General features: G+C 40.4%; 2 protein-coding genes across 4 annotated transcripts in view; one reads left to right on the top strand and one right to left on the bottom strand.

Moving 5' to 3' along the window:
- LOC116457379 (protein FRA10AC1) overlaps positions 1 to 20,978 on the bottom strand; it is a 35,118-nt gene extending 14,140 nt beyond the window's left edge. Inside the window, exons 1-10 of one of the 2 annotated variants that reach the window (XM_032136552.2) lie at positions 20,787 to 20,978; positions 18,473 to 18,549; positions 16,739 to 16,834; positions 16,565 to 16,610; positions 13,306 to 13,382; positions 11,308 to 11,391; positions 10,674 to 10,758; positions 4,581 to 4,626; positions 2,371 to 2,484; positions 1,147 to 1,189 (exon numbers count right to left, since the gene is read on the bottom strand). In XM_032136552.2, the coding sequence (XP_031992443.1) occupies positions 1,147 to 1,189; positions 2,371 to 2,484; positions 4,581 to 4,626; positions 10,674 to 10,758; positions 11,308 to 11,391; positions 13,306 to 13,382; positions 16,565 to 16,610; positions 16,739 to 16,834; positions 18,473 to 18,549 (668 nt within the window). In that variant the 5' untranslated portion in view covers positions 20,787 to 20,978. The remainder of the gene's footprint in view (positions 1 to 1,146; positions 1,190 to 2,370; positions 2,485 to 4,580; positions 4,627 to 10,673; positions 10,759 to 11,307; positions 11,392 to 13,305; positions 13,383 to 16,564; positions 16,611 to 16,738; positions 16,835 to 18,472; positions 18,550 to 20,786) is intronic. The other variant, XM_058436202.1, reaches the window with a different exon arrangement.
- A 56,483-nt stretch (positions 20,979 to 77,461) lies between these two features.
- LGI1 (leucine rich glioma inactivated 1) lies at positions 77,462 to 116,276 on the top strand. 2 transcript variants are annotated; one of them, XM_032136542.2, is made up of 8 exons: positions 77,462 to 77,952; positions 78,355 to 78,426; positions 97,183 to 97,254; positions 97,350 to 97,421; positions 108,218 to 108,289; positions 110,872 to 111,041; positions 111,321 to 111,485; positions 115,866 to 116,276. In XM_032136542.2, exons 1-8 carry the CDS (start codon positions 77,738 to 77,740, stop codon positions 115,901 to 115,903), a joined length of 876 nt encoding a protein of 291 aa, XP_031992433.1. In that variant the 5' UTR covers positions 77,462 to 77,737; the 3' UTR covers positions 115,904 to 116,276. The 2 variants fall into 2 exon arrangements, with proteins under 2 accessions (XP_031992433.1, XP_031992423.1); XM_032136532.2 differs by having other exon boundaries at positions 115,085 to 116,276.
- The last annotated feature ends 27,625 nt before the right edge of the window (positions 116,277 to 143,901 follow it).

The following is a 143,901-nucleotide window of genomic DNA, read 5'->3' as shown; positions in this document are numbered from 1 at the left end:
GGCAAAGCTGTTATTTTTTGACAACCCATGTGATTGTTTGAAAAAAAAGAAAGCTATTTTAAAATTAATATGCTTATGTATACATTTTATAAAGTTGCAAAAGCTGAACTTTTGACTGTTATCCAGGGCATAAAACCTGACCATCACAAAGGCAAGTTGCGAAGAATCAGTGTGAACATCTTTAATGCCAGGTACTGTGGCAAGCACTTTACATGCACTTTCATTTATTCCCCACAATAGCCTGAGTAGCCTCATTTTTACAGGTGATAAAATTAAGCCTTACAGAGGTTAAGCAGTTTGCCCAAGAAGAAGCCTAGTAAGCAGAGAAGCTGAGATTAAAAACCGAGGTCTGATTTCAAACCCCGTAACTGCAGGACACTGGTATTCCCACACATTCATTGTGGCAGATACATTAAAGCTCATTCAGTAAAAGCCTGATTTTAACTTTTTTTTTTTTTTTGAGACAGAATTTTGCTCTGTTGCTAGGCTGGAATGCAGTGGCTCAATCTTGGCTCACTGCAACCTCTGCCTCCCAGGTTCAAGCAATTCTCCTGCCTCAGCCTCCCCGGTAGCTGGGATTTACAGGCACCTGCCACCACGCCCAGTTAATTTCTGTATTTTCAGTAGAGACGGGGTTTTACCATGTTGGCCAGGCTGGTCTCGAACTTCTGACCTCAAGTGATCCACCCAACCTGGCCTCCCCAAGTGCTAGGATTACAGGCATGAGCCACCACGCCTGTCCTTGATTTTAACATTTAAAATGAGTATAGAGGTGTCTAATCCTTTGTAAGAATGGCAAACTCCAGCTAAAACACTGTCTAAATGAGACACAAGTACTGCTTTATGAAGTCTGCTTTACAACATAATTTCTAATATTAAAGTGTCAGAACATTGGCTCCAAACTAAAAATTCTAACATCCATCTACCACCCCACATAGGCCTTTACATTTAAAACTGCTTGGCAAGAATAGGGCATGGTGGACTTCTAAACCCCTCGTTTATGTAGCCATAAGACAATGCCAGATTTTCTACACGATCAACCAATTCAGCCATCAACCACCTAAGTCTACATTTAGATACTTGTGCAGGTAAATGACTATATCCTGGATTACTAAACATTAAGAATGGCATTTTAAAAGACATTACCTGTGATGGAAATTTAATTTAATGGAACATTCTTGGCATAACCCTAAAAAGAAAAGACACCACTGAATGGCAGATTTTGAATAACCACACTGCTAATCTACTTTTAATATCATAAATTCGCACTTTCTTTATATTCCATTACTATAAGAGGGGAAACAAACAATCTAAAGCAAACAGTCTGACCTTCATCACCTCAAAAATGCAAATATATACATGCATACATATAATAAAAATATTAGATTGCTTGAGGAATTGAAAATATTCTAACACTATTTTAGAAAAATGTGTTGTCAATTTGTTCCAAAAACAAACTGTGTTCCACAGGCACATTAACATGTGTCTCACATCAAAGATATCTAATAATAATGTGGGTACAGTCATTTCCTCTGAAGTGCTCTAAGAACTTTCGAATGCAAAGGAGCTTTTCAAATAGTTCCATAATTGTGGTCTCTTTTTTTTTTTTTTTTTTTGGCCTTAATCTCAGTTCACACTGGCTGACTTTTCCTCTTGAGCACTTCCAGAAGGAACTCAGAAATCAGTCTGTACTGACGTGCATAAGTAGCATGTGGGGACATTCTTGACTTTTATTAGGTATGAGCAGAAAACTCTGAAGGCACATTTACTTAGGACCCAGAGAAGGCTAAAGGCAATAATATGATGAAGGAGAGGAAGAGCTGACACATGAAGACTAACTTAAAAAATAAATAAAAGAATGACAGACTCTAAAAGACGCATCCTAAGGGAAACTGCTGTATTCTGGAGTATTTATTCCCTATGGTTTTAAGACTGAGATCAAGAACAATTATGCCTTCCTAAAGTTTTTCTTTATTAATACTGTGAAACAGAGTGAACTTATTTCTTATCTGTGCTACAATGATATCACTGAGTAATCAGCTACTGTGAGATTACACTGCCTTTTCTGATACTGTGCCTCTTAGCTATGTAATGTGGTGGCATTCTCAAGTTAATGGGGACAGAGCCCCACTCTACAAATTACCAGTTTATATTTGACATTAGAATTATTTTTACTGAAACACCACTGTAATGCTAAAAATGTAAAAAATTGAGGCTCAAAAGTTCTCTGAGACTTTGGGAAGCTCCAAGAAAAAAGAGCACTTCCAGAAAGATATGTTAAAAATTGTATTTGAATTTTAAAGTCTATATATTTTTAAATTAAAGACAAACTTGGAAGAATCAATCATATACCCCCTAAAATCAACTTACTTAATTTAACAAGTGCATTTCTCTTCTCACCATGCTCAATATAACCAAAATTAACTTCCCAACTCTTCAAGCCTTCTTTTTTATCACAATATTTATTCCCACAGAAAAACTGACCTGCAGAAAGGAAAGGAGTATTAGCTATGGTAGTTGGTGACAATATTTATCTATATGATCTAGTATTACCCCTAAAATGTACTTCTAAAATATACAAATTAGCCATAGTCAGCCTTTAAAAACTGAACAGAGTAATATGTTCAACCAACTTGTATACAAGTATCAAATCAAAGTACTGTTACCAAAAAAATCAGTCACAGAATTCTTGCTTGATAGACTGTATTTAGATAGACATTTTAGCGACTCCCTATTAGGGAATCTTACACTTTGGGAAGACAGTATTAAAGAATGGACATATTTCTCAGAAAGTTGGTTTAAGAAAAAAAAAAAAAAACAAAAAAACAAACAAAAAAAACAACATACTCACAAATACCCCAAAGGAAAAAAACGCACTTTCCAAAGTACACGCACTTATAGCTGGGTGAAACCTTTCAATATTTAATGGTAATAATAGTTAATAGTTTTAAGTATTAGCATAATGACATTTATTTTAAATACTAGCATAGATGGCCTTGAAAACACATTTAAAAATTCTAGCACTTTGAGGTGAAGCATAATACGTAGTCAAACCTGATACTCTAAATTTTAGAATAACTTGACACTATTATTAACATCACACACATTACCATGTCCACAATATATTAAAACCTCCAAAAAAAGACTAACTGATAACCTGAGAGAAAAAAAGAGAAATGACTCAACAGTAATTTACTTTGGCAAAAAGACAAGATCAAACTTTTATTAATTTATATCACAATAATTTGCACTAACAGCAGCAAATCTGTAACCAGCAAATCTTTTTCATAAAAATTAAGAAATTATCAAAATGAATTTAGAAAATTATATCCTAAAAAGACTTATTTCTAAATCAGCCTTTTTTTTTTTTTTTTTCGAGACAGAGTCTCGCTCTGTCGCCCAGGCTGGAGTGCCTTTTAAACTCATTCCAAATGAATATTTTATTAAATCTATATGTTTAGTAGGTAAGGCTTTGTTGTTAAAACAGCAATAAAATTGTAACTTTATAAAAGAAATTACATAAATCACATTAGTAGCTTCCTTTCCCTTTCCTAACTAGTCCTTTATTCAGTTATATGAATTTAGAGACTAACCATCAATTTTTTTAAAAGGTAGCATTATAAACTCACCTGAAAATCTCATCCAATAAAAGTACATCTTAAAATTGTGACAGACATTTCAGGATTTCTCATTATTTTAGATAAAAACATAAACTAAAATATAACCCTAGGAAAAGTTAAAATAGCTTTAAATGTATTCTTTTTCCTTAATGTTGTTTTATGGCATATGCAATTTCACACCTAACATACCCAATTTATAGAAGATATATATAAGCCACAATGATAGCAAAAATATTTAATCATTTAAAAATGTAATCTTTCCATTTAAAAGATTTTTTAAAGTAAGTTTAAAATTATTTCCTTAGTGCTACTATATAGTTTTCAGTACTTTAACACTTAAAATGCAATTACTCAGTAAGGAGCTAATTTTATAGCAAGAGACAGTATGGAGATACACAATTTCCAGGAAAAATTTTATGAATAGATTTACAATAATGCATAGAAAAAGCATTTACTGATTGCCTACCAAATGTCTGGTCTTTTGCTATTAGACTAAGTATTTGGGCTCAACATAAGGGACTTCCAAAAATGAGTATTAGCCTGCCCCAAAATTCTATTGGGTTTAAAGTGATATTTAACTTCTACTTTCAAAATGTGGATTTGGCTGAAAAACAGTAATACCAATTCATTATTCCAAAAATTAATAAAGAAAGGAAAAAAATAAAGCTTTCTTTTTTGTTGAAAGTTGTCTTGCTATGAAATCTTTAATTTGTAAAATATTTTCTACATACTTAGAAATATGTAGAACATTCAACTGAATGTTCTAAAGGCAAAAGGGTAATAATCATTAAAGCATTATATTCTGACCTTTGCTAATAATGTATCATGAATACATCTTCTCTAATTTTACTTTTATAGATAATAATTTCTTGTATGTTAGGAATGATCTTAATGACTCCAATTCAGTAACTTAACAAAATAAGTTTATCATATTAAAAAGTAAAAATTTTAAAGAATTACCTTTTCCTGAAATTACTTCTTTTTCTACTCGCCACCTAAATCCAAACTGATAATAAAAAAATTACATTTATGCCAATGTAAATTTAAATTAAATTTAAATTATACAGAAATCTAAACATGGAGCCAACAATGACATTCACCAACCTAAAAAATAAATGTAATTCCCATCATGAGAGATTTTTCTCTTCTTATAGGATTTAAAGAAAATATACTCCAACTCTTTGCTATTGTGAATAGTGCCGCCATAAACATACGTGTGCATGTGTCTTTATAGCAGCATGATTTATAGTCCTTTGGGTATATACCCAGTAATGGGATGGCTGGGTCAAATGGTGTTTCTAGTTCTAGATCCCCGAGGAATCGCCACACTGACTTCCACAATGGTTGAACTAGTTTACAGTCCCACCAACAGTGTAAAAGTGTTCCTATTTCTCCACATCCTCTCCAGCACCTGTTGTTTTCTGACTTTTTAATGATGGCCATTCTAACTGGTGTGAGATGGTATCTCACTGTGGTTTTGATTTGCATTTCTCTGATGGCCAGTGATGATGAGCATTTCTTCATGTGTTTTTTGGCTGCATAAATGTCTTCTTTTGAGAAGTGTCTGTTCATGTCCTTTGCCCACTTTTTGATGGGGTTGTTTGTTTTTTTCTTGTAAATTTGTTTGAGTTCATTGTAGATTCTGGATATTGGCCCTTTGTCAGATGAGTAGGTTGCAAAAATTTTCTCCCATTCTGTAGGTTGCCTGTTCACTCTGATGGTAGTTTCTTTTGCTGTGCAGAAGCTCTTTAGTTTAATTAGATCCCATTTGTCAATTTTGGCTTCCGTTGCCATTGCTTTTGGTGTTTTAGACATGAAGTCCTTGCCCACGCCTATGTCCTGAATGGTATTGCCTAGGTTTTCTTGTAGGATTTTAATGGTTTTAGGTCTAACATTTAAGTCTTTAATCCATCTTGAATTAATTTTTGTATAAGGTGTAAGGACGATAGACTGGATTAAGAAAATGTGGCACATATACACCATGGAATACTATGCAGCCATAAAAAATGATGAGTCCATGTCCTTTGTAGGGACATGGATGAAACTGGAAAACATCATTCTCAGTAAACTATCGCAAGGACAAAAAACCAAACACCGCATGTTCTCACTCATAGGTGGGAATTGAACAATGAGAATTCGTGGACACAGGAAGGGGAACATCACACTCCGGGGACTGTTGTGGGGTTGGGGGAGAGGGGAGGGACAGCATTAGGAGATATACCTAATGCTAAATGACGAGTTAATGGGTGCAGGAAATCAACATGGCACATGGATACATATGTAACAAACCTGCACATTGTGCACGTGTACCCTAAAACCTAAAGTATAATAATAATAATAATAATAAAATAAAGAAAATATATTGAACAATTACCAATTTATCTGATAAGAACAATCTACTTTAAGATAGCTTAAAAGTTATGGCCGGGCGCGGTGGCTCATGCCTGTAATCCCAGCACTTTGGGAGGCCGAGGTGGGTGGATCACAAGGTCAGGAGATCGAGACCATCCTGGCTAACATGGTGAAACCCCATCTCTACTAAAAATACAAAAAATTAGCCGGGCGAGGTGGCGGGCGCCTGTAGTCCCAGCTACGCAGGAGGCTGAGGCAAGAGAATGGCGTGAACCCCGGGGGCCGGAGCCTGCAGTGAGCCGAGATCGTGCCACTGCACTCCAGCCTGGGTGAAAGAGCGAGACTCCATCTCAAAAAAAAAAAAAAAGTTATAGGTGCCAGGCCACAAGATACCTAAGTTAACAAATAATATATCTTGTTCTGTAAGACTGACAAGAAAAAAAGAGGTTATGGTAGAGTAAAGAGGTAGCATATTCTAGTACAAAAAAGTACAGCCTTTGGAGTCAGATTATTTACATTTGCGTTTTAGTTCTACCACTTAACAGCTGTATAGTACTGGGCAAATTATTTAATCTCTTTTTGCCTCAGCTTCCTCATATATGTAAAGTAGAAATATGAGTACCTACTTCCTTGGTACTCACAGAGGTTTAAAGAGGTTTAAATGAGATAATACATATGAAACACTTAGAATAGTAACTAGTATACTCCAACAATCATGATTCTTGGTATTTACTCAAATGAGCTGAAAACTAATGTCTACATGAAAACCTAAATATAGATGTTTACAGCAACTTTATTTCTAATTGCTGAAACTTGGAAGCAACCAAGATGTTCTTCATTAAGTGAATGGATAAATAAACAACTGTGGTACATCCAGACAATTAATATTATTCAGTGATAAGAAGAAATATCAAACCATGAAGACATGGAGAAACTTAAGTACATATTACAAAGTGAAAAAACCCAATCTGAAAAGACTACATATATATGATTTCAACTATATGATATTCCAGAAAAGGCAAAACTATGGAGGAAGTAGAAAGATCAGTAGTTGCCAGGGATTAGGAAGGAGGGTAGGACGATTTTTAGGGCAGTGCAAATATTCTCTATGATACTATAATGGTAGACACACGTCATTACACATTTGTCAAAGCAGTAGAATGTACAATAGCAAGAGTGAACCCTAATGTAAGCTATGGACTTCAAATGATAATGATGTATCAATGTAGGTTCACTGATTGTAACAAATGTACCACTCTGGTGTGGGATGCTGACAGTAGGGGATGCTATGCATGTATGAGGGCAGGGGGTATATGGGAACTCTGTGCTTTCTGCTCAATTTTGTTGTAAACCTAAAAATGCTCTAAAAATTAAAAGCAAACAAAAAATACACTCGGGAAGATTACTTGAACCTGGGAGGTGGAAGCTGCAGTGAGCCATGATCAATGCCATGCATTCCATCCACCCTGGGCAACTGAACAAGATCCTGTCTCAAAACAAACAAAAACTACAACAACAACAAAAACAACAACAAACAAACAAAAAACCACTCCAGTCTAGAAACATGCATACCTGTACCCAACTCAAGAAGCTCTTGTCACTCATTAGGTCTTAACCTTGGGAAAGTTACTTAATTTCTCTACTTCCTCTTCATGTATAAAAATGGAAATAGTAACAACCTTAAGTTCACTGGATTGTTATAGTAAGACAGAGGATTCAGATAAAGTGTTCAATGCCTTGCTAACTTCAGTTTGTTGTGGGTTTTTTTTTTTTTTTTTTTTTTTTTCAGCCTTCCGAATAGCTAGGACTACAGGCATGTGCTACCCTGCCTGGCTAATTTTATTTTTTATAGAGACAAGGTCTCACTATACTGCCTAGGCTGGTTTTGAACTCCTACCCTCAAGCTATCCTCCCACCTCAGCCTCCCAAAGTACTGGGATTACAGGCAAGAGCCACCATGCCTGGCAATTTCAATTTTTTTAAAAAAAATCATCAATCTATTACTTGAATTTGGCAATTTTGTATTTTAAATGCAAATAAAGGCTCAAAATATTTCAAAATACTCTGATTAAAACTCAACAAAAATAAAATCTTCCAAATCTAGGGGAAAAAATAAAATTTCAGGATAACTCTATTTAATTCTATTTTTCAGCCTATATATGTATGTGGAGATTGCTTGCCATCCAACATATGTTAGGATGTCTACTGAAGCACAGCCAAGTGTAACAGCAATAGTTTCCAAACTTTCTTCTTCATTCATTAATCTATTCAACAGATAACTTATTAAGCAACTACCTATTGGGCTTGGCATTCCACTGAGGATAAAAAGTGATTATTAAAATAGTGTGTCACCAAGAAGATTATAATCTTATGAGGAAATAATAAATGTAACAAAACAAATTACATTATATCCTACTAGTTAAAGACTGTATATTCTTTCCCGACATAAATGTCCTAGTTTGGATTAAAGCTGAAGTTATTCAGGATTTGGTGCTGAGCCTCCTTTTCTTCTCACTCTGCACTCATCACAATGAGGTCACGTACACAAGCAGTAAACAAGAAGGATTCTGACTTTATGACCATCGACTTGAACTTTTATGTGTAAGAAAAATAAACTTTCCAGCTCATTTAAGCCAGTGGTTTTTTTTCAGGGAGTCTTCTCTGTCCTTGCAGCTGGACCTAATCCTAACTGATACATTGATCCAACTAAAAAGGGGAAATGCAATAAAGAAAGGAATAGGAGTAAGAGGCAAAGGTGGAAATTCACTAAAAATGCTCTAAAAGTATCTACTATATATATTAGGAGCTGGTTTTAATTAAGTGAATAATACTCTGTCTTTGTATAAATAAAGAGAAAATGCATCCTAGTGAGGGAACCAAAGGCATTACTCTTTCTCCAACACCTCAAACATGGTATGCCAAAACCAAACTCATTATCTTCCCCCCACAAAAAAAATCCCCCTCCAAATTCTGTATTTTTCTCAGCATCCATGGTCAGAATCTGTGAGTCATATCTGATTTCTTGCTGCATTTACTCTCATTTATAATCACTCATCATGTTCTAGCAGGAAAATACACATTTTTTCAAGATTATTCTCTTTAAAGTGCGATTTCTAGTGGTATCCTTTTTTTAAAAATTGAGAACTCAAATATTTAATTTTTATTTATGTATATTTTCTCCCCTCAACTAGACTAGCTTTTTCTGAAGAGTAGTCACCATGTATTAATCCACAGTACCTAGTCAAGTTTCAATAGATACTGAACAACAACAACAAAATACTGAAGAATTATGATGGTATTATGAGGTGGGGAAAAATAAATGAAAAAAAGAAAAAAAAGCAACAACTTCAGAACAATCCATGAATAAGCCAGGGCTGAAAAATCTCCTTTGTTACATGCTCCTAAAAAGACATAATTTTCACACCTGATTTACAATATAGTAACTTTAAGTAACTCCAATTACTGTAGTACTTTTTGAACCAGATGTGGTACAGAGAAGACAGCTGTGAACCAGAGTCCATAAGAAACAGAAGTTTTGGGGATATATTAAGTGCATGGGTTTATAAGTAGGGTATACAAAATGAACATTATTACTATTTTCTATAAGAAACTGTGAAGCAACACACATATTAAAGGCACTACTGAAAAAATTATTAAATCAACCCTGGTTCTAATGAGATCAAATGATTTAAATGACAAATAAATCTTCATGATAGATAAATATAAGATAGCTTTTTAAATAGGTTTTTTTCTTAATACAAATATACAGTATCTATGACACATATTTATGCAACATTCCCTCCTCTCACATTTTTAACTGAGATCTGCTCCTGGGTCACCTTTTCCAGCTATAATTTGATGTTTGAGATAGAAATAAAAATAACTTTTTATTTTTTAGAGTCTTACTGTCACCCACACCGAAATGCAGTGGCACGATCATAGCTCACTGCAGCCTCAAACTCCTGGACTCAAGCAACCCTCTCATCTCAACCTCCCAAGTAGCTAGAACTATAGGCATGCACCACTGCACCCGGCTAATTTTTTTTAGTTTTTGTGGAGACAAAGTCTCACTATATTGCCCAGGCTGGTCTTGAACTCCTGGCCTCAAGCAATCTTCCTGCCTCAGCCTCCCAAAGTGCTGAGATTACAGGCATGAGCCATCATGCCCAAACAAAAATAAAATTAACTAAAGTAAGATGTAAACTGGGAAAGGAAATCTGCCATTACTAATTAGCACTGATTGAAATGTTAATTTTACTAGAATAGACATTTATGTAATAGAAGATGTGCATCTGGATCTCTATAAATGGTAATCAATTTTTAAAATCTATCAATTTCAAACATCATCTGTGAAATAAGACATTATTCTGTAGAGTTAAGTCATTCATTACAATTACTAGAGGCTCTAGACTAGAGTCAGGATGAAACAGGATCCAATACCCACTTGTGTTTAATTTTAGACTTTTCATGCCTCAGCTCACAAACAAAAAAAAGCATCCTTGTCCTTCATAAATTTCCATAGGCCTTTTGTAAACTCCACAGCTGCAGAGGTTAAATGGTCCAAATGACACATCATAAATGCAGGACAACTGAGTCTAGAATTACCATCTTCAAGAGAATAATGTGGGGCATGACAGTATAATAAAACTTAATATTTTACTTGAATAAGAACCTCTTTCCGTAAATATGTGGAAAGCATACCTTATTTTCTTTATATTTACTGAGATCTGCTATGCAGTATTCCTTGAATAATTTATCGTAGTATTTCTTAGCAAGTCTCTTCTCCCTAGACCCATGAAAATATAAATATTATACATTTAGAAACTCAACCATGGTTTGCTACTTTCAAGTGATGTCAAAGAATACATACTACATAAATATTAATGTTTTAAGAGAACTATTACTTACATGTGCATGGAATATCTGGATATTAACTATTAAAAGTGGTTCACTCAGGGAGGGAAATTGGAGAACTGACAGTCACAAATAAGAAGGAGAATCACTCTTCACTGTTTACCCTTTGTAATGTTTGGATTTAAAAAAATATTTTCAGGTATGACTTTTTTCCAAAACAGCAGCATATAACATATTACAAGATAACACACAATACTGTAAAAAAGAATGTTATTTTTTTGAAGACTAAGTCAAACAATGAGAAGTCAGTTAAAACTGCCAAAAATTACCAAAAGAACCAAATAATCCTAGGCATGATTTTATGTCCTTGATTCAGAACTGTTCTATGAAGGGGCTGAACACCTTGACTAAAAAACCACTCGGAAAACAGGAGAAACAGGACTAAAGCATTTGATGCATTATGCCTCTGATGGCTAATTACCAAGTCATGTCCATTTCGTCCTCCTCATTCCACAGGAATCTATGATTTTCTCGTATAACATCCAAGTCTGTCTTGTCATTTTCCCTGGAAAACAGAACTTTTCAATTTAATACAAAAACAAAAGTAGTCAAATTTAGGTTAAATAGCTCTGTGAGTTTTGGAAAATTTTATAAAAATATAATACATGAAGATAGTTTTTTGGTGAGTATATATTTGTTCATATATTTATAAAAATATTTCAATATTTTCAAAAGGTACTTATAAAAAATACTACTACAGAAGCAAGTTAAATGGACAAGGAATTTGTCTGTAGCATTGGTTTCAATTATACAAATGGTGCTAAGTTACCAAAGCTAGAATGAGAAACCTGACTAAACACTAAATGAATAAAGTGAATGAAAATAAGTTTCAGAATCTAACCAACCACTCTGCTAAGATTTAATTTTAAAAAATATGAAAAGTTTTCCCTATCTCATTTTACTACAGTTTCCTAGGTAGAAGACTGAGTAAAGGAGGAAGAAAGCCAAAGGGATTGACCTTTCAAAATAAAATACTAACAGTCTGGGGGTAAAAAAAAAAAAAAAGGAAAGAAAAGTGATTGTTGGGAGATACAGAGATACAGGATAAATTGATAGGGGAGATAAATTGGGGGTAAATGAGGTGGTACTAAAGTTTCTCAGAGCCCTACCAACTCAGAAAATTGTTAGAGGGAAAAAAAAAAACCTCACATAAAACTAAGAAGTTCTAAGACCCACACACACTATAGCAGCACAATTCCCAATTGCAAAGCTATGGAACCGACCAAAGTGCCCATCAACCAATGAGTGGACAAAGAAAATGTGGTGTGTGTGTGTATATATATATATATACCATGGAATACTACTCAGCCATAGAAAGGAATGAAATGATGTCTTTTACAGCAACTTGGATGGAGCTGGAGGCCATTATTCTAAGTGAAGTAACTCAGGAATGGAAAATCAAATATCATATGTTCTCATTTATATGTGGGAACTAAGCTATGAGGATGCAAAGGCAAAAGACTGATATAATGGACTTTAGGGACTCAATGCGGGGGAAGGCCAGGAGAGAGGTGAGGGATAAAAGACTACATTTTAGGTATAGCATACAGTGCTCGGGTGATGGGTGCACTAAAATCTCAGAAATCACCACTAAAGAACTTATGCAGGCAACCGAAAACCACCTGTACCTCAAAAACTATTGAAATAAAAATAAAAATTTAAAAAAACAAAAACAAAACAAAACAAAAAACAAGTTCCGATAGAAGAGCCTTAAACATGGGAAGGACTTTGATGTGCAAGAAATGCTAGAGTGAGATTTCTTGTTTACCTATCTTTTAAAAAGCAATCCCAAACATCAAGGTATAAAAATGTCCTTATTTCAAAGATCCTTGCCAAGAAGACACATGAGTATTCTTCACATATCCTTTTATCACCAGGGTTGTGCCCAGCTCAGCAGGTAAAGAGTCTATCTGAGGCCTGTCCAAAAAAATGAGATTCATGAAGAGCTACTCAGGAGCTGTGGATGGTATCTCTACCTTATAATATGAAAAAGAAACTGGGGCCAGGTGCAGTGGCTCACGCCTGTAATCCCAGCACTTTGGTAGGCCAAGGCGGGTGGATCACAAGGTCACGAGTTCAAGACCAGCCTGACCAAGATGGTGAAACCCCGTCTCTACTAAAAATACAAAAATTAGCCAGGCATGGTGGCAGGAGCCTGTAATCCCAGCTACTCGGGAGCCTGAGTAGCTTGAACTACTCGGGAATCGCTTGAACCACGGAGGCACAGGTTGCAGTAAGCCGAGATCAAGCCACTGTTCTCCAGCCTGGGCGACAGAGTGAGACTCCATCTTAAAAAAAAAAAAGGCAAACTGGAATAGAAAGCAGGGAAGAATGACAGAATCATAAGGCACAGTAGCTGTAGGTCTTTAAAGTTTTCCATAACCCACATTCCCTTCTATGTAAACTTCCTGATACTTACCCCAAACGTTTGAAGTCTTCTTTTTTGCCACCATAGTATAAAATATAGTCATTTACGAACTTTGTATGTCTTTGATACTGAAATGCAAAAAATTAAGGATATTATTCTTTTAGGAGCTGTTTGGTGTCATAATATATTGCTGATTGGGGTAAAAAAAAGCATAATATGAGTCTATTTAGCTTTTTAAAAATATTCACATACTATACATGCTTATACATTCATAAAATCTAGAACGGTATATATTAAATTGTTGAAAGTAAAGATTGTAAAGTACAGGCTTTCTTTTGAATATTTTTCAAGCATATACTACTCTTGTGATAAAAATATATCTCCATCTGGGGAGAAAGAGAGCTTCTTATTCTATTGCTGAACTGCATATAGCCTCCTACCACCACTCATTCTAATAATCACAATATGAAAAATTTAAAAATTATAGTTTCTAAAAGTAGAGTAGAATTTATCTTTCATTATCATAAAATATAATTTATCTATTTTAGTAACGATAAAGCCTCTAAATAGAAAATGCAACTTTTATAATATTAAATCCCAACATTAAACTTTCAAAAAAAGCAAATATAAAAAATCAATTTTTATAGTCTTTTAAATTCAAAGAATAAAATGCCATGTTTACTTTCAAAGCAGTGTAACAAAATATATGAGCATTTTATTTTTTGTTTTAAAAAGCTCAACAGCACTCTCTCTAGAGCCAAACATGCACATAATAGCTAACCTCGCCTTCTACAATACTCTCTGACTATTACATTAAATATATATAGTGATTTAACTGATCATAATGTGTACTAATAGACAATTTAATCAGAATATGGTATTTCCATATTGTAACAAACCAGTTAATATTTCAGGAAAAAAAAAAGAGAGAGACAGAAAAACCAAATATCTGGAGATCTGGATTCTAGCTCTTGATCTACCACTAACTGGTCACATGACCATGGCAAGTCATGTAACCTATTAGAGCTGGGGTCAGCAAACATTTTCTGCAAAGGGCCAGATGGCAAATATTTCAGGCTTTGCAAGCCATATGGTCTCTGTTGCAAATGCTCAGTTCTGCCATTTTAGCAAGAAAGCAGCCAAAGACAACACATAAATGAAGCATGGCTGTATTCCAATATAATTTTATGTACAAGAACAGGTGGTGGGTGGAACTTTTGCTTCCGGGAAGATGGAGTAGGGAAAGATGTACTTCTCCCTATTCCTCAAACTAACAACAACTAAAATCCTTGTACATTATATATCAAACATAAAAAGACTCTAAAAGGTGGAGGAAAGAAGGCACCCCGCTAGGGACCTCCTGAAGACCTATGGTATGACATGATAGCGAGTTCCCTAGGTTTTCTTTTTTTCTCATATATTCTAGAATTGGAGGTAAAGAAGGTGACAACCTGGAAACACCAACAGGCATGGACTAAAAAAGCGTCAACAAAAGCCTGTTCTCTCTAACCAAATGACCAAGAGTCAGCCTAGCAAGACAACTTTGAGACAATGACTACTCTACTCTTGTCAAACAATCCAGAGAAAACTGTGGCTCCCAGTCAGAATCGCAATTGTTAAAAAGTCAGGAAAAACAGATGCTAGCAAGGCTGTGGAGAAATACGAACGCTTTTACACTGTTGGTGGGAATGTAAAACAGTTCAACCATTATGGAAGACAATGTGGCAATTCCTCAAGGATCTAGAATCAGAAATAACATCTGATCCAGCAATCCCATTACTGGGTATATACCAAAATGAATATAAATCATTCTATTATAAAGATACATGCACATGTATGTTTACTGCAGCACTATTCACAATAGCAAAGACATGGAACCAATCCAAATGTCCATCAATGATAGACCAGATAAAGAAAATGTGGTACATATACACCATGGAATACTATGCAACCACAAAAAGGAATGAGATCATGTCCTTTGCAGGGACATGGATGAAGCTGGAAGCCACCATCCTCAGCAAACTAACACAGGAACAGAAAACCAAACACCACATGTTGTCACCCATAAATGGGAGCTGAACAATGAGAACACATGGACACAGGGAGGGGAATAACACACACTGGAGCCAGTGGGCGGGGAAGGGTGAGGGTGACGGGTTGATAAGTGCAGCAAACCACCATGGCACACATATACCCTATGTAACAATCCTGCACATTCTGCACATGTATCCCAGAATTTAAAGTAATAAAACAAAATAAAGAAAAAAATAAAATAAATCCTCACACACAAAACAAAAAACAAACAAACAAACAAAAAAAACTGTGGCTCCAACTCCACCTATGCCAGAAGAAAGAGTGCCCATACTTTCACTCTCACCAGGCTATAACTAGGTGCCCCCAATGCAGTAGGTATCAGAGAAGGCAGAGCAAATGTTTAAATGCTAAAGGAACAAATGGAAAATGAGATCCATGGAAAAGCTAGCTATTGGGTTAGGAGATAAGAAGAATAAATCAATTAGTGACACAATGGTACTTCTATAACTTAAAAGAAAAATATTGGAACAGCACAGTGAAACAGATGATTACAGGTAGGGGGCGTTATCAAATTGACACTGTCTCCTTCTCCCAATTCTGATCACAGCAATAAATACCCAAAAATACTTCAGTTCTTGCTTGGTATCTCTTAAATTCTCCAATATTCTCAACAGCAGTATGGATGGCCAGTGTAGCAGTTAGTGTCATCAGTCAGTCTTATTAAAAAACTGAGTTGACAAATGGCTATAACCAGGAAGCAGGGTTTATCTTAAAGATAGCTTTAAGTCATGCCTAAAAATTAAAGCCATAGCAGGCCTGAGGACAGTCCACAGGCAGGCCTCATTTTATTTTTATTTTTTCCTTAGATCCAGGGACAGGCTGGATAGACCTAATTTTAAATCCAAGTTTTATAGAGACCTTAAATAGCAAAGAACCAGGTAGGAAGAGAATAAATTAAAATGAGACTAAAGATAAGTATAGGAAAAGGAACTGTTGAAAGCTTGAAAAAACAATTTGGAAAATATATTTGCAGATTCATGTACTTTATAAACCTATTTATAGAGTACTAGTAATATGTTTTATTATTTTTGTCTCTAAATCTTTCCTATATATTAGTAAAAGAGAATTGTACCCAAAAGTATAAATGGCAAAATCCTACATCACTACTTATCTTTAAAAATAAAAAAGCCTATTTGACTTCACAAGATTTTATAAAACAAAAAAGATTTAAAAATATTCTACTAGTTATAAAAATCTGGAAATAAAAAAAGGATACAGCATCCATAGCTATGAGATGAAACCTTCTATTTCTTGCTTCTTCCCTGTCAAAACAAATTTTTTTCAGAAAATTCAAAATGTTTATATTCAAATTAACATAATCAAATCCCCTAGACCGTAGTTGATGAAGCAACTTAAACCAAGAAATAGAAGTGCCACTGAAATACCATACCTATCCAGCAATTCTGCTGCAACTTGTTTATGGGCCACCTTTCCATGTTTTTCTTTCTGAAATGGTTTTTGGAGCAGTAAGTCATCTTCAACTGTCCTGGTATATTAAGAAGAAAATAAGAGTTCATTTTTTTCAAAGGTTACTTTCTAATTCTTCATATTTTCATAATTGGAATATACTTTAAAGAATGTAAGTCTTAACTTTAAGAAGACTCACTGATCTTTAATGAGATATTTTACATTTCCTTAAATAGCTTAATTAATACCTTAACATTACTTAATACCTATAACACGGGGAAGATGAAACTAACAAAAGCATGGACTCTAGTGTCATATCACCTAGGTTCCTGATTCAAATCCTAATTCTGTCAATTACTACCTTAATCTTAATAAGATTCAATTAGTTATCTCTGTTTCTTCATTTCTCTATCTGTAACATAGTGATAAGGAAGTTTTTGGTAATTAATAATACACAAAAAGCAAGGCTGATTATAGAGAACACAAACCACAGATCCAGCTCGTCCAACCCATGGGCCTCATGTGGCCCAGGATGGCTTTGAATGTGGCCCAACACAAATTTGTAAACTTTCTTAAAACATTAAGACACTTTTTCACATTTTTTTTAACCTCATCGGCTATCATTAGTGTATTTTATGCAGGCCCAGCAGGGCTTCAGGACAACAGTGTGAACCAACAGATTCACAATTGTGTGCGCTCCACTGTAGCACGTGGCCCAAGACAATTCTTCTTCCAGTGTGGCCCAGGAAAGCCAAAAGATTGGACACCCTGCCATAGACTGTCAGCCCTAGTTCTAGCGATGAATATAATCCTGGAGCAGAGTATCCAACTAGATTTGCTCAAATTCTATTCTTACAAAGTAGTATTTTTGAGTGAAAAATCTAGAAAATGTAAAGCATCAAAAATGTAATTTATTACAATTAGTACTATCCTTTATCGCAGAGACTGAGTATCCTATAAAAATGTTCAGACCCTGTTAGTATGCCTAATATATTGCTCTCAGTGTGAAATAATAAGTCAATTTCTGTACGTTTGCTTAGCAAAAATCAGTCAACAGCCTGGTGTGTAAGTTTGGTTAGTATACATCAGTCAACCACTCCTGAGTCAACGTATAAAACTGAGTTTCTATGCACTGAAAGCTAAGAACGATGCTCCTACGCACAGCAGCTCCACCAAGACGTATCCTGCTTATAATGCACAGGCTTTATGTGCTAAGAGTTTTTGTCTCTTGCAATTCAATAAAACCTTCCTTGAGTTTCTTCCCGTGACCTCTTAGTCTGCTCATTCATGTATCCATAAGAACTGTGCTGCATTATACTTTCATCCTCCATATTAACTTCGCTTTGAAGGCAAGTAATGGCAAGAGACCACCATTCAAGCCCCTTCTGAGCTACAACATTTGCAAATAAACAGTCCTTGACAGTTGAATGAAAAATATATGTAATGAAAAGGTTTCACTGATTTCTGAAAAGATTCCAGAAATCTGAAACTCTTCTTTCCCTTTCAATAAACCCCTTTGCAGAATTAATATTTTATTTTTCCCCACAATTGTTCTCCAATTTTTAATCAATGTGTTAGCTTAATGAACAAAAATTCATTCGCTAGAGCAATTGTCTTCACATGTAAACACAATTTAAAAATTTCACTCTTATTTATTTATACTTCATAATAATCTAGAAAGGATGTGAAAAACAGATCAATAAAAAAAATTACTTACCTTTTTTTCCTTTTGCTGGATTCTCCACAGTGTTCATCATCACTAAAATCAGAATCGTAGCCTCCATGACCATGCATCTGTAAAGGAGTACAAAGTCAGCTATTTAGAATCTATGTTGCCAATTGTCCAGGAAACAGGTAATTCAAAATAAGTTATCTTAAACAGCCACAATAGTTTTAAAGGATCACTGTGGGCAGATTCCTGTTCACAGGGCATCTAGTCATCTAAAACTTTCATTCGCTTTTAAATAAGAGACATACCTTTCAGGAAATGCATCAACATTTTTCACCCTTAATTATCATTAGGTGAACAAAGAAGGCTACTCTTTGATCTTTTCACTGAAAACCAGGCCTAGAAGCTGCAGTGACTGCTTACAAGGTTTAGCAATGCTTCACTTTTGATTCAGAGTAGTAACAATCACTGCGTGTTTATCACCAACTTTGTTCCAGACATTGTGTTAAGTACTTTACAAACACTTCTTATTCTGCAAGTTAGAAAGTTATCTTCATTTAGGAATGAAGTAATCAAAGTTAGGTAAATCTATTTACAAATCTAGTAAGTGGCTAATCTGCTCTACTTGATTCTTGTGCCCACAATTTCAATTACTCCAAATTTCCTCTCTGGAATATGATTTACTATATTCCAGGAGAATTACAGTATTTGTGAATAGTACATCATCAATTGATGAAAACTTTCCTTTTTCAACATATGTAGAGATTTCCATTTTCTTTTGAGTTTCTTTAAGGTAAACCAACTTGCCCTTTGGATTAGTCAGCTTTCTCTTGTTTCATTTTATTTATCTAGTTATTTTTAGAGTCTCGCTCTAGTGCCCAGGCTGGAGAGCTGTGGCGCCACGATGGCTCACAACATCCTCAACCTCCTGGGCTCAATCAATCCTCCCACCTCAGCCTCTCCAAGTAGCTGAGACTACAGGAGTGCACCATCACACCTGGCAAACTTAAAAAAATTTTTTTTTGTAGATAAGGGGTTTCGCCATGTTGCCCAAGCTGGTCTCAAACTCCTGGTCTTGAGCAATCCGTCCACCTCAGCATCCCAAAATGCTGGGACTTCATTTTAGAACTGAAATTCTCAGAAATGCTGTTAGACCTCAGTTGCCACTCAATTGTATTGGAAGAAGCTCCTAGTTCCAGCTTTACACTGAATTTGGAACACACACTAAGACGGATGGATGGACTATTTGATGTCATAAATAACTAATTTACATGGCTGGAAGGAACAGTCCAGGTTAAATATCAAATTATTAAAACTAATATGACGACAGCAAGTGCAGCTGGAAAAAGAGGAAAGAACTCCCTAAACTTCATTGCACTGGATCTAGGATAAACGACGTTTCTAGTCCTGGCTACCTTGAATGAGTCATTTCATCTCCCTGGACTTCATCTATTAAATAAGGTAGCTACATGAAATAATCTTTAAGTTGTTTAAATCTTTAAATAACCTTTGAAGTCTGTAATCCCATTTTCAAACTTTGGTGTGTGGGTATATACCTCTCTTCTCTGTCCCACTAAAATCCTAGACAGGAAGATGCTAGTTAAGGTTGGAGATGAAGGTTTGAAAGCCACAGTTCCAACTCTACCCTCCCTTACATGTTATTGCCTTACACACCTGGATTTTACACCCTTTTTTAGGTCAACTCCAGCTGTCTTATCACATCTGTTCAAGCTATATTGTCCTCTCACTCTTTGTCCTATGTCCTTACGTTCTTTACATCTTGATGGGGGCCAGCTGTAGTGTGGAGTTTAGAGATATATTCTAGGTTCAGCCTACTAGAATTCACTGCTTGGCTCTGCACTTTTCATTTGTCTTCCTTTGGGCCTGTTCCTTAACCTCTCCAAGCCTCAGTGTCCTCATTTATAAAAAGAGGCTAGTAAGATGGCTGACCTCATACGAATGGAGATTAAAAGAGTTGCCTCATCTAAAGGGTTTTAACGGTGTCTTGTATAGTGAAACCCAGTAAATGTTAACTATCATCATCATCATCATCTTGTCCCTCGCCCCAGGACACCACTTCCTACTCTTGCTTCCACTCTCCCATTTCTTTATTCGCTGGCCGCTCCATCCAACCCATACCTATCTTAACTCACTGGTTGAACTAAAAAGCTCTCACTTCAGGCTACGGATCAACTGACAAGAGCGGGGAGAAACTCAAAAACGGAGATGCCAGGTGTCTCCAGAATCTGTCATCCAAAAAAGAAAACAAAACAAAACCGACGATCAACTAGTACTATATGAAAAACAAGTTTTGAGGTCCTTCTCCCTGACGCCAAATATACCCACAGCCCTCCTCACACACCCTTTCTCTTCCTCCCTGTGTGCCAAGTTCGCCCCCGGAGGCGTCGTTTCCTTCTTTCCCGGCAGCTGCAGCGACGACCCACGGCCTGAGAGAGCCGCTGCAGGACAGGTCCCGTGCGCCCGGCCGCGCAGCCTCGCCACAACCACAGCCGCCGCCGCCGCCGCCGTCGCCCGCAACCCGCCTCTCCCTACGGGTCCCGACTGGGCACCACTTCCGGTCCGACACGGCTACGTGTTACATCTAAATGGCACCGTCCCCCGAGTGCGCCGATCTTGTGCTACAGCCAGAACAGCTCCGGGAAACAAGGGCAGCGAGAGAAACGGCCCGGGAAGGGACGAAGAGGATTCCAGCTTCCGCCAAGTCGCGGCTCCCAGTTTTTCTCTGGGTCTCCTTCCTTTCCCCTCTAGGGAATCCGGCATCTAGTACCGCTGGCACTGTTTGCTGCTTAGCCCACGCCTCTCATTTGAAAATATATTTTGTTTTACCTTGCCTATCACCTGCCTTCCTCTCTCTAGTAACCTTAGTAACGCCTCCTCAGAGGATCCTCGCAGAGCATCTCATCAGCGCTTCAGATCAGCCTCTCCCTCCTTCCCCCAGTAAAACAGTTCTCATAATTAGAACAAAAATATCTTTCCATCGTTTCGCCACCCACACAATAGATACCATTCGAAAAGCAGTGCTGATGGCAGAAGAGCTCATCTAATTTGTGAGGAAAGAAAGAATAGGGAGGAGAGATTTCTCAGGGTTGAGGATTCTCTGCCGACAAGCGACCTGGCACATGCGAAAAGGGATCCAAAATAGAATCTTAAAAAGAAGAAGAAAAAAGGCAGGAAAAGTTGGATTATTTTAAGCGCCACTAGGTTCTTCCTGTGCTTTGCCTTTTCTGCATCATGACGCCCCACTCTTTCCAGTCTAGTTGCTTGGTTCATGTCTTGTCTCTCGCTGGCATTAGCAGCTATTCATTTTTGCTCCTCCTCAGTACCCAAAACGGTGCCTTGGAAGTCACAAGTGCTAATTAAATATTTGTTGAATTGAACTGGCCCGCTTCTGGCTTTTACAGTGGGCTCTTTTTAGAGAAAACCTTGGCACTTAATGCACACTCATTTTACATCTTTTGCCCTAAACAGTAGATAATGATATCCTTATCAGTTCAAGTCTCTAACCCTGACAATAAATTATAGATACATTCTGCTTTACCCATTGCAGTGAATGTGATCTTAAAAGGCTATAAGATAAATTAAATTATTGTAAATTAACTTATTCCAAAATGCAATCGGATTATACTTCAATAAAAACTTTTACTAAAAAAAGTGAAAGCAACAGGAAGCCTTACAATTTGATGTTATAGTATGTGGAATTATTTTGTCAAGCAGTTTCTTTTTTGGTAAATATTTTAAACATATAATTATTTTATTGTTAATAAAACTAAACAGACCTGTACCTCATATCCAATTTCCTTTCTATCCATATTTGACATTTATTAGCATTTTTCTACCATCCCTAGCATCTTCTTGTTTGTTGCTTCATTTTAGTATTCCAACAACCCCGTGCTGCTGTGTTATTAGCCTCATTTTACACATGAGGAAGAGAGGCACAGAACCTAAAGCCACAAACCTGGTGAGGGTCGAGAACGGGGTAGTACTTGTCTCTGTCTCTCTATAAGACCCAGTTTCTCTCTCTCTCTTTCTCTCTTTTCTCTCTCTCTCTCCCCTACTTCATGGATTGTGTGGGAAGTAGCTTCTGGTTCCAACATTTCTAAGAATTTCAGATCTGTTGCTACCAGTCCATTCAGGCAAAGATTTCCATTTTTTACTTTGAGACAGCAGTTACTGAAAAAGAGTAAATAGAAAATATATATTAGGCATAGATTGCATGATCTGAACTAAAAATAATACAGGATAGAAAACCTACCTGCTTAGGAAATCTCAAGTTAACAATTATAGGTCAACGACAATAAAAAACACAAATATTTATTAAGTGCCTACTCCGGGCAGGACATCAGGGTTACAGGTATGTAACAGCAACTCCTTATCCTTGAAGGTTGACTAGTAAGAAAGACAATATATGGAATAACTACAACAATATATTCTGTCGCATACCAAGTGTCTAGTACATGCATGAACCTGTTGTTCCTAATTTATAAAATATGTTATTTCAATGGATATGAAAATTTAAATGTGCACTAATGCTATGTAACTCAAAGCAACAAAATACTATATTAGGTATGTGGTGAGGATGAGGGAAGTTGAGCGATGATGGTGGTGATAATACCAACTAATAATTCTGATATAAACTATGACTGTGCATTCTTTTTTTTAATTCAAGACTGAGTCTCACTCTGTCACCCAGGCTGGAGTGTAGTGGCGTGATCTCGGCTCACTCCAACCCCCGCCTCCTGGGTTCGAGCAATTCTCCTGTCTCAGCCTCCGGAGTAGCTGGGACTAGAGGCTCACACCACACCCGGCTAATTTTTGTATTTTTTTAATAGAGACGGGGTTTCACCATGTTGGTCAGGCTGGTCTCGAACTCCTGACCTCAGGTGATCCACCCACGTTGGTCTCCCAAAGTGCTGGAATTACAGGCGTGAGCCACCGCGCCCAACAAATGTGCATTCTTTCTTTTCTTTTCTTTTCTTTTCTTTTTTTTTGAGACAGGGTCTCACTTCGTCACCCAGGCTGAAGTATAGTGGTGCCGTCTCAGCTCAACCTCCACCTCCCAGGTTCAAGCCATTCTCCTGCTTCAGCCTTCCCAGTAGCTGGGACTACAGGTGTGAGCCAGCATGCCTGGCTAATTTTTGTATTTTTAGTAGAGACAGGGTTTCACCATGTTAGCCAGGCTGGTCTCAAACTCCTGACCTCAAGTGATCCCGTCTCGGCCTCCTGAAGTGCTGGGATTACAGGCGTGAGCCACTGCGCCTGGCTGAATGTGCATTCTACTAATACTGCGTGTCTATGAGAAGATGGCATTTTCCAAAAATATACGAATATATACCATTATATACCACATATACCAATATATCCTATTAAACATGTTCTTTTTATAATATGATGCTGACGCTTCTCTATCGTAAGCTAATACCTATGGCCACAGCTTTGAATCTGGGCATGTCAGTGACTACAGTAGAAGTAATGCTAAGAGACTTCTGAGGCTAAGTTGCAAAAGGTGACAGAGCTTCTGCCTGGGTTTGTCACTACTTCTTTAGCTGACATGGAGTGGAGCAGAGATGAGGTAACTTCACTGAGCCTCACCCAGATTGCAGATTAATAATCAGAATAAGTATAATTGTTTCAAGCCACTAAGGCTTTGAGGTTGTTTGTTATACACCAATAAATATCCAGAACCATCTGCTGTCTCACTTAACCTCCATAACATTTGATGTTATGGAGCCACACTGGGCTTTCTTTGTTTCTTCAACATGCATGCCTCTTCAGATTTACCATTTCCTCTACCCGGAATGGTCTTAAACCCTTTCTGTTTGCCTCCCTAACTCCTCTTTATCCTTCAAAACTCAACTTAGGTGAAGAAAAGGCCTTTCATGAGCACCTCTCCCACAGACTAGATAGGATTACTGATAATATGCACATTACTTTCCATTGCACTTAGCTATATACACAGTAATAATTTAGCCCTGTTTCCCTCACTGAGATGCAAGCTCCATAATGGCAGGAAGCATACCTCTCTTTTTCAGGGTGGAATCCCCAGTGCTCAGCACAGTGCAGACACATGATAGTTGCTCAGAATATTTATTGAACAAATGAAGTAGGTACTATTATTATCCCCATTTTACAATAAGAAAACAGATTTTTTAAAAGTTATATAACATTTCCAGAGTCATGAGTAAGCAAATGGGGGCACAAATATAACTGACTTCAAAGCTCACACCATACACACACACACACACACACACACACACACACATATATATGAGATATGGTTTGGCTCTGTGTCCCCACCCAAATCTTATGTTGAATTGTAATCCGCAGTGTTGAAGGTGGGGCCTGATGGGAGGTGATTGGATCATGGGGGTGGTTTCTAATGGTTTAGCACCATCTCCCTAGTGCTGTCTTGTGACAGAATTCTGAAGAAATCTGGTTGTTTAAAAGTGTGTAGCACCTCCCCCTTTGCTCTCTTTCTCCTACTCCTGCCATGTAAGACATGTCTGCTTCCTCTTCACCTTCCACCATGATTGTAAATTTCCTGAAGCCTCCCTAGCCGTGCTTCTTGTGCAGCCTGTAGAACTGTGAGTGAATTAAACCTCTTTTCTTTACAAATTACCCAGTCCCAGGTAGTTCTTTATAACAATGTGAGTACTAATACTAAATATATACACATATATACACACACATATATGTTTATATATAGAGAGATAGGTAGAGAGAGAGTGTTATCTCTCTGTTGCCCAAGCTAGAGTGCAGTGGCACAATCGTGGCTCACTGCAGCCTCAACTCCCAGGCTCAAGCAATCTTCCCACATCAGCCTGCTGAGTAGCTGGACCATAGGCTGCTGCCACCACACCTGGCTATTTGAAAAAAATTTTTGTAGAGACAGGGTCTCACTGTGTTTCTCAGGCTGGTCTCCCATTACTGAGCTCAAGCTATACTCCCACCTCGGCCTTCCAAAGTGCTGGGATTACATGTGTAAGCCACAGTGCCTAGCCCAAAGCTCACGCTATTGACCACCATACATATTGCCTTTCAGTAAGGCCCATCGTGGTTTGTGATACTTAAAAGAATTAGAAACTTTTTTTATGGAGGAAACGTACCAGATAAATTGAGACAGAGGGAGTAGTAAGAGGCAGGAAAGGATTTGTAGAGGAAGTGGGACTTAAGCTATGACTTAAATGTAGCTCTTAAGAGGAGAGGAGATGAGAGAAGGGGGCAGTCAAGGCAAAGGAGTTTCGGTAAAGGATTAGAGGTGGAAATATACACAGGTTCCTTAGAGGAATTGGAGTAGATCACTTGAGCTGGAGAAGAATTTTTGAAAAGGATTAGTGAAAGAAAGATCAGAAAGAGAGATTAGAGTCAGATTTGGGGCATTCTTAAATGCTAGGGTGCAGAGATTAGTTTAGAGCTAGGGAAATAATGTAAAGAATACAGTGGTGGTTTGGACTTGTAGATATCTGAAATCAAATTTATGTATAAATCCTGGCTCTGCCATTTACAAGCTATGTGGCATTGAGCATCACTTAATGTTCTTCAAGTTTTCATCGTCTTCTGTAAAATGGGAATAATGACAGTAACTACTTCACAGTATTCTTGTGAGAATCAATTAGATGTTGCATTTAAAGTGTTTAGGCTAGTGCCTGGCACATGGTAAGACTTAAGTGTTCACTAAATGTTCACTTAAATTGTTTTAAAGAGGAGGCAATATAGATAGAGTGCAGGAAGTGGTGGGAATAGAAACAGAAAATTTCATTTAAGAGCGAGTTGAAGAAATTAGTGGTAAAAGATATGAGTCACTGGGTATAGGGCACAAAAGATACAGAAGTGAAAGGTGCCTCCAAAACTGAAGACACTGAAATACCATAGGTGCCCCTGATGAAAATGGAGGGGGTGACTAAAAAAATGACATTGTCTTGGGGAAATGATAAGTTGGCTTCAAGTGGGGATTTGGCACTACAACAAAACACACAAACAATTAAAATACCTCTTCCAAGCAAAAGTGTGATTCTTGCAGACTTCGTTTTTAGCATACTCTACCTCTTCATTCTTCACTTGTTCATCTTTTTTATAGGTCCTCACTCCTGTCCGTCACTTCTCCCCCACCAACCCCCAAAATGTTATTGTTCCTTTCCCCCTCAAAGGCTGCTCTGTGAAACAGTAAAGAACCTTACTTTAAAGTCAACTAGACTTGCATTCTGCTGTGTACTAGCTAGGAGAACTTGGGCAACTTGTTTGATTTTCACATTTATAAACAGGGATAATAATAGCTCCTATCTCATAGAGGGTTGATGAAATTTAAAATGAAATGATACAGGTGAAATGCTTAGCATAATGTGATGCCTAGTTCATAGTAAGTATGTAATAAATGCTACTTGAGAAAATAATTAGAAAAAGTTTAACAATTAACTGTTTCTCAAATACAGTCCAGAAACAGACCTATATGTCTAATATAGTCCTGTGATTAATGGTATAGGGTTAAGTATAGTCTTTTCAATAAATAGACCTGAGTCAACTGAATAATAATACAGTAAAAAAATTGATTTCTATCTCACACTGTATACAAAAGTCAATTTCATAGAAAATATAGGAAAATATCTTCAAGATATAACTTCCTTAGGGCAAGAAAAATTTTCTTAAATAGGACACACAGGGAGCTAACCATAAGGAAAACAAATAAAGGACTTCTGTTCACTTAAAATACTTTATTAAGAAAATGAAAAGTTAAGACACAAGGTGGGAGAAAATATCTACAATATGTATATCAACAAATTATCAGAATATATAAAAATCTTTAAAAATCATTACATAAAAGACAGCCCAAGAGGCGCGGTTGCTCATGCCTGTAATTCCAGCACTTTGGGAGGCCAAGGTGGGTGGATCATTTGAGGTCAGGAGTTTGAGACAACCCTGGCCAACATGGTGAAACCCTGTCTCTACTAAAAATACAAAAATTAGCCAGGCATTGTGGCACACACCTGTAATCCCAGCTACCGGGGAGGCTGAGGCCCGAGAAACACTTGAACATGGGAGGCAGAGGTTGCAGTGAGCCATGATTGCACCACTGCACTCCAGCCTGGGTGACAGAGTGAGACTCGGTCTCAAAGAAAAAAAATTATTACATAAAAGACAGAAACTTAATAGAAAAATTCTCAAAGTTTTTAACTTCTTTGCTATTGTTTTGAATTTCCTCTCGTAGCTCAGAGTAGTTTGATCGTCTGAAGCCTTCTTCTCTCAACTCATCAAAGTCATCCTCCATCCAGCTTTGTTCCGTTGCTGGTGAGGAACTGCGTTCCTTTGGAGGAGGAGAGGTGCTCTGTTTTTTAGAGTTTCCAGTTTTTCTGCTCTGTTTTTTCCCCATCTTTGCGGTTTTATCTACTTTTTGTCTTTGATGATGGTGATGTACAGATGAGTTTTTGGTGTGGATGTCCTTTCTGTTTGTTAGTTTTCCTTCCACCAGACAGGACCCTCAGCTGCAGGTCTGTTGGAGTTTACTAGAGGTCCACTCCAGACCCTGTTTGGCTGGATGTCAGCAGTGGTGGCTGCAGAACAGCTGATTTTCGTGAGACCACAAATTCAGCTGTCTGATAGTTCGTCTGAAAGTTTTGTCTCAGAGGAGTACCCGGTTGAATGAGGTGTCAGTCTGTCCCTACTGGGGGGGTGCCTCCCAGTTTGGCTGCTCAGGGGTGAGGGACCCACTTTAGGAGGCAGTCTGTCCGTTCTCAGATCTCCAGCTGCGTGCTGGGAGAACCACTACTCTCTTCAAAGCTGTCAGTCAGACAGGGACCTTTAAGTCTGTGGAGGTTCTTGCTGAGTTTTTGTTTGTCTGTGCCCTGCCCCCAGAGGTGGAGCCTACAGAGGCAAGCAGGCTTCCTTGAGCTGTGGTGGGCTCCACCCAGTTCGAGCTTCCTGGCTGCTTTGTTTACCTAAGCAAGCCTGGGCAATGGCGGGCGCCCCTCCCCCAGCCTCGCTGCCGCCTTGCAGCTTGATCTCAGACTGCTGTGCTAGCAATCAGCGAGACTCCGTGGGCACAGGACCCTCTGAGCCAGGTGCGGGACACAATCTCCTAGTGTGCCGTTTTCCAGGCCCGTTGGAAAAGCGCAGTATTGGGGTGGGACTGACCCGATATTCCAGGTGCCGTCTGTTTCCCCTTTCTTTGACTAGGAAAGGGAACTCCCTGACCCCTTGCGCTTCCCGAGTGAGGCAATGCCTCGCCCTGCTTCGGCTCGCGCACAGTGCACTTCACCGACTGTCCTGCACCCACTGTTAGGCACTCCCTAGTGAGATGAAACCGGTACCTCAAGCAGAAATGCAGAAATCACCCGTCTTCTGTGTCGCTGGGGCTGGGAGCTGGAGACCGGAGCTGTTCCTATTCGGCCATCTTGGCTCCACCCTAGAAAAATTCTCAAAAGACTTGACCAGAAAATATACACACAAAAGATAGCCAAATGGCCAATGCACATAAAACAAAGCACTCATCTTTACTAGTTATCAGATAAATACCAAGTAGGCACACCATTACCACTGCACACCCATCAGAATGGCTAAATGGAAAATACAGATCTGGTGTTGAAGAAGATGTGGCATGACTGTGACTCTTATATGCTGGTGATGGGAGTGTAAATTGGTACATCTACCTTGGAAAAGATGTTTGATAGTACCTTGTACCTACTAATGCTGACTGTGTCTATCCTAGGTTTCAACAATTCCACTTCTCAATGTATTTCCAACAGAAAAGTGTATATGTATTCACTTAAAGATCTGAACAAGAATGTTCTTAAGAGCTCTATTTGCATGTAAAAATCCAGAAACAACCCAAATGTCCATCAGCATTAGAATAATTAAGTAAATGGTGGTTTATCTGCACAGTGGAATACTATGCTGTGATGAAAATCAACGAACTACAACTACATGCAACAGCATGGATGAATCTCATGAGTATTGAGCTGAGCAAAAGAAGCATTACATATGCAAAAGAGTACATACAACAAGATCCCATTTATCTAAAAGACAAAACCAAATAAAATGACAACTATGTGAGGTAATGTATATATTAGTTAACTAGATTTAGTCATTCCACATTGTATATGTACTTCAAAACAAGATGTTGTACAGGGTAAATACTTATAATTGTGTATATCAATTCAAACAAACAAACAAAGTAATCTATCTTGTTCCAAGTTAGGATAGTGGTTTCCCTGATGAGGGGAGGGGAAGGGACTACTAAGGGATACAAGGAAGAAGGGGTGGCTTCTGAGGACATGGCAAAGTTCTGTTTCTGGTCCTGGTGTTGGTTACATGAGTGGTTCATTCACAACTATAATTTGTGCACTTTTATGTATGAGTGTTATAGTCAATAAAAAGTTTACATTAAAAAACTTAATTGCTCCTAGAGGTTTTTAAAACTTTGGTAAATGGAAGTTTTGGTGATTTAAGCAACTTCAGGCATGAAAGAACAGATTAGGAAGTGGATAGGTGGAATTTTGTGGGGCCTTGGAAGTTATGCCACGTAAGTGCTTACATACTCAAAGACAAATTTCCTGTAGGCATTGAGACAGAGGCCCGCGGGAGCTCTGTAAATGCTGAGAAAGATTCTAGTCAGCATCCAAAGGACTGAAAGTGCCCGGGCCTTGAACACTTGGCAAGGTCAGCCTGTACTTTGTGTATATTTATAAGCTCAGATCTGGAAGAAGGTAGCTCCACACCTGCATAGTAAAGCTCGGTCCTTGAATAGATACACAGCCCAATAGCGATCTGCAAGCTGGCCAAAGGTCAAACCCTTGCTTGTGGAAATGCCTGGAGCAGGCTGCCAGAGAGGTTGCACTGCCCAAATCCTGTGCCTGGAATGGACATTGGGAAGCAAAAGTGGAGAGACAGCAGTATACCAATTAGCCAAATGAATTGATTGTCATTTTTGGCCTGCTCCCAGGAGATGAGAACAGAGACAGGATGTCTGGTAAACCCCTCTCTGAGACAGTTGTGGATAAGGAGCCTTGTGATTAAGAGATAGGGAGACACTTACCGGGTCAGATGAGATGAGAGGCAGAAACCAGGAATGCTAAACATCACCGGGAAACTGATGCTCTTATTTTCTGTCATATAATATCTGCAGGTATGATGTTTCATGCTTCACTTAGGAAAATGCAAAGTGGGGAGACCTACTGTAATAATCAAGGTTGAAGAGTGCTGTGTCTCTAGATCATTCCTCAAGGCCTCGCTGGGCCTGGGGCTCTAATCATGGGAAAGACATCATTCCCATCTTCAAGACTCACCTCTAGGTAGGACACAGACACAGAAACAAGTAATTATAATACAATGGGGTGGGCAGTAATAGGAATAGGCCCAGAAAGCTATGGGGGCACTAGGGAGGAGCTCCTAATCCTAAGAGAGAGCAGGGAAAGGCTTCAGAGACAGAGGACTTTATACTTGTGTTCACAATGCTGAAACCACGGTTTAACTCTGGGCTCCAAATTGTGCTGCCTTTGCTTCCAAAGGAGAGAGAGAAATAGGACTTCCTTTCAGGCCTCCCACACTCACCAGCGATGCCCCACAGCCCCTCTCTCTATATAAGGTATAAGCAAGCTCCAATTAGGAGTTGACCATATCACACGATTTCACAGTTTATGAACACCAAGTTGACCATGCAGAGAGTGTGCTGGGATGATCAAGTAAAATGTACAGTGAAGTAGGTCATGTGTTTAAGGATACATGTCATCATTGTTATGTGGTCAGGCAATTCGAAATAAACAGTAAGTAATTTTTCTAAATGATGCCTTGATTAACAAATTATGCGAAAGTAAAATCTCTTTGGCTAGTTGTCCTAGTACTGAAAGTGACGATTGGTGGTAGGAAATAGAAATACTTAAACACCCAGAGAAAATATAAATGACTGAATAGATTCAGGGAACAGTGGTGATTAGAAGATGGAATTTGTACTCCTCCTCACTTAGGCTGTATAAAAGTAACAGCACTCAGAGTAATACTTATATTCATAAATAGAACTTTTTTTTTTTTTTTTTTTCTGGAGATGCTCTGTCACCCAAGCTGGAGTGCAGTGGCGCGATCTCAGCTCACTGCAAGCTCCGCCTCCCGGGTTCACGCCTTTCTCCTGCCTCAGCCTCTCCGAGTAGCTGGGACTACACTTTTTAAACAACAAATTTTATTGTCAGAACTTTTGTTAAACAGTGTAGGAGCATACAATAGAAACACAGGCCAGAACTGCTGGAGCAATCTACTTTTCAGGAGAAGTTAGAAATTTGGATTTTTAGATTCAAAATCCTGATTTTTATATAGGCATCTAATTCAAGTTTAAAAATCCAAGCAAAACACCCTGTGAAAAAAACACTTTTGTGAGCTGAATGCATTCCATAGGTTGCAAATTTCCAAGGCGATGATTCATTTCCCTCAGGACTGTGCCTTTAGTGATGGTGGTTTGGAAGCAGAGGTTATGACTCTGTCTCGGATGCATCTCTTGGGGGTTAGACAGGCTGCAGGTAAGCCAGGCATGGAGGCATGTGGATGCCTTCAAGGGAAAAGTGAAAAGTCTTAAGATCCCAGGAAAAGAACCTTGAGACCCAGACCACAGCAAGGGGCAGTTCGTAAGTTCCTGGGCAGGAATATCAATGCTGGTTGAGAAGATGAAGGTGTCACCCAGACTGGAGGGATGGAATTCACATCCCAGAACACGTTGACAATATTGAATTTCACTGAAGCACTTTGCTCCTGGAAGACAGTGAAGGGTAAAGTAAACCCCTCCCATCCCCCCACACCAACTTTTTTTTGCATGTTCTAGAAAACAGCTTACTGCAAAAAATTGAGGTAAGAGGTGGGACACAACTCTGGAGGTGGTGCTTGGACACTGGACCATATTGAGGACTAGCTAAAACAGAGACAGAGTGGAAGCACCTCTCCATAAGACATGCCCACCTGTGTGCCATGTCAGTTTACCATTGCCATGGCAACACCCTGAAGTTACAGCCCCTTTCAGTTACAACTTGATGACCTGGAAACTACCACCCTTTTCCTAAAATGTCTGCATAATCTGCCCCTTAATTTGCATGTAATTAAAAGTGGATATAAATATGACTGCAGACTTGCCTTTGAGCTGCTACTCTGGGCACACTGCCATTGGTACCTCTGCTGCTGCTGTACACTGCCTGCCACGTCGATAAAAGTTGCTGTCTAAAACCACCAGCTTACCCTTGAATTCTTTCCTGGGTGAAGCCAAGAACCCTCCCCTGCTAAGCCCCAATTTCGGGACTCATCGGCTCTGCATCAGAACGACTCTTTCTCATATGACTTAGATAAGATGCATAGATGCCCTGTGTTTAACCTATGGCAAAATTAGATACAGACCAAACAAATTCTCATTCCTTACCTGATAAATGATGAGCTGAACTGCTTGTCCCCACTGAGCAATTGAACAAAATGCTTGTTAACCAAACTTTGGTTCAATTTCTCTCCTTCCTCTAAGCCCCTGCACTTTGGCCCACCCCTACTCCCAGCCTGAGCCAGCACACAGCCCATCCTGAGAACAGGCTGGCCTCAGAGTAAGACACTATATGGCCTACTATCCCATCAGGCCACCCTTTCATTCCGTTTCCCCACACCCTGTTGTTTTTAGCGTTGGTTACTTTTCTCTGTTCGAGAGAGTCCCTTTCTTAAGGTCTCAGTATTTTCCCCATTGCAATAGTACACTTCCCCTACTGCAATAGTCCCTTTCTCTCCTGTAGTAATCTTTTTAAATAAAAGGTTGTCCTCACTAAGTGCAGATTTGCTTTTTACTTGACAGTGTTCTTATGCATCCTATCCTATTTAGCAAAATTTCTGACAATAAGCATGCTGTCGGCCAGGCGTGGTGGCTCACACCTGTAATCCCAGCACTTTGGGAGGCTGAGGTGGGCGGATCACAAGGTCAGGAGTTTGAGACCAGCCTGACCAACATAGTGAACCCCCGTCTCTACTAAAAATACGAAAATTAGCCGGGCATGGTGGCACACGCCTGTAATCCCAGCTACTCAGGAGGCTGAGGCAGGAGAATCACTTGAACCTGGGAGGTGGAGGGTACAGTGAGTTGAGATCGCACCATCGCACTCCAGCCTGGGTGACAGAGGGAGACTCCATCTCAAATAATAATAATAAGAAGACGAAGAAGAGGAAGAAGCATGCTGTCGTGCTGTTACTGTTGAAAACATTCTGGGTATGACCAGAACCATTATGTATTGGGTGCTGCCCTCTCACATGACAAAAATTAAGTAGCAGCTGAATTGACCCCAGGTTACTGGACAGGGAGTGGCTAGAGGGCAAGAGTAAGGCCAGTAGTCCCTCTCAGCCTCCGTGACCCCACACTCAGTTCTCTTCTTCAGAGACTGCCTTCTCAGGCCCCTGCTGTTCTGTGGGGCTGGGATTGGGTGTTCTTTTCTATCGTATGCTGTCAGCCATTTCCATGGCTCAAAGGACCATCTGCATGCCAATGTGTCCCAGTTTATATTAATACCTCCAGCCCAGACGTCTTTACTGAGCTCCAGACTCCCATAGTCACCTCCTCACTTAACATCTCCTCATGGCTGTCTCTAACTTAATATGACAAAAACTGAACTCTTACCTTCTGCTCCAAACTAACCCCACTTCTGAGACAGAGCAGGGGCCTCTCTTAGGCGCCTGCCATCAGTTGGAAGTGAATGCCCCAACTCAGTCACCTCTACCTTTTCCATGGTCACACAGCTAGTAACTGAGCTGAAATGTGAACTAGGCCAAACCCCAGCATAGAGATAAAGGAAAAATTTTGAATCCCTTCAAGGCAGATTCCAGGCACCTTTCAACCAGCAATTAGAGAAGTAAATGAATCACCCACAAAGCAAGAAGGTGATAATAACTTAAACAATAGTCCTCCAGGCCAGGCGTGGTGGCTTACGCCTGTAATCCCAGCATTTGGGAGGCCGAGGTGGGTGGATCACGAGGTCAAGAGATCGAGACTCTCCTGGCCAACATGGTGAAACCCCGTCTCTACTAAAAATACAAAAATTAGCTGGGCGTAGTAGCAGGGGCCTGTAGTCCCAGCTACTTGGAAGGCTAAGGCAGGAGAATCACTTGAATCCAGGTGATGGAGGTTGCAGTGAGGCGAGATCGTGCCACTGCACTCTAGCCTGGCTACAGAGCAAGACTCCGTCTCAAAAAAAAAAAAAAAAAGAGCCATCCAAGTAAGCCAGAGTCACAAAATGTTTCATTCCCTATAGAAACTAAAGATAGCACCGCGAATTGTTTTTCAGAAACCTGGAGCCCCATCAGATAGAGAATGCTGACTCCTCTCCTGTAGATCTTGGATAACGGGAAACTGAGGACTACATTCTGACTGCCATTCTGTGTTCTAATTTTCTTCCTCAGAGGCCTGAAGAGCATCACACCTACAGGCCAAAACTTAACATTCCTTTCTGCTGGCCCCAAGTTTTTAGGTAAAGCCTTGCTTCTTTGCCAATTGCAAATCAAGGAAGCTCGGAATCCACCTATGACCTGTAAGCTCTTGCTTGAAGATATCACACTTTTTGGTCCAAATGAATGTATAACCTCCAGGTATTTATGATTTTGCCTACAACTTCTACTTTCCTGAAATGTACCCTTGCCTGTGAAAACCCTTGCTTGTAAGTCATCTGGGAGCTCAGGTCTTAACCATTAGCTGTCCAATTCTCCTTGCTTGGTGCGCTGCGATAAATGTCTTTCTTTTTCTTGCTGCAAATCTCAGTGTCAGTGTTTGGCTTTGCTGCACTGGCCGAGTGGACCCAAGTTTGGTTTGGTAACACTTCCTTTGCCAGTCTCTCCTCATCACAGTCCACCCTGGTGCTCAAGCCAGAAACCTAGAAATTCCCATTGTCTCGACTCCCTTTCAGTCACTGATGCCCCAACTCAGTCAACTCTACCTTATTCACGTCACACAGCTTGTAAGTGAGTTGAAATGTGAACTAGGCCACAAGACTTTCAGATCCTCAATCATGGTGCCATCGAGAGCACATTCTGGCCATGGTTTCTCTCCACATTAAAAGATGGTTTTTAAAATTATGGTAAAAAATATATACAGATATGTAACATAAAATTTATTTAAATAATTTGTAAATGGACAATTCGGTGGCATTAATTATTTTCACAATGTTGTGTTATTATCATCACTATCTATATCCAAAGCTTTTTCATCATCCCCCCAAAAATCTCTGGACCCATTAAACTATAACTTCTCAATCTACCTTCCACCAGTCCTGGTAACCTCTATTCTACTTCCTGTCTCAATGAATTTGCCTGTTTTAGGTACTTCACATAAGTGGAATCATACAATATTTGTCCTTCTGCGCCTAGCTTATTTCACTAAGCGTATGTTGCACTATATATCAATGCTTTATTCCTTATAATGGCTCAACATATTCCACTATGTGTATATACTACATTTTTTTTTTGAGACAAAATCTCACTCTTTTGCCCAGGCTGGGGTGCAGTGGCATGATCGCGGCTCACTGCAGCCTTGAACTCCTGGGCTCAAGTGATCCTCCCACCTCAGTCTTCCTAGTAGCTGGGACTACAGGCACATACCACTGCACCTGGCTAATTAAAAAATTTTTTTTTTTTTTGCTGGAGACATGGTCTCCCTGTGTTGTCCAGGCTGGTCTTGAACTCCTGGCCTCAAGCAATTCTCTTACCTCGGCCTCTCAAAGTGCTGGGATTACCAGCATGAGCCACAGCGCCTGGCCTGTATATACCACATTTTGTTTATCCAATTCATCTGTTGACTAACACTTGGTGTATTAGTCTGTGCTCATATTGCTATAAAGAAATACCTGAGACTGAGTAATTTATAAAGAAAAAAGTTTAATTGGCTCACAGTTTCACAGGCTGTATAGGAAGCATGATGCTGACCATCTGCTTGGCTTCTAGGGAGGCCTCAGGAAACTTACAATCATGGCGAAAGGCAAAGCAGGAGCAAGGTGTCTCACACAGTGGGAGCAGGAGGAAGTAGGGGGGCACTGCACACTTTTAAACAATCAGATATCATGACAACAGCACTGGGGGATGGTACTAAACCATTAGAAACCGACCCCATGAGCCAATCACCTCCCACCAGGCCCCACGTCCAGCACTGGGGGTTACATTTCCAGCATGAGATTTGGGTGGGGAAACAGATCCAAACCATATCACTCGGGTTGCTTCTACCTTTTGGCTATTGTGAATAATGCTGCTATAAACATTGGTGTACAACTTATCTGTTCAAGTCTCTGCTTTCTTTTGCATAGATACTTAGGAGTAGAATTGCTGAGTCATGTGGGAGTTTTAGATTTAGCCTTTTGAGAAACCACCAGACTCCTTTCCACAGCAGCTGCACCATTTTACATTCTCACATTCTCTACATCCTTACTAACACCCATTATTTTCCTTTTAAAAATTATTATCGTAGCTATCCTAGTAGTTGCGAAGTGGTGTCTCACTGTAGTTTTGATTTGCATTTCCCTAACAACTAATGAGAGTCTTTTCATGTGCTCATTGGCCATTTGTATATCTTCTTCAGAGAAATGAGTATTCAAGTGCTTTGCCCAGATTTGAATTGGGTTCTTTGCTTTGTTGTTGAGTTTTAGTCATTTATTGTCTTAGTCTGTTCCTTCTATAACAAGGTCCCACAGACTAGGTAATTTATAAGTAATAGAAATTTATTTCTCACAGTTCTGAAGGTTGTGAAGTTCAAAATCAGGGGACAGCAGTCATTGTCTCATAAGGACTTGCTCTATGCTTCCAAAGTGACACCTTGCTGCATCCTCAAGTGACAGAAGAGCAGAAGCAGAAGGCAGGTCTCTGAAGCCTCCTTTATAGAGCATTATCCCACTCATGAGGGCAGGGATCTCATGAGCTAGTCATCTGCCAGAGGCCCCACCTTTTAATGTCGTAGCTTTGTTCTCTAAGTTTCAACATAGGAATTTTGAAGAGACACACATACATTCAAACTATAGCATTCCACCACTAGCCCACCAAAATGCATGTCCTTTTCACATACAAAATACATTCATCTCATCCCAGTAGCCCCAAAAGTCTTAACTCATTCTAGCATCACCTCAAAAGTCAGAAGTCTCACCTAAAAATCATCTAAATCAGATATGGGTAAGACTCAAGGTACAATTCATCCTGAGGCAAATCCCCCTCCAGCAAACAAGTTGTTTTCAAATATTATGGTGGGACAGGCATAAGCTAGACATTCCCATTCCAAAAGAGAAAAAGAAGAAAGAGGAAAGGAGTTAACAGGAGAATCACTTGAACCCGGGAAGCAGAGGTTGCAGTGAACCGAGACTGTGTCACTGCACTCCAGCCTGGGTGACAGAGTGAAGGAAGTGGGGAAAAGGAGAAAGGGACAAGAAGAGAGAGAAAACAATAATTAAACTATCTCTTAGAAAAATGAGGGTACTCAGTTAGAGACCCATCTTCTGATACCATTACCTTGGTGATGAGGATTCAATGTGTGAATTTTGGAGGGCCACATACATTTAAATCATAACATTTACATATTGTAGATGTATATATTCTAGATATAATTTGCAAATATTTTCTCCCATTCTGTGAGTTGTTTTTTTTTTTACTTTCTTGATAATATCCTTTGATGCACAAAACTTCTTGATTTTGACACAGTCCATTTAAAAAAAATAATTTATTTTTTTTTTGATACTAGGTCTCACTCTGTTACCCAGCCTGGAGTGCGGTGGCATGATCACGGCTGACTGCAGCCTCTAGCTCCTGGGCTCAAGTGATCCTCCCACCTCAACCTCCTGAGTAGCTGGGATTACAGGCGTGAGCCACTGCACATGGGTAATTTTTTATTTTTTGTAGAGTTGGGGTCTCCCTAGTTTGTCCAGGCTGGCCTTGAACTTCCAGGCTCAAACAATCCTTCTACTTCAGCCTCCCAGGATGCTGGAATTACAGCTGTGAGCCACCACACCCAGCCAAAAACAGATAACTTTTTAAAAACTGTGACTTGTGTATAAATATAAAATTAACCTGGGTCAGAAATTTTATTTTACTAATTAATGAGGGAACCAGTATGATGTTACAACCAGTTCAAAGGAAAATTCAAGCACACACGTATATAGGCAATCAGGAAAGTGAAAATGGATGTATGAATAGATGCAAAGCTGGTCAATATCCACAGGGCAATTATCAATTGCACCTCCACTAGAAAAAATTCATTTGCATCTCTACGGGCAAGAATCATTTGTATTACTGTCAGTTTTCTAAAATGTACAAAGTTGTAAAATAGCTCAAAGACATAAAAATGTAAACTCAACAGAGTTCCAGCCAGGACACCCAGTAATCTTTTTGCCTACTTCAAAGTCTTCCCTAACTTTTCTTGGTGCCACCTCCCTGCACTCCCCACCTCATCCCAACAGTGGGGTGAACACACTGCTCTCTGATTGCCTCAAGTCTTTCAGCACCAGGATAGCTACTGGGGGAGTTGAGTTAAGCTCAAGAACTATTTCTTAAGTGCCTGGTGGTGGAGGTGTAACTCTCCAGCCATTCCTACTACAAATTCTCCATATATACTATGAACTAGCATTGTGCTATGAGCACAGAGGGAACATGCAGACATGGTCTCTGCCCTCTTTAGCCTTACTCTACAAATGGAGACAGGAAGAACTAGTAAATAAAATAATTACAAACAATGATCAATGAAATGAAGGAAAACTACCAAACGCAGAGAATCACCAAGAAGGGCCCCCGTAAGCATGGTGATAAGGACTGGCTGCTTGGAAGAGAGAACATTTAAGCTGAGACTTGAAAGAGGAAGAGGTCAGCCATGCCGAGCGTAGGGTGGCAGGAAGCCAGCAGAGCCGCCAGCTCTCCAGTCTGTCCTCAACTTCTGTGCCTCTAGGGACAGGTCTGCAGCAACCCAGTTATGGCTTGCTCCTGCTCAGGGTGTTGGGATGTGCAGGAGGCAAGAGAGGCCAAGTTCTGCCCTCCCAGCACTGTTATTCTCTGCTTTTGGCTCTAAACTTCAAAACATTTCAAGGGGAAGAAGGGGTCCCCTTTCAAACCTGCTCACCTTCCTCCTTCCTCTTCAGTCCTGGTTTCCCTCTAAATTCCCACTATCTGCTAAATGAAGCCTGAAAACTCTTCAATACACGAACAACAGTTGAACCCACAAAGAGAGATAAAAGGCTTTAAAATGCAAATGACTGGGAGAGTTAACACATTAGAATGAGAGCGTAAAATGATCAGCTCTTTGGCTGAACTGATTTGATTAGAAAACTGCAAGGCACAGAGATCTTATGAGCAAGAGGAAAGACCAAGGGCACAGTGGGGTGATGGGGCACCAGGATCAATGTCACCTGTCTCACAGTTTTGTCCAGGGCCTGGGCTGTAGCTCTTCACCGTTTCAAAATTATTTCATGCTGCTCCATGGCGTTTGCCAGGAGGTTGGCACTAGAAGGATAAGGTTGGGGACCATCTGCCTGAGTTGGAGCACAGCAAGAGGATGGGCTTCAGGGGACAGACAGCAGAGGAAGGAGCAGGCAGAGCACAGACTCTAGGGGGCAGTGATATGGGCAGAAGAGAGAGAATGAGATGGAGAACAACAGAATCAGAGAGCCCAAGGGCCAAAAAAAAAAAGCTATATCATAGTAACCGAGGGAACTGTTTAAGGAGAGGAAGTGGCCAATTATGTCAATACAGTGGGACCATTCCTCAAAATGTGTGTGGTTCTGGGATCACACATATCAGAATCTTTAGGGGGACTATTAATAATTCAGATTCCTAGGCTCTGGGCGCACCTGGGTCAGCGCCTCTGGCACTGGAGCTTGGAATTGGCAGTTTAATAGGTGCTCAGGGAGTCTGTGCTTATTCTGGAAGTGTCTAAACACATGGGATGTGGAAGCAGAGCTGAGTCCAATCCTGGCTCCTTCACTTGGTCTGTTGGGCAAATTATTTCACATCTCTGAACCTAGTTTTTTCCATCTCTAAAATAATATCTACCTCATAAGATTGACATAAGAATAATCTTCACATGAGATACTTCTGTTTCTATCTATATAATGTTTAGCACAATTCCTGGAACACAATTGGAAGTCAATTAATATTGGCTGCTATTATTACATAATAAGGAAAGGCCATTGATTTTGGGAAGAAGGGGGTCATTTTTAACTTTCCAGATAATTTCAATAGAGTATCCTTGGGAAATTTCTGGAAATTAAAAAGGAAATACTTGGATAAGACTCTGAAGCAGCAGGCGAAGATCACAAGTTCAAGTTCAGAAAAACCTACAGCAGGAGGAAAGATTTTTGGGTTAGTGGTTAGAGTTGGGTAATGTTGGAAAGTAAAAGGTTAATTGAGACAGCAGTGATAAGAGAGTCCCTGAAGGATGGAGTAAGGGAGGGTTTCAAGGTGCAGGTATTGAAGCCACTGAAAGGAAACAGGTTAGGAGTGATAGCTTGGTCCCAGTGAAGATGGGAAAGAGGTTCAGAGGACAGGTCATGGGGTGGAGTCAGAGAATCTAAACCGTTTCCCCTGAGATCAGATGAAAGAATTAGAGCAGTTGTTCACCAAGTTTGGTCCCTGCGTGGGCACCATCATGGAATTGGTTAGAAATGAATATTTCTGGCCTGCACCCCAGACATAATGCATCAGAAACTCTGGAGGAGGGTCCAGCAATCGGTGTTTTAACAAGCCCTTCAGTTGTTTCTGATGCACCTAAACTTTGAGAACTACTAAATCAGGGAATAGTTGTAGAGGCAGGATCTTTGAGACAAAGTTCTGTAGTGCCCTAGGCAAGGCCATCTGCTGCATGTGAGGGTAGCAGGGGAGCCTGAGGCTGGGGACACCGACTGTAGAGGAGTGCCTAAGAATTAGCTAGGGACACAAGGAGGATCGCCGAACTACAGCATGACATAAAAAATAAGAAAGTTATATCTCACGATAACATCTGAGTCTCAATAGAAAAATAATTCAAAACGCTATATGTATTGGGATATTTATAATAATGAAAGACTGAACACTTTAATATCCAACATTAGGTGAAAAGTTAATACAATACCAAGAATTCAACTCTAAGTGATCTCCTGGAACTGCTGGTCAAACATGGCCATCTTGGTGTCACATTTCCCAGGAGTGCCCAGACATGGGACAATGAGAGAAAGTATCTATGATATAATGTTGAATGAAAAAAATACCCTATAATAGAATGCATGTATATGATGAAAATCATGTTGTAAAAAAAAGTACTCTTGGAGCCAGGCACAGTGGCTTATACCTGTAATCCTAGCACTTTGGGAGGCCGAAGGAGGCAGATCATTCGAGCCCAGGTGTTGTGTTTTTTTGTTTGTTTTGTTTTGTTTTGTTTTTTTCTTTTTTTTGAGACGGAGTTACTTTCTTGTTGCCCAGGCTGGAGAGCAATGGCGCAGTCTTGGCTCACTGCAACCTCCGCCTCTCAGGTTCAAGTGATTGTGCTTACTCAGCCTCCCAAGTAACTGGGATTACAGGAGTGAGCCATCGTGCTCAGCCGAGCCCAGGAGTTTGAGACCAGCCTGGGCAACATGGCAAAACCTCATCTCTAGAAAAAATACAAAAATTAGCCAGGTATGGTGGTGGGCGCCTATAGTTCCAGCAACTCAGGATGCTGAGGTGGGAGGATCACCTGAGCCCAGGAGGTTGAGACCGCAGTGAGCCATGAACTCCAGCCTGGGTGACAGAGTGAGACCCTGTCTCAAAAAATAAAATAAAATAAAATAAATACTCTTGGGGGAACAATTGGAGCTTTAAAATAAATCAACAGATTGGCAAAGGTCACTGGGACCAACAATATGGCTTTTGAAGTTACCATCATGGGAGTTGATAGCCATGGGGTAAATGTAAGAGACTCGGGGTTGCTGGGCAATGACTCAGCCAGAACAAATAGGATGGAAGCACCTAGGTTTGTTCAGAGCCCTTGAGGCCATAGACTTGTCTGGAGCCTTGGAGAAGAACAGGAATTAGCCTTGGAAAGCTATGGGGACCACATTTTTTAAACCAAAACTTGGGACCCAAGGTCTGCCAAGTTTCTGGTAGGTGCTAATAGGACCACAGGCCAACCTATTTGCATCTGGGCACTCCTGGGAAATGTGACACCAAGATGGCCATGTTTGACCAGCAGTTCCAGGAGATCACTTAGAGTTGGAGACTTCAATCCCAAGTCATTTTACAGAAGAGGAAAATGAAGGCAAGGGAAGTTCAAGTTCAACAACTTGCCCAAAATCATACAGCTTTAAAGCTGCAAAAGCCAAAACTAAATCTCAGTCTCCTATTTTTAATACCATGCTTCCTGGATGAAGGACCTCGAACCCTGGGCTAAAGATTTGAGATGAGCAAGTCAAAACCACAGTAAGTTACCACCTCACACATATTAAAATGGCTATTATCAAAAAGACAAGAGATAACAAGTGTTAGCAAAAGTGTAGAGAAAAGGGAACCTTCACACACTGCTGATGGGAATGTAAATTTGTATAACCATTATGGAAAGCAGTATGGAGATTCCTCAAAAACTTAAAAATAGAACTACCATATGATACACCAATTCCTCTTTTGGGTATATACCCAAAGGAAATGAAATTAGCACCTCATAGTGCTAAATCTGCACTCCCATGTTCACTGCAGCATTATTCACAAAATAGCCAAGATATGGAAATAATCTAACTGTCCATCAATGGATGAACGGATAAAGAAAGTGTGGTACAATTCTTGTGTATACAATGAGGTATTATTCAACCTTAAAAAAGAAGGAGATATCCCCATTTGTGACACATATAAACCTACAGACACTACGCTCAATGAAATAAGCCAGACACAGAAAGAAAAATATGGCATGATCTCACTTGTATGTAGGATATTTAAAAAGTCCAATACATAGAGATAGAGAGTAGAATGGTCGTTACCAGGGGCAGAGATTGGGAGAAAATGGAGAGATGTAGGTCAAAGGGTATAAACTTGCAGTTAGGTGGGAGGAATAAGTCTAGAGATCTAATGGACTGCATGAGGACTGCAGTTTAATGATATTGTTTTGTATGCTAAAAATTTGTTAATATAGATTTTAGAAGCTTCTGCCACAAATACACACAAAAAGGTAACCATGCAAGGTGGTGGATGTGTAAATTTGCTTGACTGCAGTAATCATTTCACTAGCTCTATGTATATCAAAACACCATGTCGTATACTTTAAATATATGTAATCATAATAAATAAATAAGTAAATAAACAAAAGAGATGAGTCGTACCAGGTAACAAGGACTCATAATAAATCACTGCCTAGGGAAGCACCATGGTGAAGGGAGTGTTTGAAGAAGGACAATGATGTGTAAACTGGACAGAAACAGTCTGAAGACTGGAGATTGTTAGAGCATCAGCAGCAGCCTATGGACATGTGGTTAATTAGGGCCTGGACCAGGTTGCTGGCTGTGAAATTAGACAGGAAAGAACCACAGAGAAAAATGACATTCCTCACTCTCACATCACACTCTCCCCCATTTCCTTTTTCAGGGTCCTTAGAACTTATTTCATTTACCTTAAAGGCTTATTTGCAGACACAGCTCAGCACAAACTCTAACTAGCCTGTAAATCATGTATATATATATATATTTTTTTTTTTTTGGCTAGGCCATGCTTCTACATTCTTAAAAGCCAATGCTACACTGGGAATGAAAAGGAATCAGACACAGTATAAATTGTGAATGGCTCTGAACTTAAGGCTTTCTACAAATGATGAAGTATTTAAATAGGAAGTTAAAAAAACTGAGAGGCCCAAGAGTGTCTCATCCAGTAGTACCATTCTTTCTTCCCTACGCCTCCTGGCACCTTGGATACTCCCTCAAGCCTTCAGCTTCCTTTGCTCCCTATGGGAAAGCCACTGGATTCATTCAGGGCAAGATGTGAGGCATCACACTCAGACTATGAAGACTGAAAGGAACCTTGGGGTTACCCAGCCTAAGCACTCAGGAACCCAGAAACACAAATGGCTAAAGGTGAAAACAAGACTGAACCCCACATTTCCCAATGCCCTCTGGGAGCACAATTTTTCTCCTTTCCTCTTCCTGAAATGCAATCTGAAACAAAATTCTAAAATAAAAATATTTTTTTCTGCTCAAAACTGTGCACATGTGCATTCTCTCTCTCTCTCTCTCTCCCTCATAGAGTCAATAGGAGATAAAAGCTTCAGAATTCAAATGTCACCTTAAATACACTGACTAGCATTCTCTAAGCAGAATTACTTTAAAAGGGAGAAAGATGAAACATTTTTATTTTCTTTATGTTAGATCTGCCATCAAAAGTAATTGATATACGTGTGCTTTTTTTTTTTTTTAGCATGTCGTTGTTACTTCCCTCAAAACTGTTATGTTATTCCTTGTACTCATTTTATTCTCCTTTCAGGGCTAAATCTGCTGAAAGAAAAAGACTACATCTTATTTATCTTTGCATTCCTCATGGGTCCTTGTATTGTTTTTTGCACATTGTTCTACATAAGGTTTTGGCACAGCGCTTACTCTTCTTAAAAATTGGTGGAATAACAGGGCATGAAATGACTTTCATCCAATATTTTTGCAACTTTTACCTTCACTACTTAAAAGAAAAAAGTCAAATAGCAAAATGAATATGCCATGTCAATTGTAGAATTTAATAATCTGTGTTTTAAAAGAAAACAGCTTAGGAAGCTCTGGGCTCAGACATGCTATTCTGAAATCAAAATCACATAGATGAGGCTGAACAGTTGAATCGTCTTTGGAAACAAATAAAAAATTCAACCCATAGTAATTTTGGCAGAATGAAAACGTCAAATTGCATTTAAGCCAATTTCTCTTCCTTTTCTATAGTCAATGAGTTGTTTTGGGGCACAAGAAAAAATTCAAGGATTGTGTTTATTTACAATATTTTCAGGAAAAAAAATGCCTGCTTGCTTTCCTGTAAAAGTGAGAGGAGCAGAGAAGCTTCCTAGACTGTTCTCAGATGCTTCAGCTAAAAAGTAAAATGAGTAACAGTGCCAATAATTGAAAATAAGGAGAAAAATTATGCCAAACACTTGGCACCAGATGCAGCAATTAAGTAAGCACCTGCTTTATGCTTCATCTGCCACCATCCCCTCCCTCTTCATTTAGGCTGGTTTCTGGTTTTTTTGAGAATCATGCACCTCAGTGTACAAGCTCACAGAGCTGTCTTTTTCCTTCTTTTTATTTCATTCCTTTCCCTTTGGCTATCATTAACTCAGGCATGACAGGAAGATCCAGACAAGGACAAGTAGTAAAGACACCAATATTTCTAAAATCCAGGGCTTTAGAGAATGTTGGGGCAGATGTAACCATAGTAATCACTGGTATGAGAGCACTGATGTCCTTACTAAACAGCAGGTTACACCATCCCAAGGAGACCTTGCAAATGAAGATGCAGATTAGATGTCTGGAAGCAAGATTTTTGCTAGCTTAGTCCTGAGCTTTAGCTATGCAACAAAAGCCAATTCCTCTGCAGAGATTTAGGCTCTCAAAGAGACACCATCAAGGAGTTCTAGACTGTTATCAACATAGGGCTTAGCACGAGCATCAAATAAGATAAAAAAGAAGTGCTTTGAAAAGTTGAAAGAATTATGCAAATGTAAGGCAGGTATTAATATTAAAGATGTTTATCATAACCCATCTAAGAGAAACAAAATCATAAGCATGTTCATCCACTGGAAATGAATTTGCACTGTTTGGAACCCTGGGCTACCATTTCCTTTTTTCCCTTTTATTCTGTCTATAAAAGCTGGCTAATGATGCACCTACCTCAGAGGCGACTGTGAGGCTTAAATGAGATTATGTGCGTGAAGCACCTCGCTCCATGCCTGGTATAGAAAAGATACTTAATAAATGTGAATTGCATTTCAAGGGGAAAATCAAGTACATTATCCGGAGAATTCTTCGTACTTTCAGTTCATCAATAGACGCTTCACATTAAATTACATGTTTCCAGGAGAGAAAAATGGAGTGGTCACCCTCAACAGTACACAATCAGTGGAGCTGGCTGCTTCTCATACGAAGAAAACAGATATGAAACAAAGGCATCCATCCTTCAATTTGTAGGTGTCAAAGTAGCAATTCCCCTCTTCTCATACTGATAACTACTGCTTTGTTCTTCTGCAGGAAACATTTTAAAGCTGCTTTTGAATTCCCTCTATCACAGCCAGATACCAGCAAAAGAGAGATTCTGAAAACAGAGCAAGAGCTCCTAGGTACACATCAGAAGCTCCTTGAGGTTAGGGACCATTCTGCCTGGTTCCCTGCCACACCCCAGCACTTTCAACAGTGCCCAGCACACGACAAGCCCTTAATATGCACTTACTGAATCATTTCAGTACATCAGAAATTTGAGGAAGTAAATGAGACACAAAATTAAAGGTGCTTTATTTCATCAATTTGATTGGCATGCCCTGCTTCATCTACCTTTGGTGCAAAATAATGTCTCATTTGTTTTAGTGCTTGATATGGTTTGGATGTGTCCCCACCCAAATCTCATCTTGAATTGTAGCTCCCAAAATTTCCAGGTGTTGTGGGAGGGACTCTGTGGGAGACAATTAAATGACGGGGGCGATTCCCCCATACTGTTCTCGTGGTAGTGAATAAGTCCCACAAGATCTGACGGTTTTGTAAGGAGAAACCCCTTTCACTTGGCTCTCATTCTGTGTCTTGCCTGCCACCTTGTAAGACATGCCTTTTGCCTTCCACCATGATTGTGAGGGCTCCCTAGCCATGTGGAACTATGAATCCATTAAACCTCTTTTTCTTTATAAATTACCCAGTCTTGGGTATGTCTTTATCAGCAGCATGAAAACGGACTAATACGGTGGCCAAATCATAATGACTGAAGTTCATCTTATGGATTAGGGGAACCTATCCTATTCCTAGAGGGTACTTGTCCCATGAAGTACCCTGGTAGAAGTACCAGGAGCAGATAGTTCAAAGTGATTAACTTATTCATTGTTAATTAGTTAATATTACCTCATAGAAGAAACCAGAAAGTCTGGTGGGTCCACCAAAGGGCTCTGTTGTCTGCTGTTTGTGTTGCTTTACATCAGTGCAAAAACCATAAAGTTCACTTATCTAGAATGAGACCCTATTTGTTTTAATATTACTACAGTATCAAGACAGATAACTATTGACAGTCCTAAAAGATTCTTAGAGATTTTTAGGTGAGAAATGGTCTCTCTCTCTCTCTCTCTGTGTGTGTGTCTATCTCTGTCTCTCCCTCCCTCTCTCTTTTTCTCTCTTGCTCCAGGACCATGCCCACCCTTGGAACACCTGCACTAATCAGGTCTGAGCTTCTGATGTTACAGCACCTGTGGGGTGCGAACTTCCAGTTTACACACACAGAGCCACTTTGTCCCTAAGGTACATCTATAGTGCCTGGGTAGCTGGATCAACAGATGCAGTGTCCACACCCTAAAATTTTCCTAGAACCCTTTTCTTGACTCCACTCTCCCCTGGAGAACCTAGAAACCCTTAGCTTTAGTTTAAGGTGGTAACGTTTGAGGAGGTTGGGAAGGGGAAGAGATGAGCATACTAGGAAAGCAAACAGTGTGACCAAAGGCAGAGTAGCAGGAAACTCAGGGTCAGCCACAAGAAATCTCCACTTGTCTGGACACAGAATCCATGCAGGGTGGGGAGCTGGGAGATGTAGAAAGGTAGGGCTATTTACAGATTTTATATTGAGGGCCAAGTGGTGTACAGAGGAGTCAAGATTTAAAGCAGCATTCATTCTTTCCTCAGAACATGACCAAAATGCCTTTGAAAGTTCCCCTTTCTACCACATTTTAGACTTGGTGCAGAGAACTAGAACCCACTGCCACCACTTCAGTGTTCTGCAGAGTGGCGGTGGCCCTAGGGTGCCCTACTGAGCTACAATGGCACATAGGAGTAGACAGTCTTCCAAATCACTAGGGCGCATCTCCCAGGCTGGCCTATTGCATAACAAGGAATAATTCTACGATAGGAACAAGCTAAAAGTGTTATAGGAGTGATATGGTTTTGATCTGTGTCCCCATCAAATCTCATGTCGTATTGTAATCCCCAGTGTTGGAGGTGGTGCCTGATGGGAGGTGATTGGATCATGGTGGCAGAATTCTCATGAATGGGTTAGCAGCATCTCCTCTGTCCTGTTCTTGTGATAGCGAGTGAGTGAGTTATCATGAGATCTGGTTGTTTAAAAGTATGTAGCACTTCCCCCTTCTCTTTCTTGGTCCTGTTCCTGCCATGTAAGAAGCCTGCTCCCACTTTGCATTCTGCCATGAGTAAAACCTCCATGAGGCCTTCCCTGAAGCAAATGCTGCCATGCTTCCTGTACAGCCTTCAGAATTGTGAGCCAATTTAACCTCTTTTCTTTATAAATTACACAGTGTCAGGTTTTTCTTTATAGCAGTGTGAGAAATGACTAATACAGGGGGCCCTTGAAAATATACTCAAGATAGTCTATGGCAATCAGAGAACTCATAGTGGTCATATCATGCGAATTGACTCCCCAAAATCCTATCTATGTTGATTGATAAGGAGTATATTCATTCACTGATCTGGCCAAGGAGAATGTGATTGGCCATGATTGGCTTAGACTGATCCTGTCATTGGATTTCAACCCTGGCCATAAAATAGAACCACCTGAGTAGCTGAAGAAAATTGCCGACATCTAGGTCCACACCAGTGATTCTAGACTCATTGGGGCTGAGGGAACAATGAGTACAAAGGCCTGGAGTCAAGAGAACATGGTGAGTTTATGCAGATACTGATAGTCCTACATGGCTTAAACACAGCATAGGGAAATAAATTCATCACCTTAGGACTCAGGTGACACACTGGGACTACCACTGTTCTGTGGGACAGGGAAGTGGTGGGATAAGATCTAATTAATGCCTTGCACCTAAGTCTAAAATGTGGTAGGTGCCCCTGTAGCCATATCAAAGTAGGTGCTGTTAAACAAGGGAATCTTAAATAAATCTTTGAGTCTGCAGTGGTTAAGGGTGCATGCTTGGGTGCAGCACAAGATGAGCTCAATTCTATCATCTAACACCTGGGTAGCAAGCCAGGGGACCAGACCTGAACCTTTGGGGGGAGTCAAGTACTTAAAGAGGTAACACCTTTAGATTACCTTGTCCTCACCCTGTTCCCACTATTGTCTTTCCATTGTAGTGCTGAAAACTATAATGTCTACATATTTCACTGTAATGTCCACAAATTTTAAAAAAATGCCCAGGTTTGGAGAATGTGCTCAGTAAATGTGACAGTTTCTGCTCTACTTGCAAAGCTCAATAACCTGTAGTCAGGTTCTTGGGCTCTTCCAAGAACTTACCATGCCAAAAACCTATCCTGATTCTACCATTTACTTGCTATGTGCTATTGGGCAAGTTGCTTTACCTGTCTAAAACTCAGCTTCATCTGTAATATGGGGGTAATGATAAGTACTTAGGTCAGAAATTATGTGTTCCTCAAACTTTCCTTTTCCTCCTGGTCATAGTCCTAGTGCACTTTTCCCAACCTTTCTTGCAGCTAGGCAGGCCATGTGATTGCATTCTGTCCAGTGGAATGTTGGCAGGAGTGATGCATGCTATATCAAGGCCTAGACCTTAAGAACCCTCCCATGGGGTCCCTGCCATGTGAAATTGCTCCCTCTACCCTCATCTGCCAGTGAGATGCAGAAGATCCAGTGAAGAACTTCAAGGTCCTAGGGAGGGTGAGTTTACTCAGGAAGGAACCTGAGTCCCTCCCCCTCCTTCTGCCCATACTGTGCCATGGGTAAAAATCAGCCTTTACAGTATCAAGCCGCTGAGATGTGGGGATGTTTGTTATGGCTGTTAGCCTCACCTGACTAATTCAGCAATTCTGAGAATCAAACGAGAATATTTATTTATAATCACAGTGTCAGGCACAGAGTAAATATTTAGTAAATAACAGCTATTTATTATTGTATGACGTCTGCCCTGCTTTAGGTATGTAGACTTTTCCCTTCCCATTTTTTCCAATGCTATTTCTTCCCTTTGATCCAGTGACCAAGACAACTCTGGATGTCCAGTGCTGCTTTATCTTTAAGCCTAATCACAACATTAATGCATTGCTTCTCTCTGGACCTTGCTTTTCTAGTAACATTTCCTCGCAAAAATATGGAGGGTAGAGGGGATGTTTCTATCAACATGATAATGGTTCTGAAATGAGTCAGAAGCATGAGGCATTTCAACTGGCATCATTCATCACAGCTCCATTTTTGCTTCCCCTGCCTTTCTGTATGAAGTCTACAGAGCTGAGAGTTAAATTAGTTTGAGAGCTGCCTTGGATGAGCAGCACAATCTGCTCCACTGTAGCGAACATTTCATAAAAACTGTTCCTTCCGAATTTTCATGAAACTTCCAAATTTTAATTAGAAACTGGAGAACCAGATGGGTGGCAAAAGGAATTTAAGGTAACAAGGGAGTAAGTGCTCTTACACTAAGGTAAAAATCAATAACCGTGTGACCAAGTGGCCACTTAATTGGCATGATTTGGAAAGTTCTAGGGGTTCTCCCTGTGGCCCTCAAACATCTCCGTTACATGACAACAGTGCCTAAAATTGTTAATAAAAACCCTTCGCAATCACGTTACTTTACAGTTGAGCCTTGAACAATGCAGGGGTTGGGGTGCTAACCCCTTGCAGAGTCAAAAATCTGCACATAACTTTTTGACTTCCCAAAAACTCAATTACTAATAGCCTACTGTTGACCAGAAGACTTATCAATGACATAGTTGATTAACACATATTTTGTATGATATATTTTCTATATACTGTATTCTTACAATAAAGTGAGCTAGCGAAAAAATGCTATTAAGAAAAAAACATCAGAAAGAGAAAGTATATTTACTACTCATTAAATGGAAGTGGATTATCATAAAGATCTTCATCCTCATCATCTTCATGTTGAGTAGGCTTAGGAGGAAGAGGAAGAAGAGGGGTTGGTCTTGCTGTCTCATGGGTGGCAGAGGCAGAAAAGATGGAGAAGGTGGAAGAGAAGGTGGAATAGCCAGGCACACTCAGTGTAACTTTACAGCAATACATTACAATTTGTTTGATTTTCGCTTTTTCATTTCTCTAAAAATTTTTCTATATGGTACCGATCCTTCTTTCACCATTTGATTTAGTTTCAGTGTCTATATCTATATCTTAATAGGGTCCATGTTAGAAAAAAAGTCAAAAGCAGTCATGAATGATCAGAACCACTCTGCTAGATTGTCTAATGTCAATTTGTTTTCTGGAACTGCTTTCTGTACGTTGTCTTCATCACCTGGCACTGGTTTGAAATCACTCATCTCCATCAAGTTGTCTTCTGCTGTCTTTGGTGTGGTGTTTGTTAGCTCTTAAATTTCTCCAAGATCATTTTGAAAACCTTCAACTTCCCTCCTTTATTTTATTTTATTTTATTTTATTTTATTTTTTTGCCATATCCACAATCTCATCTGCACTGAAAACTTGTTCAGGCAGATATTCTTTCTCCTTAGTGATTTTTTTTTTTTGAGACAGAATCTTTCTGTGTCACCCAGGCTAGGGTGCAATGGCATGAGTTGGCTCACTGCAACCTCCGCCTCCTGGGTTCAAGTGATTTTTCTGCCTCAGCTTCCCAAGTAGCTGGGATTACAGGCACACACCACCATGCCTGGCTAATTTTTTTTTTGTGTGTGTATTTTTAGTACAGTTGGGGTTTCACCATGTTGGGCAGGATGGTCTGGAATTCCTGGCTTCATGTGATCTGCCTATCTTGGCCTCCCAAAGTGCTGGAATTACAGGTGTGAGCCACTGTGCTTAGCCCTCAATGATTTTCTTAACAGTGTCCAGGAATTTATCTGCTGCCTCTTCGTTGGTAAGAGCTGCTTATTATCTTATATTGACATTTTTAAAGCCAAATCTCTTTCTAAAATTATCAAACCATCCTTTGTTGGCATTAAATGCTCCAGCTTTAGATCCTTCACCTTCCTTATGCTTTGTTATGTAAGGACTTTGTTTTTTCACTAATCATATTAGAGTCTATGGGTATGCCTTTCTTATAGCAGTCCTGCATCCACGTAAAAGCTGTATTTTCAATACAGGATTAAAGGGTATTTCAGCTTTTGATTCCAAAACGGTAATGTAGAAACAAGCTTGCTTCACTCTCCCCAACAGAAAACCAAAAAGAAATATACAGCTCTGAGATCATAACCAGAAATATCCCAGAGCTCAAATATCAACATGAGAGAGTTTCTGGGGCCACAGAGAAGTTAAAAAAATAAAAATAAATAAACTCTAAGCAGATGGTAATATGCTCAGACTTCCACATCTGCAGTACCCCACCTCCCATTCTTCCCAGCACAAAACAGAAAGATTTCCCCCCCAAAAAAGTGAAATTGAGGTGGACTGCCAGTTTCTCCAACATTTTGGTTTCCCTGGCAGGAGACCTCTCCCTGCCTTAACCTGTGGGAAGCATCATGAGCACCTGAAGGGAGAAATATTCCCAAGAACAGGCAAAGACAAAGAGGGGAGTTAAGACTGCCATTTATAGCCCTGGAAACTATGCTCTTTTACTCAGCCAAAGGAGACACCAAAACAGAGCAGCTTTTCTGCACTGCCACATTGTAGGGGATTCATCCTACAAGTTCCCTGGGCACAAACCTCTAGGCAGCCTTCCCACATTACCAGTACATCCCCTTTGGGACCTCCCCTATTTGGAAAGGACAGTGCTATAATCGTTTACTGGAGCCAAAGTGAACCTGGGCTTAAGGCACCACCTAGAGCCAAAAAGGAGGCTGTGACCTAGCAGTAAAGAAACTTCAAGAAAACATATCCAATAAAAACCAAAACAAGCCAGACAGAGGAGAAATACATAACTGATCTTCCAATGCAAAGACATAGATGTAGGTCCACAAGAAACAACAGCAAACAGAAACATGAACTCTCCAAATAGACAAAGCAAAGAAACCAATAACTGACCCTAATGAGACGGTGATATGTGAGCTACCTGATGAATTCAAAATAGCAGTTTTAAGGAAATTCAGTGATCTCCAAGATAACACAGAAAGGCAATTCAGAAATTTATCAGAAGATTTTAACAAAGATATTGAAATAATTTTTTAAAAACAGAAATCTTGGAACTGAGAAATACATTTGTTGTACTGAAAAATTCATTAGAGGCTTTCAACAGCAAACTAGATCAAGTGGAGGAAACACTCGGTGAACTTGAAGACAGGCTATTTGAAAATACACAGACAAAGGAGAAAGAAGAATGAAAAGCAATGATTGCCTACAAGATACAGAAAACTACTTAAAAAGGCCAAATCTAAGAATTATTGGTGATCAAGGGGGAGTTGAACAATAGCAAAGGTTAGAAAGCTTATTCAAAGAAATAATAACAGAAACTTTCCAAACTTGAGAAAGATATAAATATTCAGATACAGGAAGCTCAGGGAATACCAAACAGGTTTGACCCAAACAAAACTACCCCAAGGTACATAATAATCAAACTCTCAAATGTCAAGGACAAGAGAAAATTCTAAAAGCAGCAAAAGAAAAGCAAATAACATGTAAAGGAGCTCCAGTTTGTCTGGCAACAGACTTCTCAGTGAAAACCATACAGGCCAAGAGGGAGTGAAACAACATTTTCAAAGTGCTAAAAGAAAAAAAACTGCTATCCAAGAGTACCGTATCCAGCAAAGTTATTCTTCAAATATGAAAAAGAGAGGAAAAAAAGAGTTTTTGTTCGGGATGATGAAAAAGTTCTAAAAATAAATAATAACAGTTCTGCAACATTGTTCATGCATTTGATGCCACTGAAGTGAATAGTTAATAATTGTTAAAATTAGAATTTTATATTATGAATATTATACCACAATAAAAAAACTAACAAAATAAAAAACATATGAAGGAGAGATAAAGACTTTTCTAGACAAACAAAAGCTGAGAAAATTCACTACCACCAGACCTGTCTTTTAAAAAATGCTAAAGGGAGTTTTTCAATCTGAAAAAAAAGTTAACATGCAGAAACAACAACATTTGAAGGTATAAAACCCACTAGTAAAATTAAATATATGGACAAACCCAGAATACTCTAAAACTGTAATTGTGGTGTGCAATCTACTCATAACTGTAGTATGAAGCCCAAAAGACAAATCTATATAAAAAAGCTACTGCAACCTGTTAAGAGATAAGTAATATAAAAATGTGTAAATGCGATAATAGAAGTCAAATGTGGAGGGGATGGAGTTAAAGCATAGTTTTTTTCATTTTTTTGTTTCTATTCTTTGTGATCCAAGATAAGTTATGATCTCTTTAAAATAACTTTTTATATCTATATTTCTTGTAAGCCTCATGGTAACCACAATGCAAAAACCTATAATAGAATCACTAAAAATAAAAAGCAACAAATTAAAACATACTACCAGAGAAAATCTCTTAACCACAAAGGAAGACAGTAAGAAAAGAAGCAAGGAGTTACAAAACAATCAGAAAATAAGCAACGAAATGACAATAGTAAGTCCTTGCTTATCAATAATAACACTGAATGTAAATGGACTCAATTCTCCAATTAAAAGGCATAGAACAGCAGAGTAGATTTTTTTAAAAGAAGACCTAAACATGTACTTCCTACAAGAAACCCACTTCACCTATAAAGACATATATAGACAGAATGGGAAGGGGTAAAAAAGGATGCTCCATGCAACTGGAAACCAAAAGAAGACTAGGAGTAGGTATACTTAGATAAAATAGACTACAAATCAAAGACTGTAAAACGAGACAAAGAAGGTCACTATATAATTATAAAGGGGTCAATCCAGCAAGACGATATAACAATTACAAATATATATGCAACCCAATGCTGGAGCTCCCAAGTATATAAAACAAACATTAATAGATCTCAAGGGAGAGACAGACTGAAATACAATAGTAGCAAGGAACTTTAATACTTCACTCTCAGTAATGGATGGATCTTCCAGACAGAAAACCAATAAAGAAATGGCAGCACGCAAGACCTAATAGGTCTAACTGACATTCACAGAATATGTTACCTACCTGCTGTGGAACACACATTCTTTTAATTAGCACACAGAACATTCTTAAGAATAGACCATATCTTAGGCCATAAAACAAGTCTGAACAAATGCAAAAAAGTAGAAATCATATCAAGTATCTTTTCTGACCACAATGGAATAAAACCAGAAATCAACAATAAGAGGAAACTCATTCAGGAGCATGTTGTTTAATTTCTATGTGTTTGTATAGTTTCTGAATTAAATTATGATCAATGAGGAAATTAAGAAGGAAATTTAAACACTTCTTGAAACAAATGAAAATGGAAATACAACATGCCAAAATCTATGGGATATGGAAAAAGCAGTACTAAAGGGAAAGCTTATAACAACAAACATTTATTTTTTTTAAAAGTAGATGTCCAATAAATAATGATGTGGCTCAAGGAACTAGAAAAGCAAGAATAAACCAAACCCAAGATTAGTAGCAAGAAAGAAATAATAAATATAAGAGCAGAAATAAATGACATTGAGACTAAAAACAGCACAGAAGATCAATGAAACAAAAAGTTGGGTTTTTTTTGAAAAGACAAACAAAATCAACAAACCTTTGGCTAGACTAAAAAAAAGAGAGAGAGAGAAGACCAGATTAAATAACACTAGAAACAAAAAAAAAGAGACATAACCACTAGGACCACAGAAATACAATGAATCATTATGTAATATTATGAACAACTATACACCAAGAAATTGGAAAACCTAGAAGAATTGGTTAAAATCCTGAACACATACAACCTACCAAGATTAAACCATGAAAATAATAGAAAACTCAGTAAACCAATAATGTGTAATGAGGCTGAAGCTGTAATAAAATGTCTCCCATGAAAGAAAAGCCCAGGACCTGATGGTTTTACTGCTGAATTCTACCAAACATTTAGAAAAGAACTAATACCAATTTTACTCAAACTCTTCCAAAAAAATCGAAGATAAGGGAATACTTCTAAACTTTTTCTACAAAGCCACCATTACCCTGATACTAAAACCAGACAAAGATATAACAAAAAAAGAAAACTACAGGCCAGTATCACTGACGAACATAGGTGCAAAAATTCTCAACAAAATAGTAGCAAACTGAATTTGACAACATATTAAAAAGATCATTCATTTTGATCAAGTGGGATTCATCCCAGGGATGGAAGGATGGTTCAACATATGCAAATCCATAAATGGGATACATCACATTAACAGAAGCAAAAACTAAAACCATATGATTATGTAAATAGATGCCAAAAAAAGCATTCAATAAAATTCACCATCCCTTTATGATAAAAATCCTCATCAAATTAGCTATAGAAAAAACATACCTCAAAATAATAAAGACCATATATGACAAACACACGGCTAACATCATACTGAACAGGGAAAAATTGAAGGCCTTTACTCTAAGATTTGGAACAAGACAATATAATACTGGAAGCCCCGGCCAGAGCAGTTAGCTAAGTGAAAGAAATAAAGGGCATCCAAATTGGAAAGAAAGAAGCCAAATTACCCCTGTTTACAGATGGTATAATCTTGTTCTTAGAAAAATCTAAAGAATCCACTAAGAGACTGTTATAACTGATAAATGAATTAGGTAAAGTTGCATGATAGAAAATTAACATATAAAAATTAGTAGCATTTATATAGACCAACAGCAAACAATCTGAAAAAAAAACAAAAAAAAAACCAAGAAAGCAATGCCATTTACAATAGCTGCTAAGAATATAAAGTAACTAGGACTCAATTTAACCAAAGAAGTGAAAGACCTATATAAGAAAAACTATAAAATACTGATGAAAGAAATGGAAGAGAATACAAAAAGAATGGAAAGATATTTTATGCCTATGAATTGGAAGAATTAATATTGTCCAAATGACGATGCTGCCCAAAGCAATTTATAGATTCAATGCAATCCCTATCAAGATACCAATGACATTCTTCACAGAAATATAAAAAAAAACTAACATTTATATGGAATCCCAAAACACCTCGAATAGTCAAAGCAATCCTGAGCAAAAAGAACAAAATTGGAGGCATCACACTATCTGACTTCAAAATTTACTACAACCAAATCAGCATGGTACTGGCATAAAAGCAAACACACAGACCAATAGAACACAATAAAAAACCAAGACACAAATCCACACATTTACAGCCAACACAATTTCAACAAAGATGCCAAGAACATGTAATGGGGAAAAGACATTCTCTTCAATCATTGGTGCGGGGAAAACTAGATATCCATATGTAGAAGAAAGAAAGTAGACCCCTATTCTCACCATACACAAAAATCATATTGAAATGGATTAAAGGCTTATGTCTAAGAAATTATGAAACTACTAGAAGTAAACATTGGGGAACTACTTCAGGACATTGGTCTGGGCAAAGATTTTTTGTGTAAGACCTCAAAAGCACAGGCAAGCAAAGGAAAAATAGACAAATGGGATTATATCAAGCTAAAAGGTTTCTGCACAGCAAAGGAAGCCATCAACAAAATGAAGACACAACCCACAGAATGAGAGAAAGTATTTGCAAACTACCCATCTGACAAGGAATTAACAACCAGAAGACATAAGGAGCTCAAACAACTCAATACCAAACAAACAAACAAACAAACAAAAACAAAAGGCAAACCCACAAGTAATCAGATATTAAAATGGCAAAAGATCTGAGTGAATATTTTTCAAAAGAAGACATACAGATGGCAAACGAGTATATGAAAAATGCTCAATATCATTAATCATCAGAGAAATGCAAATTAAAACCAGAATGAGATATCATCTCACCTCAGTTAAAATGGCTTTTATCAAAAATACAGGCAATAACAGATGCTGGCAAGGATGTGGGGAAAAGGGAACTCTCATACACTGTTTGGTGGGAATGTGAATTAGTATAGCTACTATGGCAAACAGTATGGAAGTTCTAAAGAACACTAAAAATAGAACTTCCACATGATCTAGCAATTCCACTACTGGGTAGATATCCAAAATAAAGGAAATTAATATATATAAGGAATACCTGCACTCCCATGTTTATTGTAGCACTGTTTACAATAGCCAGAATATGGAATCAACCTAAGTGCCCATCAGTGAATGAATGGATAAAGAAAATGTGGTACATATACTGCACTGGAATATTATTCAGCCATAAAAAAGAACGAAATCCTGTCATTTGCAGCAACATGGATAGAACTGGAGGACATTATGTTAAGTGAAATAAGCCAATCATAGGATGACAAATATCACATATTCTCACTCAAATGTGGGAACTAAAAAAAGTAGATCTCATGAAGATAGGAAGTAGATTGGTGGATTCTAGAGGCCAGGAAGGGTAAGAGTCAGGGGGATGAAGAAAAGTGGAAAAATGGGTACAAACATATGGTTTGATAGGAGAAATAGTGTTAGATATATCAGTAGGGAGCCATAGTTTAGAATGACATCTTGAACATTTAAAAATAGTTAGATGAATTCAAACAGCTCTAGTATAACAAAAAAAAGACAAATATTTAATGTATTGGATATCCCAAGTACACCAATGTGATCTTTACAAAATACATCAATGTATTAAATTATCACATACACCCTAGAACTATGTGCATCTATTATGCATCAATATAAAAAAATTTTGCAAAAATTGCAAGGTTGTCGTGCCTGCTGGTGTTGCTGCAGCAATAGCTTCATGAATTTCCATTTCTTCTTTTACAATGGTCTTTACACTGAATTCATTTATCTTGAAATGGTGGGCAAGCACAGCGGCAGATCTCAATCTGTTACACAATGAGAAATTCACCTTTTTTTTTTTTTTTAATAACGTCATGACTTTTTCTCTGCTTCCTGGGAGTACTTCCAGCATCACTAGTGGAACTTTGTGTGGGTCCTATGGTGTTATTCAAGGTTGATAGCACTGTACTAAACATGATGAAAAAATGCACACAAACCTCAGGAAATCATTTTTACTGCGATACGCAATTTACTAGAGAAGCCAACGGCTCACAGGGAGATGATAGTGTCACACGGTGTTTTAAGTGAATACTCCCAGCATTTGAGCTCACTGCAATAGCAACAGAAGTTGGCTACAAGACTATTACAGTAGCATAGTATTACTACAGTTCATTTTATGCAATTATGACTTAATACCACATCTTTATGTTTTTGGGTGTTGTTTGTTTGTTTTGAAACAGGTTCTCATTCTGTCGCCTAGGGTGGAATGCAGTGGTGCGATCATGGCTCACTGTAGCCTTGAACTCCTGGGTTCAAGCAATCCTCCTGTCTAGCCTCCCAAGCAGCTAGGACCACAGGCATGTGCCACCATGCTTGGCTGCATTTCTGTTGACTGCAAACGGCACCATGTATGGTCCATAAGTGTTTGTGTAAGATTTGATAAATTTTAACTTTATATAATAGATTTGTGTATGTTTTGCACTAGTATATGATAAAATAGATTCATATCTACATATATTTTATGCATTCATAAGCTCATCACACTATAATACCTGCCCCTCGTGGACTCTTATGGCTTTGTGGCTCTGCCAATAATTATTTAAACCCTTTTCAAGTTTTGGCCCTATTCTACCTTGATAATTCTCTTCGTTCTGGTGATTGTACTCTAGGAACAATGGCTCCCACCCAAATCACTGTCTTGAGTATAACTTCCAATTCAGAATTCCGTTCCAGAAGAAAAAGGGCCCTAGGACTTATTGTGGCCGGAGTTGTGGAAACTATCGCAACTGTCACTCTTTGGGGAGGTTTTACTTACCATGAAATCACACTACGAGAACTTACCATCTCCTTTCAAATAATCTTAGAAAAAACTGGCACAAGTCTATCAGCACTAGAAAAGTCTTTAGACTCACTAGCAGAAATGGTTTTTGATAATAGATGAGTTCTTGATTACCTCCACCTGAACAAGGAGGAGTCTGTGCTGTCATCAACAAAATCTGTTGTCTGGAGAAGCGGAAACTAATGTCCCAGTAAATTTTCAAAAAAGCCAAATGGTTACACACACTTTCCCAAAGTAACCAAGACTGGGCTTCTCCCATTTCTTGGACCTTTATTACTTGTCATTTTTCTTTTAATATTTGCTCCCTGCATTTTTAACACTCTCATTAAGTTTATATCTTCCAGAATACAACGATTCCACCTGCAGATGACTATGCAATCTCAATACTGGCCTGCAACAGCAACTTCCATTTATATGGGGCCTCTTGATAGAATCCAGTCCCCCCACCGCCGTGAATGAGTTTTTCATGACCCTTCATTCCCTTTATGACACAGAGCAAAAAAGGGAAAAACGCAACTTATCCCCTCAAAGCCCCGTTTTAGCAGGAAGTAGCCAGACAGACTCATCACCCCTCTTCACTGGGCCATTTTCCCTTTCTTGAGACCCCAGTAGGCAGCAGGTAGACATGAACGTGGGGGAATATAAATATAAAGGGTCAAAGATTTGACCAAGATATTTGTCAGGGAGCAAATGAGGAGAGGAAAATCACCTGGTGACCTTCGAGCAGTCTCCAGAGACAAAAACTCCTTATCTGAGGAATTTAGAAATAATTAAACTTCCCTAGTATCTAAAGTCAGCATCTAGATCTCTTTCAAAAATGTCATAAGTAACTAGAATTTCTATACACCTCCAGAATGCATGCATGTCAAAACTCATTGTGCAACCCTTGCTGACATTAAGGCACCAAAATGTCTACAGATGTAATCATGTATCATGACCTACCTGGCTAATATGGTCAAAATTACCCTTAAGCTCCCGCCTTAAGGTCCATAAATGCACATAAGGAAAATCCACCACGGTGTGCTCAGTCCTCTCTCACTGAGGCGCCTTGCTGCACCCTTTTGCAGCATTCTTTCTTTCTAAAACTTTCCTTTTTCAAATCTATACTGTTTTTGGTAAATTCTTCTTACCAACCCACACACTGACCACTTTCCAATACAGGGGCTCTGACACTTCGCCTGGCAAATGTGTTCAAACAAGGAAAGCAAAGGAAGTAGACTGAACATGTGTATTAGTCTGCTCAGGTTGCCATAATGAAATACCACAGACTGGGTGGCATATACAACAGAAATTTATTTTCTCACTGTTCTGGAGACTGGAAGTCCAGGATCAACGTGTTGGCAGGGTTGGTTTTTCCTGAGGCCTCTCTTGCAGACAGTCACTCTCTCTCTGTGTCCCCATATGGCCTTTCCCCTCTGTGCATGTGCACCTCTGGTGTCTCTTCCATTTTTCTTTTCTTTTCTTTCTTTCTTCTTCTTCTTTTTTTTTTTTTAGACAAGGTCTGGCTCTATTGCCAGTGCAGGTTGCAGTGCAGAGGCACATCTCGGCTCACTGCAATCTTCGCCACCCCCAGGCTCAAGCCATCCACCCACCTCAGCCTCTCAAGTGGCTGGACTACAGGTGCGCACCACCATGCCAGGCTAACTTTTGTATTTTTTATAGAGATGGGGTTTCACTATGTTGCCCAGCTGGCCTCAAACTCATGAGCTCAAGCCATCTGCTTGCCTTGGCATCCCAAAGTGCTGGGATTACAGGTGTGAGCCACCTCGCCGGGCCCCCTTTTTCCTAAGGACAGAAATCCTACTGCATTAGGGCTCCACCCTTTTTTTACCTCATTTGACCTTCATTACCTTCTAAAGGCGCTATTGCCAAATATAGTCACATTGGAGGTTAGGGCTTCAACATGAATTTTGGGGGGACAAAATTCAGTCCTTGACAACATTTATTTAGCATTTTCTTTGTACTAAGAGCTTTCAAATACAGAACCATCTTTAATGCTCACTCCAACCTGAGGAGATGGGGACCATTTTACAGACATGGTTAGGGAGATTAAGTAACCTGCTAAAGATCACCACTACCCAGGTGGCAGGTGGCAAGACTGTCGTCTGACTCTGGGGAGACTATGATAGTCAGAGCTAAAAGTAGGTCATTCGTGGAGTGGTTGGGAAGGTTTCATAACCTCTACAACTTCCTTATATTTACTGTTTGTCATACAGTAGTTCCCTCTTATCTGCAGTTCCACGTTTTGAAGTTTCAGTTACCCTCAGTGAACTGAGGTCCAAAAATATTAAATGGAAAGTTCTAAAAATAAATAATTTGTAGGTTTTAAATTGAGCACCATTCTGAGTAGCGTGGTGAAATCTTGCACCCTCCCACTCCACCCTTGGATGTGAATAATCCTTTTATCCAGTGTATCCATGATGTATACACTACCAATCCATTAGTCACTTAGTAGCCGTCTCAGTTATCAGATCAAAAAGAGTATGCTGCCCTGGTCCCAGCTACTCAGGAGGCTGAGGCGGGAGGATCCCCTGAGCCTAGGAGTTTGAGGCTGCAATCATCTACCATTATGCCTGTGAACAGCTACTGCACTCCAGCCTGGGCAACATAGCAAGACCCTGTCTCAAAAACAAATGAAAAAAAATCAAAACTTAGTATTATATATATATATATATATATATATATATATATATATACATACACAGCAGTGTTGAAACTCTCCTTTGTCAGGTCTTATCTTTTTACTCATATTCTTATTTTTTAAATATACTTGCTGCCATTAATTTGGAGTTTTCTATTTTAATTTATTTTAGACTGATTTACTGTCATGGAATTATTCTTCAACTTAGTATTATTTTTCATGTAATTATAATGTCTGTAGTCATTTTGCAACATTATAACATCAATACCCATATAAGCACAATTAAATAGCGTTCAGTACTATCCATGGTTTCAGGCATCCACCGGGGTCTTGAACTACTATAGCCCTCTGACCCTTAAAATAAAATGGTCCTGTGGGATTGACTTCCAGGGCAGTAACATCTGGAGAAGCCATGGAGACCAAGTCCCAGGTACAGTGAGTGTTGTAATAATGAGGATTTCAGGGACTGAGAGTGGTGGAAACCAACCACCAAGCTACCCTAAACGCCTAGCAGCTGCAAGATGGAAGAAAAGAGGATGCAGGCAGCTGGCCTGTGACTGGGATTCATGAGAGAAAAGCCATACAGGTCCTGGTAGGCTGGGAGGGGCCTCACTCATTCCCTCGCTCCCTTCCTCATGCCCTCCCTCCCTGCCTTATTCGATAGTTACTGAGCTCCTCCTGGGGCCAGCACCACCAGGTACTGGAGGATTTAGCACTCCCATCAAGGATTCCTTTCTTTATTCTCCCTAAAGGCCCCTTTCTGGGAACAACAATGTCTCCCTCTACTGCCCCTGCAAAAAACAAATAAAATTGCCCTTAAGAAATGATCAATTAACTTTCACATTTTCTTGGGTTCAAATAATAGCTCTGCCTTTGATTAAGCTTATGACCTATTTCTTTCTCCTCTTTACCCTCGGTTTCCTTATCTGGAAAAATGGACACATCAACAATATCGACCTTAGAGAAATGAACGACACAGTGTAATATACATAGAAAGATTCTTAGCACAATGTTCAACACCTAACCAAGGCCCAGTAAGGCAAGATACCTTTTACTTCTTGTACTTTTTTTCTTGTTTATTATTATTCTCCTTGTTCCCTTTTTTTTTTTTTCCTAAAAACTATGCCTCAAAACCCTTGGTCATCTTTGTGAGAATTTAGAGGCAAAGGAGGGAGGAGGTTTCCCAGATCTCATTGGGGGAAGAGGCTGAGGTGGGACGCTGCCCACCGCTGTGGTCACCTGACATGCACAGGGGAGTCGGGGCCCTGGGAGGCTTTCTGGAGAGATCAAGGCAGAGTCAGGGCCCTTTGGGTTTAGTTCAAACCATAGTCAGGATTCTGTGCTGCTGTTGCTGCTCCGCCAGCCTGCATATCACCCTCATTGCACTTGTTTTCTCTTGTTTAATTGCTCATCTCCTCCACTAGAAGGCAGGAACTCTGTGGGTCTAGCTTTCTTTTTTATTGTTTTGTTTTGTTTGTTTTGTTTTGAGACAGTCTTGCTCTTGTTGCCCAGGCTGGAGTGCAATGGCGCGATCTCAGCTCACTGCAACCTGGGCCTCCCGGGTTCAAGCGATTCTCCTGCCTCAGCCTCTCAAGTAGCTGGGATTGCAAGCATGTGCCACCATGCCCAGCTAATTTTTGTATTTTTAGTAGAGACGGGGTTTTACCATATCGGCCAGGCTGGTCTTGAACTCCTGACTTCAGGTGATCCACCTGCCTCGGCCTCCCAAAGTGCTGGGATTATAGGCATGAGCCACCACGCCTGGCCTCTAGCTTTCTACTGAATGCCCAGTGCCACAAGCGCCACGCGTGGAGAACATGCTTAAACATTTGTTGAATAAACAAACTGGGACAACTATGCTGAGTAAGAAATAAGATTCATTTGCTCGTAGTAAAAAAAAAACAAAACAAATCCAGTGTTTACTTAGCTCTAATCTGAGCAACATAATTATAGTCAAAGGTTGGATGGTAGACTCACCACTTAAGCAAAGCCTGTGTCCATCATTACTCACTTTCATGTTGGCCCATGAGAGTAGCAAAAGAAAATGCTGGACGCTGTTTTCTTGCAAAGCTTTAACCATCAGCTCCTAGTGCTGACACTGTCATTTGAGACAGCCCTCTGAAATCCGGCTCCACTCCAGGAAATGGCCAAAAGGATGCCAGCTCTGGGCTGTGTTTCTTCAGGGTTCTGGGATTTACCCTTACACTAAAGTGGAAGTGCCTATTACACAGGCCTGGGGTTGAGCGGGTGTAGTTTCGGTGAGGAAGCCATTCTAGTCTGTTCTCCTCACTCCTCAGGCCTGGTGTCCCCTCTCATTCCCTGCCTTGCCCAGTCATTCTGACAGCCTCAGGAGGGTGCTCTTATATAAGGGGCACTGTGGGTCGTAGGAGACATACTGGAATAGTAACAGCTTTCTATGTGCTAACTACTTTCTTACATTATCTCGTGTCCTTTTTAAATTTTATTTTATTTTAAGTTCTCGGGTACATGTGCGGGAGGTGCAGGTTTGCTCCATAGGTAAATGTGTGCCATGGTGGTTTGCTGCACCTATCAATCCATCACCTAGGTATTAAGCCCAGCATGCATTAGCTATTTATCCTGATGCTCTCCCTCCCCCCGCCTGCCCCCCACAGGCCCCAGTGTGCATTGTTCCCCTCCCTGTGTCCATGTTCTCATGGTTCAGCTCCCACTTATAAGTGAGAACATGCGGTATTTGGTTTTCTGTTCCTGTGTTAGTTTGCTGAAGATAATGGCTTCCAGCTCCATCCATGTCCCTGCAAAGGGCATCTCATGTTCTTTTCACAGTGATCCTGTAAGAGAAGCACTAGTATTATTTCCATGCTATATATGAGGAAACGGAGGCTGAGAGAGTATGAAAACTTGCCCAAGGTCACTCAGCTGCTAAATAGCAAAGCCAAGACTTGGGTTGTAATCTTCACATTAGGCTGCATCTTAGTGGATTGGTGTGACCCAAAGAGTCCTCCAGGTATCCCCAGAGAGCCTCCAGAGCCAGAGCATGGGCAGCCTCAGTAATTTCCTTGTTCTAAACATCATATAAGCAAACAATACCATGCAGACTTTTTTTTTTTTTTTTTTTTTTTTTGACAGAGTCTTTCTCTGTCACCCAGTCTGGAATGCAGTAATGCAATCTCGACTCACTGCAGCCTCTGCCTCCTGGGTTCAAGTGATTCTCCTGCCTCGGCCTCCTGAGTAGCTGGGATGACAGGCACCTGCCACCACACCTGGCTAATTTTTGTATTTTCAGTAGAGACGGGGTTTTGTCATGTTGGCCAGGCTGGTCTCGAACTCCTGACCTCAGGTGATCCGCTTACCTCAGCCTCTCAAAGTGCTGGATTACAAGTGTGAGCCACCGCGCCTGGACCCATGCAAATACTTCACATAATATGTGCTTCACATAGACAAGAATTCAAGAACTGTCTATAAGTTCATATACATCAAAAATAAGTCACATGAAAAATATTTTTGGAAACAGACAGAAGTCAGTTTGAAGCCAAAATATATTGTCTTGGACGAGTCTAACCTCTGTAAGCTTCAGTGGGGATAATGCCTTGCCTTGCTCACACGGCAGGTGAAATGATCAACAGAGACAATGTATGGGAAGCACCTGGCCTGCAGGGGGCCCAGCAAGCATGGGTTCCTTTGTCTTCTTTGCTGCACTGCTGGGAGCAATAGGGGCAGTGTTGAATGTGAGCCAGCAGTAGGCTGGTGCAGAAGCCTGGTGCTTCCCTGCTGTTAAACCCATTTCTGCCCTGGACCCTCAGGGCACTAATCCTATGGTCATAACCAGTTTCGTCATTGCTTTGCTATTTTCTGCGGTCAAATTCCTAGCTTCTTGGGTCATCATTCCTACAGAAACCAATGGGTGTAACACAGGCCACAAGTCACAGGCAGCAATGGAAAGCTCTGAGTTCTTCAGAACGAGAGTATAAAGCCAAACAAAACAAAACAGATCCCTTCTAAAGGGATAAGACAAAAGGAAAAAGGCTGAAATCCAACATCATGAAGTTCAAGTTTCCAAAGCATGAACAGATTAGTTGCATGATTTTCCTCTTAACTTCAGAATCTTAAACCAAAAAACTAAAACAAAACAAAAGCAGTTAATAGCTTCCTCGAAAGAATGAAGAAGTATCTTTAAAAAAAAAAAATAACTGCAGACCAGCCTGGCCAACATAGTGAAACCCCGTCTCTACTAAAAATATTATATATTAGCCAGGCATGGTGGCAGAGGCCTGTAGTCCCAGCTACTCGGGAGGCTGAGGCAGCAGAATCGCTTGAACCCAGGAGGCGGAGGTTGCAGTGAGTTGAGATCGCGCCACTGCACTCCAGCCTGGGTGACACAGTGAGACTCTGTCTCAAAAATAAAAAAAAATAAAAAACAAACAAACAAACAAAAAACCTGCTAAGAACTATCTTGAGAGTGATTCAGCCATAAAGAAGAAGAGGAAGATAGAAGAGTAATCATATTTTCAACTTTATATTCCAATAACCATGCCCCACTCTAGGGCAATACCTCTTAGAGCCACTGCTTTTCCTTAGTACCACCCCCAAATATATTTTCTGGCTAGATTATTTCCACCTTGCCCATGACTTAGAATTATCCTTTTTTTTTAATTCCCTAACACACTCCTTTTCTTGGGTAGATTTCTATTCAAGTCTAGCCAGTAAAAAGGGTGGCCTTCCATGACCTTGCCTAAATTTTTGGTGCTTAGGTCTGATAAAATTCAAATATATTTCCAGAAAAAAATGCTAAGTCATTAAGATCATACCTTATTAAAAATATTCTGGGATAATTTTATTCTGCATTCTTTTTTTTTTTTTTTTTTTTTTTTTTGAGATGGAGTCTCGCTCTCTGGCCCAGGCTGGAGTGCAGTGGCGCAATCTCAGCTCACTGCAACCTCCGCCTCCCGGGTTCACGCCATTCTCCTGCCTCAGCCTCCTGAGTAGCTGGAACTACAGGGACCCGCCACCATGCCCAGCTAATTTTTTGTATTTTTAGTAGAAACGGGGTTTCACCGTGTTAGCCAGGATGGTCTCGATCTCCTGACCTTGTGATCCACCCACCTCAGCCTCCCAAAGTGCTGAGATTACAGGCATGAGCCACCATGCCCGGCCTGATTCTGCATTCTTTTGGCTTAAACTTTACCATGTGCATTTTGGTTAACTGCAGTACATGTACCTAGCATGCGCCAAATGGGAAAAACAAACTCTTTCTAAGCCTCTGTGTTTACAAATTATTTCTCCTTTCTGGGGAGAGAAATTAGGAAGCTACAGAATGTTAGTGCTATAAAGATGAAGAAACTGAGGCCCAAGGAAATGAAATGCCTGTTCAAGCCCACAGAGCCTTTCTACAGTTCTTCCCAGAGGATATCTGTCAACTTATTTTGGATTCCTGTATGAAGAGCATTCAGCTTCCCCGAGTTAATGGATTATTTATTGATGTTCAGAAAAATGCATAAAGAGGTTCGCAGTGTTTCCACTGTGAGAAACTCTTTTACTCCTTCTCAGTGGGGGTGCTAAGAGCATTTGGGGCAGGACAATTCTTCATGCAGAGGTCCTAAGAGTTTCAGGATGTTAGCGTTTCCAGTCCAACAATGGGAAGTCTAGCATTTCCAGTCCACCTAATGGGAATTCTAGGATCAAAACAAAGAGAATCCTTACTCTCTTCCCTACCCTGTCTTCCCCTGGGTCTTCTATAATACTCTCCTCACGAAATAATCATTCCTTTCTTTTTTTCAAAGTTTCTTGAGCATCCAGAAATAGCCACGAGTGATGTTTATTCATTCACTAGCTTCAGGCATATGGTGCAAGATGAAGCAGGAGGCAACTAGGCCCAATGTTTTCAGAACTCCTCAGGACACCCAAACAGTTATTTGCTGCTTACTTTGGGAGGTGCAAGAACCTGCTTAACACTTTCCTTGTCTTTACGGTAATCATTCCCCAGTAGGAGTGCTGGCAGGGGCTACTTACATGACCGGGTCTCCAGAGATTACCCAGCCCAAGAACTTCCTTTGAAAATCAGAGCCTAAATGTGAAGAGTTGAGCCCAAGGTCAAACAGCTCATCTACTGCAGAACCAGATCTTGGCATATTCTTTCTTCTAGTCCCAGAGGCTGCCTTCCCTTATGCGACAGCTTTTCCAAGGGTTATGCTGGTTATGTAACTAGACTACTCAGGGTTCCAATACCAGTCGCCTCATAGGAGTTCTCTACTCGGGCAGTTATTGCCTGCTCCTGTGTGAATAAGATCAGATCACCTTTGCTCCAGGAAATCACTCCGATCCAAGGAGATGGTGCTGTGCAGCGATTAAGAGCACGTGACACTAATGTCTGAACACCTCACTTTTAAGCCAGCACAGCCTCTTATTCTTGGACAAGCTGCCTAGCCTCTCCATGCCTCAGTTTGCTCATATGAAAAATGGGGGCAAATTAACCAAACTATGTTACAATGATTAAATGAGGTAATTATTCTAATGCACCTACAACAGGGTCTGGCACATTATAAGGATGTGTTAAAGGTTGGTTATTGTTGTTGTCATCATTGTCATCATCATCATGAATTACATTGTTTTTCCTTTGCTGGGAATTAAACCAAGGAGAGAAAGCAGGGCTGGTTCATTTTCTCCCATCAGCATGAGCCAGAGGAGGCGCTTCCCTTGGGGACATAAGCAATAAACTCCAATCGATGGTTAATTCAGGTTCTGCTTGAGTTTAAAGATAGGTATAGAAATGTATAAATTCAGCATACTTAACTTTGGTAATAAAAATTAAGAAAAACTCTATTTTTTAAGAGCAAAGTACCAGCCCACATCTCTAAATTAACTTTTCTCTTTTATAAGACCATTTTAACTGTTTCTGCTAGGTAATGATCATTTAATCAAAGGCATAGAAAGATAAATAAATTGTGGGTACTGCCTTCAAGGAGGCTTTCTTAAATATTTTTTAATTGACAAATAATAAGTGTACACATGCATGGGGTACATAGCGATGTTGTGATACGTCAGGGTAATCAGCATATCTGTCATCTCAGATATTTATCATTTCTTTGTGTTGGGAACATTCAATATCCTCTTTCTAGCTATTTGAAACTCTATATTATTGTTAACTATTGTCATTCTACAGTGGTATAGAACACTAGAACTTATTCCTCCTATCTAGTTATAATTTTATATCCTTTAACAAAACTTTCTGTATGCCCTCCACCTCCCCCTACCCTTCCCAGCCTCTAGTATCCTATATTCTACTTTTTAATTCTATGAGATCAACTTTTTTAAGCTTCCACATATGAATGAGAACATGTGGTGTTTAACTTTCTGTTTTTGGCTTATTTCAGTTAACATAATGTCCTCCAGTTCCAACATCCATGTTGCCATGAATGACAGGATTTCACTGTTTTTTTTTTATGGCTAAATAGTATTCCATGGTGTATATATGCTGCATTTTCTCTATCCATTCATCTGTTCTTGGACATCTAACTTGATTCCATATCTTGATTATTGCGAATAGTGCTGCAGTAAACATGGGAGTGCAGATGTCTCTACAAGGAGACTTTTTAAAGCAGAACTTGCCACCTTTCTTCCCATTCGCCTGGGTGTCATTCCGTGACAGGTTTGGAATCTTGATAAACTAAATAGAGCCATGGCTAAAATTCTCCTCGTTTCACTAGCCCTCCCGCTTCCTTTCCTGCAGACCACCACTCCTAATGGGATGGTTCCCCAGGCTTCAAGCTGTTCCCAGTTCTCTTTAAGCCCGGTCAGCTTCTTTCTGCTGAAGAGTGGAAGAGTATATTCAACATGTTTTTAAATTTTCTGTATCCTGATGCTTTGACACCTGGGGCTGTGCTGATCCTGGAGGGACTGCCCCTCCCAGGGTTAGCCAATTCCGAGAGACAGTAAATGACTCATGTGGGAGAGTGCACCTTTCCTATGCAAACCAACCGATCCAGCGTCCATACCCCCAATCACTTCCTTTATTGGGCCGTCTCTCAGGGCCACCATCCACCTGCTCTAATCACGCCAGGGCCAGTAACAGACAACTAGGGACAGTGCCTGTGCCCCAAAGCTCACTGAACTTATTCAAAGGAGCCAATCCTGAGCCTGTTTACCCTGTCTTGCATTACCATTCCTGCAGAAATCACAATAAAGGCTCTTGTCTGCATTTTCCCCTTGCTCCCTTGGGCCCCTGACAAGCCCTGATGCTTCCCCATATGCCCCCACTGCATGACAAGCTGTGCCTCCTGTGTTATACCCACGGGGAACTCTTTAGAATTTCACAGGGAGCTTTTAACAGTCATACCCCAGACCAATTAAATCAGAACCTCTAGGAATGTGACCCCAACTTTAAGTATTTTTTTTTTAATTCCCCAGGTGATTCCAAAGTGTAGCCAAGTTTGAGAATGGGTGCTTTAAAACATCCCCATAGACGTTTTCATAGTACACATTTCTAAGTTAAAAAATCTTTCCCATAGTAATCTCCGATGTCTTCCTTCAAATACTAAAAAATGCGGAGAGTACTTTAACTTAGAATCTCACCCTCTCCCCTATCTACTGCCACTTATATCTACATTTATGCCTCAATTGCATAATTATCCATGAGGGAGATCAGATTTTGCCAATAAAAAAGATTTTACCCAAGACAGTGAGGAACTTTTGGTGAAGAAGGGGTTAAGATGATAGCCAGCCCAGTTGCATGCTGGGAATTGTAGTACAATAGTAGCGCCCAGCCAGTGAGGCGCTACCAGCTCCGAAGCAGCTCACAGTATCCCTCATTCTACACAGCCCATCAGAGAGGCAGTGTCCAGCAGTGGCTAATGCTGTGGACATCAGAGCCAGGACACCTGGTTTCGATCCCAGCACCACCTTTCACTAGCTACAGGACCCTGGGCACACGACTTAACCTCCTGACCCTCTGTTTCCTTTTCTGCTAATATAGGGGAAATAATAGTAATATCTATCTAGCCCATGGGATTGTTATGAGGATTAAGTGAGTTAATATGCATAAAGTGCTGTAGAATGGCAGCTGGCACATAATACGCATTTTATAAGAGTCAGCTTTCATTATTATTACTTCTCAACCCCTTTCTTGGCCCAAGTTCTATTCTCATGGACTATAAGAGGTGAAAATCCCCTGATTCCACAGTTAGAACACGTGAGTTTAGCTGTCCTTGGAGAAAGTACTCATATCTGTTTGTCCAAATTGTCTTCTGGTCATTTCTCTTTAAAACCATGAGGTTGAGTTAGGGGCAAGGGCCAATGATATTAGCTATCAGAGCCCAGCACTCCTACCCAAATGAGCATCCCTGGATTTCACCTGCCCAGCCTGTTCTCTCTGCTCTGACAGCAGTACCCAACTTGCTTTTGTGGAATCACCTCTCTCCCACCATGTGCACTCTTGGTGAGATTGCCAGTCAAGGTGCTCCACTTTCCCAGGGCAATGGGCAGGGGTGCCTGACCCAAGATCAGTCTACCATACTCTATCTTTTGGGGAGGAACATGAGGATAAGAACAGGTTGGACTGAATTTGCCAGAGGGCATCATCCATTAGCTCCTGCCACATAGATTCCCAAGCTTTCACAAGTTCCTTCATTCTAAATTCTGCTTGGTCAACCCTTCCCTGGGTTCTGTGAGTCACTCTATCACCATGGCAACAAGGTCCTTTTATGCTTATGTTGGCAGAGTCAGTGTCTGTCACTTGCTACCAAAGAGTCCTAATGACACACTACTGCTAAATAATCTTAAATATTGGCCCTCAACCCCCTTCCCACTTATTTCCAGTGGAACTACCAGTAGTCCAATGCCTTTTTTGCAACATTCTCTCCATGTACATCATCACTAATCCTAATATCAACAATGCAGAGATAGTATTGTTATTTTTACTTCATTGTTGCAAATGAGGCACAGAGAAGCTAAGCAACTGTCCTAAGTTCACACAGCCAGTGAAGAACAGAAACAATATTCCAACAGGTCTAATTGCTAACTTCAACCAGTAAGTGAAATTTACTGGAGTCAAGATCACTTCCCTGCCATTTTGGACTCCTGGGTTGGGAAACGATCTTTAGCATCCTCTCATGCAGTTTTTTTTTTCCCTTTCTTTTTCTTTTCTCTTCTTTTTTTTTTAGTTGTAAACTGAAAGAAGCACGATTTAAATCACAGCTGTGCCTTCATACATACACAAAGAATGGAAACAAAGGCTTCACAAGGCAATAGTTATCCTTACTGGTGCAATATGCTCCAATTTTGTATTCGAAATGATTTATTTTTCAAATTCTACTTGTACTCACTAGATTGATATTGATGTCCTGATCCACTATCATATCTGACACGCAGCTTTGCAAACCCTGCTCTGTTGAGAAAGCTGCTTAAAATGACACCAGTTTGCATGTCTGAGTGTTTGTAAAAGGAGGCAAGGCCAAGCTTGATCTTTTAAGCCTCCTAATAGTGATTTGTTTACTTGTACAATGTGTGTTTCCTAGGCCACACCAGCCTGAGGGGAAAACTGGAATCATAACCAGGCACATGCTGTTCCTTTCTCACTCTGCTTTCAACAGCTCTTCCAGAACCACCAGAAGCCCCCAGACGAGAACCCCCTTCCAGTCTTTCTGAGGATGTCCAGGGAACACTGTACATGTGCTCCCAAACATCATTCCTTGTCCCTCATTTTCCTTTTCTTCTGCTCTGCCTCCCTGCTGGGATCCTTTCCCAGTGCCTTTGATGTCTGCAGGGCTGTCATTGCTGCTGGGCCACCAAGGCTGAGCTGCTGCTGGTGAAAAATTCCATGACTTTAGTCTGACCCCGGGCCTGGATGGGAGCATTGTTTGTCCTACCTCTTCAGCAGCTCCTGGTGTCACCATTGTGCATAGTTCCTTATAGTACCTGCATGCCATGCAATGGTGCCCACCACACTAGAGAGAAGTCCCGCTTTGTCACAGGGATCCCAAAAGAGATTCCTCTTACGCCCTTCTAACTTACACGTGTTCAAGGGCAGTAGGCTGAAAAAAGTCTTCATCCTGTATTCACAGCCACCTTAATCTTCTCCACCTGTGGACCTTGTCCTTGGGCCAAGCATGCATGCTCCTACTCTCACCCAAACTGGTGAGATTTTTTTTTTCCAGGAGGCAACTTGGTTCCTTCTCTTGGCGGAACCCTTGACAAGGCCACAATGTGTCATACTGCTCAGAAGTGCCTGCTTCCCAGAGTGAATATACGCTTCAGCTAACCTCATTTTTATTTGAGAGCTTTGCTTCCCAGGTCCCAGAAGTCACATGTTCAGAATTCAAGTCCTGTTGCAACCATGATGAGAATGATGGTGATGATGGTGAAGATGATGATAAATCTTTCACACGTATCAGACTGCACAAGAAGCACTTTTAGATACATTATCATATTTCATTTTCTCAACAACTCTATGTGATACATACTATTATTACCCTCATTTTACAGAGGAGAAAATTGTGACTTAGGAACGGTAAATCGGCCCATGGTCACATGGCTGGCAAAGTGCAGAGCTCAACTACTCCTCTACAGCTCAGACTGGGCATTGAGCCTGCCTCAGCTAGGCCTCCTGGCTTCCCTGGGCCTCCTTCCAACTCTGCTTTAATCCTTTCCAAGCCCTTCTCCCCAGGGTCCCTATTGTGATCCACAGGTGGGTGGCTACACCTTATCTGAAGGCCTCCAAGATGGTGGAAACCCCTAAGCTTCCACCTCCTGCTTCCCACATCGTCTCTGTGCTCCCTGGGGCTTCCTAGAGCGGTAGGATGGGAAGCATTATCAGCAGTGGGGCCTCCTCTTCAGGCCTCTCAAGACTTCAATGCAGCAACCTGCCCTCATCTCCCCGAGTCTCTCCTCAGATCCAATTCTGGAGCCAGGAAGTGGTTTCTCCTCCCAAAAAGGCCGCCAGCATCCTGCATTGCATGGTTAAATTTTGCCTGACCTTAGTGGGTGTTTTTAATTGAATAAAGAATTCAAGTCTGGGTTTTAAATGCCATAGAAAAATAAAAAGTTACTGTCTTTTCAGAATGCCCATTGTAATTTGTCCTTAGAGTTTCTCCTCCCCTCCCCTCCCCAATGGTCCTTTTCCCCCTTGAACTGACAAACTGAACTGCCAGATAAATACAGCTGCAAAGTGAATAGTATGGATATGATTTCTTCCCCTCATTCATTTGCCTTCCTAGCTTTACCAAGTCAAAAGAAAAAGACTGCTCACCCTTTCTTTGGCTGTGTCTTCATACCACAAAGCCAACAGCTAGTCAAGCAATCTTCATGATTTGAAACATTTGAAAGTGAAATGTAGGGAGTGACTTAGCCTGATCGATTACATTAGTCGTTGTAACCAAGTTTCTGCCATGGGGCTTACCCCATGCAGAGTGGTGGCCTCTGTGTGTCCTCTCTGTACCTCAGTTTCTCCATCTGTAATATGCAGGGATTGAATCCAGGATCTTTGAGGTCCCTGAAGCTTCTCGATGTCTTCATTTTGTAGTTACAGAACACATCATTTACAAGTCAGTTGATTTAGGGGGTGACTTTGAATAAAAACGATCCTCCATAAAACTTTTACCACATAATTATTTTATGGAGCAAGTTTCCACTGGGCACTTGAAGCAGGGTTCAGTTTACAAAAACCCGACTTGCAGCCAACTTTTAAGTGACACTTTTATTGCTTAAAGTGAGGCTTGCGCAGAGGTCACAGTTTCTAAAAACACTGTCCTCCATTCCCTCCTCCACAGAGTCCTTGACAGTGAAGCATTCGTAGAATACACTTTAAAATCATGGCTTCTCTTCAACGAAGAGTTGTTCCTTTTCCCTTCTGTAAAAAACAACACACAGTATTTACAACCCCACAAAAACTGACTTAGTGATAATAACCTACTGGTCCTTTTGAAACACAAACCAGTTAATATCACTCCTCTGCCTGATTCTGCAGAGGTGTCCCATTGCTCTGCAGATCGTGAGCCAGACTTTATGTATGCTGTTCCCCCTACCTGGAGTGTTCTCACCAACCCTCTCTGTAACTCCTCCGTACCTCTGAACTCAGCTCAATCACTGCTTCTTCAGGGAATTGGCCCCTGACTTCCTTGACTAGGTTAGATCTCTTTATTAGAACTGCAGGGTGCAACTGGAAGTTTATTTGGCTGGGCATGACCATGAATGGACTGTACACTCTGCTGTTGCTGGCATAGCCATCCAGGTTGCCCACTACATGCACAATGCTACACAGGCCTTGGGTTCCCTAGCAGGGTCTCTAACTTCGTGGACCTTGCAGTCTTCTGGGGTAAACATACAGTTATCAAATGTGAGAATGCACGTGAATGGCACTGTCCCCCACAAAGAGCTTACAGAGAACTGAACAAGGGATTGAAGTTAGCATGGGGCCAGCTACATGAGCGAAAGGGTAGAATGGCAATGCTTTAAGTTCTGATGCAGAATGAGGTTATGTCAAAATCGCATTTGCTCAAGCAGTCCTTTTAATACTTTCAGTCTAAGAAGCTAGGGGAGAAAGGAACGTGGACTGATATCCCAGGCTGTTTGTGCCAGCTTGAAGGATGGCCACCTTCGCCACAGTGAGATAACCGGGGGTCTGTTTTCCTCATCTTCCTCCATCCCAAGGGTCTTCCTACTCTCTTGGACTAAACTATCCCACCCCAAGGCCAGGGGCTCTTGATTGCTTCTTTAAATGAATTTTCTTTTCCAAGGGCCCATCCTCTCACATCAAGTACATGAGTAACATAGCCTATCATTTTCATTTAATTCTAGAGTGTCTTTACTATCATCCCCATTTTACAGACAGGAGAATAGATTCAGCAAGTTCACAGCAGACCTGGGTTCTCAAAGCCAGGTGTCTGGTTCTTAGTCCAGCATTTCCCCCACCATGTCACAGCCTCGGGGCTGAGCCAGGCCTTTTTCAAAGCCCCAGGAAGCTAGAGCTGGCCGCCTCCTGCTGGCAGGGAGTTCCTTCCAGGCTTCTGGTGCTACTGCCAAAGAAGGGAGGGTGGGAGAAGAGAGGGAGGTGGATTATACACAGAGAGGGTCCTGCACTTCTGTTTCCCTTCCTTGTCATGGAAGGAGAGAATGAATTACGTGGGGGACCCAGGGGAGATAGGAAAATCAATCATTCATGACAGTTAATAAGTGTCAGAAAAGTATTTACTCACATTCAGCCCCTGAAAGCCACATTCTTCATCTGTTGTGATTTGTCTTTCACTGATGGCATTAGCCAGGTAGGCTCAGCAAGAAACAGCAAAAGGTTTTAGCCCAATACTGCGGAGAGAGTTTCATTTAACTTCATTTTTTCCAGCCAGGGCTGGCTCCAAAGCTAGTTTTTCTTACTAGGTTGTTTGCTACATGAAAAGCAGACTCCCAGAGGTTTCTGAGATTGCCGACATCCTATGCAAGATGACTGCTCCCACCCACCCGCCCACCCACTCACTAATAAGACACAATGCCGTCCTATTTTTGGTAACAATTAAAGGGCCTCCCGGTGAAAGCAGAAAGCTGTTTATTTTCTGTGACATCACTTCACTTTGCCTTCGAAGGCTGGTCTGTGCTCAGTGTTTTCGTGGTGATGCAAGTCGGCTCTCTCCTCCAGCAGTTGGATCCCTCCCATCTCACAGTACCTCACAGGTCTCTTCCCCCGAGCAGTGCATTGCTGGAGCGAGGAGAAGCTCACGAATCAGCTGCAGGTCTCTGTTTTGAAAAAGCAGAGATACAGAGGCAGAGGAAAAGGGTGGACTCCTATGTGACCTGTTCTTAAAGCAAGACAATCACCATCTGAATTCCAGAAGCCCTGTTCATGGTTGGGGATATTTTCTCGACTGCATGGAATCAGAAAGAAGCAAAAGGATGGGAAATGCCTGCATTCCCCTGAAAAGAATTGCTTATTTCCTATGTCTCTTATCTGCGCTTTTGCTGACTGAGGGGAAGAAACCAGCGAAGCCAAAATGCCCTGCCGTGTGTACTTGTACCAAAGATAATGCTTTATGTGAGAATGCCAGATCCATTCCACGCACCGTTCCTCCTGATGTTATCTCATTGTAAGGCCCGTAAGCATTTTGATATCTAATTTACGGTTTAAAAATTCCAGCCGGTGGATTTGGGGCTTTGCATGTATTTGTAGAAGGGCATGGAGAGAGAGAGATTCCTCTTGCATGCTTGGCCATTTGACAGTGCTAACATTTGCTGCATTTAGAATTTTTAATTTTTTTAGCTGCTACTGAACATGCTTAGAAACCCCCAGCCCTGAACATTATCATGAGAGACCTGTAGCCGATTCATTTCTCTTACTTCATCTGGGAAGGAATAGTATCGTACTTCATAAAATAGTGTCAAAATAGTCACTGTTATGCTAAACCGGATTAACATAAGGTTTGTTCTGTGTGTGTGTGTCTCTTTGTGTGTGTCTGTTTGTTTGTTTTCTGTTTTTTGTTTTCTTTCAGATCCTTTGTGAGATCTGGTTTTACTGAAATCTCAGAAGGGAGTTTTTTATTCACACCATCGCTGCAGCTCTTGTGAGAAATATTTATATCATGACTATTTTTAATATGGCATATATTTGGATAAGCCTTCTAGTAAAATGATCTCAATATTAATTTTGTCAAATGTGATTCTATTTCTGAGAAAACAGAATATCAGTAAAGTGAGAGGTAGATGGGTTTGTTTGCGACTTCACACCAACAGTGCAGGTCGATTCTTACAGTGGTAAATCTGTTAACCTGTCATGCTGTCTACTTTAATGGCTATTTATGAAGTTGTTGGAATCTTGCAACAATGATCCTAATTCCATTCCACTATTTTACTTTCATTTTTAACTTGGGAACTTTGCTTCTTTTGCCCTGGAGTTTTTGAATTAGTCAATACAGAACCCAGCATAACATATGCGCTCAAGATGTTGTCTCCGGGGATCTGGGGCAGGCTGCTACTCTGTATGATTTACCATGTGGGGAAAAAAAACACTTCAGCTCTTTCTAGGTAATTCCTTAAAATATCAATTCTCAAGAGATTGTTTTTTAATCTCATCTAATTTATAACTAGTTCCCTTACAAGGAGGGAAAGAAAATATTAATATAGGATAGTGCAAAGGATTACTCTCTGCTATATGTTTTGAGTTGGCCACAAGGGAACCACATATTCAGTCTATGCCTGAAAATATTCAAAAAAATAATATTTGACTAAGAAATCAGATCTGTTCACAGGCATAATGGAACACATAAAATTTGTTCTGATGTGTAATGTTTGGCAATTGCAGTCCTAGTTCTTACAGCGGTATCACATGGGGGTCAAGAGGTCTCCCAGGACTCAGGTATCAGGTCACAGACTTGGTTTGTAGCTGGACGGATATGGGCAGAACTAGACAATTGTGGATCAGCTGAGTCTTGGCTATCTTAACTGCATGATTCAGGACCCAAGTCTTTCACTTGTTTGTTTTTTATTTTCTTGCCTTACTTGGCCATTTTGGCTGTTTGAAGTTACATACACAGAGGCAAACAGCATGGAGTGGATGTTGGAGAGACAAGTGTTTAAACCTCATCCTGCCACTCATAGAACCTAAACATGTAGTCTTGTGCAGCTTGCTAAATCTCACTAAGCCTCAGTCTTCTTATCTTTAAAATGGAAGTGAGAACACATACTTCCAAGGTTTAAGTAGATAAAACACTTGGCATAAGGTATGCCAAATGCTTGCACATTTATAAATGGCAGGGTTTAAAAATTTTACATCAAGCTAAAAAGCTAAAAGTCACTCATCTATTGTTTTGTCTATATGAAATTCCTAAACTGGTTTGACTGTTTCATTGAATTCACAGACTTGATCAGTTGTTTTGACATTATGTAATGATGTTGGCTAATGTCCTTCTACTGGCTGATGACTTCAAATGATTAGCAATTGACTAGATATTCCTAAGGGGTTTATCTATTTGACTGATGGCTAGTGGTGAGACTGGGGGAAGTGTTAGTTAGCACGTCAAATAAATCCAAAAAAGATAGATTCTTTCCCACAGAAAGGGGCAGAGTCTCTAATGCTGGGATCCTTCCATAGGATAAGAATTTGCTGTCTCTGAGAAAGTGATAAATTGTGTTTCTGGTGCTCACTTGTTAAATGAATAAATGGCTCATTTAAAAAGCATCCTTTTGATATGCTAAGGCACCTCCCTTCCCCTAGGATAGTTACATAGATCAGTCCTTAAAATTCCAGGAGTAGTGTCAGTAGACACTAGATGGACATTAGCTGTGGCACAGAAAGCCTGGAGTGATTAACCTAATCAATTACCACATCTCCACTTTGTTTTTGTTGGGTGGACCCAGTCACGGCAAGCACAGATGCTGGACAATGTTATAGAAATAGTTACCGGCTGCTGCAGGGTAATGTGATTTCACGTATTTAGAATCACAGAGGGAAGCCAAGGGACTGGTTTTTAAATAGCCAACCGAGTGTGTGCCATGCCCGTGTCCCATGCTCCGAGTTCCTATGGAACATTCCAGCCTTTATTTCTAAAAGCAGTTCAGGTTTCAGAAATAACAAAAGGCGAGTAATTCTCGCCCCGTGTGTTCTCGGTTAACTCAGATTGGCTAACCTCAACATGGTAGACTTGTGCCAGTGCTGAACTTATGCAAAATTGTCGGGGGCCAAAGTTTGTCCCTGATCTCCAGGACCCTGTGCCTGAAGACTGCTCTCCATCCTTCTTGCCCAATATTCTCTGCTTCCTCCTATCCTCAGGAAAAGGTCTAATAAACTCACGTGCAGTGTGTAGGAAATACATGAGAAGGCTGTGAATATGAACTAAGAAACGATCATAACAATTGTGGGAATGCATGGATCCCAGACAGAAAGGTCTCTTCTGTGAGATAGGGCTGTCCAGTGCCCTGAAAACCCCATATGGGCTGCCAGTCCCCCTTTGGAACATGAAGACCAATGGCATTGGACCACCAGATTAGGCCTAGGTCGCACAAACCATTGAGTTTTGCAATGAATTCCAACAGCATTTGTGATTGTGAATTGCCACACTCACCCATCATACACTGTCAAGAGATAAATTTCAGAATCAATTTGGCTTGATTGATGTAGGAAGACAGTTCGTTGGTTTCTTGCTTTGTTTTTGGGAAGGGTTAAAGCAAATGTCCTGTTTCCATCATCCACCCTAAAAATCTGATAATGTCAGTATGCCCCCAGATGCTTTTTCAGAGCTTCTGAAAAAGCTATGATGAGAAGTACTTGTTGAAATGTCAGTCTGGGGTACTGAGGAAAACAGACATGGGATCTTAAGTTACATGCGGTGTTTGGGAAAAGATCCTGGTAGGCCGTGGCTGGCAGTTTGTGTTGGAGAACAAGAAAAACAAAAACTCACATTCTATAGAGAGGAGAGACAAAGAATAAAATTATTCAATAAAAATTCATCAGATTAGTTGTAAAAATACATTTAAAAAAAATCTCATTTATGGTTTTAAACATAACAACAAAAACCTTTCCCAAGCAAATGCAATTTCATTCATGTTTTACATAGGGCCGGTTTTGAAACATAACCAATGACAACGATTATGCATTCTAGCTTGCTTTTAGTGATAGAAAGTGGTACTTTCAGTGAATGCAGTTTAGAGAAATGTGTTTTCACACATTACAGCCCTGTTCCTTCTCAACTACAGACTGAAATCCCCAATGATATGGGCTCATGGTGGAAGTGAAATTCAAATTTAAGAGGACAAAATGTGGCCACGTCACCACCCACTTATAACATATTTTAATTAACTAAACCCCTGTAATTCCTGAGAGTGTTCTATTTTCAGGAAGTGATTTCCAGGGTAGTTTTAGTATCATGCTCAAATAAAACAACACAAAACAAAAACACTGCACATAAGAATCCGATGTGGGCCGGGCGCGGTGGCTCACGCTTATAATCCCAGCACTTTGGGAGGCCGAGGCGGGCGGATCACGAGGTCAGGAGATCGAGACCACGGTGAAACCCCGTCTCTACTAAAAATACAAAAAATTAGCCGGGCATGGTGGCGGGCACCTGCAGTCCCAGCTACTCCGAGAGGCTGAGGCAGGAGAATGGCGTGAACCTGGGAGGTGGAGCTTGCAGTGAGCCAAGATTGCGCCACTGCACTCCAGCCTGGGCGACAGAGCAAGACTCCGTCTCAAAAAAAAAAAAAAAAAAAAAAAAAAGAATCCGGTGTGACCAGAAAAAATTTCATAGTATTCCAATTGGATGTGGTCTTGTTTGAAAGACAGAATTGATCTTTCAGGGTCAAAGGAGGGGAATAGCGTTATTTTAAAAATTAATCCACAAACAACACATAAATACACGATCCATAAGAAATTAAAAACTAAAAACAAATGGAAAAGCAAAAGGCATGAACAAAAGAAGGAATAAGTCCATCCTTACTAAGGCTTTATCATTAGTCCTTCAAAATATGATCTGTCCAGGAAAAAATATCCATGGCCTCCTTTACCTTTAAAGCAATTGCTACCTTTTTCTATTCCTCCTTATATTACAAGCCTACAATTTAGCGGTCTTCAATGACCACTCAAGCCAAACCTATCAGCCAAGGGTGTTTTTGGAGGAATTATTACTTGGTTATAGATGAGCACGTTTTGGTTTGTACCCAGCTGATGCCCCAATGATGGACCAAAAAGCAAAAATTTCAGTCATCTAGGTTGTTTTGTCTACAATTTGCCCAATGATCCATAGATCTAATCTTTAACTTTTTAATTAATTACTTCTTTTGGTTTTTACTTTCTTAAAAATAATTTCAAATTTTTTTTAGATTCGAGGGTCCATGTACAGGTTTGTTACTTGAAGCGAATTAATTCTCGTAACTGCACAAACTAGCGCTCACCACAAATGTTTTCTCTGAAAGTGTATTTCATCCTTTCAGTTATTCAGGCAAGAAACTTCAGAGTTACCTGACCCCTCTCTTTCACTCTCCACTACCACCTGGGCAAGTATCATGTCCGACAGCATGAGAATCTGCCTCCTCCTCTTCACCACAGCACCATTGCTTTCATTGAGGCTGTATTTCATTCACTGTTTCAAAGGCTGTGGCAGGAGCCTCCACGCCTCACTGTCTGCTTTCAGTTCCCATCTGACCCATCTCCATTAGCGCTGCCTTTCCTGAGACACAGCTCTCCGTGCTTTCATGACTCCCTAGAAACAGAGGAAGTCCAGACACCTGAGCTGGCGTCCATAGCCTTTGGCCCTTTCTATTTGTCCAAGGTTATCCCTCACACCATTGACTCTACACACACACACACACACACACACACACACACACACGTGCCCAAACAAGTTCTGCAGGATCTCATTCTATGACCTCTGTTGATTCTCAAATTCTCTAGATTTTACTGATGTCTGGCACTGTGTGCCATTTATTAGAGTTACGGTGCTTGTATCTGCCTTGTGTCTTTCATGGAGGATCACCAATAAGCTTGTGGTCCCAGAGAAAAGCTCAGACATGGCTTCCCATGTATTTGTTGAATCCAGTTTATGTTACCCTCGATTTTGTGCTGAAGACTCCTGTGTTACCCTCAGCAGATAGTGCTGGTCGTGTTCACACTCTTTCTGATGTTTGGTGCACCCTATCTGAGTTCACGTGGACTAATGGTGTGGAGGTCTGGGAAGTGAGCCGAACTAAAAAAACTCGAGGAGATATTTGCTCATGAAGTTGTGAATTCAATCTTCCTCAGCAGAGATTTCCAGCATACCAGATTTCAAAGGCAAAGCATCTAAGCCTTTCCTTAGACCCACTTCTTGAATCTCTTTTATCCCACGCTGACTTCACATTTGGCCTCCTTGGTTTTTAGTCAGACTGCAGAGTCTGACTAGTCTGTCCTGGGAAGGGTAAGATGCTCCTTTATCCAGCCTGACCGGATATCCAGAGGGAAATGTTAGTTAAGCGTTATTAATATGAAAAGAAAAATCAGTAACACAAAGATAATTTCCTTTTTGATTTAAGTACTGCTTAGCCAAAATAAGTATTTATTTATTGTATAGTTGCAAGCAGCAACAAAATGAAAACAAAAGCCTCCCATTTTAGCAGACGTGTTTTGAGGCTCTACTGGCTAACAGATACAATGTTGGGCTTTGTGAGGGACACAGAGATGAGTGACACGCTGTCACTTTTCACTCTGATATGGCAGCTCCAAGCTGGTAGTGATTCTTGATATGGTAAATTATACTTTGCCTGTATTTGAATGCATTAGTTTCATTTAAAAAATTATTTTTATGTAAGTAGAGATGAGGTCTTGCTATGTTGCCCACGCTGGTCTCGAACTCCTGGCCTCAAACAATCCTCCCACCTCACCCTTCCAAAGTGCTGGGATTACGGGTATGTGCCTGGCCTGCTTAAATGTATTATAAGGTAGTCTTGATAAGCGTTCTCATTTTGTTCAAAATGATATTCAGTTGATTAGTGATGATGGTGATGCTTGCTGGTTGTGGATCCTGTGGCTAATACGAGCTACAGAATTTCTACAAGGGCTTTACAGCATCAGCTGTAATATCAAAACAGCTGACCCTGGTGAGCTGGCAATGAGGCAGACAACACAGGCTTGTGGGCAGATAAGCATGGGTTCAAATCCCCACTCTGCTGCTTCCTAGTTGCATGATTTGGGGCAAGCTTAATCAAGTCTTGATATCTATATCTACAAAATGAGGAAGAACAATAGTACTTATTGCACAGAATTACAGTAAGGATTAAGTAAAACAATGCATGAAAAATGCTTCGCAAGTTTCCTGTAACTCAATACACATTAGCTTTATTACAGTATCTGAAAATCACTTTAATTGGAACTACCATAACATCAGATTAGTGTCTGATTGTGTAATCTGGGTTTGCCGATAATCTCAGCTTTAAACATTTTGTGGTTCTACACACAGTTCTCCAGCAGAACTTGCTGAGAAATCTTTTCTTTAAATACTTCTCACAGGAAACATGAACCATTTACCTTTCAAAAAAAAGTCATAACCCTCTCCTTTCTTCCTCATGAATAAAAAGACTGGCACCACATTTTGTAAAACGTGCCAGATTTTGTTTAAATAATTAACATTGGCAGTCTTCAGATGAGTGGTTCTACGGTAGCATAGAAAGGAGCCTGAACTAGAACTCAGGAAACATGGGTTTGAAATTCAGTTTGGACACTATTGTGCTGCGTGACCTTGGGTAGGTCACAAAATATCACTGGACCTCAGCTTTTATTGCATAAAATATTAGAGGTAGATTAAATTGTGGCTCTGAAACTCAAATGCTAGTGGGGTTTGGGGCGGTAAGATCAATGAAGGAAGCAGTTGAGTATAAGACAACAGCGAGTAGTGGTGACTGAGGTAAACCAGAGAAGACATACCTTACCTAAAAATGACATCCTCTGCTCCAACTGACTATTGCTGATGGGAATGTGGTACATGCACGTGGAGCCCTATCCTCCTAATTTTTAGGGGAAGGTGGAAATCTGGAAGTAGATTTTTAAACAGGATAAAGACCAAACGAACATAAGTTGTTATTTTGAGACCCTTGCATTCAATTACATCTAAGATGTCTTCCTATCTTAAAATTTTGTTGTATTCTACAGTTACTTTAATATAATATAGAAATGGCATGGTTAAATAAATGGACAAAGATGGCTGGGTGCGGTGGCTCACCCCTGTAATCCCAGCACTTTGGGAGGCTGAGGAGGATGGATCACGAGATCAGGAGAACAAGAACATCCTGGGTAATACGGTGAAACACCATCTCTACCAAAAATACACAAAATTAGCCGTGCGTAGTGGCGGGTGCCTGTAGTCCCAGCTACTCGGGAGGCTGAGGCAGGAGAATGGCGTGAACCCGGGGGCAGAGCTTGCAGTGAGCCGAGATGGCGCCATTGCACTGTAGCCTGGGCAACAGAGCAAGATTCCGTCTCAAAAAAAAAAAAAAAAAAAGAAATGGACAAAGATTATTGAATCAGTTCTAACAAACCAATACATTAGGTTGTTCATTGAAAGAAACTCATAATATGAAACTGGCTGTTATAAGGTTATTAATACAATAATTGTAGTTCCCAATCTCCCAAACAGGTCCAAAGGGACCTTACCAGGCTCTCCCTGTGGTGGTTGATGATAAAATGATGTTTCAGTATCCCTCTCATGGAGCAAGGATTGGAAAAAAATTGTTAGGCCCATTTTTATATAGCAAGATGGCAGGTGCTTGCATGTATAAAATGTGATCAAAAGGCAATAAATCTTAAAAAATACAAACTAGATTGTATACATACAAATAACTCTTGACTTCATGGAGGGCCATAGATTTTGCCCAAGTGTGCTTCCATGGCTAAAGATTTCTGGACCCTCCTTTGAGAATTGTCTTCATTGCCAGTTTACAAGCCATGCAATAAAACCAGGCAAGGTTTTATTAGAGGCATTAGTTATTTTTATATTGCTTGGTGCTAAGCATTTTATAGATCTCTTTTTTTTTTTTTTTTTTTTGAGACAGAGTCTCACTCTGTCGTCCAGGCTGGAGTGCAGTGCCACGATCTCGGCTCACTGCAAGCTCCGCCTCCCAGGTTCACACCATTCTCCTGCCTCAGCCTCCCGAGTAGCTGGGACTACAGGTGCTTGCCACCATGCCCGGCTAATTTTTTTGTATTTTTTTAGTGGAGACGGTGTTTCACCATGTTAGCCAGGATGGTCTCGATCTCCTGACCTCGTGATCCTCCCGCCTCAGCCTCCCAAAGTGCTGGGATTACAGGCGTGAGCCACCGTGCCTGGCCTATAGATGTCATTTTTAATGTCATCATCATGGTAACCTTTTGAGGTAGATATAATTATCTCCATTTTGTAAATGAAGCACTGAGTCCTAAAAGATAACCTCCTCAATGTCACACCCCTATTAAGTAGCAGAGTTGAAGTTTAAACCCATGTCCTCACTTTTAACCACTTCTGTCTACTTCCTCCTGAACATGAATCATCATGCTTCACTTTGCATAGTTTTGTTCCCAAAATCAAATTCCCTCTCAAAGGGTCAACCTTTGCCATTAACAAGGGTTTTCAGGAGAATGTGCCCTAATTCCTGGAGACAATGACTGAAAGGAGTTTCAAAAGCCCTTTGAAAGAGTGGCCGCATTGCTGGCAAGAGCAGCTAGTTTCCCTAGGTTGCAACTCTCATTTATATGTGTAAGCTCTGATCTCCTTGCTTAAACAAAAATAGAGAGAGAGAAAGAAAAGAAAAAAGCAAAAGAAAAAGGCCTTATTTACTTTAAAGTTACACCTTAGACTACTGTTGTCTAAACTTGTGTCCTGTGGAGCAGTTGACCTGAAAGAAAAGAGTTCTGTGCTCAAATAAATTTGGGAAACTGCATGTTCTATCCCTGCTTGGTTATTTACAATGAAGTTACCTTGGCATAGAAACATCTCTGAAATTATTCAAAATTGTTTCACTTTTCTTAACATCCCATAGAATATTGGTTCTATGGAACATACAGTACTTTGGGAATATATGCATGTGATAATTCATTTTATTTTTAGCTTAATTATTTATACCCCACCTCATTCTAGAGAGGCTGGATAGCAAAGGATACGCAGGTGGAAAGAATCTCATCCTAATGGATACATTAAACGGTCTGTCTCCATATAAGGAGCAACTCGAGACCATTTTGTTAGTGTGGATTCGTTGATGTGACCTCTGGGAGTCAGTCTCCCCAGTAGGCTCTCTACCTGGTCAAGCAATTTAGCACACACCCCTTCTTTCAGGACCTCCCAGTAGATGTCCATCTTTGGGAGGAAGGAGATGACTGCTTGCAGCTCATTCAACAGGAAAAGTCTTCTGAGTGTAAATATACACTCTCACTGTTTTTATTTGGAGCAGGTTTCGTCACAGCTATTTTCTAAATGGCTAAACAAGCATTTCCCTGGGTATGTTCCATGGAATATTCATTTTGTAGGAAGCTCAACGATAAAAGAGTCCCATTATCAATGAGATCAGGAAACTGTATATTTAATTCCATTTTGAAGAGTCTCAATTTAGTTAAGGATAGAAAAGGCATAGTTAAGAACCCTGATTAACTTCTTTAACCCACTTTTCCTAAATGTATCTGCCAGTTTTCGTGTACATAAACCTCTCAACCCTTTGAACGTCATGCGTTCCAGGGAATACACTCTGGGAAATTCTGGGTAAGACTGTTGTAGGTTTGCAGCAGATACTGGGCAGAGCTGATACTAAAAAGAGGGAGCTGGCTTCCTCATGGCCGCTCACCAGTCCTGGGGAAGTCGGGGAGGGAGAGAGCAAGCCTAAGCCTGGAATCCCAGCTCTGCCACTTATAAGCTTCAAATCACTTCACCTCTCTCACCTTGGTTTTCTTTATCTCTTAAGTGGAGAATATAAAACCTACATCTTAGTGTTCATTTGAGGATTAAAATCAGATGTCAAGCTGTTGAAGATGAGGCCTGGCATGGAGTAAGCCCTTCTCCTTGATGTTCCAGGACCGGGCAGATCCAGGGTGATTTTGTAAACACATGGGGAGGGTGGGTTGCTGACTAGTTGTGCCAATTCCTAGAAAGGAAGAGTTTTCACTGCTCTGGGATGAGAGATAATCCCAGGAGGATTGGGGATTACCAAATGGGGGTTACCACTCCAAAAGGAGAGGGTCCCTGCTCAAATGTTTGCTAGTGTGCATGTCAAGGACATCCCTGCAAATCTAAAACCCACATCCTAATCCTAGCCCCACCACTGACAAAGGATGTGACCTTGGTTAAGTCACTTAACCTCTGCCAGCCTCAGTCTCCTCACCTGTAAAAAGAGGAGTTGGACTACGTATCTCTCTGGAGTACCCCCAACCCTCAGATTAGTGTGGAATCAAATTAAGGTTATTCCAATCAATCCAGGTTGAAGAGTTGGTAATCTAATTAAGGATCAGCTGAATTTTCAAGGTTGAGAGTCAAAAAGAACTGTCAAATAATGTACTTGTGTGTGATGCTTCCAATTTTAATGCTTTTCTGTATTAGGAGCATATTTTTAAATATTCAAATGTGAATTATTCACATGGCACATGCACTTATAATGTGTGCATTTAACTAAAGTGAATCATCAGCCTATTATTAATTATCATTTAACCAGCTCTATTCTTTTGGATAAAAGAGAATACTAGTAAAAACCAAAGGGTTTGAATCATTTAAGCAAAGCCAGCTCTAAGCAATTTGGCAAGCCCCTCCAGCTGTCCCTTCATATCTTCCAACAGCTATAACCTGTGCATCCTGTGCTCTTTCATTTACATATACATATACATATGCAAAAAAACCCATGTTCACTTGGGAGTGTGCACACTCATGTTTGTACACACTGTCCGTGTCCTGCCTAATATCCTAGAAGATGTCCATCAAAGTCTTCTTGGGGCAGGTGACATCCTCATGGGACCTGAGTTTCCTTAGCAGTAAAACATGTGTTCTTTTCCTAGATCTAAGAGCTCTTCCAGCTCTGACATTTGATGTCTGTGCTCTTTGCTTAGCTATTCCTTGGCAGAAGCATTGGAGACATGCTCATATACATGATCTCACATAATTCTTAAAATCATCCAGGAAGTCTTTTTGCATCCTCAATCCTATTTTAACAGATGATGAAACAGATTTACCTACTTAATGTGTAAACATACAATAATAACTGGCAGTTACAAGCTTAGAAACCTGATTCTGTGTTCTGAATCGAATCAATTCATTCTCCAAGTGACAACCAGGCGCTGGCTACTCACTTTTCCCTTCTTAATCAGGGTGGTTTTTGCGGATGGGAATCATTTGGAAGAGCCTCCTAGATCATCTCCCCTCCATAGCCAGGAAAACCTGCTCTAGGCTGGAAGATGGGATGTAGGCCACTCATGGGCCAGATACAACTCTAGTGGCAATCAAGATATTACAGGTGACTGGAGAGAGTCTGAAGAAGTACATGTCATTACAGCCAGGGTGCCTGGCACGGGGCCAAATGAGCAGTCTAGTTTGAGACAATGGGAAGTTTTCTTAGCAGGAGTCACCTTTCCCCCTACCATTCAGCCATCTGCAGACCAGCCTCCCCGCTCCCCAGATTCCACATGCCTACTCTTCCATGAATGAAGGCTGCAGTGCTATAAGCATAGACTCATACGTCTTTAGAGCTACAAGGGACCTCACAAATGATCTAGTCTAGTCTCCTCGATTTACAACATAGAGAAAAGTGGTATGCTCTAGGACACAGAATGTATGGTCAAATTTATATTAGGACCCAGGCTTCCTGATTCCCTCTTCAGTGTGCTGCTTCCCTGGCCTCTGAAGAGGCGCGGCCCCAGGGCAGGAAACCACCTCAGTGGCCCACCAGACTTAGCACCAACACATGAGCCTGCCCAGTCCTTTCGCTCTTATGCATTCCCATCTCTGGCCTCTCACCTGGAACTTGGGCAGCCTTACCCTTGACCCCCTGTAGCTATATCCTCATTCTTAGATCCTCTGCTTCTTCATTTACTTCTCTGTTGCTGGCCCTGGTTCCCTCTGAACTCTGAGCTCCATGTTAACCCTGTTGCCTACTTTTCCGTTCCTTTTGAAGTAAATTCTGTGTGTCCTAATAGCTTTATGACCTTGGTGTGAAAGTGTCACTTAGTCATGACCCGTCCCTATAGACAGCGAAATCTGGAGGAATTAGAGTTTAATGTTAGCATTTTACAGGTCACATCCTCTGATCCCAGAGCAATATTAATAATGAAATTATGAAAGCTTTTTTTAAAAAAAACAATTACAGGGAATTTTAAGAATATTATTCTAAATTCCCATTGAAATCAAATACGCAATTTTAAAAGATGAGTATGGAGGAAAACTTACTGGATGTGTTACACAAGGTAAAGTTCCACTTCTAAATACTTTCATTTTTTAATCAGGAAGAATAAAAGTACATTATTGAGCACTAAACTTAATAAGTATCCTAAGGAAATCAGGAGAAAAGCAATAAAGAAAAGATAAAATAATAAATTAGAAAACAGTGGGAATAAAAAATAAATCGAAGATTTGATCCTTGGAAAATGCCAAAAAAAAAAAAATGTGCCAGACATTTGAAGGATATCACATACTCAAATAAGGGAGATTCTGTTAATTCTGTTAATTATTCAACAGAAAGCTTTGGGTAAATTTGGGTAAATATTTAGAAAATATCAAGGCTGTGTCTTACCTCACATCATACATAAAAGTAAGTCCCAAATGTATTGAAGAGTTAAATATTAAAAAGAAAATGTTAAGGGGAAGATGTAGGCAATATTTCCTTGATCTCAAGACAGGAAAGGATATTTAAGGAATGAAATCATGTCTTTCGCAGCAACATGGATGGGTTGGAGGCCATTATCTTAAGTAAAATAACTCAGAAAGTCAAATACCGCATGTTTTCACTTACAAGTGGGGGCTAAATAATATGTACTCATGGACATAAAGTGTGGAATGATAGTCATTGAAGTCTGAGAAGGGTGGGGGTGTAGGAGGAAGGGAGGGATGATGCAATACTTAACGGGTGCATTGCACACTATTTGGGTGATGGTTACACCAAAAGCACAGACTTCACCACTACACAATATATCCACGTAACAAAACTGCACTTGCACCCCCTAAATTTATAATTTTTTTAAAAAAGGATTGAAGGCAGGCCAGGCTCGCTGGCTCATGCCTGTAATCCCAGCACTTGGGAGGCTGAGAGTGGATCACGTGAGGTCAGGAGTTCGAGACCAGCCTGACCAACATGGTGAAACCCCGTCTCTGCTAAAAATACAAAACTTAGCCGGCACAGTGGCACATGCCTGTAATCCCAGCTACTCAGGAGGCTGAGGCAGGAGAATCACTTGAACCCAGGAGGCGGAGGTTGTGGTGAGCCGAGATCGTGCCATGGCACTCCAGCCTGGGCAACAAGAGTGAAACTCTGTCTCAAAAAAAAAAAAAAAAGGATTAAAAGCGAAGAAATAATACATAATAGGAGTTGATGTATTTTGTTAAATACAAAATTAAACTTCTATATCTTAAAAATCATTAATGAAAAGGCAAATTGGTAATCAGTAGGAAAAGACTTTTAGCATCAAAAGAAATAGGAAAAGACTAAGTAACATCTTTAATAAAAAGTGCTTAGAAAGCAACAAAAGGGGTCAAAGGACATGATTTCATAGAGAAATAAAAATGATAATTTTAAATGTTGGTGAGGATATGGTCAGATAGGCACTTCCTTACTCAGAGTTGGACGTGTAATTTGGTACAAGTCAGCAGTAAAAACTAGAGATTTGAAACCCTTCTATAATCTAATAATGGTAGTTTTAGAAATGTATCCTAAGTCTATCATAAGGAAATAAGTAGAGATAGGAAAAATATTTATAAATGAGGATGGTATAATCATGTTTATAATAGTAAACATTGGAATCAATAATAAAAAAAGTTACATCATGCTATATCCATAGTACAAAACGTACTCATCTATGGAAACTATATTTTTGAAAAATTGATTGTCATGAGAAATTGTTCATGATATGATAAGCAAATGAAAAGGATACACAATGATATAATATTACATCAATTTTATAAATACATATGTGTATATATCATATGTATTATGCTTATGCATATCAGTGTCTTTGAGTAGTATGATTATGGTGCACTTCATTTTCTTCTTTAAGCTTTTCTGTGTTTTCCAGAATTTCTACAATGAGCATATATTATTTATAAACAGAATTCACCAAAGTGTATTCAAGGCTGGGTACGGTGGCTCATGCCTGTAATCTCAGCACTTTGGGAGGCCGAGGCAGTTGGGCCACTTGAGTCCAGGAGTTCCAGACCAGCCTGGGCAACATGGTGAAACCTCGTCTCTATAAAAAAAAATACAAAAATTAGCCAGGCTTGGTGTTGCGCTCCTGTGGTCCCAGCTACTTGGGAAGTTGAGGTGGGAGGATTGCTGCACCCAGGGAGGCGGAGGTTGCAGTGAGCCGAGATTGCGCCACTGTACTCCAGCCTGTGTGACAGAGCGAGACTTTGTCAAAAAAAAAAAAATTGAAAAAACCTCACAAAGTGTGTTAAAAATTTTTAAACTTTCTACTTGAAAAACACAGATTGATATTATCTGGATGTGATTTTAAGACTGCTTACTCTGATTAATTAACTCCTCTAAGAAAGGCATTATTGTTTAATTACATTTCTTAAATCCATATGAGCTGAGTGGTGTTATTATGGCTGCTCGACAGAACGTGGTTATTATGTCATTATGTGACCTGGAACCTATGCTGAGAGGCCACTCACTGTGTGGAAAAGTGTACTGAACCGGGGGTCTTGGGCCCTGTGACCTCAAGGAAAGCATTTAGTTTTCTGGGCCTCAGTTTCCTCTTCTGTCAAGTACATCTTACCTGCTTTACTACTTTCACAGAGTTGTTCTAAAGACCAAATAAGATAATCCAGGCAGGAGTCTATGACATGTAGGATATTATGAAGGCAAAGATCATTATTCAAAGAATAAGCTAGTACCTGCCTGGAATTCATAGTTCATATAAATGATTTTTCTAAATCTCCCTCCTGGTAAGGAAACATACTCCCGTGGTTGCAGAAGAAAAAATCCTCTCCTCTCCTCCCACAGCCCCTTTTCTTACTGAATTAATAAGTGCACAGCCCTTGGGGGAGGGTATAGACAGATCAGGCACACCCCTGTGTCCACCTCCACCAAAATTCTAGGGGAAAATGCCTGGCTTCTTAGGAAAATGCTTCCCTAAAAAAAGAGGAGAAACCTCAAATGTTCCCATGGAACTGGGGCAGAGGGCAAATTCCGCACGACCTCTGCACAAACCCACGGGCTGGCTGCTTGGCAGGCCTGCAGGGTCCAGATCTCTGATCTGTGGCTCAGAGTAACGAGGTCATTTGGACGGTACATTGGTTTCATAAACCCCTTCATGATGTTGCTGCCGTTGTGAGGATAGTTGTCACTTCCAACTCATATTATTGCAGACTCTAGGCTACACGTAGTTATAGGGACAGGAAAGTCCACAGCTCCTCCAGTCCTCACAGCAACTGCTCCAGGCAGACTTGCTACAAGGAGCAGAGGCCCCTTGGTCACCACAGGTAAAGGGGACAGTGTTTTGACTGACTTGGGAAGCTTACCATGTGCAACCCTGGCTGCATATGAATCACCTAGGGAGCTTTTTAGTAACCCAGGCGACACCCCACATGTAGAATTTAACCAGGATCTCCAGGAGTGGGAACCAAGTATCAGTATTTTTAAAGCTGTCCAGGTGATTCCAAGAGCAAGCAGGATTCAGAAGCATTGGCTCAGGTTCCAACACAGATCTAGGTATCTCTCCCACACGAGTCTTCAAAAAACTTCTCTTGGTGAGGTTTCCACCACAATTCTGCACTCTCCTAAGCATTCTTTGCACATACTTTTACCTACCATGGATCCAACTCAACCCTAAGGCATCCTTTATCCTTTAGCTTCTCTACCGGTTGGCTCCATTTCTCAGTCTGCCAATTCCAAATCCCCAAGAAGAGTCTCGTCTTAGCCCAACTCACCTTTTTAAACCAGGCTACTTGGGCCACGAGATGCTGGTTGATTTAGAGACTGGCTACTCTGTGAAAAGGGACAGAGGTTGTGCAGTGTAAAACACGGCCACCCTGGTCTGCCCCAGTTCTGTTCTTTGTGTAGGTGGGGTGGGTTGGGCACAGTTTCCCTTAACAGAGACTGTGGTATATTTTAACATATCTGGTTCAATAACAAATTATAATAATGAAATCAAACATATTTAGAGGAATCCATATAAATTAAGGGTCAGAGTTTCATCCTCTGTATAGAATATGATGTAGGAGTCTTTTTAAGTATACGCAGGATAATAAAATGGATGGCCCACTCAACTATCTTTAGAATGTATGTATAATTTTATACATCTTTTTCCATAGAAACTACAATTGAATTTAGCATTGAGAGATTATGGTATTCATTATTATCTTAGCCAGAGGGTGTTTTTTTTAGCTTTTATAAGAAACTTTTAAATTGAAGTATAATATACATAAAGAAAAAATGCACATGTTATAAATGTACATCTCAATGACTTTTTACAAAGTGAATACCCTTGTAACCAGCACCCAGGTCAAGAAACTCAATATTATCATTACCCCAAAAGATGCCCCTGTGTTCCCTTCCAATTACTCTTTGGCTCCAAGGGTAACCACTCTCCTGATTCTAGCAGCATGGATTAGTTTTTGTACTTTATATAATTACAATCATATAGGATGTACTTTATTGTGTTTTGGCTCCTTTCCTTGAATATTCATCCATAGTTTTGCATATGCATTTGTAGTTCTCACCAGAGGTTTTAGTCCTTGAAATGTAGTTCAACAAACATTATTCAGCCAGGAACTGTGCTCCGGGCTGGGGACACAAAAACAAATAAGGTCAAATTCCTGCTGTAAGAAACACTTAATCCAGTAGTCTGGTAATGATCAGAATTTAATGTAAAGTGAATTCCTCTTTGTTTAACAAATATTTATTCAGTGTCGACTAGAGGACAGGCACTGTATCACAGGTGCTAGGGATAAGAAATGAACAAGCAGACAAAAAATCTAGCAGAAATCCTCTCTTTTCTTCCTGTGACATGCGTGGGCAAGTTCTGCCCACTAATATTCATTTCCCACTCTGTACTGCATCTGATTTAACATAAAGGGAAGTAGCAATGGAAACTATTTCTTCTGGCAACTTGGAATATGAGAAGTCCCTGGTCCATGGGCCATTTTTCAAATCAGTGAGTGTGGGAGGTATAATATTTGTATATACCAATTCCTGCCTTATTCCATTCTCTCCACTGCTGATGCTGCCTATACTAAATGCAGTGAAAGTCTGGAACCTAAGGAAACCTTTGGATGTTAGCTTACCTTGGAGTCAAGCTGAGCAATCTTGTGTTTTCCAGAGCCATGAAGTGAGAAGAGACACAATTGCCAAAGCTGTGATGGAAATCATACAGCTTTGAATTTGTTTTAGTAACATGGAATTCTAACATGTATCACTGTTCATTAGTGCTGGCTTTTCAGAGCCTCGTGAATTACTTGGGTCCAAAGCCATGACATTAGAGGCATGAGGGATTAGAAGACAATCCAACATCACTCTAGGATTGATAGTTCAGGAAGAAATGCAAGAAATCATCTCATTTTGTTTGGTTGGTTCATTCCTATCCCCCATTCTCCGCATTTTTATGAAAAATTTTAAGTGTATATAAATGTAGACAAAATAGTAAAATTCACTCTTATGTATCCATCTTTCAGCTTCAAAAATTATCAACTCATGCCAATTCTTCTCTAACCCCTTGCTGTCCCCCTCCTCTGATTATTTGAAGAAATCCCAGATGACAAATAAATTACTCATAAATGTTCAGAAAGTGAGATCTCCTAGTTTTAATTCCTCTAGTTCACAGGTTCAGAGGTGAATTCACTAAGCTAGTTAGTGGTAGTTATATTTAATCCCCGGCTTCAAAAGTAAAAGTGATAAGCTTTACTAACAGAATTACTATTATTATTATTACATTATGACATCATATAATATATTCTTGTACTGTTTGGCCTAAAACTACCTCTTTTAAGCCTCTCATTCAGTTCTCCAAGGAGTTCAACAGGGTGTGGGATGGCTGATTGATGTTCTTTTTCATCAGTAATTTCTAAACCAAATCCTTGTGGATTTTGAAATTGCAAATATATTTGTCCAAGTAAAAGCTTCAACTATTCGGTAATAAAATGGGTCTAAGACTCTTCCCAAACCTCGTGTTTCCCATTTTCAGTCTGTTTGCAAAGGAGGAGGTTGGTTGATGTTCATGGAGCCAGTGTCAACTGCCTGTCTGTTACGAGATGTCACAGCACAACCGGGCATGCAGCTTAATTTTTTTAGGTTTCCCAGGCTCAAAACCGCAAAGTACCATTGTTTTTGTCAGTTAGAACACTCCAGAGGTTTCTAGAACAAGCAGAAAAGAGTGTTAGTGCCTTTGTCCTGAAAATATGTAAAATGTTGCTTTGGCTGCTTTGGCTATCATAGCTGCTCTGATTGTATCTCAAAATGTCACCCAGGGCATGTGGCAGTCATTGTGAGGAGTAGGGCACCAGGCACCCCTTGATGAGCCTTTGATGAGGAGATGATTAGGAGTAAAAAAATGCTGCATAGATTATCTGCATAACTAACACTGAAGCAGACAGCCATGCAGACATTTTTCTGTATACAACTCCCACTCATTTTTCTGAGAGATAAAAGCAGCCAAGATTGACAATCTGTCAGTTTCACCATTTTCATTGTGTACTTTTTCTGGGCAGGTTATTCACATCGAACTCCTTTGATGTGATCAGTGATGATGCTTTTATTGGTCTTCCACATCTAGAGTATTTGTAAGTAAAAAAGTTTTTTTAAAACATGATGATTCAGGACAAGTACTCTCAAGTTCCTGTAACTGTTTGACAAAAACTATTATAACTTATTGCAGATTCATAGAAAACAACAACATCAAGTCAATTTCAAGACATACTTTCCGGGGACTAAAGTCATTAATTCACTTGTAAGTATGAATGTCGCTATTACTTTTTAAGCTTGCTAATGGACAATGCAGTTTGATCACCTGTGGTTAATGTACCTACTTTATGAGTGTCCATAAAAATTTAAGAAACCCAAATGACTTCTCTCCATGCACACTTGCCATCTTTCCCTGTCATCTGTCAGAGGGTGTTCAATAAATTGATTACTATTAATATTTTTATCCTAAACCAACCATAATTAGAAAAGCAATCTAATGCAGGGAAATTGTGTGCCTGAAATAACTTTTTAAATTATCTACATCATTACTTGCTTCATGGATCATTATGGGTTGACTGTATAATTTGATATCAGCTTTTTTGTCCTCTATAAGCCCTCACTTTATATACATTTAAACATAATATAGCCACAGGCAATGTATTCATAGCACCTGATCAACTTGTGTATCAGTGAAACATTTAATTACTCAATGGGCGATCACAGCTAACAGCAGTTGTTCTTAACAAGGAACAATTTTGTCTCCCAGGGAACATTTGGCAATATCCAGAGACATGTTTGGTTGTCACAACCGGGGGATGTAACTGGCATCTAGTGGGTAAAAGGCAGGGATTCTTCTAAACACCTACTGCTTAGGACAGCCCCTCACAACCAAGAATTATCCAGCCTAAAGTGGCATCGTGGGCAGGTTGAAAAACCCTGAACAACAGGACCCAGACGATTTGCTTCTTCTAGCCTCCCTCACCCTCTACAGACCAACACATTCACACACACACAGGCACACACGTGCATACATGCACACACACTCACACACATGCTCTCACATACACACAGATTATTTTAAGGAAACTAGAAGAGCATGGGAAGAAAAGGCACTAACATTTACATCAGTTTTCATTTAATCCTCTCAACAATCCTGCCAAACAGGCACAATAATCCCCGTTTCAGAAATGAGGAAACAGTCTTGGAGGGGATATATGCCTCATGAGCTGATTAGTTACGGCATTACGAGAACATCTACTTAATAGTTGAATTGCAGTGACTCTTCATCCTTTCAACAGCTATTTCTCAACCTACCTAATATGTATCTTATCAGTTCTAGATACAGATGCAAGAGATCCAAGTGTCATAGTCATTCTGTCAACTTTCACCTGTTCTCTCATCACACTTCATTCCCAGCTCTGCTCTAGGCCCTAGGATGCAGCAGGGAACAAAGGAGACAAAAATGCCTGTCCTTTGACTGAGCCTGATTTCCAGCGTGTCCACGCGGTTGTCACTCTGCCTCCACCAGGCTCCTTTCTCTCCTGTTACTTGTTTTGTAGCAAAGAGAAGCTAATGGCCAGATATATTTTACAAAATTATACCTTTCAAGGCTTCTGTATAGAGTTATTATAATAAAAAAACAGTGTTTGCAATACTACTCTTCATGTCAATGACATGATATGATGCAAAGATGGCTATTTACAGAATGAATGCTATGCAATTTTATCACAGAGCCCAACACTGCCAAACCTCATTTTTCAGACAAAAAATAAACAAAAGAAACAAATATATGGAAGGAGAAATGGAGATTCATGACCTCAACTTGAAATCCACTAGATTCACATACATCCCAATCCACACGGCCTCTGTCCAATGCTTAGCATCATGAGAGCTGTAGGGAGGATGTAGGACTCTGGTGTCCTCTCGAGGAATCCAGATATAAGCTTCACCTGCCCAATTCAGTCAGCTGTGTCTCCTCTCCAGCCTAAAAGCCTGTGGTTTCCCTCAGGCTCCACGCACAGAACAGGAAAAAATGTTTCCCTGTCTTGGAGGGAGGGAGGGAAGGAAGGAAGGAAGGAAGGGAGGGAGGGGAGGGGAGGGAAGGGAGGGAGGGAGGGAAGGGAGGGAAGGAAGGGAGGGAAGGAGGAAAGGAGGGAGGGAGAAAGAAAAAGAGGAAGGCAGATGAGAGGAGAGAGGAAGGGAAGGGAAAGGAAGGAGGGAAGGGGAAGAGGAAAAAGGGAAAGAAAAAAGTCTGTTTGACATCCTAGCATAGGACACCCATTTTGTTTACTGGAGCCTATTATGTTTATCAAATGAAATGGGAATTTAAATGTGGGTCTTAATGATGCCCTTTCTTTAGCAGTATGGAGCCCATAAGAGAGAGAGACTGGTACAGAATACACTTAACATCCAGAAAATTTCAGGTTCAAGGAACACCAAGGGCAGCCTTCAAAGACAGGCATGACTCTTACAGGCAGTGAAAGAGAAGTCCCACCTCTCTGAGCTGGTGCTGGAGGTAGGAAGGTGTTATGAGGGAACAGGGGTTAAGGCTGTGGCTAAATGAATATGACCCTTAGGTCTCTTGCATCTTTAGCTAACACTTATTAGGTTGACTCATATGGCATTGCCAATGTTAGGCTGTTTTTTATCTACAAAAATGGCAATGCCATATGGTTCATCTTAAATAGTTTCTAAGATGTGACACATGCTTTACAAGGAGTAGGGCCTACAAAGATGAGTAAGATCTAGTCCCATCTTAGAGAAGCTCAGGCTAGCAAGAGAAATTGGACAAATATTTTCTCACTGAGTGCCTTTGTCCCCAAGTTATGTTCTCCTTTCAAATTACGCTATTCTTCATGGTACAATTCCTTCCTTCCATCCTTCCTTCTTTCCTTCCTTTCTTCCTTCCTTCCTTCTTTTATTCCTTCCTTCTTTCCTTTCTGTCTTTCAAGGAGAGATGGAGTAGGGAGGATCTGAAACCCAAATTTCCCTCTGCCGGCTCAATAAGTCAGGTTCATTTTCCATTATTTATGGCGTATTAATAAATCTGGCATTTGTCTGAGCCATTAGTTTCCTTTTTAAGACATTAGGCTTCAAAGTGCACTTTTCTCCACCTCAGATCAATCCTTCCCAATCAAGGCAAACATTTGAGCTGTGAGGAATTAGCACCTCACCCTCTAACCTGCATGCATTGCAGGAAGAGGTTACAAAGCTTTCTCATATTCTTGACGTCATCATAGTCTCCTGACAACCCCGTGAAAGAGACAGGGCAGTAGCACTACATTCATAGATGAATGAGCAAGTGGAGGTACACCATGAGTTTAAGCTGCTCCCCAGTTACTAAGTGGTAAAGCCAGACAGCTTCCACCGTCTTTGATGAGACGTCCAGTGCTATCTCCACTGTGCCAGTTACTGCAGGACCAGATAGCTTTTATTGAGCTGGCTGGATCCTTCCATGGGACATGATTTGAGGAGGAAATATGACTAGAGAAGAAAGCAAAGATCCTGAAAACAGGAGACCTACCCTCATACTTCATCTCAAAATGCAGATAGTTGGGATTAGACGTATACTTTCAGGTCCAGCTGATTCCCACTCTGGCCTAACATTAAAGCCACTCCCTTACCTGTGCCTTTATATAAATTTAGTTCATGCCTAAAGAAACAATGCACTTTCTCACCTTCTTATACAGAGATGTCAGTAGATTTCTCTTCTAAGAGACATTTACAGATAACTTAAAAGTTATTATAGGCCAGGCGTGGTGGCTCACGCCTGTAATCCCAGCACTTTGGGAGGCTGAGGCGGGCGGATCACTAGGTCAGGAGATTCAGACCATCCTGACTAACATGGTGAAACCCCATCTGTACTAAAAAATATAAAAAATTAGCCAGGCATGGTGGCGGGCGCCTGTAGTCCCAGCTACTCTGGAGGCTGAGGCAGGAGAATGGCATGAACCTGGGAGGCGGAGCTTGCAGTGAGCCGAGATCACGCCATTGCACTACAGCCTGGGCGAAAGAGCGAGACTCCGTCTCTAAGACATAAATAAATAAATAAATAAATTAATTAATTAATTAAAATTAAAAAGTTATTATATATAGCTGGCTATCAGGCAAGATCCCCCCATGCTCTGCAAATTAACCCTTAAAACCCTGCAAATTAACTCTTAAAAAGGGAGAGAGACTTCTTAAAGTTAAGTCCTTTCAGAGCCTGTCAAATGCTGGGATTCTCAATTACTTTATTTTGAATCATTGTTCTAATGTTATGCATGTTTCACTTTAATCTTGAATAGTTTGTATATTTTAGCAATCATTTGTATATTTGAATTTTTCTGATGAATATATGTTATTTTGGTAATCAGGAAAACATGAATAAAAAGTTAGTTTATGAATAAAAAATTAGTTTATGGCCAATGATGACAAAATCTTCAAACATTATGTATTGGCTTCTAGTAATACCTATGAGTCTTTAGTAATGATTGCTTTGTGTGCCATGTAAGTGTCACTGTGGCTAAGGCCCAGTGGAGCCAGCATTGTTTGCATGCATATATATAAATATTTGGAGAAAATTATCATCAATCTATATGTATTGTAGAGTATCCAATGGTTGCTCAGCACTGAGGGGGTACAAAGGACTATATAACAGTCCCCAAACTCAGGATGCTTGCGTGTTCCCAATCAGTTGCACAGGATGTCTTTGTTTTAGCCTTCACATTGCCTTATATGTAAAGAGGTAGTGCAATGTAGCAGCTAAGAGGGTGATCTCTGCCACCAGACTGCCTGGGTTCAACTGTCTCTCTGCCAGCTCAGTAGGTCAAGTTTATTTTCCATTATTTACTACTTATTAATAAATATGGCATCTATCTGAGCCATTAGTTTACTTTTTAAGACTTTAGGCTTCAAAGTGCACTTTTCTCCACCTCAGATCAGTTCCTCGGCTTTGCACCTTAACAGCTGTGGAATTTGGGGCAGGCCATTTAGCTTCACTATGCTACAGACTGGGCATGTAAAATGGGGTTATAATAATAATCTCTTAAAATGGGATGGGGAATAACAAGGCATTTAAGAGTATTAGTGCCTAAGATTGTCTTGAGATTAAGTGAGTTAATATATGCAAAGTGCTTAGAACAGGGCCTGGTATGTAGTAAGCACCACTGTATAACTAAAACTCACTGCCTAACCTCCATTAGTCCTGGATCAGAATTCTAAATGCTACAGTGTATATACCATTTAAACACTTTCTGTGAAATTTAAGTAACTACAAAGTGCTCAGAACAGGGCCTGGTATGCAGTAAGCACCACTGTGCAGGAAAAAACTAAAACTCACTGCATAACCTCCATTAGTCTGAATCAGGATTCTAAATGCTACAGTGTATATCCCCTTTAAACACTTTCTATGAAATTAAAGTAACTGCACTTGCACCGCCGCAGGTTCAGAGAGACACAAACCCAAGCTGAGAATCTGCATTGCAGGGGGGCTGGGTGCACCCCAGATGGCTGTGGGCGATGCTTTCTTAGCAGCAGAGCCCGGTGGCACTGAAACAAACGTGGTGTTTGAGCCAGTCTGGTCTGCCTTAGAGAGAAGACTTTCCAGTGGGTTCCACAGTCATAATCGTAGGTTTTCTTGGGTAAATGATGAAAACACCGAAAGGCAGGAAATGGTCATCATTTCTGTCAAGAAGGAATGGCCATCTGCCTTTGAGAACACTTGACCTTACTCAGCCAGTTTCAAGGTAACTAGACACTCAGCTGCACAATATCTCAGTTGTTTTAAAGAATGCTTCTGGCCAGGGGCGGTGGCTCACGCCTGTAATCCCTTTGGGAGGCCGAGGCGGGAGGATCACGAGGTCAGGAGATCAAGACCATCCTGGCTAACACGGTGAAACACCGTCTCTACTAAAAATACAAAAAATTAGCCGGGCGTGGTGGCGGGCGCCTGTAGTCCCAGCTACTCCGGAAGCTGAGGCGGGAGAATGGCGTGAACCCGGGAGGAGGAGCTTGCAGTGAGCCGAGATCACGCCACTGCACTCCAGCCTGGGTGACAGAGCGAGACTCCGTCTCAAATAAATAAATAAGTAAATAAATAAATGAAATGTTTCTTAGGTGAACTCTGAATCGGGACTTAGAGAATGATGCTTAGTTGAAGGCAACTTTAAAGAGCCTCCACGTTGCCTTGGGATTTCTACCACAGTGGGGCTGCGGGGAGGGAGGGAGAGTCCTTCCTGAGGGGGGGTCCACACCAGCTGGTGGGGACTGCACTAGTCACTCACGGGTCTTTGAGCTTTCTCCCCCAGTGCCTTGGCACAGGGGGCCTCAAAGGAGCATCCTCTGCTCTTTTCTTTGCCTAGATATGTACGCTTCCTCTCATCTACTCCAGCCTGCCTCATTCATTCATTCATTCATTCATTTAAAAGTCTCTATTAGGCTGTGTGCGGTGGCTCATGCTTGTAATCCCAGCATTTTGAGAGGCCAAGGTCAGGAGTTCAAGACCAGCCTGGCCAACATGCTGAAACCCCATCTCTAATAAAAACACAAAAATTAGCCGGGCGTGGTGGTGTGTGCCTGTAATCACAGCTACTTAAGAGGCTGAGGCAGGAGAATTGCTTGAACCAGGGAGGCGCAGGTTGCAGTGAGCCGAGATAGCGCCACTGGGTGACAGAGTGAGACTCCATCTCAAAATAAATACATACATAAATAAAAGTATCTATTGAGGGCTTACTTTGTGCCAGGCATTATGCTAGCGCTACAGATAATGGAAAGAGAACCATCCTTCTAGTACTCATTGCAGAATTATCCTAGAAATAAAGAAACACGGATTAAATGTTTCCTCAAGTCTCTCATTGACTATGGCTTCACCCCTCTCCCAATGAGCTCCACCCCACCCCAGTCGGATATTCTGGTGCCACCCAGTGCTACCTCCATCCCCTAGAAAAGCCTGTTATCAAACGCACTGACCCCTAAGTATGTTGCCTAAAGTATCACCTATCCTAGTGTCATCTATTAATTTTAAAAATGAAGCCATAGCCTCACAGTGAAAATGACAAAGCTGTGATTTAACAGCAAGAATAGAACTTGGAGATCATTCTGACCCAGTGATCATTCACTTTATAGAAAAGGGAACAGCCAGAGCTCAAACTCAGGTATCCACTTCCCTGTACACGTCACCCCTGTACTCTGTGGCTGAGTTCTGGGCCCCAAAGTGAGTGTGACTGGCAAGGGGTCCGCTTCGGCCAACGCAGGAGCCTGGTACTCCTTAAACCAAAACATGTAGAAAGTCTTTTTCCTGACAACTCTGGTGGCTACCTGGGACTCCTTGCCTCTCTGTCCTTCATAATTTTTCTTCCTCCTATTCCTAAGAATTAAGAATTCTTGTATCTAGTATTAAAATTCAGCTCTGCTTAACAGCCTGAAAGATCTGGCTAACAGATCTTTGCAGAGGAAGGAGGGTCCCCTACCGCAATTCAGGGTGACACTCTCTTAAGTCATGACACTCTAGAGGAAAGAGAAGGACTAGACACTCTGCAGGCCAGGACCCGTAACATGGCTTTCCAGAATCGCTTGCTTTTGATGGGCTGTATATTAATGGCTGGAAGAAAACATGACTAAATCTTAACCGTGGTTACTTCTGCTATAATTATTATTTCTCTCCTTTTTTAAAAAAATAATTTTTGCACTTTCCAACTTTTCTTGAAATGAAGAAATAATTATTATTACATATATATGTGCATATGTAGTACGTGTATATGTGGTGTGTGTGTGTATCAATAAAAGATGAGACTTTTAAGAATACCAGTGCATAGGATTATCCCTACTAAGAGAGGCAGAAAGAATAGATGATCTCAGCTTCCTGAAGCAAATATTTTAAAGTGTTTAGATATTTAATATCACTGTTTAATGACAATAACAACAAAGAAAAAGATTAGTTTTGTGGTCTTAACACATAAGGTTTAAAAATTCACCTGCAGACACAGTTTTTCCTGGAATCCATTACAAAGATATGTATATAAAAATATTAGTAGCTACATGTGTTAATTCTCACAATAAGTGAAATTCATATCCTTTACTCAGTTTTGCAGATGTCAAAACAGAAACCCAGAGAGCTTAAATTAACTTGGCTAAGGACACATTCCTAAGAATGATGACGTTCAAATTTAATCCCTGGTGGATTTGGACGAAGTTGGCACTTAAACCACTACACTACACTAAGTGATGCAGGAAAGAATAGCTACAACACAGTTTTACAAATACATAGCACATATAGTAACTAGAACTTCTGTTGAGGAAAGGTTAATAATAATATTAAGTCATTACTCTGTGAAGCTGGGAGTGGGATGAAGACAGAACTGGGAAAATTTTATCCAGGTATTTTGCTTTCTGGTAGCAAAACTCAGTGCAGAGGTGGAATCTGAAGAACCAAATAATCCTAATATCAACCCTAAAATAACCCTAACCCTAATCCACAAAGTGCTATCTCAGTCTCTCTAGCTGTTAAAATTCCCTGATAGACACAGGATCTCATTCTATTTACCCTTTTTTTATGACTAAATGCTGAGGAGGCTTCAGGGAGCGTCACGTGACTTGCCCTTTTTTTTCCTGGTGCCCCTGACCCCAGTGCCCTCAGCAGCCCTCCGCTGCAGCAAATCTCCCTGAAGCCCTCAGATGCCCATGATGATTTGTGGAGGCAACAGGCCCCCATCACAGCTGGCTTTAAGCTGGCACAAAGAACCACAGCGGTGGCTTCAAGCCTTGGCTGCCTTGTAGCCCCAAACCTCCCTAGAGGGTGAGTGCCTGAAACGGCATGGGAGTTTTCTAGGAAACAGGCAGCTCCCTCCTGCAGGAGGCCTTGTGAAAGACATTTGCATGACCTGACCATTCAGGCCCCTGAGTTCGGTAATTCCTAATCTAACCCTGTAGGTAGCTTTGGAACTTGACAAATGCAGCCAAATGTTTGATTTCGAATGACTGAACCCCCACTGGACAGAACCATATATATATACAAATATTAAGCAACAGGATCCTTTCAAAAAGTCAACTTTATTCATTGTTTCTTCTGATTATAAAATAATAATACATGCTTGATGATAAAAACTCACAACATAAATATGTATTTACATAGAAAAGTGAAAGATTCCAGTAACCCTACACCTACTTCATTTTTAAAATCTCCTACAAAATATTTTGGTCTCTTCATTCAAACACCAGTCAGTAAGATGAATTATGGAGACATTCTCTTGAATAGTCCTCCTTAGCAGCATTTTATTAATTTTGCTGTATGTGGACAGCCATAGCAGTTCATTTGTGTGGTCTGTTTCTAAACGTTGTTTCTTGGACAACGTACGTACAGAAGCCGTTCTCCTCTTCTGACACCAGCCACTCTACTGAGAGTAGTCCAGATGCCTGCACCATCCTTGATTATCTCATTTTCTTTTTTCAATAATCTTATGAGATAAGGTATTATTATCTTCACTTAAAAATGAAACAACTGAATTTCCAAGAAGATACATTACCAAAATCCCACACCCAGTAAATGCTGGAGTCAGGATTCAGATGTAGCTCAGAATCACTCCAAAAGCCATGCTCTTTGTCACAATTGGACCGCCATTGACAATGGAACATACTGACTCAGTTCCTATTCTTGCATTCCAAGGTTCATTGAGAACCATTTTCCAAACTAGCAGTAATTTCTAAAACCTAGAAAAACAACATAACTAACCTAAAAATAAGTTCTAAAAATCGTGAATATTTCCACTTGAGAAATCTTATATTTAATTAGTGGAGGTAGAAGACATAGACTTTTGAGAATGTTTCAAAGGGAAGTTGAGAGAATTTTCAAGGGTTTAGAGGCTAATGGTATGGGCTCTTCAGTTTTAGTTTAGTTTTTTATTTTTATTGTGGAAAAAACACCTCTAAGAAAAGTTTATAACATGTGTATATATATGGTGCTGGTTAAAAACAGAAAATTACACTACCTGGTGACCTTCCCCGGTCATACAGCATTAGCACTGTGCTATGTCTATATTTGTGTACTAGGGACACATTTCCCTTTCCTTGACATTATCAGGACAATTTTTTACTCATTAACCTTGATTAGAATCATTCTAGTGATTTATGGAAGAACAAATAGAAAAGGAAAGGGAAAATCATTCCTGTAATCACAGGAAAAGAACCAGAAGAAGGAGAAAGAGGGGGATGATTAAAGAGAATAGATGGATAGATATTTATAAGAAAACTTTTTCTGAGGTGGAATGAATGGTGCTAGAAAGGAAAAGGAAGTGTGGGCTTTGGAAAGGAGAAAAGATGTGCTGGGGAAGAGATAGAGCTACTGGCACTGTGGGTTGGAGGTTTGGTTGCTCTCCGGAGCAAGCAAGGAGGAAGCAGGGAGAAGGGGCAGCCCAGGCAAGGGGTGGGGGGGCATTTTGGAGATGGACACTCACCAGTTTGGTTAGTCATCATTTGGGAGATATCCCTTAGATTGAGTGTCTGAGAGTGTGAATCTCCCATGTTCTGTTATAAATGGAAAGACCAACGCCCAGGAATCGTTGTTGCTTTTAACCAACATAAAGTGTTGTTTAAATATTGAGTGCGCCTGTAATCCCAGCACTTTGGGAGGCCGAAGCGGGTGGATCACTGAAGCTCAGGAGTTCAAGACCAGCCTGGCCAACATGGTGAAACCCTGTCTCTACTAAAAATACAACAATTAACAGGGTGTGGTGGCGGGCACATGTAATCCCAGCTACCGGAGGCTAAGGCAGGAAAATCACTTGAACCCGGGAGGCAGAGGTTTCAGTGAGCTGAGGTCACATCACTTCACTCCAGCCTGGGTGACAGAGCGAGACTTTTGTCTCAAGAAATAAAAGTAAATAAATACGGAGTGGGTGTTGAAGTGAATGGGTTAAGAACTGAAAGGACGATAGCAGGAATCTGCGTAGTAGTTCAGAAGAAAAAAAAAGGACCGCAAGTCATTTAGTAGGCTGCAAATGACAAAAGAGACTCATAACTAAGCTTTATCATTAAATGCCTTTGTTTAACTTATCACTACAGTTTACATCACCTTTCTTTTTTTTCCAGGAGCCTTGCAAACAACAATCTCCAGACACTCCCAAAAGATATTTTCAAAGGCCTGGATTCTTTAACAAATGTGTAAGAGGACCTAAGAAATCACTGAACAATTAATTAATTTGCAGTCATTAACAAGGAAGCCTGGTATTGATTATTAGAATTTTTAATTGGCTTTTAAATTAAAATTAAGATTTTTAAATCTAAATTTTAACTGGCCAAAAATTTAAATTTACATGGACTAACATTTGAGTCTTCTATGGTATTTATCATTGGAAATTCTGAACACATGACACCCAGGCATTCCTTTGACAAAGTGTGTGTCAATACAGCAGGGAGCGATGATAAGGGACTTTGACGGGGTGAGAAGAGACCCGGCTAGAAATTTCAAAATCCCTTTTTTCTCATGAGGTCCAGGAAATAGGGCTACAAAGGAAAAACATAAAGGAGTCTGGGAAACTGACAGAATAAAGATGAAAGGTTATATCCTTGGGTTGGTCAATCAACAGAGAAATGGAGCAGGAAGTGGGGGAAGGGAGAAAAGTTTGCCTTTTTTCTCATTAGAGTGAACAACAACTCTAAGCTTAATCCCCAGGAATTTGGCTTAAGCCCCAGGAAGGGAATGAACTTAATTATTTTTGACCCTTTTTCAAACAAAAGAGCTTTCAAACTTTGACTTTTAAGCCTCCGAGTGAAAGATCTTTGTAAGGAATTTGTATATTTTGCTGTAAGCAAAGCAAGTAATATACGCCTAAACCTCTCAAAAGCAATTCAGCTTCATTATTTGCCTTCCAGAACATTAGAAAGGTATTTAAATGTCATAAGGTGGAAGACAGGAACAAATGAAAGGATATGTGAAAACAAAAGCTTTTTAAAAAAATTATTCAGGTACTTTGCTGTAGAATATATATTCAAAACAACTTTTCTCCAATAACAAACAAAAAGAAAATCTGAGTCAAGTACTTTCTTCCGAGCCCAGTATTTAACTTCAAATCAGTAGCCTAATGAAAAACTTTCTTTGTTCCTTGCAGTATTTCCCCAGCCCCTCCTCCATGTCTATTACCCCAATTCCTGAATGATGGTTTAATTCCAGGAGAATGCCCAAATCGGGATTCTTCCAAGAGAGTCTTGGACAGACCATAGTTATCCTTTCTGGTTTACAGTAGCCTGAAATGTTGCCACTCATTAGTGTGGGTCAGAGTTCTCCTGGGAGACTAGGTCAGTTCTGGGAGTGTCTTGGAAGTTAGAACACACTCCATGGGTGACTGGGTGACGTGGGATGTAGCTCATTGGGGGTCCCTTACCCCATTTTTGTGTCAGTCTATACCCTACACTAGTGAAAGACAAAACAAAAAAATATTGAAATTGGCTCAGTCTCTCCATGGGAATCCCAAGATGGGTTTAGCCTTTTGGACCTACTCTAATATGCCCAAATCAAGAATTATCTTAGAAGTACAAGGATCCATGCCAACTTGCCTTTTAGTGGATTTCTTGGCTTTCTTGAAAGTATCCTCTAAAAAACATTTTTAAATGTTTGGGCGTTTAAAAATTATTTATGTGTGGTGTGAAGAGTAGGCAGCACGTATCTTAAGAATTCTGTGTGACCAGGAAAGGAGGTGGAATTCCTGAACAGAAGCAATGCAAATACACAGAGAACTTGGTGAGTCGGGGTCATATGTAGACATGTAAATGGTCTGTGCTGTATAACTTATTACAGGCATGAGCGATTGTATGTCTGTGTTAACTCTGCTGTGTCAAAGTCATTTCCTATTTAAACTGAATTTGTAGACCATGGAAGAGGATCAGGATTAATTATGTCTGTGAGGAAGAAGAAAAGCAAATAGCTCACTTGATTTAATTAAATACATTACAATAATCACTACATTCTGTCCTTTAGACCTGTGCTGTCCAATAGGGTAGCCACCAGACCTTATGGTCACTGAGCACCTAAAATGTGCTCCTAGTACAACTGACAGACTGAATTTTAAATTTTACTTAATTTTTTAACAGTTAAATTTAAATTTAAAAGCTGATTCTTAGCTCAATTATTGGAAAATTTTAAGTACGCTTGGAATAATTTGGGTATATACACCTTTTTTTTTCAATTATGAATTTTATTACATCTAAATATAGATCACCTATTTCTGGTAAAATTTAGCATCTGAATTGAGATATGTTATAGGTATAAAGTACACACTGGACTTCAAAGACAGTATAAAAAAGGAATGTAAAATATCTCAATAATGTTTATATTGATGATGTGTCAAAATGATAATCTTTTGTATGTATTGGGTTAAATAAAACATATTATTAAAACGAATTATACCTGCTTCTTTTTGCTTTTTTAATGTGGCTATAGAAAATTTTAAATTATAATTATGGTTCATATACTGTTTCTATTGACAGCACAGCCCTAGACTAAGCCACTTTGGAATCCAAGAGGGAGTAAGCGATGAGGTTCCATTGACTGGGTAGTCTTCAAGTGTGCATGGTGCTAACTGTCTGAGCCCAAAGTGAATGAGTGGTCAGTCAGGTTCCAGGCAGGTTATAGGGCAGGATGTAAAGCCGGGTAAGGTCATTCTGCACATGTTAATTGTTGATGTAGAACTCTTTCCTGTGTGCATAGGGCCCTTGTACAGCAAAAGCAGCTGAAGTTTGTCTTTCAGGGACCTGAGGGGTAATTCATTTAATTGTGACTGTAAACTGAAATGGCTAGTGGAATGGCTTGGCCACACCAATGCAACTGTTGAAGACATCTACTGCGAAGGCCCCCCAGAATACAAGAAGCGCAAAATCAATAGTCTCTCCTCCAAGGATTTCGATTGCATCATTACAGGTAATGTACTCATCATCATTCCACCTCGTAAAATTAAAATAAGGGCTACCTTTTTTTTTTCATGTGCAGGAACTGGTATTTTTTATATCTTAAAAACTAGCTGAGCAATTTAATTTTTAAAAAATTATGAACCATTGACAATGCTTCATGTGTTTAAAAGAAAAGTAAAATGGCCATTTTACTATTCTCTGAAATAAATGTATTTCTTATGAATATTTGAGATCTAGCCAAGGAAAGAGGTATTAGCTCACAGTTATTTATCATTTCCTATTTTTGCAGAATTTGCAAAGTCTCAAGACCTGCCTTATCAATCATTGTCCATAGACACTTTTTCTTATTTGAATGATGAGTATGTAGTCATCGCTCAGCCTTTTACTGGAAAATGCATTTTCCTTGAATGGGACCATGTGGAAAAGACCTTCCGGAATTATGACAACATTACAGGTATGAAAAGCCTAATGATATTTTCAGTGGGAATTTAAACCGCTTCAGCCAAGGGCAACAAGGAAAGATGAGTGGTATAGGGGAATGCTTTAGCATTTGAATTCCAACTCTACCATTTGTTAAGTGACCTGGGATTGTTCTCTAAGCCATAATTTCCCCACTTGTAAAACGGGAATAATATTAATACTTAACTCACAAGGTTGTTAATAAGATCATGTGAACACATATTCAAGAAACTTAGCATAGGGTCTAGTATAATGCATAAACAGTAAATACTTGATTATTTTTCTTCAAATAAAAGTATTGGATGGTGAATCATGAGTTCTAGTCCAGGTTCTGCCACAGTCTATTTGGGCAAGTTGCTCATACTCACTGACACCCCCCAACCCTTTTTTCTTAACTATAAAATAAGAAGGTTATTTTAGATCAATAAGTCTCAAATTTGTTACACAAACATTTCTTCTACAAAATGTTAATGTATGCCTTGTAACAAAAAGGATTTTGTGGTCCAATAAATTCATGAACCATATCTTGGTCTTGCAGATTCATAATACAGACATCTGTGGATCTGAGAAGTCCTGCAGTGAGGAAATGTTTCCAATATTTTTCACCCTTAATTTGGCCATGGAATTTAATTCTTTCTTTTCTTTTTCTTTTCTTTTTTTTTTTTTTTGGGACGGAGCCTCACTCTGTCACCCAGGCTGGAGTGCAGTGGCACAATCTCGGCTCACTGCAACCTCCAACTCCTGGGTTCAAGCAATTCTTCTGCCTCAGCCTCCCAAGCAGCTGGGACTACAGGCACGCGCCATCATGTCCAGCTAATTTTTGTATTTTTAGTAGAGACGGGGTTTCACCATATTGGCAAGGCTGGTATTGAACTCCTGACCTCATGATCCGCCCACCTTGGCCTCTCAAAGTGCTGGGATTACAAGCGTGAGCCACCACACCCGGCCGGAATCTAATTCTTTCTATGAAAACTTTTACTTAGCTGGATCTCTTTTTTTTTTTTTGAGACGGAGTCTTGCTCTGTCACCCAGGCTGGAGTGCAGTGGCGTGATCTGGGGTCACCGCAACCTCAGCCTCCTGGGTTCAAGCGATTCTTGTCCTTCAGCCTCCCAAGTAGCTGGGACTACAGGCGTGCAGCATCACGCCCCAATAATTTTTGTATTTTTAGTAGAGATGGGGTTTCACCAAGTTGGTCAGGCTGGTTTCGAATTCCTGGCCTCAAGTGATCCACCCGCCTTGGCCTCCCAAAGTTCTGGGATTACAGGAGTGAACCATCTTGCCTGGCCTTACTTAGCTGATCTCTTAAGTTTCTTTCCCATTTTAATAATTTTTAAAATTATAAGTCATAAGTTAGAACATAGGGCTCCCTCTACAATTTTTAATATCAGTTTTAGCTTCTAATACCTTTAAATCTGCTCTCAAGAGCACTCACACCTCCGCAGAAAAGGTAACCCTTTAGACAAGGCATGGAGAGTCATGATAGATTTTGCTGGTAGCCATCACCCTCATTGCTCAAAGGACCAAGACAGGTCTGGGGCTTGCTTGAGGCTGGGGTTGCTTAAATAAAGGGATCCCTTCCAAACTGAGACCCTTTTAGAATCCTCCTTTCTTTTAGAATCCTCCTCTCTGAAGGAAGAAGGTCATGCTTCCCTAGGCCCCCATAAGTTTTCCAGTGGACTATAGCAGGATTTTGTGCAGTCGAAACCAGGCTCTTCTTACTTGTGTATGGTTCATCAGTTTCTTTGAATGTGTCTTTAGATGAGCACTTACAAGAGAAATAAATCATACATCTGCAAACTTTCAGAGGGCACCTCAGAGCTCATCTTGTCTAGGATGATGTCTTAGTCCCTTCCTGCTGCTGTAACGAAAAGTACCTTGACTGGGTAATTTATAAGAACAGAAATTTGTTTCTCATAGTTCTGGAGGCTGGGAACTCCATGATCAAGGCACCAGGAGATTTAGGGTCTGGTGAGGGCTCACTCTCTGCTTCAAAGACGGTGCCTTCTCTGTGTCCTAACATGGCAGAAGGGCAAAAAAAAAAAGATCTAACAGACTCGCTCAAGCCCTTTTGCAAGGGCACTAATTCCATTCATGAGTGTGGAGTCCTCATGATCTAATCACCTCCTAGACACCCCACTTCTTAATACTATTACACTGGGGATTAAGCTACAACATAAATTTTGGAGGGACAGAAACATTCCAACTATAGCAGATGACAAATATGTGCCCCATACTCAGTCATTATCCCTTCCTTCACTCTAGACAGGCACCACTAATCTATCATGGGAATCTTTCATGTAGAGTGCAGACACGGCCACAGAATCCTCAACACAGTTCCCCAGACAATAACACTCAATGAGCCAATCAGTATTGGTACATGTGTTGGAATCTGGTGGCCATCCTTAATCTGGTCTAAAGTCTCATTGTACAGAAAAGAAAACTGAGCCTCAGAGAAGTTAAATGATTTTCTTAAGATCATACAATCAGTTTAGCCCTTAAAAGAGTCACAAATAAAACTATTTTGCCTATGGATGAAGCCAATTAGTAGAAAGAGTTAATGTAGAACTTTCTGCCCCGCACTAGCACTGTAGTCAGAAGAGGCCTAAAGCCCAGATTTGCCCAGCTGTCTCTGGATTTTCTAGAGCCAAACTCCTTCTGCAAGATCAGAATCTACTGAGAAATGTCAAACTCTTCCCCAAAGATTACCAAGCTAGGCCACTGACAGATCCCACATCATTTTCTGTGATTTCCCAAAATAACTTTCAGGAGCATTGCCCATGGCTGCACTCCTCTTTCGATTTTCTTAAAGATTCCTCTTCCTTCTCTTCACTCCTGCCACCAGTGACCTAAAGCTCCAGAAAAGTGACAAGTGGCATCTCCTTTCTTTGCCCGGGAAAGGCGAGTTATTCTAGAGCAGGAAGCAGTTCAGACTTAGAGCAAAACAATTACAGTAGAGCCGTGGGCTACCCAGACCGCAACACTAGCCTTTGGTTATCTAAGATCTTAGATAACCCAAATTTGAAGTCCTGAATAGCTAACTTGTCCCCAGCTTGGGTTAAAAGCATAGAGATGCTGGTAGGCCTAGCTTTGAATCCCCAACTCCGCCTTCTGCTACCAAAACAGCCTCTCTGAGCTTCAGTTTATTCATGTGGAAAAAGGATAATATTTATCTCTTAAGATTGTTGGGAAAATTATTGAGGTAAATTGAGAAAGCACATAATAGATGCTCAGTAAATAGTAGTTTTCATTAGAATTATGATTAACTCATTTTGTGTCAGGGAAACTAATGCTTTCTTTCTGCAAGAAATAAGAGGAGAACACTTGGTCCATAGCTGTGTGTCCTGAATGTCTAGAGCAGGCTAGATATGACATAAACAACTCAATTGTTGGCAACAAGGCCCCACGAGGCACAAAGGCACAGAACTTCAGGACACTGCTGCCATTGGGCTTTGGAGACCAGCCTTGCCTAATCAACCAAGGAGATCTCTTGTTTCAGGCTGATTTGGGTGGAAGTTGTATGGCCCCAGCCTGCATGTTTACATGCCCCAAAAGAGGATGGCCACACAACTAATCTCTCCTTTGTCTTTTCCCAGGCACATCCACTGTAGTATGCAAGCCTATAGTCATTGAAACTCAGCTCTATGTTATTGTGGCCCAGCTGTTTGGTGGCTCTCACATCTATAAGCGAGACAGTTTTGCAAATAAATTCATAAAAATCCAGGATATTGAAATTCTCAAAATCCGAAAACCCAATGACATTGAAACATTCAAGATTGAAAACAACTGGTACTTTGTTGTTGCTGACAGTTCAAAAGCTGGTTTTACTACCATTTACAAATGGAACGGAAACGGATTCTACTCCCATCAATCCTTACATGCGTGGTACAGGGACACTGATGTGGAATATCTAGAAATAGTCAGAACACCTCAGACACTCAGAACGCCTCATTTAATTCTGTCTAGTAGTTCCCAGCGTCCTGTAATTTATCAGTGGAACAAAGCAACACAATTATTCACTAACCAAACTGACATTCCTAACATGGAGGATGTGTATGCAGTGAAGCACTTCTCAGTGAAAGGGGACGTGTACATTTGCTTGACAAGATTCATTGGTGATTCCAAAGTCATGAAATGGGGAGGCTCCTCGTTCCAGGATATTCAGAGGATGCCATCGCGAGGATCCATGGTGTTCCAGCCTCTGCAGATAAATAATTACCAATATGCAATTCTTGGAAGTGATTACTCCTTTACTCAAGTGTATAACTGGGATGCAGAGAAAGCCAAATTTGTGAAATTTCAGGAATTAAATGTTCAGGCACCAAGATCATTCACACATGTGTCCATTAATAAGCGTAATTTTCTTTTTGCTTCCAGTTTTAAGGGAAATACACAGATTTACAAACATGTCATAGTTGACTTAAGCGCATGAGACACCAAATTCTGTGGCTGCCATCAGAAATTTTCTACAGTACATGACCCGGATGAACTCAATGCATGATGACTCTTCTTATCACACTTGCAAATGAATGCCTTTCAAACATTGAGACTGCTAGAACCAAGCACTACCAGTATCTCCATCCTTAACTGTCCAGTCCAGTGATGTGGGAAGTTACCTTTTATAAGACAAAATTTAATTGTGTAACTGTTCTTTGCAGTGAAGATGTGTAAATAAGCGTTTAATGGTATCTGTTGCTCCAAAAAGAAATATTAATATGTACTTTTCCATTTATTTATTCATGTGTTCAGAAACAACTGCCAAATAAAATGTTTACATTTTCTTTCATATCCCAAAGGTAATTATTTACAGGAGCTGTTTTATTCTTGTTGTTGGTATGTTGAAGAAATAGTTTTATATAATAGCATTGTATTTGGATCAAGGATTTATGGTGTGAAGAATGAGTGAAGATAAAATTATGAGTAATCTGATATTGACTACCCATTGATTATGACCAGGTTTATCTGTGGCTGGATCAGCTGATTTTGAACATTCAAAGGTATTTCCAAAGGTCATGGCCTTTAGGGATAATTTGAGGTGAAATGGTGACAAATTAAAAGAAAGGTAGAGAAATTTGCCTACTACAAGAAAACTGATTTGAAATTAAGGACAGCAAGACCCATCCTTTCCTGACTGATAACCCCAGCTAAAATCATCATTCAGACAATTTATAGGAGAAAGTAAAATCAAGAATTAGGATCTCAATATCCTATTTAGGGTCTTTCTAAACATCTGACAGCTGATAGAGATTTTAACCTTACAGTGCTTGCCTCAAATGTACCTGTCATGAAGGCCTCTTAATCTGACCAAGGATGCTTCACTTCTAGATACCAATTTTGATTTGTTATTTACCTGCTGCAGAGTGCCCAAAAGGCTCATATTTGATTTTCTAAATTTCTGCTTCTAGATCACATGGGTCATTAGCACAATGCCTGTGATATAGTAGGCTCTCAAAAAATGCTTTTAAAGAAGCACGTGTCCTCCTGTTATAATATCATAATAAACTTTCTGAGGCCTTTTGACCTAATTATTGCCTACCTACTAAGAATGGGGTATTGTTCAGCAGGGATGGGGGATTGAGGCAGAATAGGGCATGAGCCTTGCCCTCTGAGGCCTTAGAAGAACTAACTGGGGTGTTAGAACACAAAAAACCTACAGAGCAAGCAGTGAGTGCCAAGTACCTTCTAAAGATTCCAGATTATAAGTATCCTGGAAGTATCAAGGTGACTTTCTGGAAGTCTAGGTTCTTGTTTGCACTTAAAGGGAAGATGTAATTTTAAAGGGGGATCATGGCAGAGAAGATACTCCTGGCACGAACTGGTTCTGTGTGCTGCCTTCAGGGAGGGGGTCAGAGCTTGCTCCTGCTCATTGTTTGCTGGACTCTTTTGCCATGTAAGTGTGGTCGGGGAGGGCAGACAGCAGCCGCTGGCACACAGTGCATATCTGGAAGACTTGAGGCATCAAAGGTACACACATACTTACATAGTTTCTGGGAAGCAACTCCCTGGGGAGTTATGCACAGGGACCAGATTCCCATATGGGGAAGATATTAACTCTGACATCAGGATTATGGGAGAGAATACCTCACTCCCGAACTAGCCTTTGAATGTCTTATTTTTTTCAGTTCCCTTTTCCTGTAAGCAGCATCATATGCTATTGGAGAACACCTGCTCTGTACAGACTAGGTGAACTCCAGCTCTGCCATGTACTAGCCTTGTCCACAGGCCAGCTGCTTAGCCCCTCTGAGCCTCAGTTTCTTTCCCCGTAAAGAGGGACAATAATACCTACTTCCAAAGATAATGGAAGGATTAAGACAGTACATGCAAGGCAGATTTTATTTCCCAAATATGACCACAACAATATCTGCCATCCCATGTGTTCTGTGACAGCCTCTCCCCCATCCCATCAAGAGGCAGTACCTAGTTTACCTACTCTTAAATGTGAATTAGTTTATGACTTGCTTGTAATAGAATGTGGTGGGAATAATATAGTTGATTTCTGAGGCTAGGTCATAAAAATGATGAAGCTTCTCTCCTATCTTGTAAACTGGGACACTTGATTTTGGAGCTGTGAGCAGCCACCTTCAAAAGTCCTACTAGCCTGAGGCTACCGTTCTGTGATGAAGCCCAGCCCCCATGGAGAAACCACACGTAGGTGCTTTGGTCAACAGACCCAGCCAAGGCCATCCTCAGCCACCGGTTCTGTGAGTGAAGATGCCTCTGGGTGATCCCAGCCCCAGCTGACAAGTCACTACCAGACTTCAGATCTTCCCAGCAGAGGCCCCAGACATTGCAGAGCAGAGACAAGCCATCCCCACTGTGTCCTGTCCAAATGCCTGACCCACGGACTCTATGAGCATAATAAAATGGCTTAAATTGTTTTAAATGGCTAAGTTTTGGGGTGATTTGTTACACAACAGCAGTAGAATACTTAACATGGAACTGGCACAACTGAGCCCTTATCAAGTGATAATTATTGCTAACAGACACCCTACACTCAGAATATTGCATACTTTGGGATCATGCTCTACCTTATTATCTTAATGTAATTCTCCATCATTTCATTTTTTAGAGAATAACTCCTTTTTTCTTTTTTTAATTTTGAGGTGGAGTCTTGCTCAGTCACCCAGGCTGGAGTGAAGTGGCGCCATCTGGACTCACTGCAACCTCCGCCTCCCAGGTTCAAGCAATTCTCCTGCCTCAGCCTCCCAAGTAGCTGGGATTACAGGCGACTGCCACCATACCTGGCGATTTGTGTGTGTGTGGTTTTTTTTTTGTATTTTTAGTAGAGATGGGGTTTTTGCCATGTTGGTGAGGCTGGTCTTGAACTCCTGATCTCAGGTGATCCACTGCCTTGACCCCCAAAGTGCTGGGATTACAGGCATACGCCACCGCACCCAGCTGAGAATAGCTCCTTTTAAAAAATACGTTATCAGTGTTCTTTCTGCCAGGCATTGTGCTGAATTCAGGAATGTGGAGATTAAAAGACCCAGATTCTGCCCTATTTGTTTTTATTTTTTAATTTTAGGGTCCTGCTGTGTTGCCCAGGCTGTAATGTCGTGGTGCATTCATAGCTCACTACAGCCTTAAACTCCTGGGCTAAGTGGTCCTCCTGCGTAACTGAGATTGCAGGCATGTGCCACCACAGTCAGCTAATTTTTAAAATTTTTGTAGAGACAGGGTCTCGCTATGTTGCCCAGGTAAATCTCAACTCCTGGCCTCAAGAAATTCTCCCACCTTAGCCTCGCAAAGTGTTGGGATTACAGGCGTGAGCCAAAGCACCCAGCCAGCCCTTCTTGTTTTCAGAAAAGCACTGTCTGTTGAAGCTAGTAAATTGACTCTAATTTACCTTAAAGCTGGAGACCCAGAGGTGTATGTGAAGCAAGCTAGCTGAATTAGGACCATCTTCCATCCTGACACTCAGCCCGGTCCTTTCTCCATCACGTGGTGCCACTTTTCAAACATTCACTATCTGATTAGAACTTGGCATGTAGATGGGAAGATTGATGAAGGGTAGAGAGAAGACCAAGAAAATTAATTCAAGAAAGACTGAGGAGGAGGACACGGGTAGGGTTCACCTTTGCAGGAACTGACTAGCCTTTTCTGAGAGTTGTCCCCTCTCCACGTACCCTTCATCTACCCTATTCTATTTAACTCTGTCCCCTCTGCAGCCACACAAGGTTGCACGTGTAATGCGTTCCTAGTGTTCACCTGAAATGAACTCCAGGTGTTCGTCCTAGATGCTGGGCTGAGCTCAGCCTGAGCCAAGCTGCACATAGGGAGCGCTGGTCTTTGAATGGGAGTTCAAAGAGAAAGAACTTTAAGAGAGTTCTGTCTCCTGGATATTTGGAATTAGGACAGCAAAAGCTGAACCAATTTGCCACAGGCACAGGCTCTGTAAGGAGATGAGCCTAAATCAGGCTCCTTAGAGGCAGAGGGATTGATTGAGGGAGTGCTCTCAGGCTACACCTGAAGTGAGTGAGAGGAGCAGCATGGGACAGGGGAAGACGTTATGCAAAGACAGGAAAAGGCAGCCTGCACCTGATCTAGGGGGCTGTCCAGAGTGTGAATTGTACCACAGAGTGTGTCCTGCCTTGAGGCAAGGAGGATGGACTTATGCATGCCCCCACCCATCTGACAGTCATTGGCCAAGGAGTGTGGGGCAAAACCTTTTGGGCATCTCCAGGAGAGAAGCTTCCAGTTGGTAAAGGATAGTCCTCCAGAGAAGGGTACACATATGAGCTGTTATTAACCGACACCCACAGCAGCTGCAAGATGAGGACATCAGCCCAGTAAAGGCATCCGGGTGAGATACCAACAGCATATACCACAGTGATGGTGACTGGGGAGCTGAGAACACCATTTGGGGGCAGCCATGATGGTCCATGTGCCAGAAGAGCTGAGGAAACTGGTCAGAAAGTGAGAAGAGAATGACATGAGAGCTCAAAAAGGAGCAGAGGTGAGAAACTACTCAGTTTGAGGGAGAGCAGGAGAGAGAATAGAGAGAGGAAAGAAGCGAGAAAAAGGATGAGAAAAAGAGGGAGGAAAAGAGGGAACAAGGGAGAGCAAAAAGGAAGAGGAAGTGGGGAGGGAGGGATAGTGAGAGGAAGATGGGGAGGTACAGTGTTCCTGGTTGGGTTACCTGGTAACCAGACTCTGAGAAGTTACTGTACAGACATTAATTAAGGAGTCCTCTTGAGGTCATCACCCGGGAAGGAGAAAATAGAAACAGGATTGGGTGGAGGGAGGCACTGAACTGTGACAAAATTCCAATAAAAGCCTCAGGCAACCTGGTAGCTGCTCTAACTTGAGACAACTGAGCTGGGATGTCCCTTCTCAGTTGTCTCAAGTTAGATCAAGGGGACCAGGTCTTTATGCAAGACCTCATGAGATCCGATGGTTTTTATAAAGGGGAGTTCCCCTGCACAAGCTCTCGCTTGCCTGCTGCCATGTAAGATGTCCCTTGCTCTAACGCCATAATTGTGAGGCCTCCCCAGCCACGTGAAACTGTGAGTCCATTAAACCTCTGTTTCTTTATAAATTACCCATTCTCAGGTATGTCTTTATTAGCAGCGTAAAAACGGACTAATACAAGGGACTTCTATAACCTCCTAACAACAACCCATGCGCACATACATTTTGTTTTGTTTCAGGTTAGTTTGAATGGATTTCTGTACTTGTCACAAAATTACCTCCAACTAATTCAGAAGGTTTAGGCATAATTTACTGTAATGTAGACATGATGGTAAGTACTAGGTATTTCCATCCTTTTTCTTTCCACAGTTCAGACTGTATAATTTCTATTGCTCTATCTTCAAGTTCATTTTCAATCTCAAAATGTCTGCAAAATGTAATATTATTTCAATCAGATTAATGCTTCTAAACTTTTATGTAAAAATTCCAATGTATAAAAATTTTTGAACCATCAAAATTTTAAAATTTCCAGTGTATTTTAGACCAATGTGTTGTGAACCAATCTTTCTGGAAATTAAAAAGGAATTACTAGAAAAACGATCACACACTTGGTTGCTGTGGCAATGTCTCAAGTTCTGTACTTATCCCAAACTGATTCCAAACTCTCCCTGGACTGGCATTGGTCCCAGGACCACATCTATAGGTAACTGAAATAACTACAGCTCAACTCACTCAACTCGGCTCTTATCATTACACATCAATCATAATGTGGGATATAAGGCATTTTAATATGATTTCTATCAACAGCATCAGGGCCTCCAGGGACACCACATTTCAAGAAGACCTAAAATGGCCCTAGAAAGCCCTGAAGATGGAATTCAAGATCTGGCCTGTTTTTTCTCTCACTCCTGCATCCTCTAGCTTGCCCACACTCCAGTTACGCACACAATTTGCCAATCTCTATTCATCTAAGCACTGACATGCTTCTGTGCTTCAGTGGCTCCAACCACCCAGAATGCCCTTTCCCCACTTTTCTACCTTTATCTTAGTCTTTCTCAACCAACTAGTTAGGTGTGATTTCTCCTTCCTCTGGGTTTCTTGGCCCCTTGCTTTGTACCATGAGCAAGGCTCGTGTTTCACTCGACCTTGCATTGTGGTTAGCTGTCGATATATCCATCTCTCCCATCAGGTTACACATCTCTGAGGGTCAGGACTGTGTCTTAGAAACCTGTGATTCTTCCATCCATCCCACCCCTAAGCTCCTAGAACAGTCCTACTTTTTGAAGAGGGTCCAAAAACTTGGCGAAAATCAACTCACTTAAGCCCAGAAGCTTCAGTGCTCCTGTTTGCATCTCTGACAAGCAGCCACATCCCCTGTGGTGAGTTCCCAGCTCCACAAAAGCTCCTGGCCATGGATTACCCCAAAAGAACAGGATTTGACAGTCTGCCAGCTCCCCACCGGTAACCTGGGCAGGCTTGAAGGTGAAAGAGACACAATTTATTTCCTGAGTAAATCCTTATTAAACACACACACTGCAGATCTACCTAAGATCTGGTTCACAAAACTGAAGGATGGGAACTGACTGAATTAAGCCATGGGGAGTAAAAAGGCAAGAAGCTTGACACTAGCACTTTCAGAAAGCCTATGCCCTTTGAAATTTTTATCCCCAGAGAGGAATCCACATCTGTGGTCAGTACTACTCAGAGATGCCCCAGAGGGAGCATCCTCCCTAGCTGGAGCTTTTAACAGTAATTCCCAGCAAATCTGTATCCCAGAAATCGGTCCTCTTAATAATGCCAGATCTCAGGATAATTGTTGTTCGTACTTCATTCTCTTAGCCCTGTCTATACACACATATTTAACAATTCTGAAATAAAATGTCTTTAATATAGGACATATTCTTTAATATTTTAATTTAATCATAGTGATAGGTGACATTTACTGAGCACTTACCGTGAGTCAGCCTCTATCCTAAGGGCTTTATCCGTACTCTAATCCTATGATAATAGTATTGTTTTACAGATGAGAAAGCAGAGTCTTAGAATAGCAAAGTAACTTTCCCACAGCTACACAACCAGTGAAGAAGCAAAGAAAGATTCATTTGGATCATATCCATCAGTGGCACCATGCTACAAAGTGCCTAAAGACAAAATATATATTAAAAATTCAGAACTCTGTAAACTGCCAGATAGACAGATACGCCACTCAGAAATTTGATGTGTCTCCAGTATCATAGAGCTTTTGGTAGGTATTTATACGTATGGACACAACACAAGCTCGATTTCACTGAAAATGTTTATTGAACACCTACTATGTGCAAAGCACTACAGTCGATGACACAAAGAAAATTAAAACGAGCAAAAAATTGTCCTTATCCCTAAATAATTTACAAACCAGTGGAGCTTATTTCTAAAAGCCAGCATGCAAAAAAATTGACTTGAAAGAGGCAAAAGTAACTTCTATAAGAGTCTAAAGAAGAAATTAATCGTGACACATGTTTTCTGGTTTTTTTTGCCTGTAGCTCAATCCTGTTGGTGTCCACAGTACTTCTCTCTCTGGGGCAGTGGGCATAGTGGTAACAGCATGTGTTTAAGAGTCAGGCAGACCTTGATTTGCATCCCAATATGGCCTCCTCTAGCTCTAGGACCTGGAACAAGCTAATCAAACTCATCTGCAAAATGTGAATAATGATAGTCATAGAGTGGGTTTGCAGATTAAATACTGTATAAGCCTCACAAGTATCCCAGGAGGTGGTTACTCTTAATATCTCTATTTTACTAATGAAGTTAGCAACTTGTCCATGAACATACAGTTAGCAAGTCTGACCCGGGAGCCTGCATCTGGCAACTCCATTCTGCTAAGCTGGTATGAGTTGGAAAAGTGGTGCATTATTGTATAGGAGCTGTAATCACTGATCAGGATAGGTGGAAGATGCTTACGCCCCATCACATCTTTCTCTGTGAGAGCTGAGGATGTCTGTGGACCTCTAGAAGAACAGGTGGAACAGAAACCCAGGTGAGGCAGTGGGGCCCACCAAGAAGTTACAGGTGGAAGACAGCAGTGAAGTCAGCGGACCACCCCAGCAGCATTGGTGTGCTCCAACATAGAAGACGACAGGAGTCATAGTGTGTGACATGCATGCATTCTTACTGAGGAACATTGAGGGACTTTGGCCTCCGGAAAATTATCTATGTTCCAATAAGACTTGCTGTTGTTAAAATGTGGTCAGTGTTTTTACATCAGTGGAGGGAACACTGTGTGAAAAATAGCTCTTCAAATTTCTGTGTGGCTTTTGCATCAATAAAAGTCAGATATCCTTGAGTGATAAAATGAAGCAATTCTACCACATCATCCCTGTCAGCAAATTTATATTAAGTGATGTGTGCCTTTACTTTTTTAAAGTATATATATATATATAAAATATATATTTTTTTTCCCAAAAGAAAACAGAATCAAGCTCACAAGAGGTTTATTGTATTCTAGCCATGTGACTTTGGCCAAATTTCCTCCACTAGCTTAAGTTATTCTCAACTAGAAGTGCTCCACCGAGTAAATGCATACTCCCATTTCCTGTTTTCAAATCCTGTCCACTCTCAATGAGTGTATCAGAATTATCAGGATTTTTCTAAATGCAAGCACAGATTCTGATCCCTGAGGAGTCATGGCAGCCAGGATTTTTTTTTTTTTTTGGTTGTAAGTTACTGAAGCCTAATTAAACTAGTTGAAACATAAAAGAGCATCTAGCTTCAGAAATATCTGGACCAGATGCTCAGATGATATTTTCATAAATCTGTCACTCCCTGACTCTTGGCCCTATTTTCGTCTATGTTGACTTTTTCCTAAGTCAGTCCCTCCTTTCATGGTGGAAAAATGCCTACCAACAGCTCCAACATTAGTCTTGCTGGTGTAGCCTTGCCCAGCAGAAAGGCTGGGAACTCCTCTTCTCCAGTAGTTCTAACAAAAGCTCAGGGCTGGTGCTCATCGGCCCAGTGCCCATCCTGATGCAATTGTTGTGGCTAAGGGTAGAATGCTTATTGGCCCATGTTGGGCATGTTCCCATCCCTGGAACCCATGGATGAGAACCACGTAGAGTGAGAGTGAGGTAAGAGTGATTCTCTAAAGTAATATTGGAGTGTTATTAAAAGGAAGGAATGAATACCAGACAGGCAAAACAACAAATGCTATCAGTAGGAGGTGTGGTCTCTTTTGAGAACCTCTGCTTAGAGAGCCAGTTACTAAAGGAGGGCCACACCCTCAGATGTGTCTAGAATCCCTTCACTAAAAGGTTTCAAAGATCCTTTCCAGCTCTTATTTTTCAAAAGTTGGCAAAATATAATCTCCCATCTTGGTCTATTATTTATAATGATTTACTGTTACCTTTTCTATATGCAGTTTTAAAGTATGTTCCCTCAAATATTGTTTTAAAATATTTAAACTGGTATCCTTTGTTTCAGAATGATGTTTTCCTAAGTGAAGTCAAGCTGCCAATTCTAATTTAGTGGCCACCCATCTCTGGGAGAGGAGAGACCAAGTGTTCTTGGATCTCTTTCCATTCTGTACTTGAATGTGCTTGCATCTCAAATCAATCTGTATCTGTCAAGGGCAGCACTAGCTCCCCTCTCTCTATACTTTAATCACCCTGAGGTTGGCCTTGCAGATTAAAATCTTAGAGGCTCCTTAGTGGTCCAAGACTCTTCCTAATTTAGCTTTCCTGCAAGTATCTAGTCAGTGGCTAAAATTATCATAGGCCAATCTCAGCAGAGAATAGAACATAAAACGCTGACTTCTGTTCATAATGGTTCCCCAATCTGGGTGCCCCACTCCAAAATCACCTAGAAAGTTAACTAAATATACAGATTCCTGTAGTTCTACCTCAAACCCATCAAACCTGAATTTTCAAAGAACGAGACCCAGGAATTTTTATTTTTAAATGTTCCTTGAGTGATTCTGATGTTGATAGCCCACGACCAGCCCACTAACTGGGATTTGGGAGCCTCTGATACAAACAACCACATTGGACTAACCAGTATCATGTTAGTAGTTCCAAGCCTGTGGTTAGAAAAAGTTGTCCAAAAGCTCTAGAACATACTAGTTTTAAGCATTCCCCATGGCAAGACACTTAAGTTTCTTGGTGCCTCAATTTTCTAGAAGATATTGGAACTGGACAAGGTCATCCCAAAGGTCTCTTTCAGTTCTGAAAATTCTGTAACTATCTGTTATAAAGGAGGAAAAAAACAGCTTGAAAGTTTGGAGACCTTGACCCAATACCACCTTCTTTATAGTAGATGAGTTCTTTATTTCATAATTCTAAGATAGTTCTAAGATAATAATTAGCATTTAGATAATCCTTCAGAATAATCTGTTGAGATGTGCAGTATGAACAAGCTGAGGAAGATCTGATTTCCTTTTGACTTGGGTTTGCTGGGTTGGGTATCTGCAAGCAGCATTTGGTATGTTGGTGTTTAATGGATATGACATTTCACTGCACCAAATGGGAAAGAAGTATTTTTAGCACAGAATTCATCAAGGTTTAGTAAAGAGGGACTAGTACTCTGAATGGAGTGTGAATAAGCACAGATACTATTTTAAAAGACCAAATATAAAGACCTCTTTCCCACTACTATCACAAAATAGTCATATATGCACTTATTTTCACCCAAATCTTGAAGAACTTACTCTTTTCCACATCTCCTAAAACACAGTATTCCATCTAGTACAATAACTCAGCTGCCTTACACACATTCCTCTTGTCTTTAGATGGCCTGAGTACCTATGTTTAATAGGCTAAAAATGTTGTTAATGATTGAAAGCAATAAAAATAGTTACAATTTATTAAGCATTTACAACGTGCAGAACATGTACTATTTTACATGCATTTAGTCATTTAATCCTTACTACAATCCTATTATTAGCCTTATTTTCCAGAGAAAGAACTGAAGTTCAGAGAGAGAAGCCTACCCAAAGTCATGTAGCTAGTAGATTAGTAGACAGAAGAGCTTTGTCTCTCTCAAATTAGAGCCTTAGTGGTTTTGGGGGGATTTTTGTTTGTTTGTTTGTTTGTTTGACAGAGTCTCACTCTGTCACCCAGGCTGGAGTGCAGTGGCATGATTATAGCTCACTGCAACCTCCTCCTTCTGAGCTCAAGCGATCCTCCTTCCTCAGCCTCCCAAGCAGCTGAAACTACAGATGCACACTACCATGCCTGGCTAATGTTTTTTATTTTTTGTAGAGACGGGGTCTTGCTATGTCGCCGGGGCTGGTCTCAAACTCCTGGGCTCAATTGGTCCTCCTAATCCTCCTGCCTCAGCCTCCCAAAGTACTAGGATTACAAGCATGAGTCACCACGCCTGACTAAGTATAGTAATTGACTGCTATACTCACATGGATTATATCAATCAGGGTAGGCAGGGTTATTTGGTAACCCTTTTCTAGGTTTATTTGTAACTCTCAAATCTTAGTGCCTTAAAATAATAAATACTTACTTCTTATTCATGAAACTAAGAACTATGTGCAAGTCACAATAATAATCGCACATTCATGTAGGCATTGGTAGACTAGTCAGTATATGGAACGTTGGTAATTCGCTTTAGAAGAAGGAAAAAGAGGAATGACAAAAAGGCATGATTGGCTCCCAAAGCATCTCCCTGGAATTTGACACATCATTTCTGTTCACGTTTTGCTAGCTAATGCCAGTCATATAGCCATGCCTAAACCAATGGGACCGTGAAATGTAATCCCACTATGTGTCTGAAAGGAGATAGAAATAAACAAAGATTTGCCAACAGCCCTAATGAAAACCACACTGATATAATATAATATGAAGGTTATAGGTAGGGGCTGTGTTTTCTTCATGCCTGTATCTCTGTCTTTTAGCAAAGTGACTGGTATATGTAGGAGCTCAACACATATGTTGCATACATGCATGAATGTATGAATAAATGAAAGAAAATATTAATGACAAGGAAATATGGCAATATCCTTTGATACACAACCAGAAGAGGCCTTTGCCTAGTTCTGCTTTAAACTGTAGCCCCAAGAGTACTCTGTCATAAGGGTGAAGTTTGATAGATATTTAGGAAGTTTGTATATGAGGGGCTCAGGAGTTGTAATGGACAAGTTAGAAGGTAGAGCTCAAAGTTGCATTTGCATGATACATTTGCAAGATTAAGAAATTACGGACCGGGCATGGTGGCTCACGCCTGTAATTCCAGCACTTCCGAAGGTCAAGGCAGGAGGATCACTTGAGTCCAGGAATTTGAGGCCATCCTGGGCAAAATGGTGAGATTTCATCTCTACAAAAGTTTTAAAAATTAGCTAAGTATGGTGGTGAGCACCTGTGGACCCAGCTACTTGGGAGGCTGAGGCCAGAGGATCACGTGAGCCTAGGAGGTCAAGTCTACAGTGAGCTGTGTTCATGCCACTGCACTCCAGCCTGGGTGACACAGCAAGACCCGGTCTCAAAAAAAAAAAAAAAAGAAAAGAAAAAGAAAAAAAGAAATGATCAATTATCTACATCAAAAAAAAGGGCATAGCATAGAAATAAATGCGTTTTTCATGTGCAGTGGTGATTCAATATTAGAAACAGCTGCCTCTGGGTCCCCTTTATTCAAGTTCAATTATTATTATTATTAATTTTATTTATTTATTTTTTTGAGATGGAGTCTCGCTCTGTCGCCCAGGCTGGAGTGCAGTTGCGCGATCTCGGCTCACTGCAAGCCCCGACTCCCGGGTTCACGCCATTCTCCTGCCTCAGCCTCCTGAGTAGCTGGGACTACAGGCGCCCTTTACCACGCCTGGCTAATTTTTTTGTATTTTTAGTAGAGACGGGGTTTCACCGTGTTAGCCAGGATGGTCTTGATCTCCTGACCTCGTGATCCACCTGCTTCGGTCTACCAAAGTGCTGGGATTATAGGCGTGAGCCACTGCGCCCAGCCTTAAGTTCAATTATTAATTAAAAACAACCAAACTAACGAAGGGACTTTTTATATCTGCAGTCACTCGGCTGTGGTGTTCATTCTTCCCTTCCCAATTTGCCCCCTCTTTTAAGTATTTGGATTAAAAATGCTAATTATAGGGGAATAAATAAATCTTTATGATTTAAATGATTTAACAGAGTGAAAAAACTGCCGCCTAAGGATTGGCAGAGGGAACATATCAAAAGTAAACCATACCTTGCAACTGTAAAACTCCTAGGAGAAAACACAGGGAAAAACTTAATGATGTTCGTCTGGGCCATGGTTTCATGGATATGATACCAAAAGCACAAGCAACAAAAGCAAAAACAGGCAAGTGGGACTACATCAAACTGAAAGAGCTTTTGCACAGCAAAGGAAACAATTAACAGAGTAAAAAGGCAACCTACAGAATAGGAAAAAATATGCAAACCATATATCAGATAAGAGGTTAATATCAAAAATATGAATTCCTACAATTTAATAGCAATAAAACTAATAACCTGATTTTAAAATGGGCTAAAGACTTGAATAAACATTTCTCCAAAGAAGACATACAAATGGCCAGTAGATATATGAAAAGATGCTCAATATCACTATCAGGCACATGCAAATCAAAACCAGCAAGGGCTATCATCTCCGCTTATTAGAATGAACATTATCAAAAAAAAAACAAAAGACAAAAAGTTTTGGTGAAGATGTGGAGAAATTGGAACCCTTGTACACTGTGAAATGCAAAATGGCGCAGCTGCTATGGATAACAGTATGGAGGTTCCTCAAAAAAGTACAGATAGAACTACCATATGAACCAGCGATCTCACTTCTGGGACTGTCCAAAAAACTTGAAATCAGGATCTTGAAGAGGTATTAGCACTCCAGTGTTCATGCAGCACTATTCACAATAGCCAATGTGTGGAAACAACCCAAATGTCCATTGACAGAATGGTTAAAAGAAATGTGGTATATGCATACAACAGAATGTTATTCAGCCTTAAAAAGAAAGAAATCAACTTTTTATTGAAATTCCTTTATTTGATTTTTAAAAATTATTTTCATATAATAGTTGCATAACTTTCTTAAAGGTAAGTTTCCCCACAATGAAGATTAAAAGGGACTAAGTTGGCTGGGCATGGTGGCTCACGTCTGTAATCCCAGCACTTTGGGAGGCTGAGGCAGGCGGATCACCTGAGGTCAGGAGTTCGAGACCAGCCTGGCCAATATGGTGAAACCCTGTCTCTACTAAAAATAGAAAAATTAGCTGGGCGTGGTGGTGGGCACCTGTAATCCCAGCTACTTGGGAGGCTGAGGCAGGAGAATCGCTTGAACCCAGGAGGCAGAGGCTGCAGTGAGCTGAGATTGCACCATTGCATTCCAGCCTGGGTGACAAAAGTGAAACTCTATCTCAAAAACAAAACAAAACAAAACAAAAACAAAAACAAACAAACAGAAAAAGGGGGCCAGGCGCGGTGGCTCAAGCCTGTAATCCCAGCACTTTCGGAGGCTGAGGTGGGCAGATCACGAGGACAGGAGCTCAAGACCATCCTGGCTAACATGGTGAAACCCCGTCTCTACTAAAAATACAAAAAAATTAGCCAGGCGTGGTAAAGGGCGCCTGTAGTCCCAGCTACTCAGGAGGCTGAGGCAGGAGAATGGCGTGAATCTGGGAGGCAGAGCTTGCAGTGAGCCGAGATCACACCACTGGACTCCAGCCTGGGCGACAGAGCGAGGCTCCGTCTCAAAAAAAAAAAAAAAAAAAAAAAAGGACTAATTTCCCTCCCCATCCCACCTCAGCCATCTCTTGGATTTATCACTGTTTGATGAGGGTTTCACTGTTTCACCCTCCTAAACTGAGGCCAATATGCCCTGCAGACATCAGTAATATCAGCCAGATGTTCATGTTTATAATATTTACACTCATGCAGGGCAAAGTGCAGACCATTGTATAACACACCCATCTGCTAAAAGCCTCCTCCACAGCAAAGAAAAAAAGGCTGCCTAGTAAATGGATCCTCCTAGAAGTACATTCCAGACACCACACTACCAACCTGCATTAGTGTGCTCAGAAGGGCCAGAGAGAAGCCTGTCTAAGACTTTGAGGAGATATTCGTGGTAAAATAAAAGTTGGCATATATTACTGATTCCCAATAACCTGGCACATCAGGGTATCTAAACCCAGTCTCCTTTTTCTTCCAAATACCTGATTTTGCCCCCATCAGCATATTTCCAAATCTTCTCCCCTTTATTTCTAGTTTAAAGGATCAAACTGATGCTGATATTTGAGATTTCTGCAATTCGCGCCACTTACAGGATGCAGTAGCAGATTAATCATAATAATAATTATTATTATGCTATAGAAGGGGCTTTGTGTTTTGAGGCTTCCAAATAGAAACTACCACACTCTGTAGGGGCAAGATCCAGGGATATCACTCTCTGACAACAAATCAAATGAGAGTCAGGACAGAGTTGATGAGCTCAGACATTTTCTGACCATATTTCAGGGCCGTTCCCAGAAACAACTCATGATCCCTATGCTAGATAGACCGCTAGAATCATTCACTTGGGAATGTTAGATAAACTCTTCATGGGAGCTGCAACGTGGCTTCATCCAATGCTTCTTAATAATAGGAGTATTTGGTACCTGTTAAGGAATGCTGAGGAAGGAGAGTTGGAGGGCAAGAACTGCAGCCTTTTGCCAGAGGCGGACATGACCCAGTAGTTAACAACCAGACCAAGTCCGCTGTGGCCAACAGAAGGCAGCAGAACCCCCTTGCCATGCACACGGCCACAGTGCCCATGTGACAGCCACTATGAGCATCCGCGCTCCAGGACACTGGGACCACAAAAGGGTGGATCCCAGAAAAGGTATAACTAATGTGAGCAAGGAGGTTTGGGGAAAGAAATTTTCTTCCTAGACAGTGGCCAGAAAGACTGTTCAGGAGATTCCAAGAACAGAGTCAAGGGGTTCCCAAGGTTCTGATAATTTGTTTTGCTGAATAAGGTTTGCCAAGGTCCTGCCTCAGTCAGATAATAAGGAAGGCAGTAAAGGACAGAGGAAAAGAATGAAACTGAAGAAAGTATTTAAATAGCATCTTGCTTTGGTATTCTAAATAGACTTTCCTTAGCAAGAAGAGAGTACTCATATCTATGTCTCCCTCGTGAAGCTTCTGTTCTTCCCTGAAATCGATCCACTGGCCCACCTTGGAAGATTGGATTAGTTCCCCAAAGCCTGGTCATCCCAAGAGGAAAATCAGAATAACAGTCATGGAATTCAGCTTTGGATCATGCAAATTCAGATACTGTAACATAGATTCCTAATGACTCAGCCAAGATATAAACAATTAATTCAATTCAGCATGAACAACTACCCATCCTTTTAGCATGTCAGCAGATTTGCCCATGCATCACCTATATCAACAATGCCCATCACCTCCATAACAAAGGGGGTGTGGTAACAAACACTTTGCTTTCATCTTCCCACAAACCTCTGCCCTCGATCCTCCTAGCAGGAAGGTCAATGATCTGGCTCAGGTGACGGTGAGCACGGCAGGCATTGTACACACAATGAGAGAGCTGGCTTCATACCCACACAGACTACCTTGCTTTCCTCCTTGGTTAAGGGCAGGCAGACTGAGTGTAGTTGAATTTTACTGCCCTTGAACACAGCACAGCCTCATGTGCAGCAGCTTAGCAAGTACCAAATACCACTCAAGGTTGCCACTAGATGAGATGACTATCCTAACAGGTCTGGACTTACAGGAAACTTACATTTTGAGACCAAAAATATAAGTTTAACCAGGCAAAAGTGCTGCTGTCAATGTGTTCCCAGCTTTCCGGTTGCCCTACAACTTAAAGAAGGTTCCAGCTTTTTCTAGTCAATTTCTTCCTCTCCCACAGCCTTCCCAGCATAGCCCTCTTTTGGGGACTCCCATGAAGCAGAATTGGGAGAAGAGGAGAATAACACAAAGTAACTCACAGGTTAGGCCGTAGGAGGGTGTCAGAATTCGTATTCTGAAAGAGACCAGAAGGAGCTGTGTATAGGGAGTGGAAGGGTGAGGACATGGGGATTTTAAGAAGAGTTCCTGTGAGTTACAGCCCTTTTATGACATTTTAAAAAAATGTTGCTGGACTGCGTTAATTTGATGCAAGTCTTCTTTGAGAATGGACCCTATGAATCATCATTTCAATAGAATTATAGAAGAGACTAACATAATTCTGCTTCCTCCTTTGAATGAGCATTTGCATAATTTGAGTAGGTTATCCTGTGTCTCATGAGAAGCAAAGAAAATTATTTAACTCACAGAATCTCAAATTAGCAGAAACCAAACAAACCAACATCCAAATATTTATCAAAACACTGTTGTTTCTGATCTTTGCTTCCATGTTATTTCACCATAAGCTTTCTGGAATCACCTTTGCTGCTTGGACACTGTTGGAGACACTTCCTCTCCACCTCTCTGGGAAAGTCTTTGCCTATAGCCTCTCATTATGGGGCCCTGGGCTTTGGACACATCTCCCTGTGGCCTGGACTGCTTGGTTAACATTTTCTGGGTCGCTGTCTCCCCCATGTGACAGAGCTGGTGTTCTTTCTTCAGTTCATTTTTCTGTCCTAAAGGGACCCTTTTGGCTCCAGAATTAGAGGTATGTAAAGAAGCAAACTGTTGCTCAGTGTTACAGTCACAAGGCCAAGAGGTGTTTAGTTAACTTTTATAAGTGGATTTAGTTTTAGGCCAGAGTAAGAGGCAGAGTCGGGAACAGCTTTTCCTCATAAAGAAGGAAAACAAAAGAAGAGGCAACAATGATTGGAGAAAGTCTCCTGGTAACAGAAAGAATTTTGGTATCTGAGCTGCTGGATGCATGCGCTTTCTTTCTCTCTCTGATTTTTCCCCCCATTGAAGTAGGATAAGGGCAGAGGTAGCTGAGAGGAGGTGGAATTCACTGGGGAAATTACCTCAGAAGCTGGCTATGGAAGAGGGCATCACAGAAACAGGTCCCCCTGTAACCATAGTGACGGCTGAAGAAGGAAGGGCACAGTGGAGAGAAGGGAGCAAGGATAGGGACACGGGAAAAGCTGGGAGTGAAGGGGACCCCCAGGTCAAAGGGGTGAGTGACAGAAGCTGTGACTAGTTGAGGCTAAATTCAGGTTTTTAAAGGAAGATGAATTAATTTCTAACTGCAATTATTTAGGGGGACAAGATGCATGTGATGTTATGGGTTCTTTTTACCTTTAAATGGAGTATATATATTTTTTAAGTTTAGCTATTTTTACTAAAGCAAGATTAGGAGAGAGCAGTGGAAAGTTGTGGCTAGAATTGGAAATGGGTGTCAGGAGAGTCCGAGAGGAAGGTAGACTCAGAGCTCCCTAGAATCTCATACACTGTCCTCGTCTTGGGTGGATGCAGCGCCCGGCTGCCTCCTGGTGGCGGCTGGTTCCAATTAGCAGGGAGTAATTAGGAGGAGGTTTCACTCGCTGACGCTGAAATGGCAAAACCCAAGCCACAGGCATAGACGGACGGCCGGATTTAGCACATAAAAATACAGGGTGCTCTGTTAAATTTGAATGTCAGACAAACATGAACAATATTTTAGTATGTGCTTGCTCCATGACAACCTTAATAAGGCAGTACATACTGATTCAACTTCTTCCTCTTGGTGTCTCGCCCCTGCATTTTTAAAAAAGAAAGGAGATGACATTCAACCAAGGTGGACAGTAAATAAATAAATAAATAAGTAAATAAATGAAAGGGAAGGAAGGAGAAAAGAAGAGAGGCAGGTAGGGAGAGAAGGAGGAAGGATCTGAGCCCCAAATTATCATTTCCTCTAATTCTCCATTCACAAAACTCCATTCCTTCTTGCCCCCTCACCACTCCCCTCTTTTCACCATCATAGGGACACTTTGTAACTCTTCCCTACAATATGTCTTCAAAACATTAAATCAGAACCAAGCGACACACAATGAAAGCAAACCTCACCTCTCTGGTTCCAAAAATCCCCGGGGTCTCTTCCTGGGCACTAAAGATATATTCTGACCCCCTCCTCCCGCCTAACCCATGAGCCTCCACCTCGGCAGCACGACTTGCTGCTGCTAGATCTGTACCTGCCAGCTCACCTCACCTCTGAACCCCCTGCTTGCATTTTCTTCAGGTTCTTGTCTTTGATGCACAGTTCTTAAAATATCTCCTAATTAAGTACTCGGAAACAGGTGCCAATAAATCTAGTTACAGTAACATTTCAAAGAGGTGTTTTACAAAATAAATCAATGTTTATGGTTCAGTACGTAGTGTATGGTAATGGTGTTCTTTAATGGATTTTCCTCACACAGCCCACCTCAGCTCCAGCTGGATGCTCCCAGCCCCCAGCCCCTAGCCCCAGTTCCCAGCCCTAACTGAACACTACTACAGAAAAGTCCAGAAACAAGACAGCAGTTCACTTATCGTCTTGAAACTTCAATCAGATCATGCCGTTCTGCTTAAAACTCTCCATTGCTCTCCTACAACATTTAGAATAAGATAAAGAATGTCCACAATGGCCTCTAAGGTCTGTGGGGTTTTCCTGTAGCCACAGCATCCCACCCTATTCCCTGCTCACTGCTATCTAGCCCCATGAAAACCCTTTCTGTTCATGGAAGATGCGAGACATTTTCCTGCCTCAGACCCTTGTACTTGTTTTCCCTTCTGCCTGGAATGCTTCCCCATGCCCAGCTCTTTGGAATGGAGAGGTCATTCTAGTGCTTCAGGACCCAGTTCTAAGGTGTTAAGAACATTCTATATCCTGGAATTTGTGCACCGTATTGTATGGATGTCACATCTCGGTAAAAGGTGAAATGTAATGTATTACTAATTCACTACTAGATCACCCTTTTGATTTCCTTCCTGACAATGATCACAATCCACAATGATCATATTAACTTGTTTACTTGTTTACTGTCCGTCTTCCACTTAGATCAGGAGGTGGCAAACTATGCCACCATCCAAGTCTAGCCACCATTTATTTTTATAAACAAAGTTTCATTGGTGCCTAGCCACACCCAACCATTTACTATTGTCTATGGCTGCTTTTACTAAGCTACAATGGCAGAACTGAGTAATTGTAACACAGATTGTATAGCTTCACGAAACCTAAGATGCTTACTATCTAGCCCTTTCCAAAAAAACCAAAAAAAAAAAACCAAAAAAACAGCTTGAAACCCCTGCCATGGACTGTAAGTTTCATGAAGGCAAGAACTGTGTCAGTCTTCTCCACCTGTATTTCAGGATCCAAAACAGTGCCTGGCACAAACTCAGCAACCCCTCAATAAGTGTTGGCTCCTGTCCGGCCCCTACCACTGGCTCCCCTGGCGCAGTCTCCTAGCTTGCCCTTTCCTCATCTGATCCTGGCGCCTGGCCATTTGCCTGCAGAGTGTAGGTTCTTGCCATCTGCCAGTCCCTTGTAGTCCTGCCTCCTTGCTCGATGTCACCAGACTGGTGCTTCTTGTGCCCTGATGCTGAAAACCCATCTAATCACAACCAATAATCTTCTAACACAAAAGCTTCCTTTGCTGTTTGTGTGTTTTAGAAGCAATCGTTTTGTAGTATGCCAATCCATTCTCTATAATCATGAAAGATGCCTGTCTTAAAATGTCCTTCTATCATTCAGCTTTTTGTTAATATATTTATTTAGGTATCTTCCTATTATAAAAGCGATTCATATACATAACGTAAAATTTTGAAAATAAAGAAAAACTAAGAGACAACTGTTTTTAGCATTGATGTGGTTTCTTTTTATTAGTCTTTCTATGCTATTTTTTAACACATACTTGTATGAAACAACAAAAAATGGCTACAATTTTCTCCCTTGTATTATAATAAGCATTTTTATATCATATATTCTTTGCAAAGTATTATTTTAGTAGCTGCATAATATTACATTGAATGGAAATATTAATATTTATTGTTGGGAAATGTTTATAATATATTCAGATCTTTACAATAGAAAGTAATACAGCCATGAATATCTTTGTGCATGAAGATTTTTCCCCCATTTTTTGGATTACTTCCTCTAGGAAGATTTCCAGAAACAGAATTACTGGATCAAGAACCATTGTTTTGAGTTCAGATAAATATTGGCATTCTCACTTTTTAAAAGGCCTGAAAACTTCTTAATAAAGATATCAGAGCAAATGCATTCATAATCCTCTTTCCGGTGCTCCAAATCCATAGGAATGAGAGGTTAGATATTAAATACATATTTCTATGCTTCTCTAAAAATGCAAGAGGAAAATTTCACTGGCTCAAAAAAGGAGGAAAACTTAAACAATAAGCAAAGTATAAAACCACAGGGACAAACAGTGAGACTGGAACTAGGCAATCAAGACTGGAGTCCAGAGGAAGGACTGAATGTAGCCCTTGGTAGTGGGGAGCTACCCAAGAACACTGGATGACAGAACTTCATCCATACATCTAGAACAGTGGCAGAAATACACCACTTGCTCAGGGTCAGTGTCCAAAGCAGAGTCCTATATTAGTCCATTCTCACACTGCTATAAAGAACTATCTGAGACTTGGTTATTTATGAAGAAAAGGGGTTTAATTGACTCACGGCTCAACAGGCTCTACAGTTTCACATGGCCAGGGGGCCTCAGGAAACTTACAATCATGGCAGAAGGTGAAGGAGAAGCATGTCTTAGCAAGGCAGAGTAGGAGAGAGAGAATGAGGGGAAAGTGCCACACACTTTTAAACCATCGGATCTCATGAGAACTCATTGGCTATCACAAGAACAGCAAGGGGGAAATCCACCTCCATGATCCAATCACCTCCCACCAGTCTCCTCCCCTGACACGTGAGGATTGCAATTTGACATAAGATTTGGGTGAGACATGGAGCCAAACCGTATCAGTGCTATTCCTGGTGCTGGAGAGGAAACACTTTAGCTTCATAGAGTCAGTGCCTGGGGGCCTGCGAATTTACCCCATCAAAAGATAGATTAACAAGAGAAAAGAAAGACTTGATTTAAGCATACGATCTGCATACACACAGGAGTGCTCAGTGATGCACTCAGTGATTGTGCTCACTGTTAGAATTCAGGGCTTATATACCTAACATAGCAGGGGAAGGAAAAAGGAGAAAAGGCTTCTATGAGAAGAACAAATAGGTTTCCTTAGGAAAGACAATTGGATTTTTATGAGAATAAATGGGAGATAAGAAAGCTTGTGATGTTTTATTTACATAGGTGCTAGTGGCCTTTCTCTCTTCTTCACAGCTAGGACTCTCCCTAGGAGAAGGGATTTATGGTAGTCTCATTTCCCAAAGTTGCTATTTTTCGTCAGATTAGGAAAGCTCCAAGAAAGTCTTTTTCTGCATCTGTTGAGTCTCAAATGTCTTCAGCTTAAAATAATATTTACAACAACTCTGTAATTGCCTGATGGGTTCGTCCCATCCTCTGCACAGACAAAACCAATTCACTGAGACCATGGTATTGCAGTAGTTTAATTGATGCAAGGCTGACCACAGGGGAAATAGAGTTATTACTCAAATCAGTCTCCCCAAAGGCTCACGGGTTAGGGTTTTTCAAGGATAGTTTGGTGGGCAGGGGATAGAGAATGGGTGCTGCTGATTGGTTGGCAATGCAATCATAGGGGTGTGGAAAATGGTCACCATGTGTGCACTGAGTCCACCTGTTGGTGGGAGAGGAGGGCACAGGAACAGTTGAGTTATGAGTCATGAGTCCGGGTGGCGTCAGTCTGAAAAACATCTCAAAAGACCAATCTTAAGTTCTACAATAGTGATATTATCTATATGAGCAATTAGAGAAGTCATAAATCTTGTGACCTCTAGCCACACGATTCCTGAGAAGTAAGGGATCATAAAAACTATACCTACCTTTCAGAATAATTCAGGCCCCTCCTATAATCCTAATCTTATGGCCTTTCATTAGCCTTTTGAAAGTAGTTTCAGCTTGCCCCCTGGCCCCAACAAGGAGGGGATTCGTTTCAGGGAGAAACTATCGTCATCCTTGCTTCCAAGTTAAACTACAAATTTTAATTTGGTTAAAAGTAAAAATACGTTAGCTTGTCCTATGCCCAGGAATGAGTGAAGACAGCCAACCTGTGAGGCTAGAAGCAAGATGGAGTCAGCCATGTCAGATTTCTCTTACTGTCATAATCTTTGCAAAGGTGGTTTCAACTCAGGGATTCTGAGTGAGTCTTTACACCAGTCTGTACCATGTGCATTGTGGAGAATTTTCACCCCAGAAATGAGCAGCTCTGAGTTGAGCTGCAAACATATGGCATAGGTTTAGTCTAGTCAACCTATGAGATCAAGGCTAAGGGAGCCAAGAAACTGCCTCACAGGCAAGGGAAGTGTGGGAGAAAATTCTCACGCAATATGAACTTTCCAGCAAAAGTTAAAAGACACAGCGCACACTGAAAGGTCATCACAAATCAAAGATCTACATTCTAAAATGACAGAAGAATCTAAAAAGAACTTTGAAATGAATCTGTTTAAAATTTTCAGGGAAATAAAAGAAGATAACATCAATAAAACCAGAATAGGACATTATAAAACTGGAATAGGTAAGTAATAAAAAGAACAACAGAAAATTATTCACCCCACAACTTTAAAAAACAAGATAGCCATCCCTTAAAGGAACTGCATTTCACTACACTGACAGAAGAGGGTGATCTTGAACTAGAAATGGTAAATAACTTCGTGAAATACAATGCAATGAAATGAAGCCTCCTAAATCCAGGTAAAGCTACTTTAAGGGGGAATAAAAATTAGAATCAGGGCCAGGCGCAGTGGCTCATGCCTGTAATCCCAGTACTTTGGGAGGCCAAGGCGGGCAGATTATTTGAGGTCAGGAGTTCAAGACCACCCTGGCCAACATTTTTAGCAGAAGCCCCGTCTCTGCTAAAAATATAAAAATTAGCTGGGCATAGTGTCACACACCTGTAATCCCAGCTACCTGGGAGGCTGAGGCCCAAGAATCACTTGAACAATAGATGTAGAGGTTGCAGTGAGCTGAGATGGCACCACTGCACTCCAGCCTGGATGACAGAGCGAGACTCCGTCTCAAAAAAAAAAAAAAAAAATCAGAATCAAAGCCTTTAGCTGATGAAGTCCTTCCCAAAAAAGAACCACAAAGCAACAACAAAACACAAAATTTTAAACGGAATTGATATCTTCAAATATTTGGAAATATAAAAAAACCACCTTGAATCAGATATTTGAAAACCAAGAACAGAAATGAAAAAAACAACAGATAAGTACATATTTTATAAATTGATTGATTGATTCAACTCAGGAAAGAAAAAGACAAAAATCATCTTAGGAATAAAGGCCAAATTACAAACACCCAATGGAGAGTAGACTAAAATGAAAAGTTAAGAAAATTGAACAGAGGCAGGAAAATGAACAAGAAAATAAAAATGAACTAAAAACAGAAGCAAAAAGATTCAGAGAGAAAGTGGTTGAAATGGAAGATAAACAAAGAAAATTAAAGATACAGATCACTGGAACCCCTGAAGAAGACATATAAAACAATGGAATAAAACTCACATTTAAGCCTATAATCTAAAATGGAGAAATAGACTATGTTCATGTACTGGAAGACTCAATGTTGTTAAGATGTCAGTTCTTCCCAAATTGATCAACAGGTTTGACTCATCAAAATCCCAACAAACTTTACTGTAGAAACTAATAAGCTGTTTCTAAAATTTATATGGAAATGCAAAGTATCTAGAAGTGTCAAAACAGTTTTGAGGAAAAAAACAAAGTTGGAAGATTTCTACTACTTGATTTCAAGACTTACTAAATGAACAGTAATCAAGAAAGAGTGTTACTTGCATAAGGATTTACATATAGAGTAATGGAACAGAGTAGAAAGACCTAAAATAGACCCACATTCATATGGTCAATTACTTTTTTATAAAGGTACCAAGGCAATTCAATGAAGAAAGAGTAGTCTTTTCAACAAATAATGCTGGAATAACTGAACATCCACATGAAAAGAATGAACCTCAACTCTTACTTTATATCATACACAAAAATTTATTATTTAAAGTGAAACATAAACCTAAACATAACATTTAAATATATAAAACTTATAGAAGAAAACATAGCAGAAAATATTTCTGATCTGGGATAAGCAAAGATTTCTTGGCTGGGCACATTGGCTCACACCTGTAATCCTAGCACTTTGGGAGGCCAAGGCAGGTGGATTGCTTGAGCCTAGGAGTTCGAGACCAGCCCTGTGCAACATAGTGAAACTCCATCTCTACAAAAAATACAAAAATTAGCCGAGTGTGGTGCTGCATGACTAGAGTCTCAGCCACTCGGGGGCTGAGGTGGGGGGACTGCCTGAGTCGGGAGGTCAAGGCTGCAGTGAGCCATGATCGTGCCACTGCATTCCAGCCCGGGAGACAGAGTGAGACCTTGTCTCAAAAAATAAATAAATAAAATAGATTTCTTAGATTGGGCATGAAAAACACAAAAATAGAAAATGATAAATTGAACTTCATCAAAATTGTAGACTTCTCTCTTTCAAATATACCATTATTAATGAAATAGGCCACATGATGAGAGAAAATATTCATAACACATACATAAGACCAAAAACTTGTATGTGTAATATATAAAGAACTGTTATTACTCAGTAATAAGATAAACTACCCAATTTTTAACATTGGCTATGTTTAAATACTTTACAAAAGGTGATAACGAATGTCCAATACGCACATGAAAAGATGCTCACCTTGTTGGTCATCAAGGAGCTGTAAAGTAAAACCACAATGAGATGCCAATACACACTCACTAGAATGGCCAAAATGATCAAAACTGATGATACCAAGGGTTGGCCAGGATATGAAGCAACTGAAACTCTCATATGTTGCTGTCGAGAAGGCAAAATGTTACAACCCCTTTGGAAAATAATTTGTCTGCTTCTTATAAGGTTGAACCCACAGTTATCATACAATACAGCAATTACATTCCTACATTTTACCTGATAACATAAAAACGTGTCTACACAAAGGCTTGTATACAAATGTTTATAGCAGTTTTATTTATAACAGCAAAAAAATAAACTAGAAATAACCTAACGCCTATCAAAAGTAAAAGGATACACATTGTGGCATACACTCAGTAATAAAAGTAATGAACAATTGACCCAGCAATGCAGCAGCAAGGATAAACCTCAAAATATTATTCTGAGTCAGAGATGCCAGACACAAAAGAGTACCTATTGTATGAAATTCGACAAAAGGTAAATCTTATTTACAGCAGCAGAAAGCTGCTCAGTTAGTGGTTGTTTGGGTAGGGGGGATGATGACAAAGGGCCAGGAGGGAGTTTTTTTAGATAATGAAATGTATTATCTTGGTGGTAATGGTAACATGAACATATACATTTTTCAAATTTATTAAACTGGGCTGGGCACAGTGGCTCACGCCTGTAATCCCAGCACTTTGGGAGGCTGAGGCAGGTGGGTCACTTGAGGTCAGGAAGTCAAGACCAGCCTGGCCAACATGGTGAAACCCCATCTCTACTAAAATACAAAAATTAGCCGGGTGTGGTGACACGCCCCTGTAATCCCAGCTACTTGGGAGGCTGAGGTGGTGGAATTGCTTGAACCCAGGAGGCAAAGGTTGCAGTGAGTTGAGTTCATGCCACTGCACTCCAGCCTAGGCGATGGAGCGAGACTCCGTCTCAAAAAATAATAATAATAATTATTATTAAACTGTATATTTAAAATTGGTACATATTTATATATGTGAGTTAAACTTCAAAAAGTTGATGTTGGCCGGGTGTGGTGGCTCATACCTGTAATCCCAGCCCTTTGGGAGGCCCAGGCAGGTGGATCACCTGAGGTCAGGAGTTCAAGATCAACCTGGCCAACATGGAGAAACCCCACCTCTACGAAAAGTAGAAAAATTAGCTGGGTGTGGTGGCATGTGCCTGTAATCCCAGCTACCCTGGAGGCTGAAGCAGGAGAATCACTTGAATCCAGGAGGCGGGAGTTGCAGTGAGCTGAGATCACGCCACTGCACAAGCCTGGGCCACAGAGTGAGACCCTGTCTCAAAAAAAAAAAAAAAAAAAAGTTGATGTTAAAAAAAGTATAATCTAAGAAAATTTTCCAGGAAGAAAAAAAAACACCTGAATTTATTAATGGAAAGATCCCATGGTGTACTGGCAAATTGGTATCAGTCACTCAAAAATATGGTCAGGTTTCTATATATATATATATATATATATATATGATTCTAATATACCCAATGTGCCAAAAGTAACACCCACAGTTCTCTCTGAGACATGCCTTTCTCTCTCTGGACTTCATCAGGATATGCCAAGCTACTCTAAAGAAGGGCTCTTAAGAGTCCAAGAAACTCCTGTGTCTGGCTGAGGAGTAAAGAGAGTGAAACCCAGAGGGTGTCACCTGCCTCATTGAAGATCTCATAAGCCAAATTAAAGAGTTCAGTTTTATTTTGAAAGAAATGAGCAGCCTCTGGAGGGTTTTAAGCATAGAGTTGATGTAGTCAAATCTGTGGTTTAGAAAAATCAACTGTCCAGTCCCAGGAGCTTGGAGGAAGGAGGCAGGAAGACCAACAGGAGGCTGTTGAAGTAAGTCTGGTAATAAACAATGAGGGCTTCGGGTGATTCGTTGATCATAGGGATGAAAGAGAGGGAAAATGAAGACATACCGGGATATTTATGGAAGAAAATCCAGCTTTCTACCAATGACTTTCTTCACAGAATTGGAAAAAACTACTTTAAAGTTCATATGGAACCAAAAAAGAGCCCGCATCACCAAGTCAATCCTAAGCCAAAAGAACAAAGCTGGAGGCATCACGCTACCTGACTTCAAACTATACTACAAGGCTACAGTAACCAAAACAGCATGGTACTGGTACCACAACAGAGACATAGATCAATGGAACAGAACAGAGCCCTCAGAAATGATGCCGCATAGCTACAACTATCTGATCTTTGACAAACCTGACAAAAACAAGAAATGGGGAAAGGATTCCCTATTTAATAAATGGTGCTGGGAAAACTGGCTAGCCATATGTAGAAAGCTG

Source organism: Hylobates moloch, unplaced genomic scaffold, assembly GCF_009828535.3.
Source record: "Hylobates moloch isolate HMO894 unplaced genomic scaffold, HMol_V3 SCAFFOLD_3, whole genome shotgun sequence".
In the NCBI taxonomy this organism is placed as follows: Eukaryota; Metazoa; Chordata; class Mammalia; order Primates; family Hylobatidae; genus Hylobates; species Hylobates moloch.
Note: the sequence above shows the minus strand (reverse complement) of the source record. Positions and strands in the feature narration are given on the sequence as shown.

What these genes read in the sequence shown, in the direction of transcription:
- LGI1 (XM_032136532.2), top strand. Translation starts at nt 77,738, where the DNA reads ATGGAATCAGAAAGAAGCAAAAGGATGGGAAATGCCTGCATTCCCCTG. An exon ending in CCTCCTGATGTTATCTCATT is followed by an intron (nt 77,953 to 78,354) that starts GTAAGGCCCGTA and finishes GTTTTCTTTCAG; the next exon opens with ATCCTTTGTGAGATCTGGTT. An exon ending in GAATTATGACAACATTACAG is followed by an intron (nt 111,486 to 115,084) that starts GTATGAAAAGCC and finishes GTCTTTTCCCAG; the next exon opens with GCACATCCACTGTAGTATGC.